The sequence below is a fragment of the Jaculus jaculus genome, chromosome 14 (assembly GCF_020740685.1).
Source record: "Jaculus jaculus isolate mJacJac1 chromosome 14, mJacJac1.mat.Y.cur, whole genome shotgun sequence".
NCBI classification, from domain to species: Eukaryota; Metazoa; Chordata; class Mammalia; order Rodentia; family Dipodidae; genus Jaculus; species Jaculus jaculus.
The window spans coordinates 16,914,879-17,034,811 of record NC_059115.1 but is presented as its reverse complement, the minus strand read 5'-3'; the positions used below and the strand labels follow the sequence as shown (position 1 = coordinate 17,034,811).

The 119,933-nt window shown below is 40.6% G+C and overlaps 1 protein-coding gene across 1 annotated transcript; it reads right to left on the bottom strand.

Moving 5' to 3' along the window:
- Window positions 1-22,206: 22,206 nt before the first annotated feature.
- LOC123454690 (zinc finger protein 829-like) lies at window positions 22,207-71,967 on the bottom strand. Its single transcript, XM_045133515.1, has 10 exons — window positions 71,772-71,967; window positions 69,424-69,612; window positions 65,032-65,175; window positions 61,077-61,206; window positions 51,330-51,401; window positions 49,982-50,077; window positions 48,604-48,708; window positions 38,979-39,105; window positions 30,521-30,616; window positions 22,207-24,272 (listed from the first exon to the last, which is right to left on the bottom strand). Exons 1-10 carry the CDS (start codon window positions 71,837-71,839, stop codon window positions 23,275-23,277), a joined length of 2,025 nt encoding a protein of 674 aa, XP_044989450.1. The 5' UTR covers window positions 71,840-71,967; the 3' UTR covers window positions 22,207-23,274.
- Window positions 71,968-119,933: the final 47,966 nt, after the last annotated feature.

Sequence of the window (119,933 nt, the reverse complement as noted above, 5' to 3'; positions counted from 1 at the left end):
AACCCCAACTGTGTCTTTGGAGTAAAATTCTTCTCCTCCTATAATACCCTGAAATCTTATGTTTGATCTTTTCAAGCTGTCCCAAATGTCTTGAAATTTCCATTCATACTTTCCTATTAGTTTGTCTTTCTCTTTGTTAGACTTTATTAGATCTGCCACCTGGACTTCTAGTTTAGATATTCTGTCCTCTCCTCCATCCACTCTACTGGTGTGATTTTCTTTTTCTTTCTTTTTTTTCTTTTTTTTTAATTTCACTGACTTTGTTCTTCATTGCTAGTATTTCTGACTGGTTTTTATTTAATATTTCTGTTTCCTTATTATGTCTTATATTGACCTCCTTATTTCATTAAATTTGTTTCCTGTGTCTTCTTTGATTCCTTTGATTTTCTCTTTGATTTCTTTGAACATATTTATAATCATTCCTTTGAAATTTTTCTCAGGCATTTCCTCTGAATCAGTCTCACTGGAGGTCATTTCTGATGCATTAATAATTTTTGGTGGAGTTATATTGTCTTAACTTTTTGTGTTCCTTGTATTATAATGTAGAGATTTTTTCATCTTGAATTAGTTTAATGTTTGTATTTTCTAATTAGCTGCAGTATTATTAGATGTATCAGTCAATCTGATGTTATATGTCTTCAAGGTAGGAACTTAAGGTAGGTGCTAGGTGTGGCTCTGAAGACTCTTAGAGTAACTACAAAAGTGACCCTAGTTGTTGGGTTTGCCTGCTATAAGAGTATTCAAGTAGGCTGAGTGGAACAAAATACAAGTAGATTCTAAAATTTAACTAAACAATCTACACATTCAAAGAGAAACAGCACAAAATATTTATGCAAGAGTAGGTATTATGACAACCAGATCCTCTATCAAAGTCCAAGTCCATTAGAATGTGTGTTGTCTCACACTCTTAATCTTGTCAATTAGGAGGCTAAGATTTCTGGTCTATTGAGGGTTCCAAATCAGCTTGTGACCAAGTGAGACCCTTCCCTAAGGAAGGACAGAAGAGGAAGCCCTCCCTCTTGTGCTCACGATCTTCTTCCTCACATGCCACTCCCTTGGTCCCTGCCACCTTCTCTTTGTGTTTCTTGAGTTTGTGAGGAGGCGGCTGGTGGGAGTGGAAACTCCCCTCACCTCATTCTGCCAGTTCTGGAGCCACTTCTGCCTGCTTCTGTGGGCTCTACATGCTCTGAATCTCTCCTACTTCTCTACTTCTGTTTATAGTTTCTTATACACCTCACCTTTTAGTAGAAGACTGTATTTTGCTGCTTTTTTTCCCTCCCCTAGGCTGTTTTGGCATGGTACCTATGCCACCATCTTAAGCAGATCCTCTTATTATGATGCTGGGATTTTTATTGGTATTGTGTTAATTTGTATATTACTTTTAGTAGAATTGCCATTGGTACAATATTAATTCTACCTATCCAAGAGCATGGTATATTGTTGCATCTTTTTATGTCCTCTTCAGTTTCTTTCTTGAGTGTTTTTATGTTTTTATTATATAGATCTTTCACACCCTTGGTATTTGATTTTTTTTTTTTTTCATGACTATTGAAAATGGGACCTCCTCACTGACTTCCTTCTCTTTTATGTTTGTCATTTGATTATAGGAAGGCTACTGATTCTTGTGTGTTGATATTGTTGTTGTTTTTGAGGTAGGGTTTTGCTGTATCTCAGTCTGACCTGGAATTCACTATATAGTCTCAGGGTGGCCTTGATCTCATCACAAATCTCCTACCTCTGTCTCCCAAGTGCTGGATTGAAGGCGTACACCACCATACCCAGCTGATGTGTTGATTTTTTCTTTTTTTCAAGGTAGGGTCTCACTCTAGCTCAGGCTGACCTGGAATTCACTATGGAGTCTCAGGGTGGCCTCAAACTCACAGCGATTCTCCTACCTCTACCACCTGAGTCCTGGGATTAAAGTCGTGTGCCACTACATCCAGCTCTTATGTGTTGATTTTTATCCTACCACTTTGGTAAAAGAATTTACCACCTTTAGAAGCCTTATGGTAAAGGTTTTTGGTTCACTTATGAATAGGATTATGTCATCTGCATCCTTTACAATTTGTATCCCTTTTATTTCTTTCTTCTGTCTTATTGCTTGGGCTAGAACTTATAATACTATGTTAAAGAGCAATAATAGTGAGAGTGGGCACACCTGCATTGTTTCAGATTTTAATGGGAAGTCCATGAGTCTTTCCTAGTTATGTTTGGTTTGGGTTTTAGGTGCTTTGTATATTGTCTTTATTATGTTGAGCTAGAAATGAAGTTGTATTTTGTCTAAGGGTTTCTCTGCATCTATTGAAATCAACATGTGATTCTTGTGTTTACTTACGTGGTGTATTACATTAGTCAATTTCCACATGTTGAACTGTCCCTGCATCCTTGGGATTGAATTTGATTTGTGAGGACTTTTTTTTTCAGCTAAGTTCATCATGAATGTAGGTCTTTTTCTTACCGTATCTGTGTCTAGTTTTGGGATTAGGGTGATGCTAGTTTCATACAAGGAGTTAGGGAGCATTCCCTGTTCTCTATATGAAGAAGCTTGAGTAAAGGTGATGAACATTTGATAGAATTTGGCTGAAAGTCCATCAGGTCCTGGAATTTTCTTTTTGAGGATTATTTTATTACATTTTCAATTCTCATGGATGTAATAGATTTGTTTAGGAGGTTTGCTCTGAATTGGGTTTTGGTAGATGGTATTTGTCTAGAAATTCATCCATTTCTTTCAGTTTATCTAAATTTGTGGAGTAGAGGTTTCTGGAAATATGTCCTGATGATTCTTTCAATATTATTGATGTCTTTTGTGATATCGCCTTTATCATTTCAAATTTTGCTAATTTGAGACTTCTCTTATTTCATTTGGTCAAATTGGCTAGGCACTTATCAGTCTTGTTTATTTTTTCAAAGAAACAGTTCTTCATTTTGTCAATTTTCTTAATTTTTTTCTTAGTTTTCAACTCATTAATTTCAGTTAGTATCTCATTTCTTTATTTGTTTTTAAATACTTATTACTTATCTATTTGAGGGGGGGGGAGAGAAAGAGGCAGGTAGAGAATGGGCACACCAGGGCTTCCAGCCACTGCAAACAAAACTCCAGATACATGTACCACCTTGTTTGTGCATCTGAGTTATGTGGGTATTGGAGAATTAAACCAGGGCCTTAGACTTCCCAGGCAAGTACCTTTATTTGCTAAGCCAACATTACAGCCCTTTAAAGACAATTTAAAAACTTTTTATTCATGTGAGAGGGACAAAGAGAAAGGGAGAGGCTTGCTTTCTTTCCATTTGGAACTCTTAGGGTTGGATTGTTACTGTTTTTCCAATGCCTTTAGTTGGATGGTTAGGTTAGTAATTTGAGATCTTTCTGCCTTTATTTTATCTATCTATTTGAGAGATACAGAGATATGCAGGTAGAGAGAGAGGATAGGCTTGACAGGGCTGCCAGCTACTGCAAGTGAGCTCCAGATGCATGTGCCCCCTTGTGCATCTGGTATGTAAACCACGTAAGGATCATGGGGTGTCAAACCCGGGTCCTTTTGCTTTGCAGGCAAGCACCTTAACAACTAAGCCATCTCTCTAGCCCCTCTGTCTTTATGAAGAAGGCATTTGGTACTATAAATTTTCTCCTTAGGAATGCCTTCATTGTGTACTATGAGCTTTGCTATGTTGCATTTTTATTATCATTCACTTCTAGAAATTTTACAACTTCGTTTTTGATCTCTTCAATGACCCATTCATTGTTCAGTGTGTTGATTGTAGTAGGGGTATTGAAGTCCCCTACTATTTTGGTATTGAGATTCAGTTCTGCTTAATGTCAAGTAGGATTTTATAAAATGTTGTTTACCTGTGTTTGGTGTGTATAGATGTTTGTGATGTCCTCTTGTTGGATCATTCCCTTGAAAAGTAAAATGTGTCCTTCTTTATCCTTTTTGATTACTTTTGGTTTGAAGGACATTTTGTCAGATAGTAATTCAGCCACACCTGCTTTTTTCTTGCTGGAGACAGTAAGCATGCCCTTTCAGGATCACAAGGAATGGAGTGCTGAAGAGCTGCATGACACAGTTCCAGCCCAGCTGTCTCTTCCTTGGAGTCCAATGTGGCCCCACTGTAGAAACATCTTTGGCTCTCTATGCTACAGGTATCTATGGTATTCTGTATAATGTTTGTCTTTTTCTGTCTTTCACTTGGTGCACCAATCTCTAAGTTTACTTTACCAGCAAAAATTGATGTTAGTGAAGTGTTGGTCAATGTATCTGAAAGAAGCTCTGGCATAGCTTTGGAAAAACAAGAAAATGGATCAGGAATAATTGTTTTCCCTAAGGTCTTAAAGAAAGTCACACATGGAATATAGTACACTGAGAAGGAAACAATGAACCTCCTGGAACAATGTAAAAATTGTTCTATGACTAATTTTTCTGAATGGTGGCAATTGTAGCAAACTATGACTCTCTACCAAGAATCCTTACAGAAAAACAACCCAAGACAGAGTTCAATTGGGGGGACCAAAGTCTAAGTATTGGAGGGATGGCTGTCAGCATCTGCAAGACACCTCATGTCTCATAGACCTTACAGTGACCATAAATATTGTTCCTCACACTGCTATATAAATCAAAGATGTTTCTCTACCCTTAATGCCAAATCATATTCAGATTGTTTCTCTAAGCTGTTTACGTGATAGTGCAGGAGAAGAAAGTGGCCAGGGAATAGAGAGGTCATGACTCATGCTGATAAGAAGATTACTAGGTAAAACATTTACTGTTGCTTTCTAGCAAGCTCTTGGATTCTTGCTCTTCAATCTCATGAAATAATGAAGTTACATACTGACCCAAAGCTCAACATCAACTTGTGAGTTCTTGGCTCTTCTCCTGCAAGCAGGAAGAGAAACCACCACAATCTAAGCACATTCAGAAAGCTTATTTCAACCTGATCTCTCAAACAGAAGCCTCACACGCAGGTCAAGAGAAAGGCCTTTCCTCTCACTTCATCTACTGTTCCTGGCAATTATGAACCCCCTACCCAAGTTCACAAAGGTTTTTTGTCCTTTCCATTCCAGAATATCAGTTTTCTCTCCAAAGAGCAATCCAGTCACCAAGGCTGTCATGAAGCATAGAGTCAGACAGGCAATCAATAATGTAAACAAAGCTTGAATGATTCTCACAGAAGGCATGAGACCTCTGGGCCCAACACAAAGGCCTTAATTATTCCTGCTCCATAGGGTAACAGTAGCTTGAAGGGCACCTGTGATTATCCTGCCTGTTTTCCTACCCAAAGGCCCATGTATGTTTCAATAACAAAATTCCATCTGTCCCTTTGTTTGGGAATGATAGATCTCAAAAACAAATTAGGTCCATTCAACACATGAACTGAGTTGGACATTAGTTGTGTAAAACTCTATAACTTCTACCAGGAGAAATAAAAGGGTGAAACAGGTGCTAGAGATGTCTTCTCCTGGTGCAAAGATAACAGGCAACTGGAATAAAAAGAATAGATACCCAATCACTTTCAAAATAATGTTTTTTTTTAATTTTTATTTATTTGCAATCAGAGAGTAAGAGGGATAGAAAGAAGTGAGACAAAGAGAGAATGGGCACACCAGGGCTTCCAGCCACTGCAAACAAACTCCAGACACATGTGCCCCTTCTGCATCTGGCTTATGTGGGTCCTGGGGAATCAAACCTGGGTCCTTTGGCTTCACAGGCAAATGCCTTAACTGCTAAGCCACCTCTCCAGCCCTCAAAATAATTTTTTCCCCCACCCCAAAATAATTTTTTACTAAAAGTTTTTCAATCTTTGTAAGTAGGCCAAAAAAGGAAAACCAAAAAGGAAACCATGAAATACATGTTTATTGTATTGTTTTGTTTTGTGAGGTACAGCCTCACTCTAGTCCAGGCTGACCTGGAAGTCAATATGTAGTCTCAGGATGGCCTCGAACACAGGTGATCCTCGTACCTCTGCCTCCTGAGTGCTGGGGTTAAAGGCGTGCGCCACCACGCCCAGCTATTTTTTTAATTTTATTTTCATTTGATAGAGAAAGATAGAGGCATATATATATATATATATATATATATATAGAGAGAGAGAGAGAGAGAGAGAGATAGGGGGAGAGAGAGATAGGGGAGAGAGAGAGAGAGAGAGAGAGAGAGAGAGAGAAGGCATGTCAGGGCCTTTGGCAACTGAAAACGAACTCCAGATGCATGTGCCACTTTGTGCATCTGGCTTATGTGGCTATAGGGGAATTGAACCTGTATCATTATGTTTTGAAGGTTAAGCACCTTAACTGTTAAGCATTCTCTCCAGCTCAGAATACGTGCTTACTACTATCAAATGCTGCTTTAAATTTTTTATTGTGGCATATGTTGTATTTTATAAATACAATTTTATTATACTTTAATGTTAATCAAGAACTCAAGAGCTTACAAAGTCTATTGAAAGCATAATGAGCAGCAGTGTGTTTCAAACATAGCTTCAGCTGAGTGTGTGGGAGCACACCTATAATCCCCCATTTATGAGACTAAGGAATGAGAATCATGAGTTCAGTGTTACCCCCCCCGACAAAGTAAGCTTGATATCTGCCCTTAATACATGAGACCCTATGTCAAAAAGATAAAAATCAAAATTATAATTTCAAAGTCTAAATTTCTGGTCCATGTGCTTTCTTCTATACACCCAACAATTTTCAGTCACTCATTGAATTAATCAATTCTTTTTTTGTTTGTTTTGTTTTCTCAGGTAGGGTCTCACTGTATCTCAGGCTGACCTGGAATTCACTCTAGTCTCAGGGTGGCCTTGAACTCATGGTGATCCTCTCACCTCTTCCTCCTGAGTGCTGCTATTAAAGGCATGTGCCACCATGCCCAGCTTCTGAATTATTCAATTCTTAATTACTAATAAAATATTAAAGGAAATTAATGAAGTTTTAAAAATGATAACATCTTGTGGTCTGAAATTAGGGAAATACATATTAAATGAGAAATCTTTTCCAATCATGAAGAAACAGAAAGATAAGACTCAATTTATTAACAGAATATACTCTTTTGTTTCCTCTTTCCTGTTGCCATTTCAGTAGAGTCAGGGGATTCACTGTGGGGTCGTGAAGGCCTCAGTCAGTCTCAATGGGATAGTGGGGGACCATGCCTCAGGGTATTCCCATTCACTCTGTAACTCTAACAATCTTTCCACTCCCTCTTCTGCAATGTTCCCTGAGCCATGCAGTTCTCTTGGCAGTCTGATTTAGTGTTGATTCTTTCTAGCTTCTAGATTTCTGCTTTGATAGATTATGCTTGATCACTGTGTCGACCACCATAACCCTGGAGCTGGTGGTCAGGATAGCAGTAAGAGTAGTGTTCATGGCATCACTTCCTCTACAAGTTCTCCTGGGCTCTGGTAGATGTAGAAGAAATGACAAATCTCATGGTGGGTGGTAGGTTATTTTCTTGTCTTAATGATGTTGATTTCGACTCTCCTCTGTTTTCTCTGCCATCTGTAAAATAAAGCCGATTCTCCAACCAAGAGTGAGAGCAGCCTGGGTTAAAGGGGATATGCAAAGTTGAGAGATTTTTAGTATGCAAGCCCACTTTTCTCCAGAAAGCGGTGGGAGGCTTCTCTCTGAAGTATAAGTTTCCTGACTGCTGGAATCTGACTTCGTTTCTAGTACTAGGTAAGAGACCGCTCCCACTGAGCAGGCCTCATGTCCAATCAGACAACAGTTGGTTACCCCAGAGACTGTGACACCATTGCACAATTCTGTACTTCTTGTCCAGCTGGTTGATTTTATAGTCTGCAGGGTCCCCTGCCTCTTTATGCTGTTGGGGACGGTCTTCTTCCGTCCACTCCCATAGTGCTTCCCAGCAGTATGAGGGCTAGCCAGGAGGGAGTTAGTTTTCCTTTGGGCTCTAGCATGGGACTGTGATGTTCCGTGACCATAGCCTGTGCTGTATTCAGCAACAGGATCTTATCTTTTGGCTCTGGCAGGTAATCAAGTGTTTTGCTAATGCCCTATTTTGGGGTCCTCATGAGTATCTTTGCTGACAGCTCACTATGGGGGCAACTCAACTCTGGACCTGAGAATTACCAGCTAGAGTTCATGGCTTTAAGGCTAAGCCTTTCTCACCTTCTGTCTGGACTGTCCCCTGCCTCCTTCATTGGTGGCTATCATCTTGTAGAATGCTGGTCAGAATTAAGATTTCTATGGAACTGATTCATGTTGTCTTAACATTTGTGTAATTCCCTCCCCACTCTCCCTACCCCTTACGTCTCCTGGCCTCATTCTAGTTTATGCCCATATTTCTGGTGCTGCCTACCATTTGCCCTTATCTTTAATGGATCCCTGTTAGGAACTGCAGATGAGATTACATGTGGCATTTGTCATTCTGTGCCTACATGACTTTATTAAGAATGATATTTTCCAACTCCATCCATTTACAAGCAAAATTTATTATTTCACTGTTCCTTACCATTGAGTAGAATTCCACTGTGCATATGTAGCACATCTTCATTATCCATTCATCACTTGATGGGCATCTGGGCTCATTCTAGTTCTTTGTATTATGATTGAAAAGCCACAACTGAGCAAGTAGTAAAATATGGAGTCTTTAAGGTATATGCCCAGAAGTGGTATTGCTGGATCAAATGGTAACTCTATTTTCATCTTTTTCAAAAGTCTCTATACTGATTTTCATAGTCAGTGGTTGTATAAGTTTTCACTCCCACCAACAGTGGGTAAAGGTTCCTCTTTCTCCACAGCTTCTGCAGCATTGTCTGTCATCTAACTTTTTGATGAATGCCATCCTGACTGGAGAGAGAATCTCAGAGTTGTTTTGATTTACATTTTTCTGATGATTAAAGATGTTGAACATCTCCTTAAATGATTAATGGCCATCTGTATTTCTTCAAGAATTCTTTGTTCAAATCTCTACCCCATTTTTTGTTGATTTTTTTTTTTTTTTTTTGGTAAATTCTAGATATTGGACCGTTGTTGGAGGTATAGCTGGTGAAGATTTTCTTCCATTTTGAGAGTTGTCTTTTGGCTGTGTTGATGGTTTGCCTGTCTGTACAGTAGCTGTTTAGTCTCAGGAAGTCCCAGTACTTGAGTGTTAATCTAATTTCCTGTGGTACTGGGACTTTATACAGGAAAATTTTAAACTTATATTATATTTATCTATTTTAATTTACATATTTTATAGTATTCTATCACTACTCCTCTGATACCCATTTTCCTGCAGGGGGAGCCTGGGCCTCAAGATAGTTCTAACCACACTGTGGCTGTTACAATCTTTCTACCCACTCTTCCACAACAATCCCTGAGCATTGGCAGGTCTCTTGGCAGATTGGTTTAGTGTTGACTTCTCTTTAGCCTCTGTATTTCGGCTTCTATTTATATTCACTACAGTTTTGGTTGCTATTTCCCTGGTGCTTGCTGTTTCTATCATTGTGAGCAATACTTCTGTCATTACTTCTCTGAAAAGTTTTCTTTGAACCTGGTAAATGTGGTAGAGGTGACACACCTGTGGTGATCAATTGACTATATTTTCCTGTATTGATGGGATCTTGGATCTTCCTAGTACTCTCTACTATCTGTAAAATAAAACAGATCCTCCAACCAACAGTGAGAGCAGCTTTGATTAAGGATGATATGCATAGAACTTCGAGAGACACTTTGATGGGAATGCCCATACTACTTTTCCAGAGAGCAATGAGTGTTTCTCTCTGAGGGTGGTGAATTTCTTGACCATGGGATTTTAACTTGGTTCCCAGTGCAGTGCCAGGTACTAGTTCTCTCCAAAGGTCAGGCCTCATGTCTAACTGGAAGGCAGTTGGTTCCCTGGAGGTGGCATGCTACTACTGTCCAAGTGTTTACTTCTTGTCTGACTGTGTTGCTTTCGCAGTCCCCGTGTATTCATGCTGTGGGTGGTGATTATCACCCACGAGCTCCAACAGCACTTTCCAGCAACATGAGAGTTTGCCAGAGTGCAATGGCTTTTCTCTCAGTTCTCCTGGTGTCCTGAATCAGAACCCTGTGGTGTTTTCAGGAATAGGGTCTTACCTTTTAGCTCTGGCAGGTAACCCAAATGTTTGCAATAGCCTAAATGTTTTGGGGACCTCAAGGATTTCCCTGGCCAATGCTTGCTGTGGAGGGAAACCCAGTTCTGGTCCTGGGAATTACCAGCCAAAGCCAATGGTGAACATAGCATTTTTAAATAAAGGAAGAGATAATAATAATAATAATAATAATAATAACCCATCAGATTACATTTAATCAATAAGTATGCAAAACAAAGAAAATATGCAGAAGACCACAAGGTCACACATAAAGGTAGGCCCATTACATTAATAGCACATTCCTCAATAGGAACTGTACAAGCCAGGAAAAAATACTACGATGCATTTCAACTATTGAAGGACAACAACCAACCTACACTATAATATCTTCAAAGTTATGAGACAGAATAAAAGGAGAAAAAAACAAGTTATTTTTAGAAAAGGTAAAGAAATTTTTGAACATAAACCAGCTCTTCAGAAGTAACTTGTAGGAGTCTTTTGAGACTGAAGAGAATGACACAACATCAGGACACAAGAAAGGAAAAAAATCAACAAACATAAAATATTAAAGATAGATGCCAGGGCTGGAGAGATGGGTTAGTGGTTATGCGCTTGCCTGTGAAGCCTAAGGACCCTGGTTCAAGGCTCAATTTCCCAGGACCCACGTTAGCCAGATGCACAAGAGGGCACACGCATCTGGAGTTCATTTGCAGTGACTGGAGGGTCTGGTGCACGCATTGTCTCTCTCTATATATCTGCCTCTTTCTCTGTCTGTCACTTTCAAATAAATAAACAAAAATAAAAATACAAAAAGATAGATGACATGTTCAAGCTAGGAAACAGAAGCAACACAGATGTACATCAACTGATGAAATAATGAAGAAAAGGTATTTATAGGAAAATGAAATTATGAAATATACACGAAAATGTATAGACTTTCCAAAAACTTAAAAATGAGGTTATCCAGGCTCAAAAAGACACCACTACAAAACTAACAACACTATGAATAGATAGAAAGCTACATTATTTGTTACGGTTAGGTTATTAAAAATATAATGACGGGGTGGGGAAGGAGGGGAGAACACTAAAAAAAAAAAAAAAAGCTTTGTTCTAATGCCATAGGCTAATGCTTGTGAAACCCCATGCCAGAAATAGGTCAGCGAGACCCAAAACAAAGCAGGACAATGTCAAAATGCTTGTTTGCCCACCAGAACTAAATGATAAGACCTTATGGGTGAAAACACCAGATGCTGTTGTCACAGATGATTGACAGAGCATGCTGAAAATGAAATGAAAGCCAGCTCATTCCTGGCTTATTCTTATAATGCTGGAAAGTGATATGCAAGCTTTTAAGCAATGAAAGTCAACAACAGGTTGAACTAGTAGTGGATCCTGCAAGGTAAAAATTCATCCAGCCAGGATGGTACAATAATGGCATGTAAGTTATGAGTTAATCAACTGCTCTTTGATTGGATATGAGACCCACTCAGTGGGAAGGAATTCATGCCTGGTACTGAGAAGTAAGTCAAAGGCCCATGGCTTGTAAGGTCATAGGCTGCAGAGGGAAGCATCCACTGATCTTTAGTTAAATGGGAGAATGGAAAAGTTATGTCAATCAAAAGTAATCTAAATGGGATGCTGGAGGGATTGCCCAGTGGTTAAAGGTGCTGCTTCTTACATTTATAAACACAGCAGTGTCAAAAGATCCTAAATAGGATGGAATAAGGCTTTGAGAAAGACAATTTGGCTAATTTTAAAAGTGGATAAACAAGGAAGTTCTGTCAAATGATCTGAGAGGTACAGCATCTTGGTCCTTTTTTTTTTTTTTTTTTTTTAAATTCTTAGGCTTACATATTGTGGTGGTTTGGTTAGGTTCCCCAACTGATGGCAACTGGAAATTAAAGCCTCTTGGAGGCAGTGTATTGTTGGGGGCAGGCGTATAGGTGTTACAGCCAGTTTCCCCATGCCAGTGTTTGGTACACTCTCCTGTTCCTGTTGTCCACCTTATGTGGGACAGGGGGTGGTGTCCAACCTCTGCTCATGCCATTCTTCTCCCCTGCCATTGTGGAGCTTCCCCTAGTACCTGTAAGCCAAAATAAATCTATTTTTCCCACAAGCTACTCTTGGATGGGTGATTTCTACCAGCAGTGCAAACCTGACTGCAATTTGCAACACACATGTACAACTTACACATGCATCACAACTGACGGCCTCGACATGACACAGACTGTCTTCACAGAACTCCCCTGACTGTAGGGCATGTACTTTTAAGATAACAGGTATGTCTGAGAGGAATGTATCTGCCTATGTTAAACAAATTATGGAGACCTATGGTTAGAATTTAAATTATTTTATCTAATTTGAGGTAGGAGCATTTCTCAAGTTGGGATGGCATACATGTTTATTTGGGTTTGCCATCATACCCAAGGTACTCTTACATACCACTTATGCTTTCAGTAATGATTACATATCACCAATATCTCCAATATCTCTTCCTTTTTTGTTAAATTGTATGAGAATTATTATGGTAAGTTTTGGCTGTAGATTCTATTTGAGCTCTTTTGGTTGGTCCAATTTTGTAGACTATGTAAAATATAGAGTAAAATTATAAGTAGAATAATCATAACCAGGAAAATATTATGAAATTTAAACAAATTATGAAAATTAAATACCTGTAATCAAAGTACAACATTATGAATAGCCTAACCTTGACTAGTGATGATACCAGAGGTGGCAATAAGTAGATTTTCAGGAGTGATGGACAGATTATCTTGGAACAAAGAAGCCTTAGCCATGGTAAGTATCTTCTTTCTTTTACCCAGGTAATTACTTCTGCTTCCCATGTTTTGGATGACATCTTTGTAGGGTGGGTCACTGGGATTCACTGTTTCTCATTTGATCCTAGCATCATGTTTTGAAAATTGCGTTATCAGCTGATGTTTCTCCATGTTAAGGTTCTTTCTACACACTTGTCAGGAACCCAAGACTAGTCTCTGAAAAGATACAAGCAAGTTCTCTACTCCAAGCTATTAGGTGTTTTTCAACATACTTAAAGGGGAGCAATTAGGAGTCTGTTGGCCATAATGACTATTGGGCTGATTCTCTGGACACTGCATGTAAAAAAATTTAAAGTAACTAGAGCTGGTGCTAGAAATCTAGAAGAAAAGGGACTTCACCTTTTTCAAGTTTATAATGTATGTGTTTTACTACTGTTTGTCTTTGGGGATTATCTTAGAAAGTCAGTTACATCAATCCTTCTATGATTTTGTTGAAGACGCCTACTATGCCTTTGGAGTGGAATTCTTCTCCTTCTACTATGCCCTGAATTCTTATATTGGATCTTTTCATAGTGTCCCGAACATCTTGAAATTCCCACTCATACTTTTCTATAAGTTTGTCTTTCTCTTTGTTGGACTGTATTAGGTCTGCCACCTGGTCTTCTAGCTTAGATATTCTGTCCTCTCCCTCATCCATCCTACTGGTGAGATTTTCTACAGAGTTTTTTATTTCATTAACTGTGTTCTTCATTGCTAGTAATTCTGACTGGTTTTTCTTTATTATTTCTATTTCCTTATTTATGTCTTGTATTGCCTTCTCTATTTCATTAAATTGGTGTCCTGCGTCTTCTTTGATTCCTTTTATTTCCTCTTTGATTCTTTTGATTTGTTCTTTGATCTCTTTGAACATATTTATAATCATTCTTTTGAACTCTTTCTCAGGCATTTCCTCTAACTCGTTTTCACTGAAGGACATTTCTGATACATTAATACTTTTAGGTGGATTTATATCGTCTTGCTTTTTAGTGTTTCTTGTGTTATAATGTATATATTTTTGCATCTTGGATTAAGCTAATGCTTGGATTTTCTAGCTAGCTGGGTATTCTTAGCTGTATCAATTGATGATATATATTTTCAGGGTAGGAGCTTAAGGTGTTAGGTGTGGCTCTTAAGACTCTCAGAGTATCTACAAAGGTGTTCCTAGGGGTTGAGTTTCCCTGCTATGGGAGTATTCAAGCAGGCTGAGTGGAATAAAATACAGGTAGATTCTAAAAGTTAACTAAACACTGTACACATTCAATCAAAAACAGCCCCAAGTATGTATGCAAGAGTAGTTATTATAACGACCAGATCCTCTATCAACAAAGAAGTTAAGATTTCTGGTCTGTTGAGGGATCCAAGTCAGCTTGCGACCAAGTGAGACCCTTCCCTGGTGCAATCCCAGTTACCTTGGATGATTTTGGTCTCAGTCAAGTTGCTGCCTGGGTCGTCGGGCTGCTGTTCTGATTTCTGGAGCTGGGCACTGGCTTTTCCTGCAGGGCAAACCAAGCCTGGCAAGTGTGGCCCTGCAGATCAGCACCCTTGCTGCTGGAACTGCTGCTACTAAAGATGCCGCTGGTGGGTCTATAGCTGCTGCTGCTGAAGCTGCTGCTGCTGGGCCCACCACTGCTGCTGCTGTAGCTGCCACTGCTGGAGCCACCACTGCTGCTGAAGCTGCTGCTGCTGTGTCCACTGCCTCTGCTGCCACTGAAGCTGCTGCTGCGGGATCTGCCACTGCTGCCGCTCCTGGGTCTGCTGCTGCTGGGGCCGCTGTTACCGGTGCCGGAGCCACTGATGTTGCTGCCGAACTCTGCTCCTGCTTGGGTCCCGCTGTCAGCCCAAGTTGGCGTGGCCGGGTCCCGGGATGCGGATGCTGCTCTGTTCGCCGGAGCTGGGCTCAGGCGGTGGGGGAGGGGATGGAGCCGTGGCTGCTCTGGTTCTCTCGCTGTTCCACGTGTTCTTCTACTCACGGTCTGCTCCTCCTTTGCTCGCTGCCGCTCTCCCCTCACGATTCCTGAGCTGCGGAGAGCACGGTGTGAGGGGAAGCTCCCGCACCTGGCTTTTCCTGCGGCTGGAGCCGAGCTTGGCTGCTTTCTGTTGCGCTGCTGCCGCTGCGATTGGCGGAGCTGCCGGAGCCGCTTTTGCCAGCCTGTGCGGGCTCTGGATCTCTTCTACTTCTCCACTGGTGCTTCAATTTCCTATACACCTCACTTTTTTTTGCTGAGTTTTTTTGGTCTTTTATCCCCGCTAGGCTGCTTTGGCGTGGTACCTATGCCGCCATCTTGACCGGAAGTGCAGTTACATCAATCCTATATTTTTTACTTTCATATTCCACTTATATAAACTATAAACAAACTAACAAAATTTGTTAAAATAATTATTTTAAATATTTAGTTTAGTAGTTAAATCATAATAGACATAGTAGAAAATCTAGATATAGCTAAATTTTAACCCTAGTAAAGAGGCATGGCAATATAAATAAATTTACTAACTTATTATAGAGATTTGACTCTGAGATATATAAATAATGATGGCAGGAGAAAATAGGCAAACTTTTTATGATAACTCATTTTTATCACATGTAATTTAAACCTTCTGTAGGTTAAATATTATAAGCTTTTTATATAAAATTTTATAGCCTTTTACACCGTATCTTAACCTATTAAAATTTTCTTTAGTCTCAGTTTTCATTTAGAACAGTACCTTATGAGGTATTTTTTTAAAAATATATTTACTTGCAAGCAGAGATAGAGAGGAGACACAGAATGAGAATGGGTGTGTCAGGGCCTCCAGCCACTGTAAACAAACTCCAAACACATGTGCCACCTTGGGCATTTGGCTTACATGGGTACTGGGGAATCAAACCTGGCTCCTTAGGCTTCAGTCAAGTGCTGTAATCACTAAGCCATTCTCTAGCCAATAAGGTAATTTTTTTCTTTAAAATAGAAATATGCCTCTTGTCCCTTTAAACTAAAAATACATATTTGTAATTGTATTAGCTTGTCGTAATTGGGTAATTTCGTTGTATTATTACTGTTACCATACTTGTCATCATAAAATTAAGAATTTAAAGTGAAAGCCCAGAAAGCCATATTTGATAGAAAGTATGTGTATTGTATTGCAGCTGTTATGAGCGGAGGCAAATCATATCAACAGTCTTGTATTTTTTTATAGTAAACTTATTTTTTTTTTAAGATTAAAGGCATGAAGAAAGCTGTGTTAGAAGTAAAATTAAAATTTTGTCATGGAAGTATGTTAGCATGAGCATACATCAAGCAATAATACAAATATTAATTATTCTAAATATATTGTAAACCTGTTTTTAGCAAAATAGGATCTTAAAATACCCTCTAAGAACACATACATTTTAGTTAGAAAATGATTTTAGATTTTGCTACATATAAAGAGATACTATATGATACATAAGAATATGTGACCACATAATAACCTGCTGCCCAGCCTTAGACATAAGAAAATATATATATAGATATTACTATAAAGAGATAGTGTTTTAAAAAATTATGTTTTAAATTGAGGAACAGCCAAACTAATTTGTATTTTTTATGTTATGAGTACTCACTTGTAGGCCAAGGTCTATATATATGTGTGTATGTGTATATACATATATACACATACATACATATCTACAATGACAAAATGTATTTTATAGCTTTTAAATTTTTCATTGTCAGTTTTAGAATTAACCTGTTATCTTGATTACTTTAAAAATATTTATTTTGGATGACTCAGAAGGTATCATAGTGCTAGAAAGAAGTGACTGGAGTACTGAGTCTCGATAACACCTTCCAAGGCTCAGGGTCTAATGCAGAAGAGGTGGCAGAAAGAATGAAAGAGCCAAAGGAAGGGTAGGACTCCTTACAACGTGCTCCCTCCAGACATAAAATGGCCTGGATATCCATGACCTCATAGTGCCTGACACTACCTACTCAAGACCATCATAAGAGGAGGAAAAAAATATCACATCAAAATAAGAGAGACCCTGATTAAGATAGGGAGGGGATAGGATGGAGAATGGAATTTCAAAAGAGCAAGTGGGGGGGGGGGGCTGGAGGGAGGGTATTACCATGGGACACGTTTTATAATCATGGAAAATGTTAATAAAAATTGAGGAAAAAAATACTTATTTTCATTTAGGGAGAGAGAATGGGCATGCCAGAGCATCTTGCTAATGCAAAAGAACTCCAGATATATGTATCACTTTGTGTGGCTTTACGTGGGTACTGGGGAATTGAACCCAAGCTGTCAGGTTTTGTAAGCATGAGCGTTAGGCAAATAAAGGGGTACTCAGAAGGAGAGTGAACATGGGTACAGACTGTTTAATAACAAGAGTGTTTTTAGAAAGGTTTTTATTCTTAGGCTTACACATGCATTACAAATGGCATACTTATACATCACAAATAACTTTGACATAGTAGAATGTCCTGATACAACTTCCTGGATTTTATTATTTTTTAAAAAACATTTTTATGTATTTATTTTTGCTTTTTCATGGCAAGGTCTTTAGCCCAAGCTTACCTGGAATTCACTATGTAGTCTCAGGGTGGCCTCAAACTCAGCAATCTTCCTACCTCTGCCTCTCAAGTGCTGGGATTAAAGGCATGTGCCACCACACCCAGCAACTTCCTGGATTTTAATGGCATATAGTTTTAACATACTGGGTTTGTTTGCTATTTGTTTCCTAGGAAGGAATCTGGCTATGGCAAACAGAGAATAGTTAGAACAGATGGTTAAACAGTGGCGAGAATTTAACTTTTTTAAACTAACTTGAGGTAGACGCACCTGCAGTCCTCAATTTGAATCAGCATACATGTTCATTTGGCTTTTCCACCATGCAAGTTTTTGACTCAAGGTACTTTCATACATCAAAAATGCTGGCAGCAGAGCCAGGCGTGGTGGCACACGCCTTTAATCCCAGCACTCGGTAGGCAGAGGTAGGAGGATCACTGTGAGTTCAAGGCCACCCTGAGACTCCATAGTGAATTCTAGGTCAGCCAGCGCTAGAGTGAGACCCTACCTCGGAAAAAAAAAAAAAAAAAAAAAATGCTGGCAGCAATGTTTAGGTATGATAGGTATCTCCCAACACTTGCTTGGAAATCTGATAACCCAGGTTTCATTCCCCAGTATCTAAAAAGCCTGCTGCATAATGGCACATGAATTTGGATGTCATTCTCAATGCCAGGAGACACTGGTGTGATTTTTCTAACCTTCTCGACCTCTCTCTCTAATAAATTAATAACTTTAAAGTAACAAAATTGTGTATGGTTACCCTCTTTTATAAATGCTGCTCTCTTGGTTACATAACCTGCTGTTTACAGATGGCAGTGGATACCAGGAGGACATGAGGCACACCAAGGTGACAGGAAGAGAAAGACAAATGCCTAGCATAGACAAGTCATCCCTATCCCATCTACCAGGGCCAAGAAAAGCATTACACAACAAGGAACAGTCTAAATAAGCATGTATCTCTCATGGCTAGCCAGAAAAACTATCTCCAGAGAGATGGCAGTAGAGATTGATGATAACTAAAATTCATCAAAGTATAGAGAAATAAGCCGCAGAGAACTCAACACTAAAGGACACTTCTAACATGTCCAATGTTCAAGTAACATTGTGGAAGAGGGTGCAGAAAGAATGTAAGAGCCACAGGATGGGAACATGTATGGTTAGTCATTGACCTCCCCATAGGCACTGCCTGGTGCATTCATGACTCCACAGTGATTATGAAAACAACAACTGAGAAGGGCTTTTAGTGGGATAGAGGTGGGGAAATTGGGACATAAAAGGATTATCTGATGGGAATATGACCAGTTTGAAAAATGTTCATATGTTAAAGGTCCCAATAAAATTCTTATAAATAAGAATAGAAAACAACCAAATACAGCACAATCAACAAAAATGAAAATAATTAACATACAAACATTGATAACTGATAATAATGTAGTCTTATCCAATGGCACAGGTCAACAGAATACACTCAAGGGCACGATCTTGGATATTTGTTGCCTGTTAGAAATTCATCTCACCACAAAAGGCATAGACTACTTTAGGATTAAGGGATGAAAAGAGCCATCAACAAATACAGCAAGACAATGTAGCAGGTGTCACTGTTGTGATATCTAATAAAACAGACTTCAAATAAAGACTAGATAAAAGAGACAAAGAAGCTAACATCACAGATCAACGGAACAATCCCTCAAGAGGACATTGTATGTCTCCACATATTCACAAAAGAAACATAAAGGAGACTATGAAGACACTAAAATTTTACAGATATTCAACTAGGGATAGATGCCCAAGAAGTGCCATTTTGCCTGTCCTGGGAGGACAACAACCTATATCTGACCAGTCTCATTAAACCCAGCTACAAGCAACAACACAGTTAGCCTACCCTGCTTCTTCAAGTTTTCCCCAACTTGGCACACCTGGGTGGCCTAGCCCTCCTCCTGAGTCAGTCTCTTATACCCACCAATCAAGTCTCTTCCCTTAGACACCTGTGCCTGACGATGTGTCATCCTGATTAGCCGGCTAACCCGGGTAAAGGATCCACATTTTATATATATATGTTTGTAAGTCCCTTTTCTTTTTATTCTAGACTGATTTTCCTGACCCACGATGATGAGCACCGCTGTCCCAGCCAGGGTATTTTTCTCTTGCCATGTGTGTTTTGTTCTGGGTACTGTCCAGCCTAACCATGTGTGTAAATTTGTCTTTGCTTCATATTCCTCTGGATCTACATTGGTATAGTAAGACTCTCAGTGTCTGACAAGTGGGAGGATTTCTTATTTTGACTGTGTACTTTTCTGCTTTTTCTTTGCTTTTGTATATGTATATCTCCCTTTAAGCACTGAGTCCTTTAGGACCCTTTACTATTATATAGTCTTTACTGACCACTTATGTGAATGTACTGGAATGATTTGATTTGGATTTGATCTCATACTTTGCCTTCCACTTGTGTGTTTACTCATTTCTTTTCTGTTATGAAGGAGACTTTCTCCATTGCCTGGCTGGGTGGCAGGAGTGTTTCAGTCAATTCCTTGTGACTGGGACAAACATCCAACCAGACACAGCTTGTGGGAGGAAAGGTTTATTTTAGGCTTACAAATTCCAAGGGAACACCACGAATGGCAGCAGCAGCTGGCTCCGTATCATAGAGAGAAACAACTGGATCAAGTTAACACGAACAGCAGCAAGTACAAAGTGCCAGAACTCGTATGGCTCTCAAGACATCTAGTAGGACAGGGCTCAGACTGTCTCCAAATACTACTTAGTACTTTCCCCCCGTGACATGCCTCTTGTAGCCTGCTAGAGGCTCATATTATGATCTCAATTAGAAATGTTAAAACTGAAGTTAGAAGTTGAAATGAATCCTTAAAGTAACTGAGTATGAAAACTCAATTGTAAAACATATAGAGCTGTAGTAACAGGGAAGTTCACAACAGCACACACACACACATGAAGAAAGAAAAGTCCAATAAATAACCATTTCTGACTAAGGACCTAGAAATACTTAATAGTCGTGAAACAATGTTAGCACTACAGAAATTACAAATAAAGTAAAAATAAATACAAACATATGGAAGCAGACATGTAGCTCATATTGCTAACAAACTAATTAATTAGCCCTGACCTTTGAAGCCTATACTCATAATATTCATAGTGAACATAAGACAGATAAAACATCTTACATGTAAGGTTAAATAATATTAATTTATGGTAAAACTAATACATTGTTATTTACAGGATGGGGTGCTATATATTTACTGCATCAATATTGCATGTGTGGGCTGCAGAGTTGGCTTAGTGGTTAAGTTGTATGCCTGCAAAGCCTAAGGACCCATGTTAGACTCTCCAGATCCCATGTTAGACAGACACACAAAGGTGAGGCAAACATAAGGCTGCACATGCCCAATAGGTTGTACAAGCATCTGGCATTCAATTGCTGTCACCGAGGCCCTGGCCATTCTCTCTGTCTCTAAAAAATGAAAAAATATATATACAGCATGTGTGAAAATTATAGGTTCTCTCACTGCTGTCAATTACTGTAACTGCAAAAATACATCTTCTAATCCACTGATGTGAGAACTATGAAATAATCCATACTTTCATGTGTTTTTACAACAAACTGTAGGTCAGACATTCTACCTGAATATCAGGACAGAATATCTTGTCAAGCATGAACATTATCACTGGACCACAAGATTTAAGCCATAATGCTAAGCAGAATGAGAAAGATCCACATCACCTATGAATTTCTTTCTAATCAAACCAAGTTAGTTATAATTTTTGTTCAGCCCATGGACTCTGGATTTGTGTAAAATACAGGTTATCTCTGAAAGGCTTCTTCATCTGCCACATCTGTTCTGTGAACCTGAAAGTCAACATTCTCACATGTATGCCTCTTTCAATAACCCTCTATTTCTAATTGCCATGTATACAGGTCTTAGAAAACACAATCATAACCTCAAAATGGAATTTGCCACTACTATCTAGAGATCTGTAAGAGTTACACTGACAGAATTATACTCCTCAGAGCTTCAGATACTGACAACATCCTCTAAATCCTAATCCCATTTCTACAAAAGTAAGTCATCACATGATACTTCATTTATCAATGACAATAACTACAAATAATTAGAAGGAATCACTTCAAATCTTACATCCATGCTCTAAAAATTTGTATTAAAATGTTTGTGAAAAGGATGTCATATTTTTTAAAGACGTGAGTGCCTGTATTAATGGTCTCATATACATTAAGGGAATAATATAAAAGCTGGGTATTATAAATATATGCATCAAGCATATTTTAGTAAGCATAAAGTGTAGGGATATGTAACTAGAATCAAGCTAGGCAAAGGGGGATACAGGAATGAAGAGGAGGAGCGGCATCTCAACAAACAAATCTAGGGACAGGAAAGAAAGGGAGGGAGGGGAGGAGGAAGGGATGTAAGAAAGGAAGAAATGAAGAAAGAAGGAATAAAGGGTTTAAAAGGGTTTGGGGTGATGGGGCAAGGGAGGGTGCAGAATTACACAAAACCATTAAGAGCATGAAACAGTACCATAAAAATTGCTCTCCTGGACAGTAAACTGTAAGATTTAACCCTCAATAAGGGGTGGAAGCCTGGATAAAAGAGCCTCACAGAAGGTAGAGAAAGCTTAAACCTAAAATCATGGGCTTTCAAAGTTAATTCCAAGTATCAGCATTCAGTAACCCCCATAATTAGCTCTCCATCATGGAGAACAATGAGGGGTGGATCAACTGTCACATCTGCCCACCAGTCATTTCAAGGTTAGCACTGACTTGAGTATCACTCTCACAACTAGCTTGAAATGCAGTCCGTGGCAGTTGTTTATTGATGCTGTGGTCACTCAAATATCACAGAAACAGAAAGCCAGAAGCTACAGAGAATTCAACATTAAATTGACTTCTAAGATGCATTCTAGGGCTCAGGGAACATTGCAGAAGAGGGGGCAAAAATACTGCAACAGGCACACAGTGGAGAGGACTACTCTGAGACATGCATGCTCTCTCACAGAGCCTGAGTGACCCCTTCAGGACCCTGGTGTATCTAATAATTATTACACTGAGTAGGGCCGTCAGCGGAAGGGGAGAGAAACTGTAATTGGGCAAGGTCTAAACAAAATAAATCTTAATGAAAAATAGACGTAAAATATATGTTTATTTAGGAAAATATATGCACATTTAAAATGACTTTAATATACAGTATAGATGACAACATTCAAGTGAAAGCTTAAAGAAATCTATTTTCCTTAAATAGAAGTTATGGAATTCATTAGTCTACAGGGTTTGCACCTGAAAATCGTCCAACACCATTAACCCAAACTGTATCAAAAGGACATATTTATGTCTACCCATATATTGATAGTGTTTTCCCAAAATATACAAATGATTAAAATGTCAGTTTTGATTGTGTTCTTTTAGTACTCTGGCTTAGGGTAATGTGTGTAATGTTTAGTTTATTTCATTCTAGTATAAATTTCCTGTTGTTACTTAGACTTGAAGTTGATTAAGTGCTTGTCCACCTTTTTGCATACATAAAGATACATTAACTAAAATTCTACTGATGACATTGCTGGGTACTTACATAAACTATCTCTAAATAGACATCTGCTATCTCCATGAGAAGAATTTTCATATTTATTTCTAAAACACTTTTCTGTAGTATAAACTAAAATTGAGTGCCTATGAGATTTAATAAGGCATTTTGTTGGATTTTTCTTCATTATAAATTCCATCACTAATGATAAAAGATTTTCCACATTATTTACATCTGTAGGACCTCTCTCTAGTATGAATTATCTGATGTCTTCTAAGATGTGAATGCAGGGTAAAGGACTTTTTACATTCCTTGCATCTGAAGGGTTTCCCTAGTGCACATTATCTGATGTCTTCTGAAAGTTGAGCCATCAGTAAAGGATTTGTCACATTCCTGGCATTTGGAAGCTTTCTCTCAAGTACAGATTTTCTGATGGGTTTTAGGACATAACAACTGGATAAAGAACTTGCCACACTCTTTACATCTTTATGGTTTCTAGTGTGAACTATCTGATGTTTTTTATGACTTGAGTACTGAGAAAAGCATTTTTCACATTTCTTACATTTGAAAGGTTTCTCTCCAGTATGGATTTTCTCATGTGTTCTAAGACTTGAATACCTAGAAAAGGATTTGTCACATTCCTTGCATTTGAAAGGTTTCTCTCCAGTGTGGATTTTCTCATGAGTTCTAAGATTGGAGTTTTGAGAAAAGGATTTGTCACATTCCTTGCATTTGAAAGGTTTCTCTCCAGTATGAATTGTCTGATGTGTTCTAAGTGTTGAAGACTGAGTAAAAGATTTTTCACATTCTTTGCATTTGAAAGGTCTCTCTCCATCATGTATTCTCTGATGTGTTCTAAGATTTGATTTTTGAGAAAAGGATTTGTCACATTCCTTACATTTGAAAGGTTTCTCTCCAGTATGAATTGTCTGATGTGTTCTAAGAGTTGAGTTCAGAGTAAAGGATTTATCACATTCCTTGCATTTGAAAGATTTCTCTCCAGTGTGAATTATCTGATGCTTTCTGAAAGTTGAGCAATCACTAAAGGATTTATTACATTCCTTACATTTGAAAGGTTTCTCTCCAGTATGAATTTTCTGATGGTTTATAAGTTGTGACAACTGGATAAAGCATTTGCCACATTCTTGACATCTGTGTGGTTTTTCTCCAGTGTGAATCATCTGATGATTTTTAAGAGTTGAACAATGGGTAAAGGATTTGTCACATTCCTTACATTTGAAAAGTTTCTCTCCAGTATGGATTTTCTGATGTGTTCTAAGATTTGAGTTCTGAGAAAAGGATTTGTAACATTCCTTGCATTTGAAAGGTTTTTCTCCAGCTGTAAGAGAAAACCAGCTGGTTACATACAAAGTTAAGCCAAACAGAATTACTTCAGATTTTTCAATAGAAACTCTTAAAGCCAGAAGAGCTTGAAAGGAAGAATTTTCAAAAGCTAAATGACCATGGCTGCCAACTCAAACTACTATACCCAGCAAGATTATCCCTCATAATAGAAAGTGAAAGAAAAACCTTTCACAATATAAGCCAGCTTTATGATTACATGTACACCAAGCCATCCCTATAGAGAATACTTCATAGAATACTCCACACTCAGGAGACAAACGAACATGCACATAAGGAGAAAAAAATAAACTATCAAAACTAAAATGGGGCTGGAGAGATAGCTTAGCAGTTAAGGCATTTGCCTGCAAAGCCTAAGGACCCAGGTTCGATTTCCCAGTACCCATGTAAGCCAGGTGCACAAGGTGGCACTTCCATCTGGAGTTCATTTGCAGTGGCTGGAGGCTCTGGCCTGTCCATTCTCTTTCACTCAAATAAGTAAATAAAACAATAAAAAATTTAAAACTACAATGGACATAGCAGCATGCAAAGACCAAAAAAACACAAAACCTTCAGCATGACAAGGATGAACTCACACCACACAATTTTAACGTTGTACATTAATGGACTCAATTTCCTAATAAAGAGACACAGCTTAATAGGCTTGATCAGAAAGCTGGATCCACCCATTTGCTATCTATAAGAAACCTACCTTACAATTAGAGATAAACACCATCTTTAGGGTGAAAGAATGGAAAGGGATACTCCAGCAAATGGAAACCAGAAAAAAGAAAAAAAAAAAAAAGGAAAAAAAAAAAAAGCCTGTGTGGTTGTACTGATTTCTGACAAAAAAGACTTTAAACCAAAAGTAATCAAGAGCCAAAGGCTACATTATACTCATAAAAGGAACAATTCAACAAGAGGAAATTACAATCATAAAGAACCAAACACAGGATTACCTAGTTTTGTAAAGCAAAATTTGTTAGACAGTAACAGAGATCTAAATTTCTAAAAAAATTTTGTTCATTTTTATTTATTTATTTGAGAATGACAGAGAGAGAGAGAGAGAAAGAGAGAGAGAATGGGCATGCCAGGGCTTCCAGCCACAGCAAACGAACTCCAGATGCATGTGCCCCCTGGTGCATCTGGGTCCTGGGGAATCAAGCCTCGAACTGGGGTCCTTAGGCTTCACAGGCAAGCACTTAACCGCTAAGCCATCTCTCCAGTCTGACGGAGATCTAAATTTTAATACAATATTACTAGGGGACTTTTAATATCCAACAACTGACAAGACATATCTGTTAGGTCAAGAGAGGCTCCCCAAATGGAGTTACCAAAGACAGCAGGATGGCAACAGATACCAGAGAGTTGGTCATCCACATTCTTCTAGGAACCACCCAGCCATTATCCTTTCCTTGCCTAACAATGGCCCCAGGTCTAGGTTTCCTCCCCCCTCATCTCCCAGGTCACCTAGTTACTGTTCTGGTGTCACACCCTGGCTATCTTAGATCTCCCCTAAAGAAATTTTTTTGTTTGTTTTTTTGGTTTTTCCAGGTAGAGTCTCACTCTAGCTCAGGCCAACCTGGAATTCACTATGTAGCCTCAGGGTGGCGCCTTGAACTCATGGCAATCCTCCTACCTCTGTCTCTCCAGTGCTAGGAAAAACCTTCCCCTCCCCCCCACTTCCCCCAACTGACATAGCCTACTATCTGTAGTCCCAAGTTGACTGCTCCGCTCTTAGAGCCAGTCCTGGCAACTCATGTTTTTCCTGAATAAAAGCTTCCATCTTTGCCTCAGAGTGGTCTGCATGGTCTTGGTCACTTCTGAACCTTACAATATCCTCCAAGCAGAAAATAAAAAGAGAAAAACAGAGCTAAACACCAGAGGTCCAATAATCTTAAAATATGTTTTAAGAGCATTGTACCTTAATACTACTGAATAAACATTCTTCTCAACATCTCAGGGAACCTTCTGCAAAATAGACCACATATAAGGGCATAAAGCATATCTCCACAAATTCAGAAAATCTGATATAATCCCCTCCAGTATGTTCAACTTCAATGCACTGAAACTAGAAATAAAAGTAACAACAGAAAACACACCAAATCCTGGAGACTGAGCAATTCCTATTAAACAATGAATGGGTTGTTGAAAAATCAAAAAAGGAAATAAATAAATTTATCAAGCTGAATGACAATGAAAACACAACATACCAAAACTTGTGAGACACAATGAAGACAATTCTTAGAGGAAAGTTTATAGCACTAAATGCCTACACTATAAAAACAGAGGGATCTCAAATAAATTACTTAAATATCCATTTGAAGGTGTTGAACAGACAAGAAAAGTCCAAGACCAAAAGTAATTATCAAGATCAAAGCAGGAATCAGCAATTTGGAAATAAAGACAATAATTAATAAACAGATGAAACAAAGAGCTGGTCCTTAAAAATGTCAATAAGCTACCTGCCAAACTGCTCCCGAGAACTAAAAGAGAAAACACACATCACCAGGATTAGAAATAAAAATGAAGACACACCGGTTTCAAACTGATACCAATACTTTTTAGAAGAATCATCAGGGCATATTTCAAAAAGCTGTATTCAATAAAAACTGGAAAACCTGGAAGATACAGATGAATTCTTGGCATCTATCACCTTCAAAAACTAAATACACAGAGAGACATCCTAAACAAACCTAATACTTCTAATAAAATTGAAAAAAGCAATTAAAAATCTCCCATATAGGCCCAGATGGATACACTGTTGAGATTTCCCAAACCTTCATTCAAGAATTAAATCCATTACTTCTCAAATTACTTTGCACAATTGAAAAAGAGGGAATGCTCCCAAACTCCTTCTATGAAGCCAACATTACTTTAATACCCAAACCAGAGATGCAACAATTGAAAATCACAGAGGACTGGAGAAATGGCTTAGCGGTTAAGCACTTGCCTGTGAAGCCTAAGGACCCTGGTTTGAGGCTTGATTCCCCAGTACTCACGTAAACCAGATGCACAAGATTCATCTGGAGTAAAATGGCAATGGCTGGAGGCCCTGGCGTGCCCATCTTTCTCTCTCTCTGCCTCTTTCTCTCAAATAAATAAATAAAAACTTTTTTTTTTTTTTAAATCCTCAAAGAACCCATTAAAAGTATCATCCAGGGCTGGAGAGATGGCTTAGCAGTTAAGTGCTTGCCTGTGAAGCCTAAGGACCCGGGTTCAAGGCTCGATTCCCCAGGACCCATGTTAGCCAGATGCACAAGGGGGTGCACGTGTCTGGAGTTCATTTGCAGTGGTTGGAGGCCCTGGCATGCCTATTCTCTCTCTCTCTCCCTCTCCTCTCTCTCTCTCTGCCTCTTTCTCTCTCTGTCTGTCACTCTCAAATAAATAAATAAAAACAAAAAATTTAAAAGTATCATCCACCTTGTTTGTTCTCGTAGGTTTCATCCTAGACTTACAGGGATGGTTTAATGTATAAAAATCAACAAATATAATTCAACATATAAATAAAGTTGAATCAAATAGTTATTATCAATAGATATAAAAAAGCCTTTGATATAATATGACACCCCTGCTTAATTAAAACACTGGAGAGATAGAAGATGGGGCAACCACATCTCAACATAATAAAGGCTATTTTCAATGCATCTAAGGCCAACATCACACTAAATGGAGAAGAGTCTGATGTTTTCCCATTAAGGTTTTGAGTAAGACGGGTGCCCACTATCACCACTGCTTTCCAACACAGTACTTGAAGTTTTAGCTCAAGCAGTAAGAGAAGACAAAAGATATAAAAGGGATAAAAATTGCTAAGGAAGAACTCAAACTATCCTTATTTGCAAATGATATGATTTTATATGTGACTCCAAAGACTTGACTACAAAACCTCTGAAGGTGATAAATTCTTTTACGAAGTGACTGAAAGGATGGCTTAGTGGTTAAGACATTGGTCTGCAAAGCCAAAGGACCCAGGTTCAATTCCCCAGGACCCACATTAGCCAGATGCACAAGGGGGCACACGTGTTTGGAGTTCATCTGCAGTGGCTGGAGGCCCTGGTGTGCCCATTCTGTGTGTGTGTGTGTCAAATAAACAAACAAATAAATAAATAAATAAAATAAAATATTTTTTAAAGTGACAGGATCAATCAATATACAACAATCAGTAGCCTTCATACATGCCTAGGAGAAATTGCAGATAAAGCAGCAACATGAGTACTGCTCTTACTTCTTAGCCTAACAACCAGCTCCTGGGTGATGGTGACAGACATATGCTGATCCATCAAAGCAGAAATGTGGAGACTAAAGAGAACTCTACATTAAATCAGACTACCAACAGGCCTGCCATGACTGAGAGAACATTGTGGAAGAGGGAAGCAGGGAGAGTTAAGAGCCACAGAGTAAAAAGGAATCCCCTGAGGCATAGTTTTCTTGCTACCCAATAGAGACTGACTATGGCCTTCATGACCCTATAGTGAATATCATAAACCACTGAGGAGAGCTTCCAAGGTAATGGAAGAAAGGGTGATGGCATAAAAGAGTATAACTTGTGATAATATATAAAAACTAAAATTTTAAAAAGACAAAGTAGGTAGGAAAAAGCCATAATGTAATCCACTACTTTGAATAAGAAATTTAAAAGTAAATACAGTAATTTATATAGTACAGGTTGTCAGAAATGTTAGATAAAATAAGTGATATTTACCATATATGTGCTAAACTGTAAGTATGTGCTCACAGGTATTTCAACAGCCTAACCAAAAACACCTATGCAAAACTACACAGTCCAGTATTTCCCAAGGTAGATTTCATGATAAAAGGCTTATACAAAGAAATATGAACTACTGAATTCTTGATATACAATTATAGGACAAGCAAAATTCCACTTGGTTAGGCAAAGTCAAATGGATTGTTTACTTAGTGATAAGCAAATGATATAGTGGGAATGGCTATGTGTACTTTTCCCTACAAGATATAATGCTAGAATATAAGCTAAATATTTTGCATTACTTTATATATTTTTAAACTTGTAGAATGGTACAAATAGTATTTGAAAGATAAATTTCACATAACATTTACCTCAAATGGATAAAAATACAGAAAACTTCTGTTACCTATTTTCCTTATTCTCCTAGACAGACAAAATACTTGAACCCTTTTCATACATGTGTTGTTCTTGTGCCTCTGAAAATGATGTTTTTCTTTTCCATGGTGCATTTAGTGATGAATGCATTTGAATAGTGGCATTTGCAAGTCTACAACTCAGGTAAAGGACAGTTAAGAGCCAAAGGAAGGGTAGAACTCCTTATGCTCCCTCCAGACATAAAATGGCCTGGATATCCATGACCTCAGAGTGCCTGACACTATTTACACAAGACCATAAGAGGAAAAGACCATGACATCAAAATAAAAGAGAGACTGATTGAGATGGGGAGGGGATATGATGGAGAATGGAATTTCAAAGGGGAAAGTTGGCGGGGGTATTATCATGGGATACTTTTTATAATCATGGAAAATGCTAAAAATTGAGAAAAAAATTTTAAAAAGGCTCAATTCCCCAGGACCCACATTAGCCAGATGCACAAGGGGGCACACGCATCTGGAGTTCGTTCACAGTGGCTGGAGGCCCTGGTGCACCCATTCTCTCTCTCTCCCTGCCTCTTTCTCTCTCTGTCTGTCACTCTTAACTAAATAAATAAAAATAAACATAACAATTTTAAAAAAAAAGAAAATCAAGTAAACAACATTGTCATTTCTCAAGAATAAAAAAGAAATATACAAAAGAAATAATGCATCTGGTTGTGGTGGTGCACAACACTGTAAGTAGACTGGGCTACAGTGAGACCCTACCTCAAAAAAAAAAAAAAAAGAAAAGAAAAATGCCATGAACTTTTCAGAGAAGTGACTTCCAGAGAAATGGTTTCAGAAGTTCTGCACATTGTTGTTAGCTTACCCAATCTGTACTGAAACAAAATCAGGCAGTTTAAAATATAGAACTGAATAAAATAATAATCCCTCACACTTATTATCAATTAAAGTTACATAACATATTAGTATTCATTTAAACATGAATCAGGTGTAGTAAGCAGAAAGTTTTATACCACTGACAATAGGGTATATCCTGATATTCTTTTAGAAGTCAAATGAAGAATCATTTCTCTTGAAGCAGAGCTGGCAAAACCATTTTCAAGACTTTTTCCTTCTTAACACAACCATTCTCTAGGTCCTGATTCTTTTATTTCAACATACCTGGCTGCTTGTTTTCTGTCTTCTTTCTTACCACATTCCAGGGTGCTTTATTGTGCTCCAGGCAGGTGACCAGGTCAGGCTTAGACACAAGAATACCTGTGTATTAAAAATGAGAAAATCACTTTTCTGGGATCCTTTAGAATACCATAGGATTTCTAAAATAGTTATTTATATAAAGCTAGAAAAAAAAAGAGTATTCTTTAAAGTATTTCCTAATTTTTATTTCTGGTCAGACTCTTAAGAATATTCAGAAAGTATTTTCAGTTTGCATATATAATTACATTGTGATTACAACTAAATCAATAGGCAAGAATGGAAAATAAGCCGGGCGTGGTGGCGCACACCTTTAATCCCAGCACTTGAGAGGCAGAGGTAGCAGGATCATGATGAGTTTAAGGCCACCCTGAGGCTACATAGTGAATTCCAGCTCAGCCTGGGATAGGGCGAAAAACCACAAAAAAAAAAAAAAAGAATGGAAAATAAACTCATATGGGTGACAATATTATATGGTGAGTTTCTGAACTTACTGTGAAACAAAAATAAAGACTCATAATACCTTGAAAACAAGCAAGTATAATATAGGATATAGAATACAAAATATCATGACAATCTACTCATGAACTTTCCTTTTATTCATGTAGGATATAAGTTTCATTTACAATAAACTAACTCAACCACAGAGTAGCCTGTCAAGGAACCCTGAGCTTGAGTTAGGAATTTCGCAATAAAAAACCTCACCCACAGGGACCAGGTTGCTGTAGTTCTCCAACATCATGTCCTTTACAAAGCCCTTTGTGCAGGGTCTAGACATTCCCACTCCTCTTTGGAAAAGTCTATGGCCAAATCCCATAATTGCAAGGGATCCAGAAATTAATAGTAACTATAGGATTATTTGTCCTGGAGCTGAATATTTGACCCAGTGAAACAAGGAATAAATAAGGAAACATTTCTAGTGTAAGTTAGCAATCATAAATGACCCTTTCTTGTGTGCTGCTCTTTAATGTGTTTTCTAACTGGGAAAACAGAATGTCATGCTATCCTCATAATCAGAATCTGAGTATTATGCTTTAATGGAGTACTATTCCATAAAATCAAGTTGTCAGTGTAAGTATACTCTTTGTGAATGCTTTATTTATATTACTTGGAATTATAGAATATATTTCCCAGATTAGAGAGCAATGATGATATTAAGTATTCTAAATCTTTAATGTTGGGGCCTGAGAGATGGCTTAGTGGTTAAGCATTTGCCTGTGAAGCCTAAGAACCCAGGTTCAAGGCTCGGTTCCCCAAGACCCATGTAAGGCAAATACACAAGATGGTGCATGCATCTGATTTGCAGTGGCTGGAGTCCCTGGCATGCCCATTCTCTCTCTCTCAAATAAATAAATAAAAATAAACAAAAAAATTAATGTTAATGACCATAATGATGCATCTTGCTTAATATAGATTCTGATTCAATCAAGTTTATAGTTGGGACATACTTTAAAAAATTCTAAGAGGTACTCTATTACAGAGTTGAGGCCCATGGCTCAAATGCTACTATAGACTTGGAGAACAAAAAGATAAAAAAGAGAGCCTAGACTTCACGGATAAATTTAAACTGGAAGAGACTTGTTTTTCCCACAACAGCAAAGAGAGTAACAACAATCTGCTTTAAAAAGGGGGGAGGAGAGGGCTGGAGGTTAGTGGTTAAGGTGCTTGCCTACAAAGCCAAAGGACTCAGATTTGATTCCCCGAGACCCACATAAGCCAGGTGGCACATGTATCTGGAATTTGTTTGCAGTGGCTGGAGGCCCTGGCACACCCATTCTCTCTCTCTCTCTCAAAATTTTTTTAAAAAAGCATTTCTTATAACTTGTTGCAATTCTGCCAGTTTGCAAGCATTAACAGATAAAATGAATGACCATGGGCAAAGTTAAAATAAATGGAAGATCAACATTAAACTCTTAAAGTTAATATAAAATGATCAACACAGGGAGTACCAATAACTCCCCTGGTGAAGGCCCTGAGTAGAATGGGGGCAGGGGAGAGGGAGCTCAATGAGAACACATATACAATACAATATGCAATATTGTATAGGAGGGAAAAAAGGCATTGGAAACAAGATCTTGTAGTACCTCTGTTGTGTGGCCTAGATAGCTTTAGTCAGGTAGAATGGGAGTGCCAGTATTTAGGGGAGCCCCCTTAACAGAACTCACCCTCAAATTCCAGCCTCTAACTGTAGTTCATGGGAGGGATTCCTTGTGAATTTAAGCCCACATGGACTTTATATTCACACCCCCCACACATACTTGGCCCTGAAATACCTGGCTGGGTTAGGTGCATTTGAGTCTGAGCAGGGTCCTCCTTGTGCATAGCCTCCAGGCATGTGTGGGAAAGTCCCTGTGAGACTTGGCCTGCTCAATATCAAAGCAGGGCCTGTTTTTCCCAATGCTATTCACTGCCTGGAATTTTGGAGTTATATCAGCATCAGAACCCTGTGCATCTCAGGGCTGGTGTTAGATGCTGGGCACGTTAGTTCTGGGAGTTCCGGGCTTCATGATGAGGATTTTCTAGTAATGTGGTGGCTTACTTCTCACAGCAGTTACTGGACCAGGTACTAACAGACTTAGGACTGTGGGGTTCACTTGGATTTGGCCCAGATTTGCCCACTCACTACACAGACTCTAGTGTGCACCCAGCTGCTGGATCCTGTATGCATTTGTGCTGGAGCCACAAGACAGGTGGGAAGGAGGTTCTGTGCTGCAAGTTAAGGAGGTCTGCACTACTGAGGCAACTTCGCCCGCTTACAGTTGTCAGACAAGGTCAGGCACAAGCTGGGAAAGAAACCGTTCTGGCTTGAGTGCCCAAAATTACCCCTGCCAGGCCTATGGTGTGCGATTAGCCCGAGGATCCTGTGTGGCACCGTGCTGGCACCTCCAGGCAGTATGTAACAGGCTGGGGGTCAGAAACTCCACTCTACTGTGGTGGCTCCATGATCACATCACTTCCAAGATCTGGTTATGTGCAGAGTAGGAGTAAGAATCGCTCCTGGGCATGAATGTCCACCTCACCCACCTTCTAAGTAGTCTTTCGTGTTTCATCAACCCGCAAAGCTTGTCAGCTACCATACAGGCACTACCTGACGGGGACCTAAAGGACATTCTGAACTCTGCGTCAGGAATTCCTCTCTGATATGGTGGCATCCAGCCCCTGCCTCACAGCTCTTTTAGGGCCAAGTGTGTGGGGGGGGTGTGAATATAAAGTCCATGTGGGCTTAAATTCACAAGGAATCCCTCCCATGAACTACAGTTAGAGGATGGAATTTGAGGGTGAGTTCTGTTAAGGGGGCTCCCCTAAATACTGGCACTACCTCACTGTTGCTCTCTGAATATACGCTTATTGTAGGTTCATTTCATTTTAGTTTTGAGTGTGGGATTCCCTTCTGCTGATGCTACTTGAGGCAAGGCCAGGCCAAGCACTTCCCACACAGGGCCATGATAAAGCAGATACCTGGCTGTGGCCCCCTGGAACTTAAATTGCTGGGAGTGTGGTTGCTTGGTGTACTTTCCTCACTCTAGGTTCTGTGCCCGGGGATCTGCAAGGCAAATCATTTCATCTATACCTTCCTGTTTAGTAGAATAGCTGTTATGTGTTATCTTGGATCCTTATTTATTTATTTATTACTTAGTTATGGCACAACTCTTAGTCTGCCATCTTCATTAAAAAGCTAAATAGGGACTTCCAGTTAAGATGGCAGCGCAGAAACCACACAAAAGCAGCCTAGGGGAGAAAACGACGAAAATAAAGTAAAATAAAACAAAAATGCAAAGTACACTCTTCTAGTAAAGTGAAGGGTATGACAATTATCAACTGCAGCAGAAAAGTAGGAGAGATCCAGAGCATCTAGAGCCCACAGAAGCAGGCAGAAGCGGCGGCTCCAGCAGCAGCAGAACCAGGTCTGCATGGCCATAGCCCAAGGCTCGGTCTGAGCCACAGGAAAAGCCAGATGAGGAGATTCTCCACTCATACTGGCCTGCTCACAAATTCAAGAAATGTGAAGGGAGAACAACAGAGACCAATGGAGCAGCTAGTGAGGAAGAGGTCATGAGGACCAGTGGGAGAACTTCAGCCACCATTCACAGCCTTCTCTCCCCCACTGCCAGCACAAGCGCCAGCAAGCACCAGAGGCCTGGGAAAGGGAGCTCACCTACACAGCACCAGGCACAGGTGATCAGAGCAACGACCCAGCCAGCCTACCTGAGCCCACAGTGCAGCAAAGAGGGACCCAAGCAGTAATACAGCATAACTGCAACCAAAACCATCCCAAAAGGTAACTGGGATTACACCAGGTCAGTACCCACTAAACAAGCCTGGTATTATAGGCTTCAATCGAAGTGCCAATTGCACCTTCCATGTCAGGGTAAAGTCTATGTTAAATCTGATGGCTGGCTGGATTTGCCATTCTTTTTTTTTTAATTATTTATTTATTTATTTGAGAGCGACAGACACAGAGAGAAAGACAGATAGAGGGAGAGAGAGAGAATGGGCACGCCAGGGCTTCCAGCCTCTGCAAACGAACTCCAGACGCGTGCGCCCCCTTGTGCATCTGGCTAACGTGGGTCCTGGGGAACTGAGCCTCGAACCAGGGTCCTTAGGCTTCACAGGCAAGCGCTTAACCGCTAAGCCATCTCTCCAGCCCTGGATTTGCCATTCTTTAATAAGCTATATTTTGGGCTTGTCATTTCTTGCTTCCTGATTTTATAGTACCTTTTGTTTCCTCTTCTGTCATTCATTAAGGAAGGGTGACACTTGGTCACAAGCTGACTTGGAACCCTCCAGAGACCAGAAATCTTAGCCTCCTAGTTGACAGGATTAAGGGTGTGGGGCAACACACATCCTTAGGGACTGTGACTTTGTTAGAGGATCTGATTGTCATAACACCTACTCATGCATAAATATTCTGTGCTGTTTTTCATTGAATGTGTGTGTACATTATTAGCTAAATTTTAGAATCTGCCCATATTTTGTTCCACTCAGTCTACTTGAATACTCTCAGAGCAGGCAAACCCAACACCTAGGGTCACTTTTATAGACACTCTGAGAGATAAGCTCCTACCTGGAAGATATATAACAACAGACTGAAATATATGATAATACTGCAGATAATAGAAAATCCAAGCATTAAATTAATCTACGATGCAAAAATCTCTACATTACAATACAAGAAACAACAAAAATCAAAACAATATAAATCCACCAAAAGGTACTAATTCATCAGAAATTACCTCCAGTGAGACTGATTCAGAGGAAATGCCAGAGAAGGACTTGAAAAGAATGATTATAAATATGTTCAAAGAAATCAAAGAGGAAATCAAAGGAATCAAAGACGACACAGGACATCAATTTAATGAAATAAGGAGGTCAATACAAGACATAAATAAGGAAATAGAAATATTAAAGAAAAGCCAGTCAGAAATACTAGCAATGAAGAACAGTCAGTGAAATAAAAAAATAAAAAAAAAAAAACCTGAAGAAAATCTCACCAGCAGAATGGATGAAGGAGAGGACAGAATATCTAAACTAGAAGACCAGGTGGCAGATCTAATACAGCCCAACAAAGAGAAAAACAAACTAATAGGAAAGTATGAATGGGAATTTCAAGATATTTGGGACACTCTGAAAAGATCGAACATAAGAATTCAGGATATAGAATTTCACTCCAAAGGCATAGTAGGCATATTCAACAAAATCCTAGAAGACGTCCCTGAAATTGGGAAAGAGGTGCCAATGCAGATACAGGAAGCCTTTAGAACACCAGCCAGACAAAACATGGAAAGAACCTCTCCTCACCATATCATAATAAAACTACCAAAAACACAAACCAAAGAAAAAATATTGAAAGCAGTCAGAGAGAAAAAATCAAGTTACCTACAAAGGCAAGCCCATCAGGATCACAGAGATTACTCAACAGAAACTTTGAAAGCCAGAAGGGTTTGGAGTGATGTATTATTCCAAGTCCTGAAAGATAACAACTGCCAACCAAGGTTACTTTATCCTGCAAAGCTATCCATTCAAATAGACGGAGAAATAAGGACATTCCACAACAAAAGCAGGCTAAAGGAGTATTTGAAGACAAAACCAACTCTACAGAAAATACTTGAAAGAATGGATCCTCCATGCTGAAGAGAAAGAAAAGCACACATACAAAGAACCTGAAAAAAAACAAACAATACTCAAATACTAGCTAACACAAGAGAACAAAGGTAAAACCAGAAATGGCAAAAATAAATACACACCTTTCAATAATATCTCTTAATATCAATAGCCTCAATGCCTCAACCAAAAAACATAGGTTTGAAGACTGGGTTAAAAAGCAGGATCCTTCAATTTGTTGCCTCCAAGAAACTCACCTTTCTACAAAGGATGGACACTATCTTAGATGAAAGGTTGGAAAACAGTGTTTCAAGCAAATGGGCCTAGAAAACAATATCAGACAAGGTAGACTTCAGGCCAACATTAGTTAAGAAAGATAAGGAAGGTCACTTTATATTGATTAAAGGCACACTTTAACAGGAGGACATTACAATCCTGATACTGGAAACTTCAAACAGGGCTAGTCATGAGCCCTAGGGGTATAACAACTGTTGCTATCTGGCTAAATGTATATACTATGCTCACCAAATTGCTCAGTAAGCACTTCTCTTAATGTTCATATCCTTATATTAATGCTACTCTCACTTTTGGTAGAAAATGTTCTCTTTTCAGATGGCAGTGACCTTGGGATGACTCAGAAGGCACCATGGTGCTGGAAAGACGTGACAGGAGTGCTCAGTACTACAATGTCTCTATCACACCTTCCAAGGCTCAGGGTCCATTGCAGAAGAGGTGGCGGAAAGAATGTAAGAGCTAAAGGAAGGGTAGGACTCCTTACAACGTGCTCACTCCGGACACAAAATGACCTGGATATCCATGACCTCACAGTGCCTGACACTACCTACACAAGACCATCATAATAGGAGGAAAAGATCATGACATCAAAATAAAAGAGAGGGGCTGGAGAGATGGCTTAGCGGTTAAGCGCTTGCCTGTGAAGCCTAAGGACCCTGGTTCGAGGCTCGGTTCCCCAGGTCCCATGTTAGCCAGATGCACAAGGGGCGCACGCGTCTGGAGTTCGTTTGCAGAGGCTGGAAGCCCTGGCGCGCCCATTCTCTCTCTCTCCCTCTATCTGTCTTTCTCTCTGTCTGCAGCTCTCAAATAAAAAAATAAAAATAAAAAAAAAAAGAGAGACTGCCGGGTGTGGTGGCGCACGCCTTTAATCCCAGCACTTGGGAGGCAGAGGTAGGAGGATCACCATGAGTTCAAGGCCACCCTGAGACTACATAGTGAATTCCAGGTCAGCCTGAGCCAGAGTGAGACCCTACCTCGAAAAACCAAAAAAAAAAAAAAAAAAAAGAGAGACTGATTGAGATGGGAAGGGGGTATGATGGAGAATGGTGTTTCAAAGGGGAGAGTGGGGGTAGGGAGGGTATTACCATGGGCTATTTTTTATAATCATGGAAATTGTTAATAAAAATTTGAAAAGATACACAAATAGAAAAGCCCTACAAAGATACTCAGAGGGAAATTTTTTTTTTAAAAAGTAGGGTCTCACTCTAAAAGAAAAAACAAACAACAAAACAACAACAAAAATCATAGAACATATTAGTATTCATTTAAACATGATTCGGGTGTACTAAGCCAGAAAGTCTTCTACCATCTACACGAGGATGTATCTTGATGACATGCTATTACTTCAAGTCAAATGATCATGAATCATTTCTGCTGAAACCAAGCTTGGCAATACCATTTTCAGGTCTTGTACCTCCTTGACTTTGAGCCTTTACCTGGACCCTGCTTCTTTTACTCCAACATACCTGGCTGCTTGGCTTCTGTCTCCTCTCTCAACATTCCAGGGCTATTTACTGTGTGCTCCAGGCAGGGTCAGGCTTAGACACAAGAATACTTGTGAATTACCTTGTACTCTTTAGATTACCCTGGGACATCTAAAACAGTTCATGCTATATAACTAGAAGGAACATAACATAGAGTGCTCTTTAAATGCATTTCCAATCATTATTTCCTTTTAGATGCTTAGGAGTATTATAAAGCATTTTCTGTTTGCATATATTGAGTTTCAGTTTGATTTACAACTGAGTCAAATCCAAGAATGGAAAAGAAACTCATGTTGATGACAATGATATGCTACTGAGTTTCTAAACTTATAATGGAACAAAAATAAAGCTTTATAATACCTTCAAAAAAAGAAAGTATAAAGATATACAAGATATCATAAAAAGGTACTTTATACTCCTGACTTTCCATTTATTCATGTAGGATCTAAAATTAATTTACAGTAACCTTATGAAGTAGTGTGTCAATGAACCCTGAGAATGACATAAGAATTCTGCAAAAATAAAATAAAATAAAATCGTCTCACCCACAGAGATCAGGTTGCTGTAGTTCTCCAACATCACATCCTTGTACAAAGACCTCTGAGCAGGGTCCACACATTCCCACTCTTCTTGGGAAAAGTCTATGGCCACATCCTTGAATGTCAGTGGATCCTGAAATTAAAAATAACAATTGCACTATTTGACCTGGAGCTGTATACTTGACCCAGTGAATCAAGGAATAAGTAGGGCAAGTTTTCTAGTGTAGGTCAGCAATGAGAATGACCCTTTCTCATACACTCATGTTCTTTAATGCATTTTCGAACTGAGACTATATCATAATAATGTCCTTATAATCACAGTCCTGTATAAAATCAAGACCTCAAATATAGAAATACTCTCTTGAATGCTGTATTTATATCACATGTATCTGGAGTTCAACTGCAGTGGCTAGAGGCCCTGGCACGCCAATTCTCTCTTTCATTCATTTTTTTTTTGGTGGGGGGAGGAAGGGCGGTTTCGAGGTAGGGTCTCACTCTAGCTCAGGCTCATGTGGAATTAACTATGTAGTCTCATGGTGGCCTTGAACTCATAGCAATCCTCCTACCTCCACCTTCCGAGTGCTGGGATTCAAGGAGTGCGCCACTAGGCTTCTCACTCACTCTTGCTCATTCTCTCTCTCATTTAAAAAGTGAAAAAAGGACTGTGTTTCAATGAAGTCTTTGTTGAGACATAAGACATACTTGAAAAATTTCTAACAATTACTCTAATAAAATCCAAGGCCCCAGGCTTAAATCCTACTAAATCTTTGGCAATCAAAAAGATAGAACATAGAACTAGAAGTCATAGATGAATTTGAACTTTCAAGAGACAGCCCCCAACCCCACAATAACAAAGTGTGTGACAAAAATCCACTTAAAGAATTTCCCAAAGGAAGGGAGGAGGGTACTTAATATGTTGATATTGTATATATGTAAGTACAATGATTGTGATAGGGAGATAATATGATGGAGAATGGAATTTCAAAGGGGAAAGTGTGTGTAGGGGAGGGAGGTAATTACCATGGGATATTTTTTTATAATCATGGAAAATGCTAATAAAAATTTTAAAAAAACTAATAATAATTTAAAAAATAATAAAGTGGAGAGCAACAAAGGATAAAAAAGAAAATTATATTCTGGGAAGCTTAAAATAAAATTTGTTTCTAGGAAAAAAAAAGAATTTCCCATAACTTGGTGTTCTTCTGCAGTTTGCAAGCACAGACAGATACAATAAAATAGTACAGACAACCAAAAGTAAATGGAAAACAAGCATTAAAGCTCATTTCTTTTGACCTAAGGTTAATCACAGTGAATATCTGCAACTTCTCTGATAGATACCCAGAGTGAAATGGGAGCAGACAGGCTGGAGGGATGGCTTAGCAGTTAAGGCGTTTGCCTGCAAAGCCAAAGGACCCAGGTTCGATTCCCAGGACCCATGTTAGCCATATGCACAAAGGGACACATGCATCTGGAGTTTGTTTGCAGTGGCTGGAGGCCCTGGCATACCCATTCTTTCTCTCTGTCTTCCTCTTTCTCTATAAAATAAATAAACAAAAATAAAATATTTAAAAAAAAAAGCTGGGCTTGGTGGTGCACACCTTTAATCCTAGCACTTGGGAGGCAGAGGTAGGAGGATCACCGTGAGTTCAAGGCCACCATGAGACTACATAGTAAATTCCAGGTCAGCCTTGACTAGAGTGAGACCCTACCTCGAAAGACCAAAAAAAAAAAAAGAAAGAAATGGGGGCAAAGGAGAGGTATCATAAGAATTTAAATCCATGAGAACATTGCACCAAAATGCAGTATGTTATAAATAAATTGATTTTTTATGAAAAACAAAAAAAAATAATTTTTACAAAAGGGATCCAGACACTAATATAAAAATAACAGTATCTGGGTGTGGTAGCACACACCTTTAATCTCAGCACTTGGGAGGCAGAGGTAGGAGGATCACTGTGAGTTTGAGGCCACCCTGAGACTACGTAGTAAATTCCAGGTCAGCCCAGGCTACAGCAAGACCCTATCATGAAAAACCAAAAATATAATAATAAATAAATACATATAGCAATAATAGGAGGTCCAGAGTGGGCCTCCTTAGTGAAAAAAATATGGAATCAAGAGAGCTGGAGAAAAACTGAACAAATAAGTATATGTGCTATGACTCCTGAATGCTAATATGCAGTTTTCTTCCGGGGAGCGGATCTGCTCATGCCCATGTTAGGCATGGTTTGCTCTAGTATGAGGGAATCCACAGTTAGTTGAGAAGCAGATTTTCATTTCTCCTATATATTGTTTATAAGATCTCGTTACTGTCGAGTTTGAATTATAACCACATTCTTTAAAATAGGTCATCCAAAGAAAGCCTCAGAGCTGGCTTACACAGGCCTTTAATCCCAGTGCTCAGGAGGCCGGGGCAGGAGGATCGTGAGCGCAGGATGGGGAGCTCATAACCGAGACCCTGTCTCTAGCAACCAGAAAGGAGGGGATATTCAGATGTGTTCAAATTTTATTGGTTCTGCATATATTTTATTTAGATACATTTTAACTATTGCCAAAATTATTCTATTTGAAGCTGTTTAATCTTCTGTTTTTAAGAAAACAAATGTTGAACTTCACATATTGTAAGGTAATAGTTAATTTAATTAAAAGGTATAAATGTCTTAGGTTTGTTCTCTAAGTTTGTTAAAGCAGTAGTTGGATTTTCTATTCATTACTATAAAAATAGTGCTGATATTGGGTAATTGCCACCCTGATATAATTATAAAACGATTATGTTCAAGAGTAAAAACTTAAAATACGCAAGTTAACTTAAAAAAAAAACTGAACAAATAGTGTTTAAGAAGGAAAGGCAAGGTGGGTGTGGTGGCACATACCTTTAATCCCAGCACTTGGGAGGCAGAGGTACGAGGATTGCCATGAGTTCGAGGTCACCCTGAGACTACATTGTGAGTTCCAGGTCAGCCTGAGCTAGAGTTAGACCGTACCTCAACCTCCACCCAAAAAAGAGGATAGGCAAAATTTATTGGAAATAAAACTCTTTAGGCAACATTAGGAAAAGCAGAGGTGTACAAGTTTACAAAGTTTAAATATGCAGAATTTCCAGGAGCAAAGTGGCGGTGACCACTGACCTTGAATCTATAATCTTGAGAGTCAGTCATTTCTTCCTATTGTCTTTCTTTTCTGTGTTCTGACACAGGAAATATAAGCTATTCTAATCTCATCTATTATGGGACTCAATTATGTAGTTACACTTTTTTTCTACTCATCAACTACTGTGTATCAGGATCAAAAAAAGTATTTTCTACAATAATGTGAATGTTGACTGCATTGACTTTTTCTACCCAATCCCAGTACAGCAGTGTTAAATACACCCAAGTGAATGAAGGCTAAACTCAGCTATCAATCAGAAATCCCTATAGTATAACCTACACTCATATTTCAAAATAAGTGCTGGTAGGTGAATTAAAACAATTCGGATGCATCTAATGAAATTAAGAGAAAGAACCTGAGAGGGAGGCACAAGTGAAAATATTTATTTACAGTGGTCCTGGGATTTTAATTATAGCACAATCTAAGAATCACTATGGAAACATTACCTCTCAGATTTCACATATATATATATATGTTCATGACACCAAGAAAGGGAATCATGATTTTGCAGTCTTGGATTCATGCCACTGACTGGCTTATTTAACAATATCCCTCTTTTTTTTCCCCCAAGGTAGGGTCTCACTCTAGCTCAGGCTGACCTAAAATTCACTATGTAGTCTCAGGGTGGCCTCAAACAAGACTTTGTGATCCTCCTACCTCTGCCTCCCGAGTGCTGGGATTAAAGGTGTGCGCCACCACGCTCGGTAATAATCCTTAATAGGGCTGTTGAGCACCCATAAATTTCATGCCAGAAGTACTGAAATTGAGAATGCAGGCATGAGAAATAGGGTAGCAGTAATGCAAATATCTTAACACAAACATGAGGACTACTGGCATTCAGTGAAGAATATAAATCATCTTCACCAAAACCTTATAACTAGTTGCTACTCTACTGATTTGGAAAGGCTAAGGAATGCAATTAGCTTGTTTTCGATAAGTACCATGTGCACAATCAAAGCGTTTGATCACAAGAATGATATGGTTCACTCTCCAGGAAACTTATGATATATCCTGAGGAGTCTTCCTAATGAAATAAAAAGTAGATATTATTTTTCTCTAATTCCCTTGAGAATTCAGATGTTAATGTCCATGTTCTCTTTCTTATTCTATTCCCTACTTGATTCAAAATATATTATACAGAGGAACTAGTAAAATGAATGGGGGGATACAGAAATGAGGGTGTATATCGAACTCACAAAGTGTGTACAATGTATTTTAATTTTCTATTGTGAAATCTGCACAGATTTATGATGCTTTCGTTAGAGAGCTTGTTACTTGGTGATGAATTAAAAGCAAGTAGCACAGAAATCACTGTAAACTTTTACCATTCCTTATGGTGAATACATCCCAATTTTGTGGGATGAACTGTGAAAATGAACTATAAGAATGAAATATGGAAATGAAATCTAGGAAAGAACTATTGAAATTTTTCTTATGGACCTTAAAATTACTGCACTGAGATTATTACTGTGAGTTGCTAAATTTCTTATTTATAATATGTCCTAAAGTTAATTTTACAACTATGTAATCCACCTATTTAAAGCAATACGACTGCTTCCTCTGCCTTCATGCATGTACCTTTAGTCTTATCAACACAGATGAACAATACTGACAAGCAATGTTTAAAAATGCAAACTGGTCTTAAGCTATGCTATCTGCCCAATTACCACAGGAATCTGTTTTACACTCAAGCAAACATCTATTTATAAGCAGTATTGAACATAGCATTGAAGACATAAGGTCAGTAAGTAAGGACCCACAGATTAGTTGAAGGCAAGTGATCTGGATGTGACTGCATTTATTACCACGCTGTGTGTGTGTTCTGGATCAGCAGAGTCTAATGGGACATACCCCTAAATCCATGCCTTTGACAAATATTTAAGGATTATCCAAAGCTGAAAGCTCCTTAGGCTTTGCTCATACAATGTACGACTTGTTCGTGTATTATTCTTGATTTTATGACCATTCAATAAAATTGCAAAAGGGCAACTGTAGGCAGAAAAAGCCACAGCTACAATTAGATCAGAAATAATGAGATATAAGATGCAGCAGGTTTCTCTCAAATTTCTATACCTCTAAAGTGCCGAAGACCTCATGGTGGTTGGAGGACTAACAGAGTAGAACAAACATCTAGAGAAATAAAGTACCTGTGCTCTCGCCTATGAATGACACTTTTTCACATGTTGTCATTGAGATGTGTGCAAAGAGACAGCCTACTGAAATATAGGGCTGTACATGCTAAGTTTCCAAATCACTCAGAATAGACTGAAAGAACTTCAAAGTAACTAGAATTTGATGTGGCCAAGACTGACACACAATAATTCAGTTGGCAGCAGTATTTGTTTCCGTAATCACTGAGTTATCTTTCCAGGTCAGTATTAGTTTCTTAACTACTGTGTCAATTGTCAGTTTGTGCCCTCCAAACCTACTGCTTATCCACAAACAGCTTGCTGAGTTGTACTCAGACCCCTAAATCTAGATCTTGTGCCTGTTGGCTGGAAGGCAGGTCCTGACCTAAGAAAATACTGCCTAAGACTGGAGTTTGGGCAAGAGGCCAAAGTGTTTCTTCTCACATTAAACCTCAAACACCCTCTCCATCAGGAGATATTATTCCCAGGGCTCTAGCATATTTTCAGATACTCCAATAAAGGTTCTGGATTCTAGCTATTGATATTGGCTAAAAAAATCTTTTAAGCATACTTCACCTAATATTCTCCTATCACTAATTGTGGGAATAGCATCTGCTGGTATAAACATTTGATTAGATTTGTATTCCCTTAGATGAATCTTTATTATTATTATTATTATTTTGGTTTTTTGAGGTAGGGTCTCACTCTGGTCCAGGCTGACCTAGAATTTACTATGTAGTCTCAGGGTGACCTCAAATTGACGACGACACTCCTACCTCTGCCTCCTGAGTGCTGGGATTAAAGGTGTGTGCCACCATGCCTGACGAAATCTTTATTATTTTTATCCTTGGACTTTTAAAGGTAGAAATATAAAATAACCACATACCTTAGACTTAACAGTAATATCTAAAATTTCATGAGAGATAGCATGCATATTCACTGTTAGGAATATGATAATAATATACCAGAAATTATATAGAATAAACAATATACTTTGCTTTGTCATATTTCTGGAGATAGGTTTCCTAGAGCAAGGTGCCATCACACATGGTTTCTTCTGAGCTGTCTCCTGGGCTTGAAAATGTTTATTTTCTGGGAATTCCCTAAACAGCCTTTTCCTATAATGTGTCTTCCTCATATGATAAGAACAGATCTGGGGTTACTATCTGAATTTCTAAACCTTAAGTTTATAGTTGCCATCCTCAAATACTGTCATAAAAAGTGTGATACCTTCAAAACATAAACTTGGGGCAGAAAAATCAAATATAACATATTAAAATTATTTGAATCATTAAAGTTTATTCATTATGGGCTTGAGATATTGCTCAGTAGTTAAATGTGCTTCTTGGGCAAGCACAGGTAGATTGAGAAGGCCTAAAATCTCCAGATCCCATGTAAAACAGCTGAGAATGGTTATGTATGTGTGTAATCCCAAGATTACAGGGGAGCAGAAGCCTGAGAATTTTCAGATCTACCAAAGCTCCAGAAGTAGTAAAAAGAGACTCTGTCTCAAAAAAGACCAGAAAAACACTGGGATGGATACCTGATGTTCCACTCAGGGCAACCACAGGTGAAAATATGGGGTGCCACAAGGACACAAATGTGTGCAAGTCCACACTTAACACATTACATACACACATGCATACAAGCAAACACAAAAAGATTGTTCATTAAATTTTCACATGGACAAAGTGAAACAAATCTGATTTCCTATCTCTGTATATATGAGTGGTGCATCAGTTTTGTTCTTTAGTAACTTTTTGATTAACTATATATAATAAAATGTGTACATTTAATCTGCCTTTATCTATTAATTATTTCATTTATTTATTTTGAGGTAGGGTCTCACTTCAGCCCAGGCTGACATGAATTCACTATGTAGTCTCCGGCTGGCCTCAAACTCACAGCAATCCGCCTACCTCTGCCTCCTGAATGCTGGGAATAAGGGTGAGTGGCCCTGTGCCTGGCTGTTTTTCTCTAGCTGAAGCTAACCTAGAATTCATTATGTAGTCTCAGGGTGGCCTTCAACTCATGGTGATGTACCTACCTCTGCCTCCTGAGGGCTAAGATAAAGGTCTGCACCACCATGCCCAGCCTTTTTTGTTTGTTTATTGAAACCTTGTGCATCTGGCTTATGCACATCCTGGGGTATCAAAGCTTGGTCCTTAGGCTTCACAGGCAAGCACCTTAACCACAAAGCCATCTTTCCAATCCTTTTTTTAAAAGTACTTTTTAAAATTTTTATTTATTTACTAGAGAGAGAGAGAAAGACACACACACACACACACACACACACACACACACACACACACACACGGAGAGAGGGGGGGGGGAGAATGAATACCAGGGCCTTAAGCTACTGCAAATTAAGTCTAGACATATGAGCCACCTTGCGCATCTGGCTTATGTGGGTCCTTGGGAATCTAACATGAGTTGTTTGGCTTTGCAAGCAAGTGCCTTAACCACTAAGCCATCTCTCCAGCCAAGTTCTCTTTTTTAATTTTTATTTATTTATTTATTTATTTATTTTTTTATTATTTATTTGAGAGCGACAGACACAGAGAGAAAGACAGATAGAGAGAGAGAGAGAATGGGCGCGCCAGGGCTCCCAGCCTCTGCAAATGAACTCCAGACGCATGCGCCCCCTTGTACATCTGGCTAACGTGGGACCTGGGGAACCGAGCCTCGAACCAGGGTCCTTAGGCTTCACAGGCAAGCGCTTAACCACTAAGCCATCTCTCCAGCCCCAAGTTCTCTTTTTTTAAAACAACTTTTTTATTTACTTACTTGAGAGAGAAAGAGAGAGAGAGAGAATGGGTGCAACAGGGCCTCAAACACTGCTAATAACTCCAAACGCATGTACCACTTTGTGTATCTGGCTTACATGGGTATTGGGGAATCAAAACCTGGGTCCTTAGGCTTCACAAGCAAGCACCTTAACTACTAAGCCATCTCTCCAGCCCTTATCTGTTAATTTTAACACTGGCATTTGAATCAATTTTTCAGATGGTGTGTGAAGAATATTTGCAACAAATGTTTTATAGTCATATGAGGACAATGACAGGAACCAAACAAAGACAACTTGGGGCATTCCTTTGTAAGTTTACAGAAGAACAACTATAGCCATGACAAAAGTAGATGACCTTTCATAAGAACATGAACCTCTTAGGAATACAGAGAGATAACAGAGACCAATGATCTTTGCTGTAAGAATGTTTCAAATATGGTCTCAATATTTGACTGCGGTATGCCTTTTCATTTTTTTCTTTTTGTGGATTTTTTTGTTGTTGTTATTGTTTACTGTTTTTTGTTTTTCGAGGCAGGGTCTCACTCTAGCTCAGGCTGACCTGGATTTCACCATGTACTCTCAGGGTGGCCTCGAACTCATGGCGATCCTACCTCTGCCTCCCAAGTGCTGGGATTAAAGGCGTGCACCACCATGCCCAGCTGCCTTTTCATTTTTTAAAATGTTTTATTTATTTATTTGAGAGAGGGAAGAAGGAAGGAAAGAAGAGAGGGAGGAAGGAAGGAAAGAAGAAAGCAAAGGGCAGATAGGAGAAAGAATGGGCATGTCAGGGCCTCTAGCCACTGCAAACAAACTCCAAACACACGCCACCCTGTGCATCTGGCTTACGTGGGTACTGAAGAATAGAACTGAGGGCAGATCTGTTTCCAACCTAACAGTATGCACAGCGCTTGAGCTCTGCTTGGGGTTCCTGCTGTTTGTCTGCAGTTTTGCTCATTTGTGGTACTGATTGGCTGCTGGTGGTTCCTCTCTCTGCTTGGATAGAAAGGGGGGCACCTTCTCTGGCCATTATGGAACTTCCCCTGGATCTATAAACTTCAAATACATCCCATCCTCCCATAAACTCTGTCTGTATGGAAGTTCCTTGCAGTAACCTGAAGCTAACTACAACAGTAGGTAACTCACAATAATCTACAACAAAAAATAAATAAATAAATAAATAAATACCTGCATTTGTCACACATATACATAGTATTGTATATATCCATTCCATTTCAATCTTTTCATTAAAAAACATTACTACAATGCAATTACTACATAAGCCAGGAGAAGTCCTATCAGCTACAGATGTCCTGGGCATGCATGAGTGAGCCATATGTCATATGACATGTCCTGCTAAACAGCTGGCTTAATTCACCAGAAACCAAGCACAGCACAGCAGCCATGCCCTCCCCACAATAAAACACCCAAACTCCAGATACAGGAAACTGTTAAGGTAAGAAAATTATGCAGATTTCACCACATTCTGAAATAATGGACCCTTAAGATACCAACTTCAACCAAGTATCCATACAACTATCTTTGCATGAGTATTTTGTAAGCTTACATTCAGCTGGTCTCTGGCAGCAGCATCAGCCTTGAGATCATGGTCAAAAGGTCCACTTCTTAAACACTGCACAAGCTTGTGCTGTTTGCTCTCAACCAAATTCTCCTATAAATTATTTAAATACATAGAGAATGTAAACTTCACAAAAAAGAAACTTTAATAGCCAGCCAGAAATATAAAAGTAAATTGTTACACACATAAGACCATTTCACGATGTTTAATGTTTTATTGTTACCATTGTGGAGCCCCATGAATCTTGTACAATTATGGACCCACTGAAGGACTAGTAATGTAAGTGTGACTTAGGCTCAATGGTATCTAATACATTCAGGCCATCCTGGCCTCCTATAACACTTTAACATCCTCAGTCACATACCACCGTAACACTAAAACCAACCCTGACACCCAGACAAAACCTACAAGCTCTTCAAGACTTATGAGGTGAGTGTATGGCCATCTTAGCACTTATGTAACCTGACTACTATGGGGACAGACATTGATCCTCATGCTACAATAAACACATACACTATCAGCTCCTACACACATGGCCCAAATCATAAGTCTTACCCATGTTACCAATGCTTTACGTGTGTGTGTGTGTGTGTGTGTGTGTGTGTGCATGTATGTATATATTTATGTCAATATTCTTCTACAGATACATTTAGACACAAAAATACACATTTTTTAGATACACATTTTAATTGTATTTTTTAAAGATACTTGTGTTATTGCTTGATTACATGTGTGAAATGTCTGCCCATGTTTTTTTTCTCTTTTGTGCACTAGGCATCAGTCTGGTAGTCCTAGTAGCTACTCCAATCTTATTTCACAAAAGTGTCAAACTCCCAAAATTTTTACCCACTTATCCTAGCTATACAAATGCATCTTACGTGGCTCTCTTCCAGTCACCTACTCTGACAAATATCACATGAGAGACTCCATTCCCTCACTTTCCTTCCTTCTCTTTCATTTATTCACCCTTTCGTTCCCTTGTTCTTCTAACAATTCAAATTAAATGGTTGTGTGATCCTACATCATTTCTTATGATTTTATTATAAGCATCATTTGCACCTAATTCCAGAGAGCTAAATCACATGTATGTAACTAAAGTTATTGTATTTATTTTAAAGGAAAATTTAAGAAGTGACCAATCTAGATAGAACTACATATTTTAACAGTGTGCACAGTCACTTACCATAAACAATTCCAAGGAACCCACCTTTCCTTAGTAAACAATACCATATTCTTTTTAACCTGTTCACTCCCCTCAACCTCGGAGACCATGAGTAGCACCTTTTCATAGTAAACAATACCATATTCTTTTTAACCTGTCCGCTCCCCACAACCTCAGAGATGTAAGTATTTCCAAGGAACGCACCTTTTCATAATAAACAATACCGTATTCTTTGTCATCACACTTGACACAGCAAAATTCAATCATCAAGGACATGAAATTAGAACTTCGTTTTTCAATCTAAAAGGATACAAAGGGAGAACTATTTTCAGAATCAGGAACACAGGTATCACTCACCTAAAGCTTAAGACTACAACTGGGGGCTGGAGAGGTGGCTTAGCAGTTAAGCGCTTGCCTGTGAAGCCTAAGGACCCTGGTTCGAGGCTCGATTCTTCAGGACCCATGTTAGCCAGATGCACCAGGGGGCGCATGCGCATCTGGAGTTCGTTTGCAGTGGCTGGAGGCCCTGACGCACCCTTTCTCTCTCTTTTTCTCTCTCTCGCTCACTCTCACTCTCAAATAAATAAAATTTTTTTTAAAACACTACAACTGTAATGTAAGTGCATGAAAAATCAATTTTTTAAAAAAAATGTGGAACTAAAGACAAGAAGCTTAACAAGTATAATTTAGAAAATTTTCACAATTTATAAATGTTCTCAACACTTGATTTGTAAATTTTGATCCATGCCTTATGTATATTGGGGAACAGTTGCTGATTACCTACATAAACAGAAAATAGGTGGATGCCTTTTATAAATGTGTAAAACAAATACCTCAGCAATGACTGGAAATACAATGAAGTCTAAAACCCATGAGTAAACCGTGGCTTCAGACCTAATACACAAAACCACATAGATCCAAGAATGTTCCATACATGCTTCAGCTTTATAGCCTAGCCCATTGTGGGAACAGTCATCATTTCCTGTCTGTTGAAAAGGGGACAGGGCTCCTGGCAATGCTGGGAAAGCAAGGCTAAACTACATTTTCTACACCCACATGCACTGATCTGGAAGAGGAGACAAAATTTTAAATTCTTCTAGAATATAATATTATAAAAATTGGGAACGGTGGGCTGGAGAGATGGCTTAGCGGTTAACCGCTTGCCTGTGAAGACTAAGGACCCCGGTTCGAGGCTCGGTTCCCCAGGTCCCACGTTAGCCAGATGCACAAGGGGGCGCACGTGTCTGGACTTCATTTGCAGAGGCTGGAAGCCCTGGCGCGCCCATTCTCTCTCTCTCCCTCTATCTGTCTTTCTCTCTGTGTCTGTCGCTCTCAAATAAATAAATAAAAATTTTAAAAAAAATTGGGAAAGGTAACTCTTCTGACAATCTATGCTGAGAATGTTTGAATCAATTCAGAAAGGAAGCCCAGTTTCATTCAGTATAAATGTTATGCCGATTCACTTTCACACAAGCACAGCAGCTCCCTGAAATTAAGCACTGTACATGCAATTTCTATCATTCCTCTGAAATAAAAACTATACATAACTCACTTCATTGATCATCTCTGTCTCTTGAAATGTCAGCCTGTCCAGCCAATCTACTTGCCGATGAGCCTTGGTGATCTGTGGGAAAGCACAACAGGGGATCAGCACAGCCCAGACAGAGGAAGAATGGAACATGCTAAGGACAGCTCTGACAGAAGAGGAAGACTGGCACATGCAAAGCATCCTTCTTTGAAAACCCAAGCCCTAAACTTACATACCACAAGTGGAAAATTCCACACCAACATCACTGAATTGTTCACAGCCAACACAAAGACACACTAAATAAAATTACCTACAGATAATATAGTGCATATGGAAAATAGGTGAATTTTTACTGAAACCGGAGTCCATTCCGAAGATACCTCATTATGGATATGTAATATTCCAAAGGCTGAAAAATATTTAAATCTAACTTCCTTCAGTTCTCACAATTTGAGATAAGGGCTGACGAGCCTGCAGTAACAACTCTACATGTGAACTATTCCCACAAAACTGTAACTACATGCAACTGTCAGGATAAGAACCTAGGGAAGAGCCAGGCATGGCAGCATACACCTTTAATCCCAGCACTCGGAAGGCAGAGTTAAGAGGATCGCCCCGAGTTCAAGGCCACCCTGAGACTATATAGTGAAATCCAGGTCAGCCTGGGCTACAGTAAGACACTACCTCAAAACAACAACAACAAAAAGAATCTAGGGAAGGGGCAAACTTTTTTTTTTTTAAGAAAAAAAAAATTCCCCGGTGTCTCCACGCACTCTGCACAAGCACATGAGACCTCATGGCTCCTGCAGTTCCATCAGGTCCTCCTGGGAGATGAACACATCTGTTTCTGCTGGGCGTGGTGACTCGGCCCTGCAGTCCCAGCCCTCAGGAGGCTGAGGCAGGAGGATCACTGCGTTTCAGACCGGTGTACAGCATGACATGGAAACAGGTACTCATAGCTGCTGTGGCTACAAGCACCGAGTCTACGGAAGGCCATCAGTAAGAGACCAGACAAGGAACAGTTCCCCAGTGCAAGCTGCTGTAGAGTTTGTGTGTCCGTTAAGTCCAAAGGCAAACTGGCGCTATCGAGGAAAATTATAAAGTGATACTACAGAGTGATCTCCATTTGCAAGAAGAGAACCTCACCACAGGAAGCCCTCGCTGTGGCTTGTCCTGGCGGAAGGCCTCCTCTCCAGCGGAACTTCCGGCAGCCATCCCCACAGGACAGTTCTGTGACTGCCTTGCACGCTGCTCTTTCACTGTATTAAATAAACGTCTTTCGGGCTGGAGAGATGGCTTAGCGGTTAAGCACTTGCCTGTGAAGCCTAAGGACCCCAGTTCGAGGCTCGGTTCCCCAGGTCCCACGTTAGCCAGATGCACAAGGGGGCGCACGCGTCTGGAGTTCGTTTGCAGAGGCTGGAAGCCCTGGCGCACCCATTCTCTCTCTCTCCCTCTATCTGTCTTTCTCTCTGTGTCTGTCGCTCTCAAATAAATAAATAAATAAATTTAAAAAAAAATAAATAAATAAACGTCTTTCTACTCTGGGCTAAGGGGTTAGTTTTTTGACTACCCTGCTAATCTCCCACCACAAACTTCCCACTTGGATGCACAAGGTACTTAAAAGCAAAGTAAAAGTCTGTCATCTCTGCCTTCATTTCGTGTCTGTCATCTGGCAGAAGGCACCAAGATAAATCACTGTCCTTAACTTTCCTCTGGGGCTGCCTGCATTCCAGGAAGATCAAAGCCTAATGGGACAGACCACCAAGATGAGACTTCTTACCAATGCAGGACAGTGTGATCCCCAGTGACTAACATATTTGCAATGCAGGAGCTCACCTTGCAGGGTGCACAAGTCCCAGATGATAGATCATTAGAGGGCAGGACCACACCTCAGCCAAGACTGCTTAGTTGTATAAACTTCCCATTCTCTTCTTTTTTTAAAAAAAATTAATATATATATACTTTTTACTTGAGAGAGAGAGAAAGAAAGAGGTAGAGAGAGTGAAACAGAGAGAGAGAATGGGCATACCAGGGCCTCCAGGCAAGGTAAATGAACTCCATATGCATGCGCCTCCTTGTGCTTCTGGCTTAAGTAGGTCCTGGGGAATTGAACCAGGATCCTTTGGCTCTGCAGGCAAATACCTTAACTGCTAAGCCATCTCCTCCAGGACCCCCACCCCCCTTTAAACCTCAAACTCATATCATAACCCTGAGGATGGGCCTTGAGTCATTAACCCCTTCATCTCTTCCTCTGCCCAAAAGGACACAACGAATACATTTCCTCTCTGCTTCCCATGTCAGTACCTGAAGATGGCCCTGGGGTCACTTAACACCTCTATCAGTTCCTCTTCAATGTGGCCACACTAAATACAACTCCTCTCTCCGTCCCTCATATACTTCTCTTTAACTGGCATGTAGGGAACAGGTGGCCCAGAATTGTGCCTACTGGAACCAGGGCTTTGATGTGGGGCCTTGAAGTCTCAGACAGGTAACACTGCAATATCATTGCGCATCTGGCTTACGAGCAGTTCTCTGCAATGTACTCATGGCTATCTGTGGTCAAATCTCATGGACCCAGTCTGTATATTACCCAAATGTGGGTGATAGATTATGATTCATGCTCACAACCCTAAAAGCTGTCTATACCTCATCTAGTATTGTTTGAACATACTGTTCGTATCATTACTAATGCAGTTTATACATGAGTTGATTGGGAGATAGAAAAATCAAAGGTTACCAAGCTAGTTCAACTCTCATCCACATCATCATGTGACTTTAAAGAAAGTGTAAAGAAAGAGGTGAAGACCTAACGAGGTACAGATACAAAATTCTTTTGAAAGAATAAGCTTTTCATTAACAGGTGCTCCTAAATAACCTATTTGATGAAACTAATCTTTCCAGAACGTCAGTTTATTCATGATCATTTTATATAACTTCTAGATCATAAGAGTTTACTAAGCTTGAATATCTTTGGATTGGTGATTATGTGTGGCACTGACTTGCAAACACTGCCGGCCCGAGTTCCATTCCCCAGTACCCACATAAAACAAGACGAACAAAATGGCTCATGAATCTGGCATGTATGACCTGGGCATGCCCATAAACTCTCTCACTCCTTGCAAATAAATAAAAATAATAAAATATTAAAAAGTAAAATAAAAAAGTGTTGCATATCTGTCCTGATCATTTAATTTCAATCAAATGAAAGCAAATATAGAAAAGGAGTAGCTACTATTATCAGTGCTCAAAGTGTGCCAAGCAGTATACTAAATTCTTCAATTTTTTTTTTCTTATACTTAAGTGTTCATAATAATCCCCAAATGAGATATAACTATATTGTTACAGCTAAGGGCCTCTTAGCTCAGCAAGGGCTAAACAGATAGTCCACGTCAGAACTAAGATAATCACACAGCTGGGATCTGAATGGAAAGTGCCATCCAAGGTCAGTCATAGTCTCAACCCTTCTCCCTGCGAGTCCCATGCTGAAGGTGGTGGAGACATTAGCACACTGAAGACAGGCACAACTGCCCGGAAGCCACCTGCATCCTTGTTATAGCTCCACCATTTACAAATGTTCTTTTGACTTCCTGCGTAATATGGTTTGGATAAAGAGCATGTGTCCATAGTCTGCAAAGTTAAAACTTCAGTGACCACTAAGAATCCGTTTCTCAGCCCATATTCAGCTAATGCAGAGTATTTATTGCAAAACATTTCTATGAAGGGAAAACATCTTAGTGGATCAAATAATAGGATAAAATAATTTCAGACAGACAGCTTCAATTCCACTCCAAAAAAATCATGTAACAATAAAATGTGTTACATAGTGCCTGACACTACCTACACAGACCATCCTATTAGGAGGAAAAGATCATGACATCAAAATAAATGAAAGACTGATTGAGAGGGGGAAGAGGTATGATGGAGAGTGGAGTTACAAAGAGGAAAATTGGGGGGGGAGGGAATTACCATGGTTTATTGTCAGTAATTATTGAAGTTGTTAATAATGTGCTACACTTTAATTTTCATTTTACAAGATTCTTTATAGTTGTGGTTTGTTAAAATTTATTCAAAGGATGCATTATATCTGAGCACACAAAAATAATCCAAATCTAGACAATGAACCAGCAGCACTGGAATGCTGGCATGTTGAGGTTCTGCCTGTCAAACCATCACCTCTGCCTCCACTCTCAAGACAAGTTCACCTCTCTCTCCACACCCCACGCCCTTCACCTCTCTCTCCACACCACATACCCTTCACCTCTCTCTCTCCACACCTCACGCCCTTCACCTCTCTCTCTCCACACCCCACGCCCTTCACCTCTCTCTCTCCACACCTCACGCCCTTCACCTCTCTCTCTCCACACCCCACGCCCTTCACCTCTCTCTCTCCACACCCCACGCCCTTCACCTCTCTCTCTCCACACCCCATGCCCTTCACCTCTCTCTCTCCACACCTCACGCCCTTCACCTCTCTCTCTCCACACCTCACGCCCTTCACCTCTCTCTCTCCACACCTCACGCCCTTCACCTCTCTCTCTCCACACCTCACGCCCTTCACCTCTCTCTCCACACCCCACACCCTTCACCTCTCTCTCTCCACACCACATACCCTTCACCTCTCTCTCTCCACACCTCACTCCCTTCACCTCTCTCTCTCCACACCACATACCCTTCACCTCTCACTCCTCATACCCCAAGCCCATTGGCACCACAGACCTCAGAAAATTTTCATTTTCTCTTGACTTTCTCCTTGCCTCCTCCTAATAAAACTGAGTGAAACCAGGGCACATTGCACAGGCATCAGGCAGAGCTGCTGAGATGGACGGGGAACAGCAGGGAAGTATGTCTCTGCACTCACCTCTTGCATCTGAAAACAGCAACTCAAGTACACATGAGGCACAAAAGCCTGGTGGTCATATTTCAAGCCCCAGGCAGATATGCATCCTGGTCACGATTTTTTTTTGTTTGTTTGTTTTTTGAGGTAGGGTCTCACTCTAGCTCAGGCTGACCTGGTATTCACTATGTACTCTCAGTGTGGTCTTGAATTCTCGGTGATCCTCCTACCTCTGCCTCCTGCAATTAATGGTATGCACCACCATTCCTGGCTCTGGTCATGAAATTTTAACAATATGACAAGCTGAAAAATGGAGAAGGAAGCAATGTACAAAACTGGCTTAGTAAGGCTTGTCATCATCTAAGCCCTGGTCACAGATGCTGACGCAGGGCAAACACCCTGGGAGGCTGGCCTCTCACTAGCTCATTAGTATACACTGATTAAGGAAAGTTAAGAGATGGAAAAGAGAAGAGGATGAGGGAAAATAGAGGGGTGACATTTAGTTTAATTATTTGTTGCTTTTTGGTGTGTGGACACACACATGTTCATGACTTTGAGTGAGTGTGTGCCATGTGCGTGTAGCAGTCAAAAAACAACTTTGGGTGTGGGTCCTCAGCTTCCACCCTGAGGCAGGATCTCTCTTGTTCATCACTTTGTTCACCAGGCTAGCTAACCTGTGCGCTTTCAGCCTCCACCACCGTTTTAGTCATAGGTATACTGGGAATACAGAAACCAACTACAGTGCTAGGGTTTTACATGGTCTTGGGGATCTGAACTCAGGTAGTCATGCTTGCATAGAAGACACCTTCTCCACAGAGCCATCTCTCAGCAAGAGGGTGAAATATTTTAATGCACACATTTTTCCTGCTGCATATTAAAAAATCTAAGACACTCAAGTTATAAAAATGAGGCCTAATCTGAGTGCGACTTAGTACTATTTCAAGGGAAAACTAGGCACATTGACAAAGCATTGTAAAACCATCAGAGGTAGATTCCATTAAATCACTGAAGGGATCTGACTGCTCTAAATGTCACTTGGAAATGGGCTTTTAAACTCCAGTTATTCACAGTGTAGTCAGAATTCAATTTCCATAGCTGAGCATTAAGTCCAGCTTGGAGTTAAGGTTCTCTGAGACAGACTTACCCAACACCATCTTTTCCAGGCCATTTAATTAGTTAATCTTCCTTTCACAGTTCTCTTGCTCATCATCTCTGACCAAGCAAGACTAAAGCATCCTGTAACTGACTAATCTTCTTACACTGCTTTTGAAAATCTGCCTCTGAGCTATTCACTCTCGGCTCCTGTGCAGAGCAGAGCAGAGCAGCAGGGCTGGGCGAGGGCTGAGGTGCGCACGCACCTTCTCACTCCTGAACCCGCTGCCTGCTCAGCAGTCACAGACAACCACAGGAAAGACATCGGCCAGCAAAGAAGAGCAGAAATGAGCAATTTGGTTCTGACCACCTAAATGTCATCTACTCAAAGGCTCATTTAGTTTCTTACATTGTAGTTGCAGAAATGAAACCACCACTTCCGCACCTTTTGTTTAAAAATGGAAGCAGAGCACATACAAATTCTTTTGCGGTTTGTAAGTAAAATTAACACCAGACGCAATTTTAAAATGTTTTCAGGAAGAAAGTGACAATCTAATTGAAGAAACATTTTTTTTTTCAGTCTATCCAGTAAACAAGAGGGAGGGAGAGAGGGAGACAGATTATTGTACTACAATTAAAACAAAAATCACTCTTTTTATCCCAGCACTCAGAAGGCTGAGGCAGGGGGATTGCTGTGAGCTTGAAATCAGCTGGGGCTACAGAGTGAGCTCCAGGTCAGGCTGGGCTATAGTAAGATCCTGCTTCAAACTCCAAACCCCAAGAGAGAACGAATCTGGTTTTAAGTTAAGAGCATAAGTATCAGTATACCCTGAATGATAAATTGGCAGACTACAATTTTAGCAAGTATCCAAGCAGATCTTCTCCACTGAACAGAAAGCAAATGGGCCAAGCTCTGGGGCTGTGTCTCAGAGGCGTCTCTGAAACAGTAAAGACGAGGCGCACATCCCAAGAAAGGAGCCTGAGCACAGCCATGCCCTGTACTCGAGGCTCACACACACACACAAGAAAAGGAAAGGCACGGATACCACATTCACAGCCAGAAGTGGGTAAGCTACAGCTTTATTCTATGTAAGGTGCACCTGAAAAATCTAAGCGGATAAATAACTCTAGCACTTGCTATGTGAGTGCCTTTGGACTCATAGACTAGGACTGATCCTGGAAATTATCCACTCTACACTTAGGGCTCTGTAAATTTATGAATTATTTTTCCCGAGGTGGCAGGGCAGTTGAAACTCCACATCCTCGTGTGCTGCTCTTTCCATTGCAAATGCTTCCAAGTGCCCAACATTCCAATTTCATACAACATAAGATGTCTTTTTAACTTAATTTTATTTTATTTTTTTGGTAGTTCATTGTAGGGTCTTACTCTAGCCCAGGCTGACCTGGAATTTACTATGTCTCAAGGTGGCCTCAGACTCACAGTGATCCTCCTACACCTCTGCCTCCCGAGTGTTGGGATTAAAGGTATGCGCCACCACGCCCGCCCAGATGTCATTTTTAAAATATATTTTTGGGGGGAGGAAATGATAAGGGTTTATCGTCTATAATTATATAAATTGTCCATAATAGAAAAGGAAATAAAATTTTAAAAAATTTCCCTCAGTAGCAGCAAGGATATAACAAGTTCTAAAATGACAAAAAGACCATCTGCAATATTGGCAAAAAAGAATATGCTAGCCCAAAGTGCCAAGAAATAAGAAGGTTTTTTAAAGAGCGAAAAGGTACTTCACAATGCTGCAAATAGGACCCATTTTTCTCCTTAATCACTGGTCTTGACAGCTTCTGTTTAACTGTGGGGAACACTAATGCAGACTCTCAGGACATGCCAAGTTCTGATGCCACCACTCCACTCTCAAAAGTGTGATCCTATCAGCGGGAAAAGAACATGGAAATGGCTCTGCTCCTGTCACAGCATAAACACCAAAGAATGCTTATTCTCTTAATTTTTCTTCTCAGTTTAAAGATCCACAGAAATGTAAAGACTTAATAAAAAGATGGGACCCTGGCTGCTAAACGCTAGACTACTGATGACAATCAGAGACAATGAACAAGAACAATGAGACTCTTTCCCAGCACCAGACTCAGCTCGCTGGTGTGTGGCCCTCGTTTCCCCAGGGGCTGGTGGGAGCTGAGGACAGGAAGAATAATCTGGAGCCCCCCATGTCTTAGGGGTTTAAGGGGTTACTGTTTCAACCATAAGTCATGTTGGTTATTATGAAGGCACATCTTTTTAATCTACTACAAAATTTGAAAGAGAAAGGTAAGAAGCATGTGAAAATGCTACATCAAAAACCAGAAGTGCAATTCAAGCCAATTCCAATGACATAGTTAACCAACCTACTTTTGAAATTTCTGTCAAAACAATGATTAGGCATAAACATTAGAAATATATGAAAGAAGGACAAACAATTTGAGACAACAGAGGAAGAGTGGACAAAGTGTTAAACTACACAGCACTGTACTTCCTGACTGCCCATTTCTTCTTGCACTGAGAATGCCATCCATCGTATGGATCGTATGTGACCCAGCCCTCAAGAACAGCGTAAGACCTCTACTTCTTCAGTACACTCTACCTTTCTCTAGCAATTAAGGCTCAATCGTCTGCAATGTTCAGTGACACACAGGCTATAAACAGCTGATTCCAACACAATGTCTGTTAACTAGTCAAGGATCATGAAAGTCACAGATTATGATTTAGCCAATGAATAGAGCTTAGTGGTTGCATTTTTTCAGTGAAAAACTTCATTTGTGGAGTGGATTACTTAGTTTTGTCATTGTCCACTGTATCAAATAAATGTTTCATATCATTTCCACACAGCAAAAGACCCAAAAAACATTAAAAAAAAAAAACAAAAAAACACTGTGGAAAGAAAATTCCATCTGCTTACAAAAGGAGGATGAGAGCACTTTACAGTAGTTAATTCTAGAGTGAAACTTTCCCCAAAACATAAGCACCTGTAGCACGTTAACACGCCACTGGCAAGGCTATGGCTATGTCACCAGGAAAAGCAGGTGGCGACCTGAATGTAGCAAATCTGAGACAATTATCAACACAAGACTCTATTAAAACATGATTTTATGTATGCAGAAAGTAAGAATATGCAAGTCTAACAGTGGACTAGAGCTGTCAGGAACTGCAAGGAGGAAGGGGTACAAGTAACTACTGAACATGTGTTTCTTTTAAGGGCAATGAAGATGTTCTAAAATGACACCCTGTTGATGGTGCAAGTGTGGGACTGTACGCCCCTCCAGAGTGAAGGTGATGGTATGTGAGTTACAGTTTAAAACTGTTACCAAACACATGAATTTAACATGACAGGATAGGGCTGGAGGGATGGCTTAGCAGTTATGGTGTTTGCCTGCAAAGCCAAAGGACCCAGGTTCAACTCCCCAGGACCCACGTTAGCCTGATGCACAAGGGGCACACGTGTCTGGAATTTGTTTGCAGTGCCTGGAGGCTGTAGTGCGTCCATTCTCTCTCTCTCTCAAATAAATAAGTAAATAAAAACAAAAAATAGGGGCTGGAGAGATGGCTTAGCGGTTAAGCGCTTGCCTGTGAAGTCTCAGGACCCCAGTTTGAGGCTCGGTTCCCTAAGACCCACATTAGCCAGATGCACAAGGGGGCGCACACACCTGGAGCTCACTTGCAGTGGCTGGAAGCCTTGGTGCGCCCATTCTCTGTCTGTCCCTATCTGACTCTTTCTCTCTCTGTCGCTCTCAAATAAATAAAAACAAAAAAAATTTTTTTTAAATAAAAAAATAGTTTAACATGACAGGATACATATAACATGACCCAGAGGTGACTTGTCTCCCATCTTGTTTACCTCGGGAAGGCGGCTCATCTGGTCTTCCGAGAGAGTACTGCTTGTCCGGCCAGGAGTTCTCGTGGGCTCAGCCCCATCTGCCTCCACGTTCGGCCAGACTGTCAAGTCATGCATTCCTTGGCGAAACACTCTATGGGGGAAAAATGTGTCAGGGTAGAGGGAAACTGATGTCTATAAATCTTCCTAAAAGCAAAGAACTATTTCAGAAATCCTCAGGCAAAGTCCAAGGAGAAAGGGGTCGGTACTACAACGCCCACCTTTACCACCTCAGTGCACATCTTACTAATGATAAAGCAAATTTCTACACAGCACAGTAATGTCACATTCACAGTGACTGAGAAGTTACACACATGCTCTGCATGACAAGTCAGCCTGAGGATGGGTCCCAGCTGAGCCACCCAGCACTGGGGTGGCCTTGGAGGATGAACGTAACCTTCCCAAGGACCTTAGTTTTCTCATGAATGAAATGGGACTAGCAAACAATTCCTGAACCTCACAGCGTTAAGGAAATGAATCACTACAAGCTTAAAGCACCTAGAATAGCACTTGACTAGTTAACAGGTACTAGGATCCTCTTCCCTGTATAGGTGGCTTTTCTCCTGTCTTGTTTTCTACTATAGGGATGTTCTAAACAGAAATACTTCAATGGGTTCATCTATAAACAATTCTGTATCTCGCAATCAGAAATTCAGCACAGTCAGGACTTAGCCTTGCATCTTCTGCTTTCAAGTGAAAGGGTCCATGGCCTCCGACTGTCACATTTCTTTCAAAAGCTCACCAAGAAAAACTTGCAGGCACGTCCAGCCTGCTGCCCACACGCCACATGCATTCCACAATAGACTGGACACTCAGGACCTAGTGAGGGCAGCCCAAGCTCATATTCCCAGACAACAACACACTCTAGTTATGTCCATGACAAACTTCAGAGCTCGTTTTCAATGGAGGTAGTCTTCATCAGGATGCGCTTTCTACAGCGGGGTCTGAGGAAGGCCTTCCAACCAACATGGGCTACTCCAAGGTCAAAAGAATATGCTGCTCTCCACAACAGAGCAGAAAAACCCTCGTGGTGTGTGCAAGACAGAGACAGAGGGAGTCTTATTACGGATTTCCTACAATTTCATATTCAATATTTTTAACGAGATACATTTTGGGTATCCTGGTTCTTTTATTGTATAAGACTTACTTAAGATTTTGAACCATTACAGCATTCTAATGAAAAACTACTACACAGGAAATTCTAGTAATTTTACTTGCAAAAGTGCATCTTACCGGCCACACCCAAAGGAACTGGTAGGTTGCAAAGAATCAAAATTCTCAATATGAGGTTGAAGATTTTTTTTAAAGTTATATTATAAAAACATGCATAGTTAGCTTTTACGTTTATTTTTATTTATTTATTTGGGAGCAACAGAGTGAGAAAGAGGTAGATAGAGAGAATGGGAGTGCCAGGGCCTCTAGCCACTGCAAATGAACTCCAGATGTGTGCATCCCCTTGCACATCTGGCTAACGTGGGTCCTGGGGAATCGAGCCTTGAACCGGGCGGGATCCTTAGGCTACACATGGAAGCGCTTTACCACTAAGCCATTTCTCCAGCCCCATAGTTAGCTTTTATAAGTTAATTTGATTCAGACACATCATGAAGCAGACCTGCCAGCACAGAGGCAGGAGCACAGGTTCCAGGCCAACCTTGCTCACACGGTGACTTCTGAGGAATGAACAAGGAGCTGGGCAGGGAGGTAAAGACAGTACTTTAGATAGATAAATGCCCTAATATGGACTTCCAAACAGCAAGGGGCGCCCCTTCCTTCTCTCCACAGCCCACCTACCCATCAAGGCAGCAGGAAATGCTCCTTCCTTCTCTCCACTGCCCTTCCCCTCAGACAATATTTTGGCTAAATTTCACTAAATCAAACAAAGCACACTTGGCTCAGAGTCAGTGTGCTAAATAAATGGTCTGGAGGTCTCAGAACAGACCTAGAGGAGAGATGGAAGGACAGGGCATGTGGCGAGCAGGGGAGACGTCAAGTGACTCCAATGATCGGGTGAGCAGTGATTTCTTTGGACACTAATGGAAGTTTGCTGAGAGTTACACAGATGCTCAGAGCCAAAAGGCCACCTGGGAAGTGAAGACAGTCAGGATGGAAGGAACAGCATGGCAGGCATCTTCCTTAGCTTGACCAAGTTCCAGCCACTGTTATGGCTCCAGCTAGTGAGGCTAAGAGGAGCCATGTCTCTCCAGCCCCTGCCTTGAGGTCAGAACTCACATTTGGAAAACACCCATAAGATCACCTACAGCTTGGTGTGGGCCTTTGCTAATTCAAACTAATGGTCAACCCACTCCTAAGCTACTTAGCAATCTCTCAGGGTAGATGTGGATAATGTGTTTTATTATAACAGACCTACCTTTCAATTATGAATTTGACTTCTCTAAAAGCGCACACTGACCCAGAGGCAGGAACAGCTTGTAGGAAGGAGAAAGAGCTGGCAGTCACAGATCACCAATGCTATACTCCTCCACACATCACCAGTACTATACTCCTTCTCAGATTACCAATTATACTCCTACAGTCACGGATAATCAATATTACACTCCTACAATACTGAATGCTTCAAGGCTTATCCATTCAGTACTGACAACATCACTCAAAAATAAAGATGACTAGCCAGTATGGTGGTGCACGCCTTTAATCCCAGCACTCGGGAGTCAGAGGTAGGAGGATCGCCAAGAGTTCGAGGACACCCATAGACTACACAGTGAATTCCAGGTCAGCCTCGACTAGAGTGAGACCCTAACTCGAAAAACACAAAAAATAAAAAGAAAGGAAAAAAAGATGACTTTTATGTATGTGAAGTTTATCTCTATAAAAATGGGCAAAGGATAGGGCTGGAGAGATGACTCAGAGATTAAGGTGCTTGCCTATAAAAATGGGCAGAGGACACCAAAAATACGGGAAAGAAATACATCAAAATATATTAAAATATAGTAATTCTCATTTATATTTAGTGATGTAAAAATTAACATTTTTCAACTTTAAAATGGGTCAAAATTAAGATAACTGATATCAACCAGGCAGGTAGAATCACAATGAAACTTGAAGCTAGCAATGATAGCTACTGTAGTGTTGGAAGTGACCTCGGGCCTGACCAACTGAAGGGGTTCTTACCAATCACATGGGGACTTTTTGAACACTGGAAAGAAAAAAGTCAGCCCCAAAAATATTTCAATGCAAAAGTTCATAACAAAGCTTAAAAACAAACAAACAAGAACTCATCATATTTGCAGGCTTAGTAGGATACCAATGCATTCTATGTGAACTGCAACCAGAGAGTATGTCAATGCCACTAAGTAGACTGGTTCCTGAAGCAGAAACAAACTGTTTAGAAAAAAAACCCAACCTGTAAGTGTAGGAAGAATAATAGCCTCTCACCAGTTCTCTAACAATACATGCATCCCTTTGTACAGGAGAAAGAAATGATGAGAAAATATCCTTTCAGACTATGGATTTATTATAACCACAAATATTCATTATTAATACTTTTAAAAATAGTTATCTTGTTTATTACCGTCACTACCATTAGCAAAGAAATGCTTTTCAGGCAGGCTTTTGTCCTTTTTGCCATCATTATGACAAAGTAGAAAAACCACAACAAATCAGTGATCATACAAGACAGACTCTCCCCACCCCCACAGTAAGGTTCCAGTTCTGTGACTTCTGTTTCCTAACAGAGATCACATACATCAGCAGGCACTAACAGTGGGGAACTATAAACTGGGCTCCTTAACCAACTCGGCTTCACCTCCAATAGGAAATCCATCTGATCTCAAAAACAACCAAATCCTATGCACCACCCTGGATTTCTTGGGAGAAGCAGGCAGTGCTATCAAAGCTCTCCAAGAAAGTAAAGACCCACAAAGCTACAGCACCCCAGAAAGCAGAACTGTTACTTGCTTACCCATATCTATCAAACAGGGAGACAGTTGTCCCTCCCACCGGCACTGATCTTCCTGGTCCATATACACGCCATACAGTCAGGGCCACCTGGGCATTTCTGGGCAGGTCAGGGTATTTCACAGGTAGTTCTAGCCATTCATTCCAGCTATGGAAATAAAGCCAAGATTAACACATACACATCTTGCTTCTCAATCAGCCAACCACACAAAGACAAGTTTCCCAATGATAAGGTAGTACTTCAAAAAGCAATGTGGAATGTTAATTCAAGCATACAGAAGGCATGAACTTTGTTGCTCTGAAAAATACCACTTTTAAATCCTTTAAAATGAAGAAACTCAAACCAGCACAATGGCACATACCTCTAATCTCAGTACTTAGGAGGTCAAGAGGCAGGAGGATTTACGTGTTTGAGGGTAGCTTGGGAAACATTGTGAGTTTGTTGCCCTAGGGTACAATGAGGTTACCTCCTCTCAAAACGAAAGAAAGGGAACTGGGGTGGAGAAAGAGAGAAAATTAAAGAATAACTGACATTTCCACTAAGACACAAGGAAATAGAATGGCAAAAAATACATAATAAATAAACCTGAGAATATACTTCAATATGTTAAAACTTTTTAACCAAAGAGTCATTTTCTTTTAAAAATTTTTTTTACTGATTTATTTGCAAGCAGAGAGAAAGAAAATGCATGTGTGTGGGTGTGCCAAGAACTCTGTCACGAAAAATGAACTCCAGATGCATGGGCTACCTTGTGCATCGGGCATTACATAGATACTCAGAAATAAAACCTGAGCCAGCAGGCTTTACAAGCAGGTACCTTTAACCTCTGAACTATCTCCCCATCTCTCAGTCATCTTCTTTACTCTCCAGGACACAATGGGACGTTATGAAAATAGTCACTTCATATAATCATAATGAATAATAACATACTAATGCACTCCTAACCCAAAGCAACCAAAATTTACAAAGTCAAAGTGATTCATCTGTGACCTTCATAAGCCACCTTCATAACACACAGAAGTTACCAACCTGCAAATCTCTCACACTGGAAGATTCTTTTACATCTCATTATTTCATTAACACAGATGTCTCTTCAGATTAATTCATTAATGACTGCTTGCTCATCATCGAGCAATTGAAAGTTTTTACTTAGTAATCACCTCTCTCAATTTTTTCTTCCTTTCTTTTCTTCCTATGGATTCATTTCATAATTTCCACTCTTTTAAGCAACAGATGGCTTTTAATAGCCCCAAAGAATATCATGCAAACCATACATGAACTGGTACCTAGAAGACATACAATTCCATTTCTATTTCCTCAAAAGTATTGCCAAAGGGGATCATATTACTCTAAACCAAATACATGAGTAACCCTAAGACAATGAACAGAATATTCAAAAATTTAAGCAAAACAACAATTTGTAGGTACTATGGAAATTTAAGAAACTCCAGGAAAAGTAGAAATGGACATCAATTTTGAGGACAAGACAAATATTCTTTTTCTTTTACTAAGTTCTTAATCAAAATGCACCTTAAGAGATCCACTGTTTCTACAGTTAAGTTTGAGCCAGTCAATGCACTTAGTAACTACGAGCATAGAGCAAAAGCAGGAAAGAAACTGCTAAAACCAGAAGGTTCACTACCATAAAATAAAGCCAAAGGGAAAGTCAATGATGATATCCAAATTAAACTGTGATGTTTCTCACCACACTTCCTGTCCTTTAGATTCTGGGAGACAATACCCATGACCCAAGTGGTTGATCATCCACCTCAATCCCTGGGCTAAGAAATCTATAAGTCAAAGTAAGTCCTTACAGTTTCACACGCTAAGATTCTGCATGAGTTTTCTTAAAGAAAACGATCCTTCAGCTAAAGGATTTGAAGATTGCTCAACACTAAAAAACATACGAGAAGATCTACTCAGACCAGTGAGCTGTGCACTTGGAACCTGCATTCCCCACCTGCCATCGCTTCCATCCCTTACACTCTGACTCTAGTGGAAGACCCATGTGGACACTGCCACCCATGGACATCACTACACTGACATAATACTTTAACCCTAACCTTATGATTCTTAAATTAAGTTACACTGTTATATGCCCCTCTAAAGTCATATCAGATGTTTATGCAACAATAATAGAATGTAAACTTTTTTTTTTTTTTTAAGATTTAAGGGGCTGGGATGTAGCTCAATGGTTGAGTGTTTTCCCAGCATGCACACAGCCCTGGGTTCAATACCTAACATCTAAAAAAAATAAATAAATAAACCATCTGCCATAAGACCATAAATATAAACCTTCATTTATAGTACAGAAAAATGAGAATTTGAAAATTTACACCAAATATGATTAAAGGAAGTACATGGTTTGATCTTTGATTGTAGGACACAACAGAATAGGCTACATAGGGAAGACGTGGATAAACTGGGACCAAATTCCTCGTTATTAGAACTCACACAAGACACTACCAGATAGATTTAGGTAATCTGGGATCTCATACAACTCCTAAATATCTAATTCAAGGAAATGGGAAAATTCAAATAATAAGAGATTCTTTTACAGAATAACCTTTTCGACAGTTTACAGAATACTTCTGGTGAGCAGCTACTTAAAACAAATGATGGGAGGGTATAATGTCTGTCCATTCACATTAGGAGAGTAATTTTTGTTTCAATGAATTAGCAATGAATTCAACTATAAAATACTAAGAACAAGAACCAGGTGTGATGGTGCCCGCCTTTAGTCCCAGCCCTCAGGAGGCTGAGGTGGGCAGATCATCATGAGTTCAAGGACAGCCTGCGCTACAGAATGAGCTCCACATGAACCGAAGCTGGAGTGACACCCTGCTTCGAAAAAACTCAAACACTAAGAACAGACTGTACAAAATCTGAAATGTTTTAACTTCAGACTATATCTTTTAAAAGCATGCCTTCATACTCAAAATAAGCTGTTTTCTCAATCCATTTTCTACAGCTGTCTTACTTATATCCTTTGTTTTAAAGATACATTTTATTCATTTCCAAGTATATATTACGAAGTTTTTGCCAGGTGTGGTGGCCCACACCTTTAATCCCAGCACTGAGGAGACAGAGGTAGGAGAATCGCAGAGAGTTAAAAACTAGCTGGAATATGATGAAGAATGGAATTTCAAAGGGGAAAGTGCGGCAGGAGGGGAGGTATTACCATGGGATATTTTTTATAATTATGGAAAATGTTAATAAAAATTGTGAAAATAAAAAAAATTAAAACTAGCCCGAGACTACATAGTGAATTGCAGGTCAGCCTGGGCTAGAGTGAGACCCTATCCTTGGGGGGGGGGGCAGTTTTCAAACTTGAAATGTATAAATTCAAAAAATTCACTTTTCAAGCACAAACATAAAACAAGTTGGCAAACATGGGAAGACAAACTTGCTTTAGTTCTAATTCCCATTTTGGCAGCAACATGGAACAGAAAATGAAATTCTCCTTACCAAGAAAAGTGAGATTCCCCATAAATGTTGACTTTCTAGATCTAAACATACTCCAAGTTAAGAAATTCTGGTCAACTGTTTTAGGTATAATGATGGCACTATAGTTATGCTCTATATTAGAGAAATGAAAGATGTTTGTGCTTTGTTTCAAAATAAAGACAGAACTATAAAATTGGACCTAAATTAGTAATTGGCTAGTAAATAGATGATAGACTTACAAGTTGCTTATACGATCCTCTATGTTTACAGAGTTAAACTTTCCAAATAAAATGTACTAAATACAAATACATCTATACATATTTGACACAAAAAGACTGTGAATCAGGTTCAATCAAGAGTCCAAAATACTGCTCTAGAAAAACACAAGTTCATGTTCATTACCCCACATCGCAGCAATGATCTAATACATATGCAAATGCACAAACACACCATGACCAAAAGGTAAAGTTTCATTTGGAAAATAGCAGACACTAGAAATCACACTGAAGATATGACAATGGTCTACTTAGTCATAAAGTTTGGATAAAGGGTTTGATATCTCAGATTATTAAATCTATAGACTGATGGAAAACTAGAGAGCCCAGGGGTTGGGAAGATGGCTCAGTTGGTCAAGTGCTTGGCATCAATCATGGGAACCTGAGTTCAGATCCTGAGCTACCACATGAAATGCCAGCTGTGGTGATGCACACCTGAAATCCCAGTGCTGGAGAGTCAGAAACAGGGAAACCTTGAGTTTCACCAGCTAGCTAGTCTAGCCAGACCAGTGAGTAAGGCACACGAGCAACACGGTGAAGTATGATCCTACTCTGAGCTATCAAATCCATGCCTACAAGTCTATGAAGAAGGAGCTCCTCTGTAATCCCTACCACACTGCCCCTACTTGCACCATCAATAAAAGCATGGAAGAACAGTATGGAATGTACTTACTTCCACCTGGTACTAAAGACCTTGTAGGATGTTCTCACTGGCAACGCCAGAGGGTTCCCTTCTGCAAAAACCTGACATGTAACATAGAGGTCAGAGCATGTCTCTTGGTACAACCCTGAAAACTTTAGCACTGGGTCTTCTAGGACAGCTCTGTAGTTCTTCTGTTCTCTCTTCCCTTCCAAACTCCCTCTGAAACACAAAAATAATGCTGTAGACACACATTTTTAAGACATATAAACACATATTTAAAAGACACGAAGAAAAGTTTATGTCTGTCAAAGTAATTGCATACTGTCTAAAGGACATTTTCCTAGACCTAAAAGTTACTCTTATATATAAGGTTCTCTGAAAACCCTAACATTCCTAAGATTATTCTTTCTCCATTAGCAACATATTTCATTTCTTTGGGCTTCTTAATTTTAAACCCTGTCAGTCACTCTGACCTACTTTCTCCCATCCGGGTACTAACCAGGGCTGGCCCTGCTTAGTTTCCAAGATCAGGTGAGTTAAGGGTGGTATGGACATGCACTTGATCTACTTTCTGAAAGTCACACTTTCCAGTCCATAGTTTCATGTTATTCATTTCACAATGACCACTATTCACCAATTCTTTAAACAAGTACTTAATATAGCAGGCAGAAGGATATGTAAAGCAAGGTATATAATATGTTTGGTTACAAAGCCTGACAGGTTGGATTTGATTCCCCAGGACCCACATAAAGCCAAATGCACAAAATGGTACATGCAACTGGAGTTCATTTGCAGTGGCAGGCAGCTCCGGTGTGACCAAACACCCTCTCTGTCCCCACCCTCAAACAATTAATAGATAGATACATACACACACATACACATATATACATATATAGACAGATATTGATACACAGAAAAGACTGAGTCACTGCTTGAGGGAAGGAAACCTTACTTTCACCTGGATATTATTTTTGTGGGTTTTTTTTATACAATATACATATACTATCTGAATATTTCTTAAAATTAAAACCTAGAACATCATAAGTCATATGAGATGCCAAGGCACTACTAAGAAGGCAAAAATATTTCTAGACCACCAAGAATACAACAGATTCCAGGAATTTATATTCTCTTTCTTAATTTCTTTTACCATATAAGCGAGGAAGCCAAATTGAGAGATCAAACTCAATATCCAAAATCAAAACATAAAGGAGCTGTGAATAAAAACCATAACAAGAAAGGCAAAGTCAATTTTCTTTCCATAAATCAGTCTTAAGACCATGTAAACAGGTCTGGGGAACTTTCAATCTGAGTAGATGCCCAAAATAAATACACAGAAAAACAGGAACAAGCGGTAGAAACTCACTCCACCAGGAAAGTGTAGCACACAGGATCTCTTTCTCAATGTGGGACTCTGCCAAGTCTCGATCAACAAAAGGCTCTTGTCAATTTTGGTGATCCCAGCCTCCAGAGCCAGCCCTGGTCAATGTTCTAACACTAAACCTTCCCAACAAAACGCTTCTACCAGGAAGAGTAGCCTCCCCTCCTATTCAAATGTTCTAACCCGTTTTGAAGTGATTATTTTGAGAAACCCTTTTTTCTCCATTATTATTATTGTCATCATGGGAGCCAGACTTAACTCTGTACCACTACTTCAAAGAACATTGTATTAACACATGAAAAAAAAAAACTTAAGATGTTGCTGTTCCATTATTTCCACCTTGCAAGGCACCTTGGTACACGCTGTACTTGTCCTCTGCCAGACAGCGCTTACCACACTGTGTGGCATGCACACAGCTCCTGAACTGGCATGTACTTGCTAATATGGTCTAAATGTACACAGTGCTTACTGGTTATGAATTATGCTGCGGTTAATAATTTGCAATACTTTGATGATAGGTCTATGCAATCACTTCTATGGAACTGAGGACTGAACCCGGACCCTCACACTCAGGAAAGCTCTCTACCAAGAAGACACATCCTCAGCTCACCATACTACAAGACATACTTCCTACTCTATGCCCTGTCATTATTTGGGACATTCTTCTCATTTCAAGATGTCGTACTCTTGATCAGAGGTCTTACTGCAATACGCCTTGCTTCTCACTCGCTCCCCCCAACATCTCAGTCTTCCTTCACTCGGTCAAGTTTCCCGAAGGTTCTCTCAGGGCCCGCGGTCGCAGACTGCCCTCCAGCCCCGTGCTGAAGCTCTCCCAGTTTCCCTGGCGGGAAAAGGTCTCCCGGGCTTGACTTCGTGGGAACAAGGAGACCGCAGCGACTCCTCAGGAGGAAGCGCCGGGCCGCCCGCTGGCCGTGCGTCTGCTCTGCGGTCACGGCCCGCCGCCCCGCCACCCCGCCCGGTGCCCGGCTCCTCTTACATCTTCAGCTGCACGTTGACGTCCAGGTCACAGCTGCAGACGTAGTGAATCTGCTCCGCTTCCCCCATGGCCCGCTCCCCCAGCACAAAACCCACAAACCCATCTGCACAGGCTACAACAAGAGAGGCGCCCGGAACCAACGGGGTGAGCTCCAAAATGCAGCCGCTTCCGGTTCCGCCGCCGCCGCCGCTCGCAAACTACGGATTCCTGTGGGGAGCACAGGCAAACGCGCGGAGCAGGCCGCCAGTAAGTCGCTGGTGCGCATGTGCCAACTGCGCCCACCATAAAGGAGCCCGGAAATACAACCTATCCGGTTACATTCCGGTCTTCCTGTCTCCACGGTTGTTATTGTTTTGTAATTTTTGCGTTTCATTTGTAGCTAAAGGAAAACAGAAAGAAAATTAGGCTAAAAAACTACAGCTTTAGTCCCAGCATTGGGGAGACTGAGGTAGGATTAGTGTCAGTTCGAGGTCAGCCTGGGGCTACAGAGTGAGTCCCTGGTCAGCCGGAGCTAGAGTGATACCCTGCTTAGAAAAATTAAAATAAATCAGTAATAAAAATAATGTGTCCACCGGGCGTGGTGGTGCACGCCTTTAATCCCAGCACTCTGGGGGCAAAGGTAGGAGGATTGCCATGAGTTTGAGGCCAGCCTGAGATTGCATAGTAAATAACAGGTCAGCCTGGGCCAGAGCAAGACCCTACCTCCAAAAACTAAAAAAAAATTTAAAAAATAATAATAACAAAAAAATTTTTTTAAAGCCAAGGCTTTCATTAGTTGCAGGCCAAATAGAGAAGGAATATAAAATTTACAATTTTGCTCAATTTAAAATTGAGTGACAATTTGAAAAATAGATTTGCTCACTAATTGCCTATTTCAAGCCAATGAAGGACTCAGGAACCAGATGGACACCATGACAGGCTTCAAAGTCCTCAATAGGCCTAAGTTTCTGTTTCCCGGCAAGTTCTAAGTTTTTATTATCTGGTAAGGGTGGGTTTAACAGTTACTGGAAACTGATTAAGCCATACATTGCTGTAGTCATAGATAAGTTCAATTCCCCTAGCCCTAGCCTGCCAACTTTGCCCCCAAGTCCTAAGCCAATCAGAAGAGTACACTGTTTAAATCAACCAAGCATGTACCCATCTCCTTCTTCTAAGTTCAAAATCCCTATAAAAACTCTAAGCTCCCATTACTTGGCTCTTGTACTGATCCACTGCATTGAAGTCAAGAGCCTGAGCTTAAGCCTGAAATAAAGCTCCTTGCCCTTGCATAGTGTTTGTTTCTCCTTGGTGGTCACTGGAGGTGCTGAGAACTGGGCATAACAGCCAACAGCTTCCTTCTGCTCTACATACTAGGGAAAGGACAAGCAAAAGAACAAAGAAATCTGGCTTTTGATTTTGACACCACTAATACTTTGGATCTTCTGTGCTTTTGCACGGAAGGGAAGTCATCTTAGGCCAGTCAGCCACCTTGACATTCTCCAGGGGCTATAAAAGAATAATGATTAATACAGGTCATTAATTACAAGCCTGAGGGCATGATTCCAGTAAGGACACCTGATGTTAGTCTTGACCTGAGGTCAAGGTGGTCTGGTACTCTGCAAGAGCTTCATCTGGTGTTTGGTCTTGCCTTTATCTGGTGCTGATTCTGCCCAAATTCTGCTTTTGTAAACTGTGCTTGGTTACTCTTGGAAAACATAATGGGAGGGGGGAGTGGATTGAAGAGTGAGGAGTAGGTCATTGGAAGGGAATGTGATTTTTGCCTTTAAAAATTCACTGTAATTAATAGTAGGACGAGGGGCTGCTTGCCTCCTTGCTGTGAGGAAACATTCGCAAGCTGGCTTAATAAAGGCTCTCCTTCTCTCCTTTGTAATTTTTATTCGGGTGGTCTTCTGTTCATTTCTGGTCTGGGACTTGCTACACACTGAGTATTATTGATGCAGAATTAAGGAGTTCAGGTAGGGTCCCCCAAATTTATGAACCTCAACTTTGGGTCCTGTCCTGTTTTTAACAAAGAATTGATAAAAATAACTTAAGAAGGGTAAATTATGAATTAAGTTTATTTAGGGGAAAAAATAATCACAAATTGGGGGACTTATTTAAGGGAAATTGGGACCTATGAAGAGGGCTACAACAGTCCTAAGCATATAGAAAGTAGGGAACATGCACTCATGTGGAAAAAAAACATGAGATTGATATCAGAGCAACGGCTGGGGCAGAGCCACAATCATGTGGAATGTAGAGCATTGGTGTTTATGTAGGGAAATTTAGAAGAGGCAAACAGCATCTGCCCTGAGTTTCCCCATACAAGAAAGTATAAGAGGACAAATGGTGGTGGCTTAAGGAAGAATAGCAGAGAGAAAATATCAAAGCAGAGACCAACAATTTTAGATGAGAAATGAGTAGTAAATAGAGTTACACCCATGATTACCCCAAGTTTAGAGAAATTACACAGGCAGCAGGCCCAGAGTTTAGAGAAATCAACCATATGATAGATCTAGAGCATAAAGGAAATATACATGTGGTAAATTCAGAGACCAGAGGAAAATCATACATGTAATTAAAGTGAGAAGTTATCCCTCAAGCAGAGGCAAACAGAAAATTACCCAGGCCAAGAAACAATACTCTGCTCTCTCCCCACCCAGCCAGGCTGTTGGGAAGTGGATGAATCACATGTATCCCTGTGACCAAAGAAAGGAGAGCCAAAGAGAGAAAATGAAAACAGCATGGACAGGTCTTTATAGTTGATCAGAAAATGTATTTATGTAAAGGAGAACACCAGACTGGTTTGCACATTTGAAGGGGAAGGCTTCAGGGCCAGGCCACCTGTGTAGTGAAGGCTTCCTATCTAGGTAGCATGCTAGACTCTGGGCAGCAAGGGGCACTGTGGCTTTTGTAAATGAGTCCCAATCAGGCAGGATTTCCTTTCCTGCCAAGAGGTCCATTCATGCCAAGACAAGGTGGCATTTGTTCTCTCTGGGCCTCAATTTCTAACTGGAAGTGCCTAAAAGAACCTAGCTTTCTCCAATTTTTCTTTCATTATTAAGACATGCTGTGGCTTTCAAGATTACAGTTACAGCCAAGCAACTTCCAATGATAACTTTGGAACACTGGTTCTGAACCCAAGGAGCTCCTGTAATACTTATATTTATGACATTTATGATCTTAAGTTTAAGTCATCATTTACAATTAGATTTAAAATTCTTGGGCTGAAGTGATGGCTCCATGATTAAACATGCTTGCTACAAACCCAGATGGCCAATGTTTGATTCTCCAGTACCCCCATAAAGCCAGATGTAAACTGGAACGTGTATCTGGAGTGTGTTTACAGTGGTGAGAGGCCTTGTCCTACCCATGTCTCCCCCTCTACCTCCTTCTCCCCTTACAAATAAATAAATAAGCAAATAAATAAAATTCTTTGAAAGCAAGCAATAAGTGTCATATATTTTTATACTTCTTCCCTCTGAATCTGATACGCTAATGAGTTTAATAAAATCCTACTTATTATTGCAGATTACATTAAATGAAAGTCTCCATTTTCTACATGTGTATCTCAAAGCATCACATTTGAAAAGAAAATCACCCAAGAATTTGCCAATAAAGGTAATTAGAATGTTGAGAGAGGTCAAAAAGCATCTTGTAAGCAAGACTGAATAAGTTGGAACTATTTAAGTGGGAAAGGAAAAAAAGAGTGAATGCATACAATATTATTGTACCCAAAGCAAACAATTATATAAAAATATCTATATAAAATATTTGAGGCTGGAGAGATTGCTCAGTGGTTAAAGGTGCTTCCTTGCAAAGGCTTCAAATCTCTAGTACCCACATAAAGCCAGATGCACAAAGTGGTGCATGCATCTGGAGTTTTTTGTAGCAACAAGAGGTTCAAGTGCTTCCATTCCCCACTCCCTCTCTCTCCTTGCAAATAAATAAATATAAATGAATAAGTAAATATTTATGAAGCAAAAGACACATGTATACTAGCAGAAACCATGATGGTTTTTCTCCTGCTATAATTGAAAGTTTAAATAAAAGGAAGCAAATTTGATATTTCCCTATGTATAATTATCACTCAATAAAGTCTACAAAAAACATAACTTAACAATAAAACTTTAGCTTTTAATCATCAGAACTATGCAACAGTAAAACAAATGACCTCAAGTGCTCTGTTTGTGGTTTTATTTTTGCAGAGTGTAGGGCTTGGTGTGGATCACATTTTTCAGATATTACAAAATCTTATCATATGAAAAAAAACATGATTGATACCAGGCTTTATTCCTGGGCTTACTTATTTTTTATCATTATAATGGCAATTATAAATTTAAACTATATATAACCAAGTATGTTTAAAAATAAATATAAAACTTCAAATGAGGGGGCTGGACAGATGGCTTAGTGATGAAGGCCTTTGCTTGCAAAGCATAATGTCCCAGGTTTGATTCCTCAGTACTCACGTACAGCCAGACGTCAAGACAGCCTGTCACTGTCTTCTAAAAATGTCCTTTAACAATGGCCTCACTTATTTTCTTGATTTTCAATAAAATTCCAGTCCTAGTGATTAGATAGTCAGGTTATTCTCTTTAAAAAAAAAAAACCGATTTATTTATTTATTTGAGAGAGAGAAAGAGGAGAGACAGAGAGAAAGAATGAGTGTGCCAGGGCCTCTAGCCAATGCAAAGGAACTCCAGACACATGTGCCTTGTGCATCTGGCTTATGTGGTGTTGCAGTCCGGTTCGCATTGCTGGTAGAAATCACCCAACCAAGAGCAGCTTCTGGGAAAAAGAGGTTTACTTGGCTTACAGGCTCGAGGGGAAGCTCTACGATGGCAGGGGAAAACAATGGCATGAGCAGAGGGTGGACATCACCCCCTGGCCAACATAAGATGGACCACAGCAACAGGAAGGTGTGCCAAACACTGGCATGGGAAAACTGGCTATAAAGCCCATAAGCCCGCCCCCAACAATACACTCCCTCCAGGAGGCATTAATTCCCAAATATCCATCAGCTGGGGAGCTAGCATTCGCAACACCTAAGTTTATGGGGGACACCTGAATCAAACCACCACATGTGGGTACTGGGGAATTGAACCTCGGTCCTTAGCCTTCATAGGCAAGCATGTTAACAGCTAAGCCATCTCTCCAGCCCAACAAAGTTATTCTTTCTAAAACCTAAATATGTGTACTAAAATTTTCTATGAGTCTTTAAATATAAGCTCATGGAGATATTACATAATTTAGCACATAGACTTTTATTCATTCAGTATATTTATTTACTTGAGAGAGAAAACGTATGGATACATCAGGGCTTCTTGCCATTGCAAACAATCTCCAGGTGAATTGCCAATTTCTGCATCTGGCTTTATGTGGGTGCAAGGGAATCAATCCCACTCTGACAGGCTTTATAATCAAGCACCTTTAACCATGGATCCATCTCCCCAGCCCCACATGGCATGCAATTCAGTTGGTCTTAGCATGCTGCAAGTTTAACTAGTTAATTTTTTAAAAGTATTTATTTGCTTATTTGTAAGCAGATAGAGAGAGTGTGAGAGAGAATGAGAGAAAGGATGGAGGGGTGCACCAAGTTCTCTTGTCATTGCAGACAAACTCCAGATACATGCTGTACTTTGTGCATCTGGCATTACAGGAATCAAACCTGGGCTGTCAGGCCTTGTAAGCCAGTGCTTTAACTGCTGAGCCATCTCTTCTACCCAAACCACTTCATTTTGATTATATCTGAATGGACCTTGTATCCAGTAGCATTCACTTTTCAATCCTCCCTTCTCTTATTCCTTGAAAATCACTCATCTAGTTTATTTTACTTTTACTTTCTCAGATAAAGTGTATTTAGTTTCATAGCTGATCTACAAATATTATAAATTTAATTAACTATATGGCTGAACATTTTCCATTTTGAAATCTGAATGTATCCTGGAAGGTTACTTATGGGACATGAAACTACTCAGACAGGGGAATTTTTAAAATGTGAACAAATTGTGGCAAGAGGCAACAAAAGAATGGGAAGACTATGGTGGACAGAGTGGCTGTTGTAAGGGGCAAGACAAGGCTGGAGCCTGAGCCGAGCCTTGCTTCTCGTCAAGCCTGGGGCCTCTGGCTATCTTATGCTGTATTAGCTCTTACATCATAAACCACACACCGCAAACTAATAACGTTCCAAACTAACTTAGGTCTTTTGTTTAAGGAGTAAATGAGAAAAAAAAATTAGCTTCTTAGTCAAGGAGTGCTATATAATTTCAAGGGATCTTAATATAATTCACTTAATCCTAAAGCAATTGTGCAATAAGCAATAAAAGCAAAAAAAAAAAAAAAAAAAAAAGGAAAATAACAAAGGTTAACTTCCTACAGGGGCCAACAGACAAGATCTGTCCAGCATAGCAATGAACTTTCACATACTTGCAGTCTTATTTGAAAGGCCATCAAACATTCAGACTACAGAAAGTCACAAATGTCACCAACAGAAGTAATGTTGATTAAAGTCAAAAACTTCCCAAAAGGCTGCCTTCTTTGAAGGGATTTCAGAATTTTCTAGCACAGGTTGACTACCTTAAATCTCACTGATGGCTTCATGAGACAGTGCTACAGTTAGTGCTGTTTAAAATAAAATGTACTATGAAGAAAAAAATGAACAAATAAAACAACCTACTGTTCCCTAATACACATGGCTTAGCACCCACAGAAAGCCTCTGCCCTCCCCCCAAAGAGGCTTCCACACAGGGTTAAGCTCCATTAACTGAGGTGCAATCTTTCATTTTCAGAGCTTGTCTTCTCTTGCAAGGGGTTAAGAAGCAGAAGTTCCACTTGGGTTCTAATATACATCCCTGTGAGCTCCGCTTCCTGGAAACACACACCTGCTGGGTTGGAGCATGGCCCTCACCAGTGACCAGCTCACTACCTCACAGCCACCAGAAGCGCACATAACATGATGAGAAACACAGAGACCGCTGCGAGCTTGGCGTAAGTAGAGCGCGTTTCCAAGTTTTGCATCCTGGCGGTATTTCTTGGATAAACAGGACAGATTGTTAGCCTTTGAATCCCAGGCCGAGAGCGCGTCTCCCCGCTGCAGCACTTCTTCCATGCTGGCCACCATGATCCTCTGCACATCCTGCGACTCAGTGTTGATGGAGCCCAGGTTCCTCCGAGCCCCACTATCAATCTAGTTTTTCTTGGTTTTCCGAATGAAGGCATCAAACTCAATGAAGGAATAGGGTCTAGACACAGTGGGCACTTTCCTCCCATTGCTGTTCATCAAATTCTGAGTGCAAGTCTTCTAGGTAGGCACAAGCCAGCTTCTTCGGGAGCTTCACACAGAACCAAGTAACACATCCCTGCTCAATAATGCGGTGGAAAGTCACGGCTCCTGCTTCCAAGGCACATCTGGTAGGGGACTGCTCATTCGATTCCGAACCAGCTGTTTAGCCTGACTCTGATACTGTTGAAGGTCCCGGCCGGACTGCGCGTCCTGCACGGAGGCGGCCAGCAAGCCCGTGATCGCCGTGAGCAAGCCCGTCTTCCCGGCCGCCGCGCGAGGATGCCCGGCCGCAGCCACCCGCCTCCCGAGCCCCCGGGAGCCAGCTGGTGGCGTCTCCGCTTCCCGCTGAGGTGGCCGGAAGCTGCTCTAGTTTATTTTTAAAATGGGTTTATGAACTGTAGCCTTTTCATATAAGAAGAATCCTGTCATGTGTGACTGTATTACTTCATAGGCGCTGCTATTACAAAATACACCTGTGCAGCCTACGCAGACAGTCATTCACTCCTCGATTCCAGAGTCTGCGAAGTCAGATCTGGTATATGGGAACACATTTCCTTGCTCACGTCAGGCACACATGTTTGTTGTGCACTCTCATGGTGGAAAGGGCAAGCAGACTCTAAGACCTTTTCTTGTGAGGGTTCTAATCTCACTCACATGCATTACTTAATAACATCACAGGGTTCCTATCACCTATTACAATACATCACTGTAGGGTTCAGGATTTCAGATGCCAAATTTGGATGGAAAGACGAATTCAGATGATAATAACTATGTGTAGCTTCCAATAAACCCAATACTTTTAGTGTTTATCAATATTGTATGTTTCATCATTCAACTATTTTGATGGATAAATGGTATTTCTCCATATGCCATAACAGATTTGTTTATCCACTCAATACTTGGTAGACATTTTTGGGTTGCCCCAACTCTGGATATGGTACATAGGATTATGATGAACCATAGTGTCCAAGTGTTAGTGTGGACATATATCTTCAATTTAAAAAAATCATTTAGTAGGGGAGAGTGAGAGTGAGAAAGAGAATGAATATGGGCATGGAAGTGCCTTATACTACTTCAAACAAATTGTAAACACATGTACTATTTTGTGCATCTGCTTTTATGCATGTATTGGGGAACTGAACCTAGGCCGTCATGCTTTACAAATAAGTGCCTTTAGCCATTGGGTAATCCCTCTATCTCATATCATCAATCCTTTTGAGAACATATTCAGGAATGGAATTGCTGACTCATAGGGTAATCCTATATTTAACTTCTTGAAGACTCGCCAATATGTTTCCCAGAGTTCCCTAAATTTATATTCCTGCCAGTATATTTGAGGGCTCCAAGTTGTCCTCACCACTCACAACATCTCCTAGTTTTTGATTACACATAGTAATAGTATCTCACTTCGGGTTTTCTAAATTTTCATATCCCTAGTGACAAAGAATGTTGAATATTTTTTCACAGGCTTATTATTTTTAAATATTTTGCATTTATTTATTTATTTGACAGAAAGAGAGAGAGAGAGAGAGAATAGGTATGTCAGGGCCTCTAGCCGCTGCAAACAAATTCCAGATGCATGTGCCCCCTTGTGCATCTGGCTTATGAGGGTCCTGGAGAATCAAACTGGAATCCTTTTGTTTTGCAGACAAACACCTTAACTACTAAGCTATCTCTCCAGCCCCACAGGCTTATTTATTTGCATAAAATTCATGCTACATTTTTTGTTTATTTTTTATTTTTATTTATTTGTTTGAGGGAGGTAGATAGAGAGAAGGAGGCAGACAGAGAGAGAGAGAATGGCATGTCAGAGCCACCAGCCACTGCAAACAAACTCCAGATGCATGTGCCCCCTTGTACATCTGGATAACGTGGGTCCTGGGGAATTGAGCCTCAAACCGAGGTCCTATGCTTCACATGCAAGCGCTTAACCGCTAAGGCACTTTTCCAGCCCCATGCTAAATTTTAATTTGAGCAATATCTATTTAACTAATGTGCCAGTTTTAAAAATTAGGATTGTAATTGCTGAGACACAAATATTTATACAATATTAGATAAAAACCTGATTTTCAATGTTGTCTTCACTTTCTTGATGGTGTCTGTTAAACACAAAAGTTTTAAATTCTAATGAAGGGCTGGAGGGATGGCTTAATGGTTAAGGCATCTGCCTAAAAAGCCAAAGGACCCAGGTTCAATTCCCCAGGACCCATGTTAGTCAGATGCACAAGGGGACGCATGTGTATGGAGTTCATTTGCAGTGACTGGAGGCCCTGGCATGCCCATTCTCTCTCTCTCTGTCAAATAAATAAATAAATATAAAAATACTAAATTCTAATGAAAATTAATTTAATCTTTTTTTTTTCTGTTTTGCATTGGGTGATTGTGATAGTTTATATTGATGGTCAACTTCACAAGACCTAGAGTCACCTGTCAGCCATTATCTCAATTAGGTTAGCCTCTAGACATGCTGGTAACTATTTTGATGAGATTAATTGAAGTGTGGAGATCAACCTTAACTGTGAGCAGCACTATTCCATGAGGTCCTGAATTATATATAAAGGAGAGAGCTGAGCACAGCATTCACTGCTCTGCTTCCTCAATGCAGAACCAAATGTGATCAGATCCTGCCACTAAGCATTCCCTGCTATGACGAGCTAAAATCTGGAACTCTAAGAAGAAATAAATCCTTCCACCCTTAAAATGATTTTCTTTTTTTTTTAATTTATTAGTTTTCAGCAAATACAGGCAGTTTGGTACCATTGTTTTGCCTCATCCATGACCTATCCCCTCCCAATGGCCCCTCCTTGTTGATGTAAGTGGGTCGTGCATTGTGGAGTTAGCCCACAGTTATTAGTAAGATAAATGTCTCTGCATATCATGACTCAACATATGACTCTGACATTCTTTCTGCCCCCTCTTCCGCAAAATTTCCCTGAGCCATGTTGGGTTCATTTTTGGTCTGCTTCAGTTCTGAGGTGTTGGGGGCCTCTGAGGCTCTGGCTCTCTGATTTTGTAGATGATTTTTCTCTGTGTTGGTCTCCTTCCCCTTTGTGTTGGTATCCGGTTCATCAGGAAAACAGCACCCTTGTTTGTTTTGCCAATTTTCCTTAGTTTCAATCGGGCCCCTTTTGAGGTATGATGGGGCAGCTCTCTCCTTAGGATCTGCATCTATCTGAAAAAGAGAAGCAGATCCTCCAATAGAGAGTAAGTTAGCACCCAGAAAATTGAGATAACACTTACTTTTTTAATAGAGTGTTTAATAGGTGTAGGCCCTCTTGTACCCCATGATTGATGGTAGCTTGATATTGGAGAGTGGGCTTATGTTTGGATATGGTTCTGACTTGTTTTCCAGTTCCAGATATGGGTCCCGTACCACTGAGGGGATCAGTTAGCCAAATCAAGAGCAATTGGTTCCTCACCATGGCTGTGTGCCACTATTGCACTTGTGTAGACATCACAACAGGTTATTTGTTGCTAAGTAGGTTCGACCATGCGTTGCTTGAACAGATATTGGTCATTTCCCCCAGTGGCCCATGTAGCACCTTCTGGCACTAGATATGCTGACTGTCTGGGGACTGACTCTCTCCTGACTTCCAGCCATGCCGTTCCATTTTACATGTCAGTTGCGTGTGGAGCCTTCAGCAATAGGGTCTTACCACTGACTTTTGGTGGGTCATCAAGTACTCTGACAGAAGTCTGCCATTCTTTTAGGAAACCCTGTGGGTTTCTCTGATCAAAAGCTCATTGTGGATGATAGCCCCATGCTGGTAGTGGGGGTTACAGGTCAGTGCCCACTAAGAAAATGAGGAAAAAAATAACAAATATACAAGAGTTAGAGAGGAGAGAGAGGGCGGGAGGGGGAGAGGGAGGGAGGGAAGATGTAGAAGATTTAGGTTAGTCTTGATCCTACCCTCTCCAGTGTCTTGTGGTTCAGGTGTTTCCTGTAAGGGTCTAGTGAAGGTTCAGCCATTTGGTCTGCCTTTTAGGAAGTAGAATTTTATGGTACCATTGCCATTTGGGTCTAGGTTAGTGTTTCCCACCCCTTCGATGCCCTCCCCTCCCTCCCCATCCATCCTAGTGTCTAGACCATGAGATGCTTGCTGGGTATGTAAAGTATCTTGGATAGATTCAGGTTAGGTGTTGTGGATGAGTGGGACTATGTGTCGATTTTTTTTCTGTGATTGGGTAAGTTCACTGAGAATGATCTGTTCCAGGTTCAACCATTTTTCCTCAAATTTCTTTGTGTCATTTTTTCTTACTGCTGTATAGAATTCCATTGTGTAGATATACCACATCTTAGTTATCCATTCTTCTAGTGATGGACATCTGGGTTGATTCCAGCTCTTAGCTGTTATGAATTGAGCCGCTACAAACATGGTTGAGCAAATCTCTCTGGCCTGTGGTTTGAAGGTTTTAGGGTAGATGCCCAGTAAGGGTATAACTGGGTCTGTTGGTATCTCTATAGTCAGCTTTTTCAAGAGTCTCTATATTGCTTTCCAAAGTGGTTTTTTCTTTTGTTATTTTTATTTATTTATTTAAGAGCAACAGACAGAGAAAGAGGCGGGGGGTGGGGGGTAGAGAATGGGCGCGCCAGGCCTTCCAGCCACTGCAAACGAACTCCAGATGCGTGCGCCCCCTTGTGCATCTGGATAACATGGGTCCTGGGGAACGGAGCCTTGAACCAGGGCCCTTAGGCTTCACAGGCAAGCGTTTAACCACTAAGCCATATCTCCAGCCCTTAAAATGATTTTCTTTGGGTATTTTGTCTCTGCAATGAGGAGGCAACTGATACAGTATCATAACTAAGAAAAGATGGGCTATTCCAAATCCATTATAGTTCCCCTTAGACAAGAATTTTAGTTTTATCCCTACTAGTTAGTCTGTGGTCTATTTTGAGGTTTTTTTAAATTTGTTATTCATTTATTTATTTTTGGTGAATGTTGATTCACCTTCATTCTTCTGCATGTGAGTATCCAGTAATCCTTATACCATTTGTTGAAAAACTCTCTCCACCAAATGGTCTTGGTGTCCTTGTTGAAATAGGTTGACCATTAGTACCAGGGTTCATTTCTGGAAACTCAGCTCTATGACACTGATATACATGTAACTTTGCACCCTTACTTTTGAATGTGTACCCCTGAAATTGCAAGTATACGTTACCACATCTGACTTTTACATGTAACATGGGGATCTGATCTTGGGTCTTCAAGCTGATACTTGAAAGCAAGCACTTTACCCACTGAATCATCTCCCCAGCCCCTACATTGTTACTCTTATTTCAATACACAGTCTTGATACTGGAACTTTATAGTAGTCCTTCTTGAATTTGAATTGATGCCATCTTCCTGTGATAGAGAGAACAGCTTGCCTGGCTTGCCTCATGAAAGCTATGGTGTCTCTTTTCTGGAGGCTACTGGTGATTTCCTGATCTAATCACTTCATTTTACAGATTGCATCTCTAAACCCTAGGGACTTTTCTACCTGATGTGATTCTTTGGGGCTTCCTGTATACATATCATAAACCTAGAAACCTTGTCCATTTGTCTGGTGAGCATATTTACTTTAGCCTTGTATGAAGGAGATCAAGTATCATAAGCTGTGTCCTCATTCCTGATTTAATTCTTATTCTGCTCTTAAAATATATTGCCTAGGGCTGGAGAGATGGCTTAGCGGTTAAGCGCTTGCCTGTGAAGCCTAAGGACCCCGGTTCGAGGCTCGGTTCCCCAGGTCCCACGTTAGCCAGATGCACAAGGGGGCGCACGCGTCTGGAGTTCGTTTGCAGAGGCTGGAAGCCTTGGCGCGCCCATTCTCTCTCTTCCTCTATCTGTCTTTCTCTCTGTGTCTGTCGCTCTCAAATAAATAAATAAAAATTTTAAAAATATATATATATTGCCTAAATATCAATGTGTATTACTTCATGTTTTTATATTTTCTTAGAAGCACTACAATTCAGCAACAGGCTGTCTCATTTCAGCATTATTAATTTTAAGATTATTCATGTCTATGGATTCATTTAAATGTTCCATCATGGTCCATTGAATAGATACACCCTCTCACATATCAGTGCTGCTGAGAGACATTTGGCTTCCTCCAGGATGAGCAATGCAGTATGTGTGTCCTCACTTTCAGATGTAACAGTAACTCTGCTGGAGACACCTGTGGACAGTGGCTGAGGCCCTGCTGTGTTTGTGACTGGATTTGCTAATTGCTTTCCAAAGCTCCGCGTGTGTGTCCCTCTTCATGTCCTCACTAGCCATGGTTATATTATACTCCATGTCTTCACTAGCTGTCATGACCATCACGCTTCATGTCCTCACTAGCCATGGTTACATCATACATCATGTTCTTACTAGCCAAGGTTTTTTGAGGTTTTGTATAAGGATATCGATTTCATTTTTTTAATGAGATATGATCATACATAACAATCCATACAGATTTTAAGCATACAGTTTGATGGTTTTGATCTATCAATATACTCTTGTAACCAAAATATTGAATAACATGAAAAATAAATGTCATTTTAGCAAATTTTCTTAGGACTCTTGCTAGTTAACTCCCATTCCTTCCATTTAGCTCCCCCAAAGCACTTCTCAGACTTCAATTCTCACTTTGTCTTTTCTTTGTCTCTTCTTCACTCTTACTGGTCTATCGTTTTACAAAATTCAATATTTGTTAACATTACACAATCTGTTACACAAAGGCATATTTTATGAAAAATGCTGAATTTTCCTATTACAACTACCAAAGTAATTTTACCCCTGTATCAGATGTAATTCAAAATAGTAAAATAGAGGACTTTAAATATAGTCAAGATAAGAATTTGGATGAAGGCCTGACATACAGATTTAGTTTTCCTTGAAAAGTTTACTAGTTAGCCAATTTCAGCTGAGCCTTCAAGACACAGAGGATGTGGCCAAGTGAGAGGGCAAAGGACACAGAGCTTCCAGGTGAAGGAGGGGCGGCGAAGTGTGGGTCAGGGAAAGATTCAGTGATGTTCATACACATGACATCAGAAGAGCAAGAATTCATAGTGGACCAAATGACTTTTCAGTGAGGCTATGGCTGCACTGCTGGGTAGCTGGAGAACTATGGCATCCCTTGCTCTGCACAGGTGACTCCTGCACAGACAGACTCAAGACTCATTTCCCTAACATGGCCTGCCAAGGTTGCAATATATCTAAGTTGGGATTGAAGTCACCTTCTATTTAAATTCTGAGCTCACCTTGTATTTGAGAAGTTCCTTTTTCTTTCCTTTTTCTTTTTTCATTCCTCCTTTTCCTCCCTCCTTCCCTTCTCCCTCAGTTCCCTCCCCATCCCTTTTCCTTCTTTCCTTCCTTCACCCGTCCTCCATCCCTGCTCTCCTGATTTTTTTCTTTCTTTCATGTCCACATGAGAGAGACAGAGAGAGAGAAAGAGAGAGACTGTGTCTGTGTGTGTTTGTTTTGCAGGAAGCTCTGGTTAATGAAAGCAAAAACAGAAATTCAGTGGAAGTTGCCAACTCACAGAGAAGGCTGACAAAAAGCCTTGGAAGAGGTGGAACTGTGCTGGCCATGAGGGCCAGGTACAGGGATGATGACAAGAAGATCACTACAGAGAGAGCTGTATCAAGGGCCTTATCTGTAATGACGGCATTGTGATTATTGAAAAATTTCTGTGCCACCCAGAACAAGTTGAGGGATTGGGAGGAGCACACAGTCCGTGTAGACTGAGTCTGCTGCTTGGCCCTGGGGCAAAGAGCAAGTTCTGTCAGAGAACCTGGAAGGAAAGTGAAATGACAGCAAGTGACTGAGACAGAATGAAAATGAGATGCAGGTCCACTACGTGAATGGGTTTTGGGTCTGTTTCAGGTCACTCTGGTCTCCTAGACAGAAGCACGTGCTCCCCCAAATTTGGGTACCCCTCATACAAGGGTGCCACATTCTGCTGAGATGCCAGCCTCTCATGAGACCTTGTGTGCTTGAGACTTGGCATGCAATCAGAACATCATAAATGTGTGCTCAATGAAAAAATTTAAAAAACAAGAATAATAACTGAGTGAGGTGGCAATTATCAGGAGAGAGGGAAAAGGTCTTCATTCAGGGTCATGCTCCATTTTCAACTATTTCTCACAATAATTATGTAAAATGGGAGGGGCAGTTATAATTCTTAGGTTACTGATGAAGAAATTAGACTTAATGAAATTAAATGATTTATTCTTCAGGCAAAACTTATTATTTGCACAGCTGGAGTCATAATATAGGCCACCTGTCTTTTATTCCAATGTTGAATGTAATGGTTGAGGGTTTTCTTTAATTTTTTAAAATTCAAATGTTTGATGATGGATAAGTCAAAGGAGGGCATTGAGTTTTGCAAGGAATTAAAGAAGTCTAAAAGGTAGTCAGAGCAAAAGGGTAGCCAATGGTACACCTTTTCTGATTTTTTAAACTAAATTTCATCCAAGATTACTAAGGAAACATTTCAAACCAAATTCTCCCACTGTGCAGGAAACTCTCTCACACAGGATGCCCATGTAGGCAACCATTAGGTGCTTCACAATCAAATCAGTGGATCTTAAGCCGGGCGTGGTGGCGCACGCCTTTAATCCCAGCACTCGGGAGGCAGAGGTAGGAGGATCGCCGTGAGTTCTAGGCCACCCTGAGACTACATAGTGAATTCCAGGTCAGCCTGAGCCAGAGACCCTGCCTCGAAAAACCAAAAAAAAAAAAAAAAAAAAATCAGTGGATCTTATTCTACATGGAGCAAAATAAGGAAAGATGTATTGAAAATGGAGAGAGAAATTTACCAATATTCCAACAAGAGTTTGGGAGAATGCTATGAATCTTCTTCCTGGGTCCTTGTTATCCATTCTGCCAGGTTCAGTGCCAGATCATAGTACTCAGAGCCACAGGACTCTGCTTGGGAACATGGGAGATGAAACACATATCCATAGGGATCGTGTCAAGTACATAGTTAGACATTTGTATCTTTCTGTGGTGTCAGATTTTACTTTATAACAATGAACTCACAAGCCACAGCCAAGTAGTAAGCTTTAGTACAGGAAGCATAACTAATATTAATTCTCAGTTCATACATTCTATTTCAGAAAGGTGGGGAAAGAAGCAATTTTAACCTTTGAGTTCAAAGAGGCAAAAATGGAGACTTGATTTAAAAAATAAAACGTATAAATGGGGCTGGAAAGATGGTTAAGTGCATGCTGCAAGAGCATGAAAACCTTAATTCATCCCAGAGCCTGTGTAGGAAGCTGGGCATGGTTGTGTGTGCCTATTACCCCAGTGCTGATGGGTGGGGGCCGGAAGGCTGAGTCAAGAGGATCACTGAATATTCCTGGTCTTCTAGTCTAACTGAAAAATAGGTTCAGTGAGAAACTCTTTTCTTAGTAAATAAGATTTTTTTAAAAAAAAAAAAAAAAGCAATTTCTTCCTCTGGTTTCTGCACATATACACTTACAACTGTTCACATATACCTATGTGCCACATACACCATAAACCACACACACACACACACACACACACACACACACACACACACAGCATAAAAAGTGGTCTTTACAGAGAACCAGACAACAGTTATTACAAATCACAAGCACAGAGTTTATCTAGGCTGGAAGAGCTGGTTCCAAGTGCAGAGCTAATTCAAGAGTCAATGCTGACCTGACACAGAGCTGCTTCGAGGAACTGAACTTGTTAAATTCACATATCTGGCTAACGGACACAAAATGGATCTAGATTGACAATGCCCGCTTAGTATTATAGAAGACTTAATACTGTAGTTACTGTGTTTTATGAAAGATTTATGTACAACACAAAGATGTGACAGGGAAATGGACACAAGAGGATCATGTTCAGAGACAATCTAACACGAGCAAAGAGATAGATTGTGTTATCAACAAATTGTGACCTCCTCCTCATGAAAAGATAGCAAAACTGATATATTTCCACTCTAATTGCAATTAATACCTCTTTTTTAAATTTTTTTTGTTCGTTTTTATTTATTTATTTGAGAGTGACAGACAGAGAAAGGAAGAGGCAGGTAGAGAGAATGGGCACGCCAGGGCCTCCAGCCACTGCAAACGAACTCCAGATGCGTGCGCCCCCTTGTGCATCTGGCTAACGTGGGTCCTGGGGAATCGAGCCTTGAACCGGGGTCCTTAGGCTTCACAGGCAAGTGCTTAACCGCTAAGCCATCTCTCCAGCCCGCAATTAATACTTATAGCTCATTATCAAATAAGTCCTATTCTGTGTTAAGTACTATGTTAGAAAATCATTACATAACAGTCAGCCTCTGAAGTTCTCAAGAAAGGACTGAGAAAAAAACATACAACACACATGTTCCTCTGATGACTAAGGAAAGCAGAGCCTGAAGGCACTGGAATTACAGCTTTGAGCAGAAACTAATTACACTAAGGAAACACTGAGAGATGATTGCAGCAATGTTCACCAACAACCAGTTAGGATCACTGAAATATCCCACCACAGTTTGAAAATTACTCATAGTGCCAAGCAAAATTCAACCCAGATGGGATAAATTACCTGAGCTGAACTATATAACATCAATGCAATTGAAAATGTAGTTAAAAATCTCCAGACACCCATCCCCAAAAAATTCAGGGCCCGACGGATTCACTTTTGAATTCTACCCAACCTTCTTTGAAAAACTAAAGCCAATATTTTTCTTTATTTCACACAATTTGAAATAGAGGGAATTGTCCCTAACTCCTTTGATGATGAAGCCAGCATTATACTAATAACCAGACCAGATTCACAACAAGAAAAGAGAATTAGGGGGAGGGGACATGATGGAGAGTAGAGTTTCAAAGGGGAAAGTGGGAGCAGAGGGAGGGAATTACTGTAGGAGAAGCATAGCCAGGGGGCCCCTGGGACAGGGCCCTGAGATTAAAGCATTGCCCCACTGCTACTGCCACTGTGAGCCAACCTAAACCCTGCCTAAACACCCCGAAACCACTGCTGCAGGAAATGAGCCAGTGAAAAAGGGCAACACAACGCCAAACAAGGAAAGGACCAACGCGAAGCAGGGAAGGGGTATAAGAGATGTTTTCATCAATACATGAGTCTGCTTTCAGCTTCGCTCCTGACTCCTGGAGCCTGTGTCCCTGACTCTGCCCCGTCTTACCCCCACCCCCGAGGGCTGTTCGCGGGGTCCAGCACCAGCTGACCGCCAGCATGGGCTCCTTACCCGCGCGGGCGCGGGTTCTGACCTCGCGTCTTGGGTCCTGGTTTCCCCTCCCTTTCGCTGGCTGCGTTCTCGTTTTCTCCCTGGCCAGCTCGCGAGCGCAGCCCTTGTACTCGGTGTTTTCTTGGTAAATTGGCCCCTTTTGTGTCCGGGTTCTCTGCCTCTCTAAGGTGAGGGGCGGCCTCTCTCTGTTCTTCTCTCCATGTTTGTCCTTCTGAACATTAGGGAGGTACATTCTTCATGCTCGGTTCGCCAGGTGTCTCCACATAAGGGCTGACCCCCCCCCATCCCCAGGAGATGGAACCCGGGAGTGGTCACCCAACTGACCCTCCTTGGCCGGTGACACCATGTGGGCATACAGTCATGGCCTAATGAACCCCGAAGTGCCCCAATAAGCACTAGACACTCGGGTCCAAAACACTTCTGAATGTCGCTTCTGCTTTCACTTTGCCTATGAGATGGGCACCGGCCATCACACTGCCAGGAGCCCCAGGGCAGGGCACTCAGATCCCTTCTTGTAACTCGGGGACTTAAGGTTAAGTCTGCAGAGCTGGAGGATTTTTGGAATGAGGCTGCTATACTGGCACCCTGGATCTCTCCTGAGAACACGTGGAACCCAGACTTATGGAAGAGGGTTCTCTTCCTCGCCAGTGAAGTTGTCTTGGGGATTGTTCCCCTTGCCTCTTTTCTCTCTATTCTCCTTGGCATCACAGCAAGTCTGAAGTCTTCTTCTCCTGAAGAAGCCATAGCTGCCCATAATAAATATTGTCAGGAGCAGGCTGGTGTCAACCTTTCCATCATCCCACCACAGCCCGCTACTGGGGCCGCAGTAGATGCTACACCCCCCTCCTCTGATGATGAGAGTGATGATACATCTAACTCAGTGCCTCCAGCCAAGCCCCACACCTGTCCCAGCCTGATCCCCTGGCTACTGGTCCGGTCTCCCCTCCCTAGTATCCTTGGCGGGAGCTCCTCACTTCACCTCTGTGGGGGAGCCACTCCCATCTCTCCTGCCCAGTGCCCCACCGGGACAGCCTACATCTGCCCTCAAGCCCCCCTTTACATACAGGTGGTCAACGAAGGCCTACCCAGTTAATCTGGACCCCAATGCAACCAACCAGCCATGGATACCTACCTCCCTTATTGAAGTCTCCCTCATTCACAAGGCAGCCCATGAGTCCCACCCTGACTCTCCTTATTTCGAACAAGTCCTCCACAGTGGGCCATGCGGCTTCAAACACATTGTGATTGCTACCGCCTTCTTAAGGCTGTGCAGGAGCCCTCAGTTTTCCTCAGCTGGCTCTCTGCTTATGATGACCAAGCAGAGGCCCAAGCCTGCCTTAATACTCAATATGGTCTCACATGTTGAAGTACTATCATTTGATGACTCCTTCACCCAAAAGACCTGGAATAATATTAAAAGACTGTTTGACCCCTCCTGGATGTTACATATGCTATTATGGGCGGAGTGATTTTGTTTCTAACTGTTCTCCTTAAGCGTCTCCTACAGCATGTGTCAGGCCAGCACACCATCGATAAGTCTCCTCTCCAGGTACTCACGGCTCTTGAACATCCTAATCGTGGTCCACCTCATGATGTCGTTCAGGCCTGGCTCATGGAAATTCATGAAGCCTCTGTATAAACTGCCCTCCCAAACACCCCGGCATGTCTCCCAGAGTGGTCATTCTTCCAGGGCCGGTAGTCAAAGACAGGTAATGTCCTCGGGCTAGGTCAACCTAAGACAGGACATGAATAAAAAATTCATGTGCCAATGATGGGTAAGGCTTAACTTTGAAGAGGACAGCCTAAGACAGACATGCTCCATTACGCTGGGTGCTCTCTGAGGTGGGAGTAATAAAACCAGAGCATTGGGTTCAAACTCCCACTGGAATGCCAAAAGAAATTTTTTAAAAGGGTGGATATGTAGGAGAAGCACAGCCACGGGGCCTGGGACGAAGCCCTGAGATTGAAGCACCTGCTTGACTGCTACTTCCCCTGTGAGCCAACCTAAACCCTGCCTAAACACCTGGACACCGCTGACGCAGGAAACGAGCCAATGAAAAAGGGACAACACAATGCCGAACAATGAAAGGACCAATGGGAAGCGGGGAAGGGGTATATAGAGTTGTCTGTTTTCCTCAGTAATTGAGTCTGCTTTCACTTCTCCACCTGACTCCAGGAAGCTGTGTTGTTGATTCTGTGCCTTCTTACCCCCACCCCCAAGGGCTGTTACCATGAATCATTGTCTACAATTATGGAAGTTGTCAATAAAAAAATTAATTAATTAAAAAAAAAACTTCCAGTGAGATGTTGGCCAGAGAGGTCCATGATGCACCCAAAACATTACAGGTCATTGCCAAGGCCCTTGGTTTCCCACCAAGAATACATGGAAAGACCCTATTGCTGAAGACTCCACGTACTTGGGCTGCAAGGTCACCGAGAAATCCTTCTGGAGCTGAGCTGAAAATCTCAATGTAAACCAGCTCATAGAAAACTGGAAAAAGCTACACTGCATTCAATTCAATGGGAGAGAGAGAAATCACCAGTGAAGATACACAACAATGGACACTGCAAGCCTTATATTTGGCCAGCCGGGCCAAAGGAGCCACTGGGTGCAATATTGCACGTCTGTTATGGGGGAAACCAACCATCCTCTAATTTGATTGGAGGCCTGCTCCATGGGAGGGAATATATTCAAAATACTGAAAACCTACAACAGCCCTAGGGGTGTAACATCTGCTTCTCTGGCCAAATCTGTATACTATGCTCACCAAACTGCCCAGTAGGCACTTCTCTTAATATTCATATCCAGATATTAATGCTACTCTCACTTTTGGCAGAGAACCTTCTCTTTTTAGATGGCAGTGGCCTTGGGACAACTCAGAAGGAACCATGGTGTTGAGAAGTGACAGAGGAGTGCTCAGCACTGAAATATCTCTATCACACCTTCCAATGCTTGGTATCCATTGTGAAAGAGGGGGAAGAAAGGCCATAAGATCCAAAGGAAGGGTAGGACTCCTTACAATGTGCTCCTCTAGTCACAAAATGGCCTGGATATCTATGACCCTACAGTGCCTGACACTATCTACACAAGAACATCATAATAGGAGGAAAAGATGATGACTTCAAAATAAAAGAGACTGATTGGGAGGGGGAGGGGATATGATGGAGAGTGAGGTTTCAAAGGGGAAAGTGGGGGGAGGGAGGGAGGGAATTACAAAGGGATATTGTTTACAATCATGGAAATTGTCAATAAAATAAATAAGTAATAAAAAGAAAAAAGAATTACATATCGATATTCCTGATGAATTTAGACACAGAATTCCAAATAAAACAAATCCAAAGAACACCTCAAAGATATCATCCATCTTTATCAAATGTGTTTAATCACAGGGATACAGGCAGAGGTGATTCAACATACAGAAGTTAATAAACATAATACTTTACATAAACAGACTTAAAGACAGGAATCAGATGATCATTTCAGTAAATACTGAATAGACCTTTGACAAAATACAACTTGCTTTTATGATTAAAACATTGAAAGTACTAGGAATGAAGAAATCATATCTCAAGATAATAAAGGCAATATACAACTGACCTAAAGCCCAAATCATACTAAATGGACATAAAATTGAAACATTCCCATTAAGGTCTGAAACTAGACTGGGTAACCACTCTAACCACTGCTTCTTAACATAGTACTTGATAGTACATAATACAGGTGAAAGAAATAAAAGGGTTAAAAATTGGAAAGGAAAAAGTAAACTACCTCTATTCACAGATGACATTATTTTATAAATGAGAATTTTAAAATGCAGTGAAAAAGTGCCAGAAGTGATAGTTTCAGCAAAATGGCAGGATATAAAATTAATGGACCAAAATCAGTAATATTTGTATATATCAGTGACAAACATATGGAGATGAAAACAGTGGGAGCTGTCCCATTTACAATAGCCACCCAAAATTAAATATCTTGGAATTTCTCTAACAAGGAAGTGAATACCTGTGACCCAAGTGACCGATCATCCGACTCAATCCCTGGGCCAAGACCTCTGTAACTCAGAGTAACTCTTTATGGCTTCACATGCCAAGATTCTGCAAGAGACTTCTGGGTAAGATGGAGGCATAGGAGCCACGCAAAACCAGCCTAGGGAGGGATTTAAGCAAAACCCCAGCAAAATACACTCTTCTTCTGAAAATAATAAGTTATTCTTAGACACAGCAGAGAAGCCGGAGAGAACAGAAGGGCTGGAAGCCTGTAATGTGGCTGTAGGACTGGTGTTGCTGTCTGGTAATTCCTCTCTTCTCTACCACTATGCCTTGCTTTACTTCACAGGTTTCAGGTTGAAGTTCACAGACTTCATTCTCCAGCACTTGATTGTGGCCAATTTCTTAACTCTCCTGTATAAAGGAATGCCCCAGACAATGGCAGTGATTGGTTTGAAAGGTTTCCACAGTGATTGGGAATGCAAATTGTTTTCTTATCTCTTCAGGGTGAGCAAGGGCATATCCACCTATAGCACATGCCTGCTGAGTGCCTTCCAGTCAGTCCATCACCATCAGTCCCAAGGTCCAGAGATGGGCCCAGTCTAAGTCAAAACACCCATGTACATTCCTCCATATACCTTGGCTGGAACTTGTACCTCCTTGGAAATATAAGTATTCTCCAGAATATGACTGGAATTAGGGACAATAAAAACATGACAGGCCTGAAACGTTATAGATATTGTGCTTTTGTTCAGCTTGACAAAACTGCTGACATACTGATTGCAGTGCTCATGTCATTCCCTGACGTTGTGTGCATGGGCACCACGCTGTGGACCAGCAGCTCCATCGTCTTCCTCCTGTATAGACATAAGCAGAGAATGCAGCACGTGCTCAGGACAGCTCTGCCTCAGATCCTTGCTGGTGAGCACGTTTGTCTTCTTTTATATACTTTCTTGCATCTTTCAAGGTTTTTACTTCTTACTTACAATCCATGTTGAGCATGGCTATAGTGGTTGCTGGGTGTTTCCCAGCTGTCAGCCCCTTTGTGCTTCTGAGCATAGGGCCAATTAATATAGACTCTGCTTTACACAAGTAAGAAACAGAGTCCACACCACTTTTCTGAGGAACATGTAAATTGTATGCAGTTTATTCAACTTCACACACTTAGTACACTAGTTAAAAGCCATACATACATGAGCCCACATTTATGAACTCTATTACAATGTTTGGGTGTCAGTGTTTTCATATCTCAGCGTTGAATGTCCAAAAATAATGTCAAAATATTATATTTAAGTTTAAATTTTATATTTTGAAATAATACCAATTAGAACAACGATATTCTGCTTTAACATAATAACTATATATATCTTACCATTCCAGTTGGTATTGAATATTTTCTAAATATATTGAAATCAGAACTTACAACTTTCTTATTTCTCTAGGAAAAATAATCCAATGAATATAATCAAGTAGCATTTGACTTTAAAAGAGTAAGCTTTCTCGGGCTGGAGAGATGGCTTAGTGGTTAAGCGCTTGCCTGTGAAGCCTCAGGACCCTGGTTTGAGGCTCGATTCCCCAGGACCCACGTTAGCCAGATGCACAAGGGGGCACACACATCTGGAGTTCGTTTGCAGTGGCTGGAAGCCCTGGCGTGCCTATTCTCTCTCTCTCTCTCTGCCTCCTTCTCTCTGTCGCTTTCAAATAAATAAATAAAAATAAACAAAAAAAATTTAATATAAGAATTTAAAGAAATATTCTCATTACATTTATGCCCCCGTCTCTTCCTCTCCATGTGTATATTTACTGTATCTGAAAATAAAATCTTTTTATGATGCTTTAAGTTGAATATATATCAATGTTATTTATGAGTGGAGTTCTAAAAATTTACACAGGGTCTAAACAAAACATACATTAATATAGGACATTTTTTTTGAGGTAGGGTCTCAGTATAGCCCAGACTGACCTGGAATTAGGCTGATCTGGAATTCACTATGTAGTCTCAGGCTGGCCTTGAACTCACAACGATCCTCCTACCTCTGCCTCCTGAGTGCTGGGATTAAAGGTGTGTGCCACCACACCCAGCCTAGGACATTTTCTTATTTACCACATTGGATTCAGTTGGTGATGAAACTAGATAAGACGCCCTCAGTCTGCATTGCAACAGAAATGCGTGAGGATCTGCAGTAGTCCTGTTCACACACATAAGATGTAAATCTCTCTCCTTTGCAAAAACCATCAGGCTGTTAAAAATGAAAAGGCATATTGAAGTCAAATATTGAGACCAAATTTGAAATATTCTCACAGCAGCGATCCTGGTCTCTGTTCTCCCTTTGTATGAATATGTACCTGGTGTTTTCCCAAAACAAGCTTACAGGGGCATAATTGCATTTCTTAACTTTTCTGAATCATTAAAGTGGCAATATATTTAAGTTTTTTTTGAGAAATTGATATATATTCTTCACTGAATAACAATAGCATTCCTGTTTGTATTAACATATTTGCATGAGCTCTACCTTGTTTCCCATGCCTGCTTTCTTAATTTCAGTACTTCTGGCAATAAATCTGTCTGGGTGGAGGAAAACAGCCCCATTATCAGGAAATTTGTATAATAAGGCAATCAAAGACTTGAATCCAAGATACAGAATCATGATTCCTTGCTTGATATTATGAATATACAAACATAAATTCTGAAGTCTAGATGCAATGTTTCCACAGAGATTCTCATACCCAGCTGAAATTAGAAACGCAAAACTGCTGTTAAGAAATGCTTTCATTTGTGCCTCCCTTTCGGGTCTGTCTCTCAATTTAATTAGAAGCCTCAGAGTTGTTTTAATTAACCTACCAGAATTTTTTTAAAGGTAAATTGAGGTTCAACTACAGGGTGCTCTGGTTGAGAGCTGAGTTCAGCTTTCATTCTCAAGGATGTGTTTAAAAGGTCCTTCTCTGCTGATGTTGGGTAGAGCACGTCAGTACTGCCACATTCACATTACTGGGGCAACAATTCTTGATCCTGACCACACAACAGACCAGCTGAGTTTTTCCTGTGATGATGAGGTCAGAGCAGTGAGGTCTTTTCTTCTTTCACTAGGTGAAGTGGGTTTTCTGATACCGTTGAAAGCAAATGTTCACACAGTAGATGAGATTAGAACAGATTATTTTTTCTTGAGTCAGAACATGGAGAAGAAAAACAGCAGGAAGAAATGACTGTTTCTGAAGATGATAGAGCGCAGGTCAGTGGTCATCTCTACTTTTCTTCTAGAAATACTGACTATATAAGCTTTACAAACTTTTACTCCTCTGCTTTTACAATGTCATCTACTGAGTTTATTTCCAATACCTACTGCTATTCCTTCTTAAACATTATTTGATCAGTTTTGTCCTGCTCCCTTCATTCCATTACTTTTCACTAAGGAGGTCTAGTCTGAAATTTCTATTACTCTTATATTTATGTCAGTGTGTATATCCATTATATAATTTCTTAAATTTTTTAGTTTTTTTGAGGTAAGGTCACACTGTAGCCCAGGCTGACCTGGAATTCATTATGTAGTCTCAGGGTGGCCTCTAACTCATGATGTGCTCTCTACCTTTGCCTCCCAAGTGTTAGGACTAAAGGCATGCACCACTACACCTGGGTTTAATTTATTTTTATTATATCTCATATTTATCATCTTCTCATGGATTTATAATCTTATGTTCCCTCCCTCCTACCCCCATTCACTCAGGGCCTCCCCGAGTTTTATTGTTACTTACTCTGGGGATCCTTTTAGATTAACTTTAGGTCTTAAGAAATGAGATTAATGCTGGTTTTCTACTATTTTTACTTTTTTTTTTTTTATTAAGTTGAAGCTTTGTATGGATATATCAAGTGGTGGTACCATCATTCCCCTCCTCCCTGCTTCTACTCCACTAAGGGTTCCCTTTATTTTTTTTTATGATTTCTTATGTTATATGATTTTATTTTATCTGTTAAAGCTTACAAACTGGCAAAATGACACAAAAGTAGCAGAAATACTTTAAGTAAATTTTTGTAACATATTTTTTTCTGGATAAAATGACAAGTTTTTGGTTTTGTTTTCAAGATGAGGTCTTGCTCTAGCCCAAACTGATCTGAAATTCACTATGTAGTCTCAGAGTGGCCTTCAACTCACGATGATCTTCCTACCTCTGCCTCCTGAGTACTGAGGTTAAAGGCATGTGCCAGCACACCTGGCCTAAGTTTTTGATAGTTTAAAGTCATGCATAACTTCTTAGTTCTATGTTCTACATCTTTAGTTGCCAAGAATTTAGTAGCATTTGGGCCTGGGGCCTTGATAATGCTAGAGTACTTGTTAGAACTTTATAAAGTATGTCCCAAAATAGACTTCATTGAACAAGAATCTACATTTAGCAAGATCCACCCTTATGGTTAAAAACATCAAAATTAAGAAAGTACACTTTATACTCATCATAAATTTCCTACCAGCAAAATATATTCTATAATTCTTTCTGTTTGATATAAATTTAGCATTCAAAAAGAATATTTCTATTTTGAGGTCTTTATTTTACATGTAGTATTCCATGAAACCATAGGACTCTGAATGAGAGGACATGATTATGAAATCATGTTCTAACAGTTAGAAAAACACTAAATGCATGCACGAGAAAGGGTACCTATCATTACTTGCCTAGAGTAGAAAACTTTCACTATTTATGCCTTGCTTCACTGGGTCAAGTATTCAGCTCCAGAACAAACAGTTCAATAATTAATTTTAATTTCAGGAATCATTAATGTTCATAGATATGGTTCTCCAGAGAGGAGTGGGAATGCCTGGATCCTGATCAGAGGGCTTTGTACAGGGATGTGATATTGGAGAACTATAGCAACCTGGTCTCCATAGGTGAGATTTTTCTTACAGAATTCCTAACTCATTTTCAATGTTCCTTGATAGAATACTTTTGAGGTGTGTTGGGTCACTGTAAATTAATTTTAAATACTACATGAATACAGGGAAAGACCAGGACTATAAAAGAACATTATCATGATATGGTGTGTATATATATATATATATATATATATATATATATATATATATATTTCTAAAAGTATTATGAGACTTCATTTATACTCCACTATAAGTTCAGAAACTCACCAGCAAGCCAGGCATGGTGGCACACACCTTTAATCCCAGCACTTGGGAGGCAGAGGTGCGAAGATCACCATGAGTTTGAGGCCACTCTGAGGCTACATAGTGAATTCCAGGCCAACCTGGGCTGCAGTGAAACTGTACCTTGAAAAATAAAAATAAAATAAAATAAAAAAGAAGAAAAGAAAAAGAAACTCAATAGTAGGGCTAGAGATCACTAAGTGGGTAAAGTGCATGACTGGAAAGCTTAACAATCCAGGTTCAATTCCCTATTACACAGGTAAAGTCAGATGAACAAAGTTGCACATACATGTGAAGTTTGTTTGTAGCTAGAGACCCTGGTATACTCATTCATTCTCTCTCGTCTCGTAAATAAATAAATGAATTTTTTGTTTGTTTGTTTGGTTGGTTTTTTGAGGTAGGGTTTCACTCTAGCTCAGGCTGACCTGGAATTCACTCTGTATTCTCAGGGTGGCCTCGAACTCATGGCTATCCTCCTACCTCTGCCTCCCAAGTGCTGGGATTAAAGGCGTGCACCACCATGCCTGGCAATAAATGATTTTTAAAAAGACATTCAGTAGCATATAATATTATCTCCCACATCAAGGAGTGTTTTTCCTTTTCTTGCCTTTTAAACTCAGTTTTAACTCAAAGTGTAACTGAATATATGCAAACTGTAAATTCTTCCTCAACATTTCTAAACATCTTACAAGAAATTATAATTGGGAACTGATTTAAAGAATACTCTGTTATGTTCTTTGTATCTATGTAGCAAGAACTATTTTAGAAATCCCTGGGTATTCTAAAGAGTACCAGGGAAATTTACTTCTTCCTTTTTGATATACAGGTATTCTTGTATCTAAGCCTGACTTGCTCACCTGGCTAGAGCACAGTAAAGAGCCCTGGAATGTGGACAGAGAGGATACAGAAGCCAAGCAGAGCCCAAGGAAGGGTTCAGAATCAAGGAAGAAAAAGACATAAAAATAATTTTGCTAACCTCTGTTTCAGCAAAATTGATTCTTGATCATTTGACTTAGAGTGATATCATCAAGATATTTCTTTTTCTTTCTTCTTTATTTATTTATTTTATTTACTAGTAGAGAGAGAAAGAGAGATAGAGAGGAGAGAGGTAGAGAGAGAAAGGATGTGCCAGGGCCTCTAGCCATTGCAAACAAACTCCAGATGCATGTGCCCCCTTGTGCATCTGGCTTATGTGGGTACTGGGAAATTGAATCTGGGTCCTTTGGATTTTTAGGCAAGTGCCTTAACCACTAAGCCATCTCTCAAGCCCCAAGATACATCTTATTTTTATTTATTTTTATGTTTTTGAGGTAGGGTCTCATTTTAGCTCAGGCTGACCTGGAATTCCCTATGCAGTCTCAGGGTGGCCTCAAACTCATGGCAATCCTCCTACCTCTGCCTCTGGAGTGCTGGGATTAAAGGCATGTGCCATCACACATGGCCCCAAGATATATCTTTACTGCAGTAGGTAGTAGAAATTTTGGGTTACTATATGTATTAAATGAATGTTAATATGTTATATAACTTCATTTGGTAATTTATGTGAATAATTATTACTTTACTCTATCTAATATATCTAATAACTTGACTTTGTTTCAATGCTAAATTGATAATCTGACAACAGTATATAGTAATGGAAAATGTTAGAGCATAAAAACCCTTTTCTCTCCTGTTTGCCAATATTTTGTTGAGAATTTTTGCATCTGTGTTCATGAGGTAGATTGGTCTGTAACTTTTTTTTTTTTTTTTTTTTGGTTCACCTTTGCCTGGTTTCAATATCAGGGTGATGCTGGTTTCATAGAAGGAGTTTGGTGGGATTCCTTCTTTTTCTATTTTATATAAAAGTTTAAGAAGCAATGGTATTAGTTCTTCCATGAAGGTCTGGTAAAATTCACCAGTGAATCCATCTGGGCCCGACCTTTTTTAGTTGGGAAATTTTTGATAACTGCTTACATGTTCATTCTTGTTATAGGACTATTTAAGTGGTTAATCTCATCTTGATTTAATTTAGCTAGGTCATATAACAAGGAAATGACCCATTTCTTTCAGATTTTCAAACTTAGTGGAGTATGTTTTTATAGTATGTCCCTATGATTTTTTGAATTTCTCTAGAATCTGTTGTCATGCCTTTTTCATCTCTAATTTTATTTATTTGTGTCTCTTCTCTCTTTCTTTTGGTTAAATTTGCTAAGGGTTTATCAGTCTTGTTTATCCTTTCAAAGAATCAAGTCTTTGTTTCATTGATTCTTTCAATTTTCTTTTTTCATTTCTATTTCATTAATTTCTGCCCTAATCTTTATTATTTCTTCCTGTCTACTGATTTTTGGTTTGCCTTGTTTTCCTTTTTCCAAGGCTTTAAGGTGAAGCGTTAAGGTGTTTAATTGTGACCTTTCTAATTTCTTAATATAGGCACTTAAAGCTATACATTTTCTTCTTAGGGCTGCCTTCATTGTGTCCCAAAAGGTTGTTGTATATTATGTTCTCATTATCATTTACTGTATGAATTTTTTGATTTCCTTCTTGATTTCTTCATTGACCCATTCATCATTTAGTAGTGTATTGTTTAGGTTCCATGATTTTGTGTATGTTCTATCACTTTTCTTGCTCTTCATTTGTAGTTTGATCCCATTGTGATCAGATAGAATGCAAAGAATTATTTCAACTTTCCTGTATTTGTTAAGATTTGCTTTGTGTCCTAATATATGGTCTATTTTAGAGAATGTTTCATGTGCTGCTGAAAAGAATGTATATTCTGTAGCATTTGGATGAAATGTCCTGTATATATCTATTAGGTCCATTTGTTCTATGACATCATTTAATCCAGATACCTCTCTGTTCTATTTTTTCCTGGGATGACCTGTCAATTGATTGAGAGTGGGGTGTTGAAGTCACCCACTACAACTGTTTGGTGTTATCCGTGACCTTAGTTCTAATAGTGTTTGTTTGATGAATTTGGGGGTCCCCATGTTCGGTGCATATATATTTAGAATTGTAATGTCCTCCTGGTGGAGTGTGCCTTTAATCAACATAAAGTGACCTTCCTTATCTTTCCTAATGTTGGACTGAAGTCTACCTTGTCAGATATTAGATTAGTAACCCCTGCTTGTTTTCTAGGCCCATTTGCTTGAAACCCTGCATTCCAACCTTTCACCCTAAGATAGTATCCATCCTTTGTAGAAAGGTGAGTGTCTTAGAGGCAACAAATCAAAAGATCTTGGTCTTTAACCCAGTCCGCAAACCTATGTCTTTTGATTGGGACATTGAGACCATTGATATTAAGAGTTATTATTGAAAGGTGTGTATTTTTTTTTTGCCATTGTTTTTGTTTTGTAGTTCTTTCAGTTTTACCTTTGCTCTCTTCTACTAACTAGTATTTGAGTATGGTTTGTTTTTTCCAGATTCCTTATATGTGTGCCTTTTTTTTTTTTTTTTTTCAAGATAGGGTCTCACTCTGGCTCAGGCTGACCTGGAATTCACTATGTAGTCTCAGGGTGGCCTCGAACTCTCGGCGATCCTCCTACCTCTGCCTCCCGAGTGCTGGGATTAAAGGCGTGCGCCACCACACCTGGCATGTGTGCCTTTTTTTCTTTTCAGCATGGAGGAGCAGGTTTTGTCTTCAATTACTCCTTTAGCCTGCTTTTGTTGTAGACTATCCTTATTTCTCCATCTATTTGAATGGATAGCTTTGCAGGATAAGGTAACCTTGGTTAACAGTTGTTATCCCACAGAACTTGGAATACATCATTCCAAGCCCTCTGGCTTTAAAAGGTTGTGTTGAGTAATCTGCTGGGATCCTGATGGGCTTGCCTTTGTATGTGACTTGATTTTTCTCTTTAACTGCTTTCAATATATTTTCTTTGGTTTGTATGTTTGGTAATTATAACATGACAAGAATAGGTTTTATCTGTTTGGTGTTCTAAAGTATTCCTGTATCTGCATTGGCATCTCTTTCCCAATTTGGGGGGGAAGTTTTCCTCTATGATTTTGTTGAAAACACCTACTATGCCTTTGGAGTGAAATTCTTCTCCTTCTACTATACCCTGAATTCTTATGTTTGATCTTTTCATAGTGTCCCAGATATATTGTAATTTTCATTCATACTTCCTATTAGTTTGTCTTTCCCTTTGTTGGACTGTATTAGATCTACCACCTGGTCTTCTAGTTTAGATATTCTGTCCTCTTTGTCATCCATTCTACTAGTGAGATTTTCTTCAGAGTTTGTTATTTCATTGACTGTGTTCTTAATTTCTAGTAATTTTGACTGGGTTTTTTTTTATTATTTCTATTTCTTTATTTATGTTTTGTATTGTCCTCCTTATTTAATTAAATTGGTTTCCTGTGTCTTCTTCCATTTCTTTGATTTCCTCTTTGATTTCTTTGAACATATTTACATTTTTTTAAAATCTTTCTCAGGCATTTCCTCTAAATCAGTCTCACTGGACATCATTTCTGATGCTTTAATACTTTTTGGTAGATTTATATTGTCTTGATTTTTTTGTGTTATAATGTACATATTTTTGTATCTTAGATTAATTTAATGCTTGGGTTTTTAAATTATCTCCAGTATTATTAGATCTATCACTCAATGTGATGTTTTATATCTTCAGGGTAGGAGCTTAAGTCGTTATGTGTGGCTCTTAAGACTCTCAGAGTCCTTATAAAAGTGACCATAGATGTTGGGTTTGCCTGCTATGAGAATAGTCAAGTAGGCTGAGTGGAGCAAACTATAGGCAGATTCTAAAATTTAACTAAACAATGTATACATTCAATGAATAACAGCATTCCAGAGATGGCAAGCATGTCATTTCAGGATCACGAGGAATTGAGCACTGAAGAGCTACATGACACAGTTCCAGCCCAGCTGTCTCTTTCTTAGAGTCCAATGTGGCCCCTCTATAGAAATATCTTTGGCTCCCTGCACTACAGATATCTATGGTTTTCTGTATAATGTTTGCCTTTTTCTGTCTTTCACTTGGTGCACCAATCTCTAAGTTTACTTTTCCAGCTAAAATTGATGTTAGTGAAGTGTTGGCCAATGTATCTGAAAGAAGCTCTGGCATAGAATTGGAAAAACAAGAAAATTGGTCAGAAATAATTGTTTTCCTTTAAGGCCTTAGAGAAAGTCAGGCATGGAGTACAGTACACTGAGGAGGAAACAGTGAACCTCCTGGAACAGTATAAGAATTGTTCTATGACTAATTTTTCTGAATGGTGGCAATTTCAGCAAACTATGACTCTTGACCAAGAATCCTTACAGGAAAAACAACCAAGGTCAGAAACAGTTTAATCGGGGGACCAAAGTCTAAGTATTGGAGGGATATAGAAGGGGAAATTCAAAAGAAATGGTTGGGGGAAAAATGGGTTTATTGGATCAATGGTCAATGGTGAGGACCCCTATTTTGTGGTTCTGTCTCTCACCTTCAATATAGTAATTGAAAATAGGAGCTCATGAGACCACAAGTGTTTGACCGCACATATATAGGGAAAGTGTGAAAATAGTTAATCATTATAGGGGCCTGATGACTGCAAAGTTTCTATGAATTCTGTGGAACTGTACCTTTCTTGAAATTTGCTCTTGCATGACATGCTAAGAAAATAAAAGAATGAGGTTAAGAGCTGTGGCAGGAGGAGAGAGATGGAGAAGCTCAGCTGCCTTCAGCATTAGCCTGTCAGCTTGCACCAGAACTTGACTTTGAGTCGCTATTGTGTCACTCCCTTTCACACCTCTTTGGGGACCCTCCTTCAGGCCAGGGCTGGACCCCGGCAAGTGGCACCTGAACAGGGACCTGAATTGAGGTAAGTTGAGGCACAAATTGGAATGGATCTCACCAAATAGGGACTGGCAGACCCCTTGGTCAAAAAGTAAGGCTTGGAACAAGAGGGGTGAGTAATGAAAGAAAAATGGGACAGGCAGAATCTAAGGAAAGACAGATGTACATTAAGATACTGAGAAAAATGCTGAGGAATAAAGGAATAGAATTTCAGAAAAATAGTCTCTGGTTGCCAGAGAAGGGACATTGGACCTGGAAAATTGTCAGAAAGTAGGAAAGGACCTCAAGAAATGGCTCTTGGTTAATGATGATGATGAGGCTCCTGAGAATGCTGTCACTCTATGGGTTATGATCAAGCAAGCTTTAAGAACCAATTTAGCTGTGGATTTGCCTGATTCAGCATATATAAAGTTAGGAAAAAGTACAAAATCCACCATCTATGAAACTCTAAAGTTGTCAGATGCTGAGGCTCTACCCTTGCTGCCCAAAGTTAGATCTGCCTCTCTAAACAAACATGAGGTGCAGCTTGTCCAGGCATCAGACATAGATACCTGAGGTGATGAATCATTGGATTATCATTGGATTCTGAAGAAGAAGCTGAACTAGAAAATGAGGCTGCTAAGTATCATAATCCTGACTGGCCTCCACTTAAGAGCTCTATTAATAATCTCCCTAAAGCCAGGCCAAAGAGGAAACCTCCAAATCTAAGAAGAACCTCTTGCTTAATGGCTGCAGCCCAAGAAGCTGTCATGAAGGGGGAGAAGTTGTTTCAGTGTTTCCCTGTGATTTTCCCTGAGGATGCAGATGGGGTTGAGGATCCACAAGCCCATGGAATACACCTATTTTTGTTATAAAAAAGAAATCAGGAAAATGGAGATTATTGCAGGACCTAAGTAAAATAAATGCCACCACAGAGACAATGGGGGCTTTACAACCAGGCCTCCCTAGTCCAGTGGCTATACCTATAGATTTTAGGCTTATTGTAATTGATTTACAAGACTGCTTTTTTGCCATCCCTCTGAGTCCTCAAGATTGTAAGTGTTTTGCATTTAGTGTTCCCTCAGTAAACTTATAAAGACCCTATTTGAGATATCATTGGAAGGTACTACCTCATGGGATGAAAAATTCACCTACCCTATGTCAGAAATTTGTGGATATGGCCTTGCATGTCATTAGGAAAAGTTATAAATCTTCTATGGTCATTCACTATGTGGGTGATATTCTAATAGTAGATAGAGATAGGGGAATCCTACAGACTAGCCTGAATTCCAGGTCAGTCTGGGCTAGAATGAGACCCAACCTCACAAAAAAAAAAAAAAAAAAAAAAAAAAAGGTTGGTTCCCAACTGATGGCAATTTTGGAAGTGGAGCCTTGCTGGCAGAGGTTTGGAATGGCTTAGAGCTGGCTTAGAGATTGTGGTGGTTTGATTCAGGTGTCCCCCATAAAACTTAGGTGTTGTGAATGCTAGCTCCCCAGCTGATGGATATTTGGGAATTAATGCCTCCTGGAGGGAGCGTATTGTTGGGGCGGGCTTATGGGCTTTATAGCCAGTTTCCCCATGCCAGTGTTTGGCACACCCTCCTGTTGCTGTGGTCCACCTTCTGTTGGCCAGGGGGTGATGTCCACCCTCTGCTCATGCCATCGTTTTCCCCTGCCATTGTGAAGCTTCCCCTTGAGCCTGTAAGCCAAAATAAATCTCTTTTTCCCAGAAGCTGCTCTTGGTTGGGTGATTTCTACCAGCAATGCGAACCGAACTGCAACAGTAAAGTGGTACCGAGGAGTGGGGTTGCTGCTAGACACCTGACTGTGTGGCTTTGGCCTTTTGGAGATGATTTTCAAGAGGAAAATGGAAGGAGTTGAAACCTTGGCCTAAGAGATGCCTTGCAATACTGTAAGTACAGCTTGATGGACTATTCTGATCTGAGCTGAAAGACCTGAAGGCAGTAAGAACTATGGACTGTGAGGTTTGACTTATGAGGGTGAGAAAGAGCTTTGCTTGGACTGGGCTAGCAGTTTGTGTGAGAAGCTTGCTCTTATGCCCATGTCCTGAGAAGTTGGGCAGGGTTGCTTTGCATAGAAATGAACTGGTGTGTGCAGAGGGATATGGCACAGAAAGAAAAATCTTTGGGTGAACTGTTGCCCATTCAGCTGCAACCGAGAGATTACAACCTTTAAGACTGGGCTAGCTGACCTGTGCTGGGGCAACAAGAAGAATGTAGACTCTTTTGAAGGGGCCTGAGTGCTCAAGGAGTGTCCTGTTCTTCAAAGTCTGCTTTATTCCCCCCCTGGATTAACAAATTGGCACCCTACCTGGTATCGTGGAGTATAAGAAATGCTGGAAAGAGGGTCATTGAGTTTGCAACACGGTCTTGTGTTTTGGAAATGGCCATGGGCAGTGTGAAGCAGGTTTGCTGGTTGCCTGCATAGAGACCCCATGGGGCCATGAGGATGAACCATGGCTTGCAGTGGAGACCCAGTGGAGATGCCAGGACCATGAGATGGCTGCCAAGGAGCTGCCGGCCCCGATGAAGTTTCCCAGGACTGTGAGTAGCCTAGCTGGCGGGGCGGAATTGGAATGCCAGAGACTTGTTGCTGGTTAGAATTATCGGACTTGGGCTGGAGAGATGGCTTAGCGGTTAAGCGCTTGCCTGTGAAGCCTAAGGACCCCGGTTCGAGGCTCGGTTCCCCAGGTCCCACGTTAGCCAGATGCACAAGGGGGCGCACGTGTCTGGAGTTCGTTTGCAGAGGCTGGAAGCCCTGGCGCGCCCATTCTCTCTCTCTCCCTCTATCTGTCTTTCTCTCTGTATCTGTTGCTCTCAAATAAATAAAAAATAAAAAAATAAATAAAAACATTGGTAATTTAAAAAAAAAATTATCGGACTTGAAGATTTGTCACTGGCTAGAGTTGCTGGACTTGAAGCTACAGAGTTTGATGTTTGCCCTGATTGTTTTAAATCTTGTATTGGTTGAATGTTTCTTTGCTATGCCCAATGCCATCTACTGCAGTGTGAATATTTATTCTGTGCCATTATGGGTTTTTTGAGGTTATTTTTTGGTATTATGGCTCAGTTAAAGATCTTGGACTATGGGGGATATATGAACATCATTGGAATTGATAAAAACTATGGGGACTTTTAAAATCAGACTGAATGCATTGTATTTTACATCATGTATGATTATCAGTTTATGGGGGCCAGGGGCGGAATGTGGTGGTTTGATTCAGGTGTCCCCCATAAACTTAGGTGTTCTGAATGCTAGGTTCCCAGCTGATGGATATTTGGGAATTAATGCCTTCTGGAGGGAGTGTAGTGTTGGGGGCGGGCTTAAGGGCTTTATAGCCAGTTTCCCCATGCCAGTGTTTGGCACACCCTCCTGTTGCTGTGGTCCACCTTCTGTTGGCCAGGGGGTGATGTCCACCCTCTGCTCATGCCATCGTTTTCCCCTGCCATTGTGAAGCTTCCCCTCGAGCCTGTAAGCCAAAATAAATCTCTTTTTCCCAGAAGCTGCTCTTGGTTGGGTGATTTCTAACAGCAACGCGAACCGGACTGCAACAGCCTGCAAAGCCAAAGGACCCAGGTTCTATTCCCCAGGATCCACATTAGCCTGATGCACAAGAAGGCACACCTGTCTGGAGTTCTTTTGCAGTGGCTGGAGGCCCTGGCATGTCCATTCATTCTCTCTCTCTCCCCCCACTCTTTCTCTGTCAAATAAATAAATAAAATATTTTTTTAAAAAAGTTAACATGTGGGCTAGAAAGATGACTTAGCAGATAAGGCGCTAGCCTGCAAGGCTAAAGGACCCAGGTTCGATTCCCCAGTACCCATGTAAAGCCACCTGCACAAGGTGGTGCAAGCATATGGAGTTCGTTTGCAATGGCTAGAGGTCTTGGTGTGCTCATTCTCTCTCTCAAATAAATAAATAAATTAAAAAGTAAATTTTTAAAAATGATGAGGTTTGGAGAGAGAAGCAGCAGGGAGGTATCAGAGAAGGGGACAGTAGACAGGAAACTGGAGAAACAGAATGTAAGGATCGAAAGGGAAGTGAGGCAGATGTGTTCCCTATAAAGACCCTCCAAGTGGAACTTCAATTCAAACACTATGGCTCACTGTGAGGTGGGGTCTGCTGAAATAGAGGAGAGGGCCAAAGGGAAGGGATCGGTGACTGCAAGCAAGCATGGTAGGCAGGATACCTCGGAGCCAGAGAATGCCATTGAGTCTTCAAAGCAGCATTTCAGGAAAGAGACAGAACCAACCAAGAACATAACGTGTACCTGGGAGGGGGCCATGCCTGGCTCCTGTCTCTCATTACTTTCTCAGAAATGGTCAGTCTTGAGCTGTGAATCCTGAGTGTTGAAAATAGGCTGTTACAATGCTAATTCAATGCCAGTCACGCCCCCCTTTCCTGGCACAAAGCTTGCCCACCCCTGCGTAAGCACAGGGAAGGTAGGAAAGTCACTCCTGCACTGCCCACCTTAACAGGAGGGAGGGGCTGGGCCGCAGAGGCCTGCATGGAAGCTCTTCGGTGTCCTGTCTTGCAGGAGCTCCGCGGTTTCCCTGGTGAAGCCCCAGCAGCGCGCAGGGGCGGCGGGGTCGGGCTGGACCCCGGCAAGGCAGCGGGGCTCGCGCAGGTGGAGCGCACGGCAGGGGCCGGATCGGCGCCGGCCCTCAGCACGGGCTGCAGCACAGGGCTCCTGCGCCCGCCGATCGGGATTTGAACCGAGAGCAGACGCGCGCTCAACCGCAGCTAAGGGTCATTTCGTTTCGCTTCCGGCCCGCTCGGAGGGTGGACCGAGGTGGCCAAGAGGTTGGTCAGCGCGCCGCCGGGGCGGGGCCTGGGAAGAGGTGGCGTGCGGGCTCCGGACGAGGTCTGGCCCCGCACCGGCCGGAGCAGGTCTGGGCGACCCGGGCGGGAAGAGCTTGCCCAGGTGGAAACACCAGGGATCGGGGCGACCTCCCTGCAGGGGCGGCGGCTGCGGCTGAAGGCGGAGTGGGGAGAAGAGAGCCTCTGACTCCGAGCTGGCCGGCGCCGGTCAGCGGCATGACCATCCCGCTTAGTTCTGGAAGCTTAGTTCTCCTAGTTCCTTGTGCTTTGTAAGCAGTGTTTTTTTTTTTTTTTTTGTTTTGTTTTTAATTTGTTTCCTCTTTTTAGGGGCACACCAGCGTGTTTGACAAATATTTCCTGCTAGAATATTTTTAAACTGTAACACTTAAAAATGTTAAAGTTATAAAACAACACTGGCTTCGTCTCTTGTTAGCTTTTTTTTTTTTTTAAATTTTTTATTTATTTATTTGAGAGCGACAGACACAGAGAGAAAGACAGGTAGAGGGAGAGAGAGAGAATGGGCGCGCCAGGGCTTCCAGCCTCTGCAAACGAACTCCAGATGCGTGCGCCCCCTTGTGCATCTGGCTAATGTGGGACCTGGGGGACCGAGCCTCGAACCGGGGTCCTTAGGCTTCACAGGCAAGCGCTTAACCCTCTTGTTAGCTTTTTGTTGACGTTGGGGATTTAGTCTAGAGCTCTGTGCACGTGGAGGGCAAGTGCTGCACCCAGTTGTGGCTCCTGTCTTTACACTTTCCTTGAAGCAGGATCACACTAAGATGCTCAGCCTGTCTTAGAACTCACTCTGTAGCCACAGCTGGCCTATGTTGCTACCCTCCTGTCTCAGATTCCTGAGTATCTGAGATAACTGGCCCACACCACCAGGTCAGCTTTCTCTCTGATTTTTAAAACTATTTACTCATTTTTAATGTCTTTTATTTATTTGAGAGAGAGGCAGAGAAAGGGGTGGGGGGAGGCTCACTAGGGCCTTCAGCCACTGCAAAGAAACCCCAGATTCTGATCCGCTATGCATCTGGCTTTACACGGACACTGGGGAATTGAACATGGGGTTGTTAGGCTTCGCAGGAAAACACCTTAACCAGTGAACCATCTCTCCAGCCCCTTTCTTTGCTTTTTGATGGCAGTCAGTTTTCCCTGAAGCTGTGAACTGCCTGTTCCGAGTTTGTTTCACAGATGAAAAAGAAAGAGGAGGGAAAAAGTGAAAAGAAGAAACAGAGGTGTGACTCAGAAGTTACCATACTGCTGAGAAGAAATGAGAGTGGAGTATTTAGTACTGAGACATCTCTATCACAGTCAGGGACCATTGCAGAAGAGATGACAAAGAATTTAAGAACCAAAGGTGGGGGGGGAGGACTGCTTACAATACTGTCTTCTAGACACAAAGTGGCTTTGATATTCGTGACTTACAGTGGCTGATGCTACCTACGCAAGGAAAACATGACATCAAAACAGAAGAGAGACTAGTTGGAAAGAAGGGATTTGGGAGGTTGAAAAGGGGGCTGGTGGTAGGGGATTATGTTTAAGGTATTTTGTCTGTATGTATGGAAGTTGTCAATAAATGTTTAAAAATGGACTGGAAGCTGGGTATGATGGTGCACGCCTTTAATCCCAGCACTGGGGAGACACAGGTATGGCCACCTTGAGTTTGAAGCCACATTGAGACTACATAGTGAGTTCCAGGTCAGCTTGGGTTAGAGCGAGAGACCCTGCCTCAAAAAACAAAACAAACAAATAAGCCTGTTACTTAGTGGTTGGGCTTCAAAAGGATTTTTTTTCTATCTTAACTCACTATTCCCCAGGCTAGTTTCACATTTGTTATCCTCCTGTTTGGCCTTCCTGAACGCTGGGATCACAGGTGTACACACCTGGCTTTCTCTCTGCCTTGGACTCGGCAAAAACCAAATGCACTCACTTTGGTGTTTATATTTACTGTATTTATGTGGTGATTTCAATTCATCATTGTGGTGTCGTAACTTGATTAGAAAGCACCAGGATGTGATACAGCTCCCCTCCCAAGTGTACTTTAAACTATGATGAGATTATATTAAGAATCAACTTGCGGGGCTGGAGAGATGGCTTAGCGGTTAAGCACTTGCCTGTGAAGCCTAAGGACCCCGGTTCGAGGCTCGGTTCCCCAGGTCCCACGTTAGCCAGATGCACAAGGGGGCGCACGCGTCTGGAGTTGTTTGCAGAGGTTGGAAGCCCTGGCACACCCATTCTCTCTCTCTCCCTCTATCTGTCTTTCTCTCTGTGTCTGTCTCTCTCAAATAAATAAATAAATAAAAATTTTAAAAAAATGCTTTAAAAAAAAAAAAAGAATCAACTTGCTAGCTATACCACCTCAGTATACTGGTGACACTAACAAAGTTAATTAGTAAGCCTTGCGATGGTCTGAGTCAGCCCAGATAGGGAGTTTTTCTTTCTTTTATTTCACTGAGAGCTTTAATATATGAACATATGGTAAATTAGAGATGTTCCCATTGGCTTACACTCTTAACCTCTGTCTTCACCACCCATCTCACTGAGGCCTCCACAGTGGAGTTATCAGTCATGAATGCATCAGTCTCGGGGGAAATGGCTAAGAGAACACCTTCCCACCCTGTGCCTCTTATATTCTTTCAAACAGAATTCCACGATGCTCCCCGAAAACTGGAGGGCCTATTGTAAGTCTCCTTTAGTGTTGAGTTTTCAGCAGCTTCTGACTTTCCTGCTTTGATGAATTGAGTCACTTCAGAGTGTACTGCTATCTCCTTGGAGGAGGTTGTCAGGCTACCAGTGAGAGCAAAACGCATATTTAGTCTACCAAGTAGCAAGCTCCCCTCTCAATTCAAGGTTTTTGTTTTTTGTTTTTCGAGGTAGGGTCTCACTCTGGTCCAGGCTGACCTTGAATTAACTATGTAGTCTCAGGGTGGCCTTGAACTCATGGTGATCCTCCTACCTCTGCCTCCCGAGTGCTGGGATTAAAGTCGTGCGCCACCACGTCGGACTTGAGCTTTTGTGTGTGTGTGTCCTGCAACCACAGCCTGTGATGTCTTCAGCACTAGAGTCTGGCCATCTACCTCTGGTGAGTAACCAAGAGCTTTGGCAATGGCTGCCAAGAGCTCACTATATGATGCTGACCCAATTCTAGCACTGGAGTTTTCCAGCAATAACCTCTGGCTTTAGGGTAAAGTTTTCTCTACTCCAGCAGACTACTTCTACTGAATCAGAATCAATCTCTCTCTCCCTCTTTTAAAATTTTATCTTGGGCTGGAGGGATGGCTTCATGGATAAGGTGTTTGCCTACAAAGACAAAGGACCCAGGTTCGATTCCCCAGGACCCATGTTATTCAGATGCACAAGGGGGTGCACATATCTAGAGTTCGTTTGCAATGGCTAGAGGCCCTGGCATGCCCACTCATTCTCTCTCTGTCAAATAAATAAATAAATAAATAAAAATAAAATTATTCAAAATATTTTTTAAAGTTTTATCTTTTAGCTAATGAAGTAGGTTTCTATAGTACTAATTAATGTTGTCTTTAGTTTTATGTTTCCCTCCCCCTACCTTTCCCCTGTCCTCCCTATAACTTTCCGCCCCTTGGATTCTGTCCCTATCCCCTCCTCTAATCCTTCCTTACTTTTCCCCTCCTGCAGCCGCATTCTAGCTTCCCAACCAGCAGTACCGATGCTGATGACAACAAACCAAACAGTTCCATGTTTGAATCTGCATAGGAGAACATGCAGTGTTTATTTTTCTGAACCTGAGTTACTACTTTAGTATAAATTTCCCCAGGTCTATCCATTTTCCTGCAAACTTCATAATCTTATTTTTCCTTACCACTGTATAAAACTCATACAATACATATATACAAACACACACATAATACATATATATATTTCACATCTTCATTATCCATTCATAAGTTGATGGGCATCTGGGCTGATTCTATTTCCTAGCTATTGTGAATAAAGCAGCAATAAACATGGCTGGCTTCTGCATTCCAAGCTGACCTTGAACTCATGGCAATCCTCCTACCTTTGCCTACCAAGTCCTGGGATTCAAGGCTTGCACCACCACACCCAGCTCTTCATTTGATTTTTTAAAATAAAGAGGAAAAAAAAAAAAAAAGCCAGGCGTGGTGGTGCACGCCTTCATTCCCAGCACTCGGGAGGCAGAGGTAGGAGGAACGCCGTGAGGTTGAGGCCACCCTGAGACTCCATAGTGAATTTCAGGTCAGCCTGGGCTAGAGTGAGACCCTACCTTGAAAGACCAAAAAAGAAAGAAGAAAGAAAGAAAAAGAAAGAGAGAGGGAGGGAGAGAGGGAGGGAGGGAGGGAGGGAGGGAAGAAGGAAGGAAGGAAGGAAGGAAGGAAGGAAGGAAGGAAGGAAGGAAGGAAGGAAGGAAGGAAAGAAAGAAAGAAAGAAAGAAAGAAAGAAAGAAAGAAAGAAAGAAAGAAAGAAAGAAAGAAAGAAAGAAAGGGAGAAAATTAATGTGAGAGTGCAAATGGGCATACCATGGTCTCTTGGCACAAGGGAACTCCAGATGCATGTGCCACTTTGTGATTTCTAGCTTTAAGTGGGTACTGGGAAATTGAACCCAGACTATCAGGCTCTGGAAGCAAGCACCTTTAACACTGAGCCCTCTCTCCAGCCCTCATTTGATATTTTTTTTTTTTTTTTTTTTGATGATAGCTATTCTGACCAGAATAAGATGGGAGTCTGGAAGTAGTTTTAACCTGAATTTCTCTGATGACTACAGATGTTGAACATATTTAAATGTTTATTGGCCATTTGTATTTCTTCCTTTGAGAACTCTGCTTAAGTCTCTGGCCCTGCCGAGGTTCAGCCTCAGCGGGGTTGTAGAACTCGAAAGGGATGTGTGGAGGCAGCGTTGTGAGAAAAGGATTTGGAAAAGTAGTTCAGGTGAAGCACACTGGATGCAGAGCAAAACTCTGCTTCTTTATATCTTTACAATACATTATATTTTTTGCAAGACATAGCAACTTATTCATGTGGCTTCTATTCTCTAAGAAATCTTGCACAATATTCTACTTGGATTCCCTGCTTCTGCTTAACTCATGAACCTCTTGCCTCATAGACATTCTGATTAACATCTTAAACAAGAAAGTCAAAGATTATAAGCTGGTTAATATCTTACCCAGGCTCATGGAAACTAGCCAAGAGCCCTGGCAGATAGCTCTTGCAGTTATAAGGTGATAGACATTTTTGACCTCAGAAAGCACTATGTTAGCTACTCTGCATAATATTACCTTGCGGCCTGAATAACAGTACGTTTCTCTATCTTTAATCCAGCACTGATTTAGTTGTCTATGACCTCTCTTTTGCTGCTCCGTTTTACAATTTGGCCCTTGATCGGTCAGGACAAAATGGAATTACAACAGGAAGGCGAAAGAGCTAGATCTACTGCCCCTTATGTCTCACTTCTGGTCTCACCCTAAGGCTAATGTAAAGAGCAGAGATTTACCGCCCCAACAAAAAAAATTTCTTCCCTTCCTCACCTTCCTCCACCTGGAGAGCCTATAAAGCCCACTTTCTGTAACCCCAAGATGACTGCTTCACTCTTGAGAGTCAGTCCTGGCAGCTCATGACCCCCCTCCCCAAATAAATCTTCCATCTTTGCCTCTGTGGTCCTTGGTCACTCCTGAACCTTGTCTCTCCATAAAAGGAAGATTTTGATATTTAACTCTTTTCCCATTTTTCCAGACCATCCTTACTCCATTAATGTACGCCCCTGTATATGGTAAAGGTTGATCTATACCAGTATTCTGCATTGATATCTTTCCTTTAGGAGCCCACCAAACTCTATTGTTAATTCTGAAAGTTATATATTCTGTTTTACTTCCTTGTGTGGGCCCAACCTGATTATTTGAAAGTTGTTTACTTTTGCTCCCTAGAATTTCAGGCTCCTAGTTTTCTAGTAAGTCATTTGTAGGTTTAGGAAATGTGCCCATTAATTCCTGTAATCATCTTAGACAAGAATTTTCTTGTAAGTAATGTTTCTTGGGAACAGTTGGTAAGGCAAGTAGCACTGTCTCACTAGGTGAAATACACATTTGTGGTGTTAAGAAACTTTGTTCAAACTAGTATCAGAATCCATAATGTTTACACATTACAGCCTCAGAAATTTCTACAAACATTCTTTTCCTGTTTAATTACTGGTGACTGTATAAATACATCTGAGTTGGATTCCCCTATTACTACTGTGAAGAGGAAAATGAAAGCAAAGACAAGCAACAGTATACCTATTATAATTCCAAAAAATTCCAAGAAAGAGATAGCGGTAGTGCCGACTGTCAGGCAGCAGGCACTCTAGGAGGTTGCTGGAAGAGGTCCCGGCTTTGTCAGGGGAAGTCTGATTCTGCAGCTTTGCAAGACGAAGTCCCATCTGCCTCATACTCTAGAGCCAGCTGCTGCAGCTGCATGGCCACCGCCATTGCCCCATTTCTCACGTGGGTTGATTTTACTGCTTAATTTTTTGAATTCTGTATTTTTGAGTTCCTGACATTAAACCTCTGCCAGATGTGCATCAGCGAAAGATTTTATCCCATTTTGTAGGCTGACTGTTGGTAATCTGCCTAGCTGTAAAACAGCTTTTGTTTTCATGAGCTCCCAATCATTGAATGTTTGTCTTATGCCCGGGAATCCTGGAATCTTATTCAGAGTCTTTCCCTATACCAGTATCTTGGAGGGTTTTCCCTCGTTGTTTCCCAGTTTCAGATCTTATATTGGGGTCCTTGATTCATTTAGTTTATTTCTGTGCATGGTGAGAAGAGGGTCTAGCTTCACCCTTCCACATGGAGTTATTTTTTCGAGGACCACTTATTAAAAAGGTTGTCTTTCTCCAGTGTGTCATCACCAACTTTTGATTTTTTTCAATGGACTTTACAAGTCCAATCTTTTTGCACACCATGTCAAAAAGTTTAATATATGACTAATATGGGGAATATAGGTCAGTTCTATAGAAGTTGTATTTCCCTGAAACAATACCACCTGTCATATTGAGCTTGCTGTTCAGTATTCCGAGAATGTCTTTCCTTGGCATATTTAGAAAATGGGTATCAAGTTTGGATGTGTTGATGACCTGTGTTCTTTTGGGCCTGTGTCTACAGCTACTCATGAAAGAGGCATCTTGCTCCTAATATTTATCACTAATATTTTTCAAATGTTGATGTCAAATGGAGCTCTGTATTTTGAAAAGCACATAGATCAGTTAAAATATATCAAAACAGGGCTGGAGAAGGCCAGCATGGTGGCGCATGCCTTTAATCCCAGCACTCAGAAGGTAGAGGTAGGAGGATAGCCATGAGTTCTAGGCCACCCTGAGACTACATACTTAATTCCAGGTCAGCCTGAGCTGCAGTGAAACTATACCTCAGAAAAAAGGGGGGGGGGGGTTGCTGGTGATGGCTTAGTGGTTAAAGCATTTGCCTGCAAAGCCTAAGGACCAATATTCAACTCTCTAGATCCCACATTAGCCAGATGCACAAAGGTAAGGCAACTGCAAGGTAGCACATGCTCACTAAGTGGTGCATCTGGAGTTCAGTTTCAGTGGCTGAGGCCCTGGTGTGTCAATTCTTTCTGAAAATAAATAAATTTTAAAAATCAGAATGTTGTAATATGATGGAGAATGGAATTTCAAAGGAGAAAGTGTGGGAGGGAGGGAATTAACATGGGATTTTAAAAAATAATAATCATGGAAAATGCTAATAAAAATTTTTTAAAAAATCAGAATGTCAGGCTGGAGAGATGAGTTAGCAGTTAAGGTGTTTGCCTTACAAAGCCAAAGGATCCCAGTTCGATTCTCCAGGACCCACGTAAGTCAGATACACAAGAGGTGGATGCATCTGGAGTTTGTTTGCAGTGGCTGGAGGCCCTGGCGTGCCCATTCTCTCTCTCTTCCTCTCTCCCTTTCTTTCAAATAAATAAAAATATTTTAAAAAATCAGAATGTCAGTAACTCAAAGATTCTAAAGATAGCTTTAATAAATGGCAAAGAAATTAATCATGAGTTACCAATTTAAATAACTTAAATGTAAATATCATAAAACAGGAATAATTATCAACATGAAATATAGCTTAATACACATAAAAACATAATTTTTACATAACGGTGCTCAATTTTTGCTCCAGAATATGTTGGAACCAATGCCTCCCAATGTGCCTGTCCTTTTGTGCTTCCTGTGAAAGTCATACACCTTCCACCTCAGAGGAAAGGGAAGTACCCTGAGAAATGCCAAGGTTTGCCTCTGGTACACACAGGTCAATGGTTGGAGCTGCAGTGGAATTCAGGTCAGCCTGGGTACCAGCTCTCAGTGATGACTGAGAGACTAGACCTTGAACAGAGAGGAAACATCTACTAGGGGAACCCCAAAGCACAATTTTAAAAAGACCTCAGAACCTCCAAATTAGGAAGAGAGGATATTTCTATGTAGGCTCCAAATGGCATGTTTTGTTTTGAACTTCTGAAATTTTGAAGTTAACATCCAGCTTCTTTTCTGCTTTTACATTTGGTTCACTTAAATATTGTTTTCATCATTCCTTCTAGTTCAAAAATGGACATACAGGGAAATTTGAGTGAGAGTTTCAACTCATGCTACCATCGTCACACCAGCTTCTGAACTGAGAAAGTATTTCCCCCATGCACTTCCATAGGTCTAGCTAAGAAAAGAGAATGTTAGGGGTTTATGGATGGAAGCAGGAAAGGTTCCACGAGAACACAGTAAGAAATACAAACATCATTTAGTTAGGAATACAAACAGGATGCAGAGTTGTGACAAGGCACAGCTCTGTGGATCTTCAAGCAATTTGGTGAGGACCCAAGTCCATTAAGAATTGAAAAAAAAGGAGGGAGGGAGGGAGGGAGGGAAGTAAGGAAAGAAGGAAAGAAGGAAGGAAGGAAGGAAAAAGTGTATGGACATTTCTATTGAGCACTCAAGACCGTGTTTTTTAAATATATATTTATTTATTTGAGAGAGGCAGACAGAGAATGGGTGTGCCAGGGCATCCAACCACTGCAAACCAACTCCAGATGCATGCGCCACCTTGCGCATCTGGCTTATGTGGGTCCTGGTGAATTGAACCAATTGGCTTTGCAGGCAAACACCTTAACCACTAAGCCATCTCTCCAGCCCCGCGACTATGTTTTCTTCCAACAATGAACTAGTTTTCTCCTCTCAACAGTACCCATTACTTGTGATTGGTACCTACTTAAAAATGTTCATATAGGCCGGGCGTGGTGGTGCACGCCTTTAATCCCAGCACTCGGGAGGCAGAGGTAGGAGGATCGCCGTGAGTTCAAGGCCACCCTGAGACTACAGAGTTAATTCCAGATCAGCCTGGACCAGAGTGAGACCCTACCTCGAAAAACCAAAAAAAAAAAAAAAAAAAAAAAATGTTCATATAGAACCAGTTAAAACAAAGTAAGAACATGGCAGAAATTGAGATACAAATTTTATAAAATTTTTTTCACAAAAATTGCATCTCTGAAAGGGCAAGAAAGACTGGCAAACACTAGTTGAAAGACAGAAGATACTCTAATTAATAGAATGAGGAATTTAATAAGATACCAGTGGTCTTCCTTAAACAATTAAGTTCACTAAACAGGAAAATGCTTAGGAAATGGATGATTTTCTATTTACATATGAAAAAACAAAAATCTTTGCTGACAAAATATGTCCAGGCCCAGATGGATATATCGGTGAATTCTAACAAACTTAAATAAAAAAAAATAAAACCAATGCTTTGTAAACTACTGAAAACTATAGTAATGGGCAGCGGTGTGTGTGGGGGCAACTAATGAGATGCCTCAGCAGCTAAATATGCTTCTTGTGCAGGATGAGGGCCTGAGGGATCTCCAGATCCCACATAAAACAGTTGGGCGTGGTCAACTCAAGAGTCTTGTACAGAGATCAGAGAATCTTCACAGCCCCACAAGCTCAAATCAGTAAAATCTGGCTCAAAATCAA

Excerpts from the sequence above, each read along its gene's own strand:
- LOC123454690 (XM_045133515.1), bottom strand. The coding sequence starts at position 71,839 with ATGGGGGAAGCGGAGCAGATTCACTACGTCTGCAGCTGTGACCTGGAC. Across the intron at positions 61,207-65,031 it reads TCCCTGTTTGATAGATATGG|AGTGTTTCGCCAAGGAATGC; the intron begins GTAAGCAAGTAA and ends TTTCCCCCATAG. Across the intron at positions 48,709-49,981 it reads GTATTGTTTATTATGAAAAG|GAGAATTTGGTTGAGAGCAA; the intron begins GTGCGTTCCTTG and ends AATAATTTATAG.